At 32.8% G+C, this 107,439-nt stretch overlaps 20 protein-coding genes and 2 long non-coding RNA genes across 34 annotated transcripts; 11 read left to right on the top strand and 11 right to left on the bottom strand.

The window, feature by feature from the left end:
• Positions 1-717: 717 nt before the first annotated feature.
• Positions 718-8,318, bottom strand: LOC117153658 (uncharacterized). Its single transcript, XM_033327919.2, has 2 exons — positions 7,272-8,318; positions 718-5,421 (listed from the first exon to the last, which is right to left on the bottom strand). Exons 1-2 carry the CDS (start codon positions 7,374-7,376, stop codon positions 3,691-3,693), a joined length of 1,836 nt encoding a protein of 611 aa, XP_033183810.2. The 5' UTR covers positions 7,377-8,318; the 3' UTR covers positions 718-3,690.
• Positions 8,319-17,788: 9,470 nt separating this feature from the next.
• Positions 17,789-22,121, top strand: Dh31 (diuretic hormone class 2). The gene is made up of 4 exons (XM_033337752.2): positions 17,789-17,909; positions 20,193-20,297; positions 20,939-21,031; positions 21,145-22,121. The coding sequence occupies exons 2-4, from the start codon at positions 20,212-20,214 to the stop codon at positions 21,275-21,277; spliced, it is 312 nt and encodes a 103-aa protein (XP_033193643.1). The 5' UTR covers positions 17,789-17,909; positions 20,193-20,211; the 3' UTR covers positions 21,278-22,121.
• Positions 22,122-24,026: 1,905 nt separating this feature from the next.
• Positions 24,027-32,405, top strand: Past1 (putative achaete scute target 1). Its single transcript, XM_033331331.2, has 12 exons — positions 24,027-24,307; positions 24,404-24,499; positions 24,677-24,916; positions 25,000-25,306; positions 25,405-25,616; positions 25,737-25,880; positions 28,303-28,800; positions 28,877-29,190; positions 29,379-29,487; positions 29,600-29,918; positions 30,228-30,398; positions 30,596-32,405. The coding sequence occupies exons 1-12, from the start codon at positions 24,212-24,214 to the stop codon at positions 30,799-30,801; spliced, it is 2,712 nt and encodes a 903-aa protein (XP_033187222.2). The 5' UTR covers positions 24,027-24,211; the 3' UTR covers positions 30,802-32,405.
• Positions 32,406-32,796: 391 nt separating this feature from the next.
• On the bottom strand, positions 32,797-37,526 carry LOC117158625 (uncharacterized). 3 transcript variants are annotated; one of them, XM_076624006.1, is made up of 12 exons: positions 37,278-37,526; positions 37,144-37,218; positions 36,997-37,056; positions 36,856-36,921; positions 36,630-36,712; positions 36,379-36,517; positions 36,011-36,305; positions 35,848-35,950; positions 35,519-35,782; positions 33,584-33,905; positions 33,167-33,510; positions 32,797-33,075 (listed from the first exon to the last, which is right to left on the bottom strand). In XM_076624006.1, exons 2-12 carry the CDS (start codon positions 37,157-37,159, stop codon positions 32,836-32,838), a joined length of 1,932 nt encoding a protein of 643 aa, XP_076480121.1. In that variant the 5' UTR covers positions 37,160-37,218; positions 37,278-37,526; the 3' UTR covers positions 32,797-32,835. The 3 variants fall into 3 exon arrangements, with proteins under 3 accessions (XP_076480121.1, XP_033193619.1, XP_033193629.1); XM_033337728.2 differs by having other exon boundaries at positions 37,144-37,526; XM_033337738.2 differs by lacking the exons at positions 36,630-36,712; positions 37,144-37,218; positions 37,278-37,526.
• A 439-nt stretch (positions 37,527-37,965) lies between these two features.
• Srp14 (signal recognition particle 14) lies at positions 37,966-39,228 on the bottom strand. The gene is made up of 5 exons (XM_033330085.2): positions 39,089-39,228; positions 38,722-38,833; positions 38,580-38,652; positions 38,392-38,504; positions 37,966-38,298 (listed from the first exon to the last, which is right to left on the bottom strand). Exons 2-5 carry the CDS (start codon positions 38,743-38,745, stop codon positions 38,182-38,184), a joined length of 327 nt encoding a protein of 108 aa, XP_033185976.1. The 5' UTR covers positions 38,746-38,833; positions 39,089-39,228; the 3' UTR covers positions 37,966-38,181.
• A 3-nt stretch (positions 39,229-39,231) lies between these two features.
• LOC117154789 (uncharacterized protein C14orf119) lies at positions 39,232-40,721 on the top strand. Its single transcript, XM_033330063.2, has 3 exons — positions 39,232-39,372; positions 39,451-39,543; positions 39,840-40,721. Exon 3 carries the CDS (start codon positions 39,847-39,849, stop codon positions 40,210-40,212), a length of 366 nt encoding a protein of 121 aa, XP_033185954.1. The 5' UTR covers positions 39,232-39,372; positions 39,451-39,543; positions 39,840-39,846; the 3' UTR covers positions 40,213-40,721.
• Positions 40,722-40,929: 208 nt separating this feature from the next.
• On the bottom strand, positions 40,930-51,465 carry Sptz (zinc finger FYVE-type containing 26 spastizin). 2 transcript variants are annotated; one of them, XM_076624002.1, is made up of 14 exons: positions 51,323-51,465; positions 51,041-51,225; positions 50,714-50,879; positions 50,020-50,622; positions 48,607-49,947; positions 47,138-47,284; positions 46,231-47,058; positions 45,625-46,155; positions 44,350-45,546; positions 43,762-44,271; positions 43,306-43,670; positions 41,633-43,224; positions 41,304-41,557; positions 40,930-41,228 (listed from the first exon to the last, which is right to left on the bottom strand). In XM_076624002.1, exons 2-14 carry the CDS (start codon positions 51,205-51,207, stop codon positions 41,061-41,063), a joined length of 7,869 nt encoding a protein of 2,622 aa, XP_076480117.1. In that variant the 5' UTR covers positions 51,208-51,225; positions 51,323-51,465; the 3' UTR covers positions 40,930-41,060. The 2 variants fall into 2 exon arrangements, with proteins under 2 accessions (XP_076480117.1, XP_033191521.1); XM_033335630.2 differs by having other exon boundaries at positions 51,041-51,461.
• On the top strand, positions 47,291-48,593 carry LOC117157658 (uncharacterized). Its single transcript, XM_076624012.1, is given in 2 exon segments — positions 47,291-48,303; positions 48,375-48,593. Coding segments are annotated over 2 exon segments (1,056 nt in total). The 5' UTR covers positions 47,291-47,456; the 3' UTR covers positions 48,584-48,593.
• Positions 51,466-51,493: 28 nt separating the features above from the next.
• On the top strand, positions 51,494-54,265 carry LOC117157591 (uncharacterized). Of its 3 annotated transcripts, none has more exons than XM_076624008.1 (6): positions 51,494-51,607; positions 52,050-52,176; positions 52,245-52,998; positions 53,070-53,710; positions 53,793-53,895; positions 53,968-54,265. In XM_076624008.1, exons 2-6 carry the CDS (start codon positions 52,086-52,088, stop codon positions 54,176-54,178), a joined length of 1,800 nt encoding a protein of 599 aa, XP_076480123.1. In that variant the 5' UTR covers positions 51,494-51,607; positions 52,050-52,085; the 3' UTR covers positions 54,179-54,265. The 3 variants fall into 3 exon arrangements, with proteins under 3 accessions (XP_076480123.1, XP_033191638.1, XP_076480122.1); XM_033335747.2 differs by lacking the exon at positions 51,494-51,607 and adding an exon at positions 51,631-51,946; XM_076624007.1 differs by lacking the exon at positions 51,494-51,607 and having other exon boundaries at positions 51,631-52,176.
• On the bottom strand, positions 54,254-55,166 carry LOC143303558 (uncharacterized). Its single transcript, XR_013059986.1, has 2 exons — positions 54,624-55,166; positions 54,254-54,538 (listed from the first exon to the last, which is right to left on the bottom strand). It is a non-coding gene; the product is annotated as an uncharacterized LOC143303558 (long non-coding RNA).
• A 45-nt stretch (positions 55,167-55,211) lies between these two features.
• LOC117157592 (3'-5' ssDNA/RNA exonuclease TatD) lies at positions 55,212-57,281 on the bottom strand. Its single transcript, XM_033335763.2, has 2 exons — positions 56,886-57,281; positions 55,212-56,614 (listed from the first exon to the last, which is right to left on the bottom strand). Exon 2 carries the CDS (start codon positions 56,589-56,591, stop codon positions 55,656-55,658), a length of 936 nt encoding a protein of 311 aa, XP_033191654.1. The 5' UTR covers positions 56,592-56,614; positions 56,886-57,281; the 3' UTR covers positions 55,212-55,655.
• A 118-nt stretch (positions 57,282-57,399) lies between these two features.
• Naa40 (N-alpha-acetyltransferase 40) lies at positions 57,400-59,332 on the top strand. Its single transcript, XM_033335811.2, has 4 exons — positions 57,400-57,549; positions 57,742-58,124; positions 58,210-58,368; positions 58,983-59,332. The coding sequence occupies exons 1-4, from the start codon at positions 57,544-57,546 to the stop codon at positions 59,089-59,091; spliced, it is 657 nt and encodes a 218-aa protein (XP_033191702.1). The 5' UTR covers positions 57,400-57,543; the 3' UTR covers positions 59,092-59,332.
• Positions 59,121-63,520, bottom strand: alpha-Man-IIa (alpha-mannosidase 2). Its single transcript, XM_033335659.2, has 7 exons — positions 62,856-63,520; positions 61,423-62,777; positions 61,020-61,358; positions 60,616-60,924; positions 60,010-60,541; positions 59,788-59,940; positions 59,121-59,708 (listed from the first exon to the last, which is right to left on the bottom strand). Exons 1-7 carry the CDS (start codon positions 62,982-62,984, stop codon positions 59,121-59,123), a joined length of 3,405 nt encoding a protein of 1,134 aa, XP_033191550.1. The 5' UTR covers positions 62,985-63,520.
• Positions 63,521-63,765: 245 nt separating this feature from the next.
• Positions 63,766-70,547, top strand: LOC117157546 (proteasome activator complex subunit 4). Its single transcript, XM_033335640.2, has 13 exons — positions 63,766-64,159; positions 64,279-64,419; positions 64,511-64,682; positions 64,744-65,136; positions 65,209-65,357; positions 65,438-65,760; positions 65,845-66,817; positions 66,901-67,171; positions 67,250-67,630; positions 67,705-68,265; positions 68,337-69,890; positions 69,966-70,193; positions 70,265-70,547. The coding sequence occupies exons 1-13, from the start codon at positions 63,948-63,950 to the stop codon at positions 70,403-70,405; spliced, it is 5,499 nt and encodes a 1,832-aa protein (XP_033191531.1). The 5' UTR covers positions 63,766-63,947; the 3' UTR covers positions 70,406-70,547.
• On the bottom strand, positions 69,965-74,410 carry Naa80 (N-alpha-acetyltransferase 80). 2 transcript variants are annotated; one of them, XM_033335855.2, is made up of 4 exons: positions 74,169-74,410; positions 73,373-73,492; positions 73,172-73,305; positions 69,965-73,088 (listed from the first exon to the last, which is right to left on the bottom strand). In XM_033335855.2, the coding sequence occupies exons 1-4, from the start codon at positions 74,219-74,221 to the stop codon at positions 72,739-72,741; spliced, it is 657 nt and encodes a 218-aa protein (XP_033191746.1). In that variant the 5' UTR covers positions 74,222-74,410; the 3' UTR covers positions 69,965-72,738. The 2 variants fall into 2 exon arrangements, with proteins under 2 accessions (XP_033191746.1, XP_033191738.1); XM_033335847.2 differs by having other exon boundaries at positions 74,117-74,380.
• LOC117157637 (flavin reductase (NADPH)) lies at positions 71,163-72,753 on the top strand. Its single transcript, XM_033335834.2, has 5 exons — positions 71,163-71,301; positions 71,621-71,785; positions 71,866-71,955; positions 72,036-72,167; positions 72,259-72,753. Exons 1-5 carry the CDS (start codon positions 71,229-71,231, stop codon positions 72,402-72,404), a joined length of 606 nt encoding a protein of 201 aa, XP_033191725.1. The 5' UTR covers positions 71,163-71,228; the 3' UTR covers positions 72,405-72,753.
• On the top strand, positions 73,698-76,399 carry MED6 (mediator complex subunit 6). 2 transcript variants are annotated; one of them, XM_076624010.1, is made up of 7 exons: positions 73,698-73,801; positions 73,878-74,066; positions 75,032-75,212; positions 75,312-75,471; positions 75,537-75,711; positions 75,781-76,027; positions 76,098-76,399. In XM_076624010.1, the coding sequence occupies exons 3-7, from the start codon at positions 75,185-75,187 to the stop codon at positions 76,175-76,177; spliced, it is 690 nt and encodes a 229-aa protein (XP_076480125.1). In that variant the 5' UTR covers positions 73,698-73,801; positions 73,878-74,066; positions 75,032-75,184; the 3' UTR covers positions 76,178-76,399. The 2 variants fall into 2 exon arrangements, with proteins under 2 accessions (XP_076480125.1, XP_076480124.1); XM_076624009.1 differs by having other exon boundaries at positions 74,998-75,212.
• A 1,188-nt stretch (positions 76,400-77,587) lies between these two features.
• On the bottom strand, positions 77,588-83,892 carry side-III (sidestep III). The gene is made up of 14 exons (XM_033335711.2): positions 82,024-83,892; positions 81,284-81,416; positions 80,976-81,184; positions 80,774-80,884; positions 80,483-80,686; positions 80,267-80,412; positions 80,039-80,189; positions 79,847-79,977; positions 79,571-79,730; positions 79,171-79,467; positions 78,772-79,092; positions 78,349-78,636; positions 78,150-78,259; positions 77,588-78,040 (listed from the first exon to the last, which is right to left on the bottom strand). Exons 1-14 carry the CDS (start codon positions 82,193-82,195, stop codon positions 77,927-77,929), a joined length of 2,547 nt encoding a protein of 848 aa, XP_033191602.1. The 5' UTR covers positions 82,196-83,892; the 3' UTR covers positions 77,588-77,926.
• Positions 83,893-84,012: 120 nt separating this feature from the next.
• FBXO11 (F-box protein 11) lies at positions 84,013-96,887 on the bottom strand. 6 transcript variants are annotated; one of them, XR_013059985.1, is made up of 10 exons: positions 96,754-96,887; positions 95,203-95,544; positions 94,335-95,123; positions 93,390-94,242; positions 93,098-93,318; positions 92,803-93,021; positions 92,517-92,724; positions 92,235-92,404; positions 87,745-87,815; positions 84,013-87,674 (listed from the first exon to the last, which is right to left on the bottom strand). XR_013059985.1 is itself a non-coding variant. In XM_033335673.2 (9 exons), exons 1-8 carry the CDS (start codon positions 96,848-96,850, stop codon positions 92,275-92,277), a joined length of 2,859 nt encoding a protein of 952 aa, XP_033191564.1. In that variant the 5' UTR covers positions 96,851-96,887; the 3' UTR covers positions 84,013-91,810; positions 92,235-92,274. The 6 variants fall into 6 exon arrangements, 3 of the variants coding, with proteins under 3 accessions (XP_033191564.1, XP_033191573.1, XP_076480119.1); XR_013059984.1 differs by having other exon boundaries at positions 84,013-85,650; positions 85,756-92,404; XR_013059983.1 differs by having other exon boundaries at positions 87,745-92,404.
• Positions 96,888-97,087: 200 nt separating this feature from the next.
• Positions 97,088-99,359, top strand: Sras (Ras converting CAAX endopeptidase Sras). Its single transcript, XM_033335775.2, has 6 exons — positions 97,088-97,242; positions 97,749-97,854; positions 97,920-98,058; positions 98,158-98,394; positions 98,468-98,530; positions 98,609-99,359. Exons 1-6 carry the CDS (start codon positions 97,088-97,090, stop codon positions 98,821-98,823), a joined length of 915 nt encoding a protein of 304 aa, XP_033191666.2. The 3' UTR covers positions 98,824-99,359.
• A 134-nt stretch (positions 99,360-99,493) lies between these two features.
• On the bottom strand, positions 99,494-104,611 carry LOC117157578 (BTB/POZ domain-containing protein KCTD3). Its single transcript, XM_033335733.2, has 10 exons — positions 104,387-104,611; positions 103,919-104,232; positions 103,679-103,834; positions 103,418-103,606; positions 102,872-103,348; positions 102,681-102,797; positions 101,037-101,176; positions 100,779-100,965; positions 100,427-100,705; positions 99,494-100,353 (listed from the first exon to the last, which is right to left on the bottom strand). The coding sequence occupies exons 1-10, from the start codon at positions 104,446-104,448 to the stop codon at positions 100,154-100,156; spliced, it is 2,121 nt and encodes a 706-aa protein (XP_033191624.1). The 5' UTR covers positions 104,449-104,611; the 3' UTR covers positions 99,494-100,153.
• LOC143303559 (uncharacterized) lies at positions 101,748-103,416 on the top strand. Its single transcript, XR_013059987.1, has 3 exons — positions 101,748-101,804; positions 102,705-102,755; positions 102,901-103,416. It is a non-coding gene; the product is annotated as an uncharacterized LOC143303559 (long non-coding RNA).
• Positions 104,612-107,439: the final 2,828 nt, after the last annotated feature.

Here is a 107,439-nt window from a genome sequence, read left to right as displayed (position 1 = left end):
AGAAAAAGAGAGAGACGGATAGTCGCGCATTTCGTTTTGGTTCTATACGATACCGTGTCGCTGTACATTAAATAGCGTCGTAGCATACGCGTTACCTCGAGAAATATAAAACACAAATAAATATGTATGTCACAGCATACTTACGAACGACCATCTATCTGGTAATCTAGTTTTCGATCCAAGTTGGAGGGGATTTGCAACGAGCGAAAAAAAAATCAATCGCGAACTGGAATACGAGATTCTTCAAAGACCTGGACGAATCATTATCAAGCCGACTAGCACGATATCAACGAAATAGAAAGGCGTTCGGTGCTAATGCAACCGTGCAATGTTAATGGTTGCTACATTACGACGTTCTTCATCCACCGACAAACAACTATTAATAATTTTACTGCGCGTTATTATCTACGGATTTGTATGCACGGCATAATGCAGCGAGCATGATTTCGTCGAAACGAAAACTCGATTATACGCACGTAGATCTACGTAGAGAGAAGTCGTCGTCGACTGGATCGTACACGCGACTCGGAACGCGTGTCAATTCGGCATGCATATGTATGTGCATCGTAGCCGCTCGATTCGTCGCAGTGTATCGTACGAAAGAACGCATCTAGAACATACGAGGAATTGGAGAAGGAGAACGATCAAGCGACGACGCGACGACGATGATCGGAGGAAACAGGTCTTCGCGTTCGGCGAAATCGAAAACACCACGTCTTATTTTGTTTTTAAATATTTTTTTAATAAGTTCGATAAAAAAATTATATAAATCGGATACTTAATAACAAGGTGAAAGGTATTATAAACAAAGCGCTAAATACAAATGTACAGTTGTTATACATGTATAAAGTTAGTCATTAACTCAACTAAGTTCACTATCGTGTATGATGAAAACTTAAATCTACGACATACAGTTGATAGTTTGTTCTTAGACGCGTTGAGCGCCCGACGTTACTCTCCTCGGTATCCGTGCAAAATACATGGTATATCGTTTGTCCTTCGTTTACTGAAATCGACGAAAATGCACGAGCGGTTGAGATTATTTTCTTACGAGCTACATACGTAATAGATAGTAAAAAATATTCGATATACTAAAGAAACTGCGAAAACGATAGAAAAGAAAAATAGAAACAATGAAATTAATTATCGAACTGTTAAAAGGAAAAGAGAATGAAAAAGATAATAGCAACTAATGCTTGATACTCGTGAATTAATATAATAAAATGATTGTTATCGTTATCATTGACCCCGCGTCTCTCATCATTACTCGTCGATTTCAAACGAATTTCCGATTAAATGCGATCGCTATAAACCTTCGTATAACATTTAATCTCGTGTAAAAATATCGGCCATGCTTTCTCGCTGTCATTTTCTCAAGTTTCTTTCGCATTACGTATATATACGTGTGTATACATACGAGGATACAACATCACTTCCCAACAACAATAACAATAATAACAGCAAGAACGACGACGACGACGACGACGACGACGACGACGACGACGACGACGACGACGACGACGACGACGACGATGACGATGACGACAACGACGACGACGACGACGACGACGACGACGACGACAGCAAAAAATAAATTTACTCTCGACCACGATCGTTATGGCCTTTGCGTCGTTCGTGCCGTTGTTTGCTGCGCGCGTATTTCGTTAACAATTTATTCTTTTGTTTTTGTCGTTTGCACATTTACAGAGCCACATACGCGTAATATTGCACTTTGGTGTGTTTTCGTTTATTTCTATATATCTACGGGAATAAATTACAAACGCTCGTCGACGACTCGTACACGGTTGTGATTTTTTCGCCGTTCGTAACAAGCAGGGATGATCTTTTTCTTTCTATCGTTGCGATACGGTTCACTGTCAACGATTTTTTCGGTGTACGCGGTCAAGTCACAGAACGCAATGTCGCCGGTCGCGAAACGCTGGTCATTCAGCAACGCGAATATTCGAGAAAATTTGTTGGCAGATGCGCGTGCTCGCGCTATTTCATTACGGGTGTAAGAACAGAAAAGAACACCAATTCGATCGAATGTCGGGAACGTGTGAAACGGCACGTAGACGTAACGAACCGAGATATACACGTAGGCTGAGTTCGATCAGTCAGCCATTTTAGGCGTATTTACGCACGCTTTACGAACAAGATCTTACCTTCGCACAACATATGACACGAGGCACGATCCACCCGTTGCGACTCAGCAAACCTTTTCTCTTTTCCTGCGATTCTCGTGATTCGCGTTTGCCTCGCTGCCCTCAACTTTTGAAAACTGATCACTTACAGGACATATCTTTATATCGAAAAATATTCTCACAGCCTATTGAATTACAGATTGGACAAGGCACGACGGACAAGGAAACAGGATAGGATAGGACAAACGAGTAGAAAATGGGCAAAAGTGGTCGTTATACGTTATACTTTGGTCCTTCGTATTATACGCGCATTTATCCTATTAGTCGTCGGGCTCAATGTGTAAAAAGTAACTCGCTCGCTCTTTCTTAATCCCCCCCTCCCCCACTTCCCTTTCCCTGACCCATCCAATATTTTCGACTTCGAAAATATGCACGGTACTATCAACATCCCTTCTTGATATTCGTGTCATCCGTTGCATCAACATTTCAAACGTTGTAGCGAACCTGGGTATTGCCCAATGGCGAAGACAATGTTATCGCGGCAATGATTGGCAGTGTGAAGAAAATACGCATCGATATCACAACTTATTATTAGTAATATAATCGATCGAAGAATCGAAGATATAAAGACAAAGACACAAGATATCGCGTGTAAATTTATTCGTTTGGTAATTATTTGATGCGCGTTGCTGAGCAAACCGATGCAGACTCGGTGTGAGAAAGATATTTTAATCGGCAGTGTAGTCATCAACAAGTCTTGGTACATTGGCGATTCGGCATGCGTTGGCCCGTTGAAAAGATTTGACGTAGATACAAGAGATCTAACGATTGCGTTTATATCGACAATCAAATTACTCGTTGAAAGCGTATACCGCCGCGTTGCGTATCTCTAGAGGTAAATAGAAAATATGAGATCAAACGTTTTACGCGTATCGAGGATTCACGTTCGTTCTAACGGGTAGCGCTATGATGTATACCGTGCGTGGTACCATTGATGAAACAGGGAACCGAAAATACGAAGAAGACGGCACAGGTAACAAACGCGAATACAAGAAACGAAAATATAAAGCGATGGGAAAGAAAAATAAGACGAGAAGATGACGAATATTTAAATATTTAGTTGGAAAAATTGCACGCGTCTCACTTTGCATTTGTCGTTAACTGTACACTCGCGAACACTCTCCACATACTTCTTTTTTCTGTTCCCTCTCTTCTGTTTTCGCTTCATACGCAGGGATGTGGGAAAAGACCCTGTTCTACCATTCGTTTATAGTAATGCCGTTCAGATGAAAATATAGTTCTTAAATCTAATATACTACACAAGAGATATACAAAGAAGACGAGTGCTGCATCTATGTCGTGTCGCGGCACATTCTCGAAATCGTCGGATTAGCCGCAGCCAGCCACCTCGTCTAAAACGTTCGTAGTATAGACGAGAAAGTGGAAACGATATAAGGACTGTGCAGAGTATGCGGACAGTGCGCGTGAGACGAAGAGATTTCGGGACTTTGCACCGCTGAGCGATAGCTTGCCCATTCTCGTTCTCTCAAAACGTGACCCAATCGCTGCCTACACCGATAGTAGACAACATATCTGTGACATCCGGTGTACAAGAAAACTCGAAGTGTGATCCACTACTGGAACTGGCCGTTTCGAAAGTATCCAAATCGGTGGTTATTGTTTCCATGTCAAGATCTATCTTGAAATCCGACGGTTGTATCTGTAATAGATCCGTTAGCGAGTAAAGATCCGCCAAGCTCGGATTGTTGGCAGGTTCCTCGAGTTTGACGACCGTCGCGGCAATAGTCGCATCCCCCGAGTTGACCACAATGTTGTTACTGTTAGCATCTAGCGAGTCATCGTTCGACATCGCGTCGCTGACCATTGGGTTCGTCGACACTAGATCCGAAGTTTGAATCGCGGAAGGTGCGACGGTAGGAATGGTAGCGGTTCTGGTAACTATGGTCGAAGAACATTTCGACGACGTACGTTGAGTGCGCTCGTTCAGCATCGCTGTCGTTTTGCCGATGTTACTCGTGCTACCGCTGGCAATACCGCCACCGATACTAGCGACAGACGTCGGCGAATTTGTTTCCATTTCCATTTTGATTTCTATATCTATGTCCATTTCCATTCCTATATCCATATCCTCGATCGATTCGTTCTTGACGAGGGTGGTCGCGGTTGTCGGCGTCGGAGCCACTGTCGTCGTGTCTAATTCCTCTTTCACCAAAGAGTTGGATCGACGTTCGAGGTGCGAGTGATGACGAAGGTCGTGCTTGTGCTGCTGCTGCTGCTGATGATGATGTTGGTGGCGATGATGATTGTCGTGGCAAGGTGTTCGAGTACGAAAACTTTTTTCCGAAAGTAGACTCATGTCATCGACGGATGTGGAAAAGGTAACGTTAGCTGGATTCGAGGCGGCAGGTCCGACCGACGACAGCAATCGGTCTTTTGGCTCGAACGTCGTTTCATAATCCATCTCGAAACTAGGTTCCCGTTTGATTTTCCCAACGACAGCTGTAGTACCGTGTCTGATCGTAGTACGGCGCTCGGTATTTTCCACCGAGGCCGGACCAGAGGATATGGCGGCAAGTCGGGAGGCGGTCGAACCGCACTCGAGAAAATTGTCTTCGTAAAAACTGGCCGATTCCGGAGAATCTGGCGTACCGCATGATGGACTGCTGGGTATTTTGGCGGTAACGATCGGAGGGGTAGGAGTATAGTCGAGAGAAGGTCTTTTGTCAAGCGCCAGTCTGACCTTCAAACGCGATACAGGTTTGGTACTGCTGGAGTGAGCTTGCAACCTCTTCACCATTGTACCAACCACTCCTGCGTTCGCGCTACCGCTCGTCGTATGCGTATTGTTGTTGTTATCGTTACGCGTGTGATTCTTGCCCAGTATCGTTGCTCCCATCGATGACGACGAGGAAATACCACCCCCCGCCGACTTTCGCGGCTTTTTGCTGCCTTCTTTTACTTTCGTACTTATAGAACCACCACCGCCGCCTCCCGTTGGTTTTGATGCTTTTTTCCTCGGTCTGTACTTGTAATCCGGATATTCCACCATGTGTAACTGTCGAAGTCTTTCCGCCTCCTCGATAAAAGGCCTTCTCTCCGCTTCGTCCAACGTCTTCCAGCGTCTTCCTAGCCGTTTACTAATCTCCGCGTTGTGCATGTCGGGCTGAATCTCGCATATTTTCCTCCGCTCGATCTGTGACCAGACCATGAACGCGTTCATCGGTCTCTTAATATGATTAGGATTGTTCTTCTTCGTCTGAAACAGAAGAAGGAGAAAAGAAAATGATCAAAAGATCCTGGGAAAATTTCCCTAGGTATGTATTCTCGCTTTACGCCAGGCGTTCACTGTATCGCGTACCAAGCCGTGTATTTCGAGTGGACGATGCTCGACGTAAATTCGTATATAAACGTATAAACGAAGACGTAGTCGCGTTCGCGTATGCGCATCGTAGAGAAAGAGAGAGAGAGAGAGAGAAAGAGAGAGAGAGAGCAACGATCGCGTCCGTGTAGCGTGTAGCAAGTCCATGTGCGTTCTATACACTGGCGCAGCGATACCAATTTACATACCTCATTAAATGGTAAGCTAAGCGTCGAGAAGTAGATAACACGTAGCGTGCGCAAGCAATCTCTTGCCCATTATACTTTTAGATATTGCGTCGATTACTCGACACGCACTAGAGTGGAAATCGAAAGGGCAGAATGTAGGTTACGAAGGTGATGTGCGCGAGTACAACGACTCTACTCGCGGTATAAGCATCACGTGATACACATCATAGGAACCCAACCGTTCCTCGATGTCTCTTCATCTTTTTCCTTTTCCTTAAAGTTAAACTAACACCGTAATCGGATATATTTCTATTTCGAGAGATGTTCGTTAACGCGTCGATACTTGTACACACGTTTGCGATCGTTTGAACCGAGCTTTCGACTAATAGTCCAACTCCTCGCTTATTTATAGCACGGATGCATGTATGTGCGCATCAATCGCGTTTATCGACGCTTTTAAGTCGCGAATCACAAATGATCGATCGTGTCTCGATTCACGGCCGCGAAATCAAGAAATAGACCCTGGCCTATTCAAAAGCGAATTCCACATAGATATATTTCTTTGCTTCTATCGTTTCTGTAAACGCATCTGTATTCGCTTAACCTTTATCGTTCTCACCTTTAGCAAACACTTCAAGCGACGTCCCAAAATATATACATATACGCTTTCTTAGATTCCGCGAAACGAAGAGCGGAAAATATTTTCGAAAATATCTTCGATGCAAATAGCTTGGCGAATTTATCGAAAGGCGATCGTGACGAATGAAAAGGAAGAAAAAGATGTTATCGAGCAAAAGAGCACAGATAAATAAGGATGATGAAAGAAGCTGGAAAAATTGAACGAGTACCGCCAACAAAAATTGAAACGAAATCCAAAGTCATCAGGAATAATAAACGAGAGGGAGAAAAATATATAATCTATTCTTCCGTTCGACGACGGTGTTTTGTTAGTATTTTAAACGCTACAGAAATAAATAAGCATACCTACTTTTTTGTGTAAAAACGTTTACAGGGAATAACCGTGCAACGATCAAACTAGACACGCGCATGCAAACATTTTGCCTCTGCTCTCTTCGAGGAGAAGAAGAAAAGAATCAAAGAAAAGTGGAAAAAAACACGTCGCCTCTTTGCAATTTGTAGAAGACGCGACCTGTAATCCACCTTTTACTCCTCGTTTCTTAAATCTATAACGAACGTTTTTCCTCCCATCTGTCGACGACACGTAGCAACATGTAAAGTCGTCGGATCTCAATTCCACGAATTGGAAATTAACGAAACAAGATACACGTTACTTTTTCCTTTTCCTTCTTCCCTTTCTCTCACTCTGGCGCGTTGTTTCTACCGTGCTTATTGGTATAAAATCAGCCATTACAAATACTATATCGTATATGTATATATTCGTTGGTATATCAGCAGAAAACAGTGTTTCGACTATCGTTTTGTTATTGATAATATCCATCTATGGAAGACGTTAACGCGTACGGGACGACCAGACAAATAAAAACGTCGTGTTCGTACGCGTTCTTCGAGATATCGAAGTTTAATACGACGATTACATACCTGTGTGGCATCCGAGTACGGTGTCGTTGAATTTTTATCCACAAGCAACGAACCAAACATAGGAATCCCGGAACTAGAGGGACTATCTTGCTGTTGCGGCACCATTTTTGTGCCGAGATTTACAGAAAATTTCGTATATCACTTCACTTTCGGTCTCCGATGCTCAGAACGATACACTACACTTGGAAAAATTGCGATATCGATTCGTAGAAAATCGAGCCTCCCGCGCCAAGAGTATTTTGCGTCTCGCGTCTCCTCGACCTTGAATCTTTCCCCGTGTTTACGACTGTATCCTTCTTCTGTACCTCGTTCGACCAGCTCTTTCTTTTCTTCTCACCTCTCCTCTCCTCCTCCTTCGGCTTTTCCCCTCTTTTTCCTCTCCTTTTTCTTTTACCACTACCGTGTGTATGTGTGCTTTTCTTACCGCTGTCGCGATCACTGGCAGCAACGGCACTGTGCGCGACACTACGCTTGCTTCGGCGTAAATACGCGAGAGATAGTTTTAGATTTTAGGAGAGAGGCAGTCGACAGATGATCGCGCGAGATTGGCGGCAAACCGCGAATTTGCGACGCACGATAGCGACCACTCTTTCAGGCAGAATCGCAAACGTAAGCGTAGCAGTTACGGTTTTCCGTAACATTCGCGCGCACGGGCCGCGGACACGCGTTTCCTTTCTTCTTGATCGTCGGAGCCCGTGTGTCTGCGCGTCGGCCGTATTCCAGAAATACGATAGGATTTCGATGCGATGCGCGTCTACGCGATACACGATGCGGCGCGACAACAACAAGAAAACAGTTATGTACTGCTATTCAACGCACTGCACACTCTACAAAACACGTATCAAAACACTACGCGTAGCAAGCAGTATGCTCTCGATCATGCGTTTTCTGTGTATACATAGAATGATCACGTTCATGCGCACATATACGATGATCCTCAAGATCCGATGGCTGCTCGTCGATCACGAGATGACATTATCGACCGACGTCGCAACGACGCTCGCCCGACGAGCGCTCATTCGCAACTAACTCGCCCTCGCGTCAGCGTTCTACCTCTATACTACGCTCAGCTGAGACGTACCACCTCCCTCCACTAACTCGCGTAAACACGCTGCCTTTCCACTTCCAGCCAGTCGCGATGCAGCCGCTCTTTTCTCCCTCTTTAACCCTGAAACCCTGTACGTTGCTCCCTTTTCTCTTTCTTCTTTCTTCCTTTCCCGTCTCTATCCTTCCTCCTCCAACCATTTAAGCATATACTACACTAACCATACTACACACTCCTAAGCGTTTATACGTACGTACATGTAACGCGCGCGCTTGTTTACGTACTCGTACGACGTAGCTGCACCAGACATAGATCTTTATTTCTTCCTTATCCATTTATTAACCTCCTACTATTTTTTGACTCCTTCGATCATCATAACATCCATCGGGTTGATCGTATTAGAGTTATTTCTGTTTCGTTCTGTTAATCGTCTTTCCCGTTCTCTACCTTGCGTTATCAGTCCCCAATCTTGGTACAAAATACAAGATCCGCGATCGTTTAATACGCGCTCGATCGTTGACCGCTATCGTATCGCCTGGATATTCGATTTTCTTCTAAACGCGTCTCCGTCGCCGCTATCTGCCGTTCTTCGGTATCCCGTGTATCGCGAAATGTCGCGATATCGTCTCAATCGTTTTGACCCGTCCGACTTTCGACGCGTCTTATCGCGATTACGATCGTCTGCACGACGATCGATTAATTTTCATCTTCGATCTTGTCGCTCGTTATCGAAGAAACGCGTTGTTTACGTTGATTGAGGAGGAATAAAACCGATCGAACGTACGACATACGGCAGGGTTCTGTAGGATGAAAAATACTCGGATCAAAAGTAAAGGTAAGTACATACACACTTAAGAGTAAAACTATCGCTACTTGTTCTCGACTTTTATTTCTCGCAAATGGACGCTACTTTGAGAGCGACTATCCGAGTCACTTCAGATTGGGTAGTCGTTCTCAAAGTAACTCGACGGTATAACTCACGATAGTTTTGCTCTCAAATGGACGCGTACCTCAAGTAAGATACGGCGCGTATATTTGCGATCGCTGCGACCGCCATGTCGCGCCACGCAGCGTCGCATCGGTCCGATCGCTAGGATCGCGAGTCGCGGTGAAACCGTTGACCCATCATCCTCTCTCGTCAAGGACCAGAACGGAGAAGCGGAAAATGGAATCGAGCCAGAGAGCCGAAGAAACAAGCTTGTAGTCGTGCGCGCACGCGATCGATGGGAGCGGCTGTCGCCACTTAACCGGATGCTAGTCGCAGCTCGAGAATACTAATTGTTTCTTCTCGATATATGTACGTACTCTCGATGTATGTATTTAGAAAAAGACAAATAGACGGGACAAGGCGAAACCCATAGGCCGTAATCGCAACGACGGCTATTTCGTTTCCGTTTTTCTGCTTCGCTCTTCTCCGCTTATCGATTACCGGTATCGATGCCGATAAACGATACCGGTATCTCCCATTTGTACACGACTATCCAAGCCAAGCCGAGTCAACCGGACGCTTTCGAACTGGGATTCAAAGAGGAAAGTAGCGGCCGCCTACTCGACCGCGAGTTATGCCTTGCGAAACTGTACGATGTACGACTATCGTACGGAACACCCGCGTTCTGCATTTCACCCGTCTGAGTCAGCGTAGCGCGCGACACGTTGCGCAATTCTCCTGCTTGCAGTGCTGTTTGGGACGATGGAGAATTATCGCTAGTAGGGGTGCGAAACAGCGTTTCTACGCGTATATCTCTATACGTATGTATATAGCAAGATCGCAGGAAATCTGCTCTCCTTATCGACCGTTCCGATACGTCGCGTCGCCCGCACCCGTCTTTCGTGAGAACCTTAGGAAAAACGATCCGTCTTCGAAGGGTTCCAATGACCCATATACATAAGCGTATATATGTGTGCGTATATACGTACGCGCATCCGAATGGTTTCAAAATACATGGTAAAGGTTAGGCGAGTAGACGTCGAGATGTGTAAGCATACACGCGTGCATCGAGGCGCAGGTCAACACTTCGCGTCTCGTCTTAAACATTCGACGACGCTTTGCTCGGAGGAAACGGCGGATCCGGTCGAACGAAACAACCGAACCAGCTGGTTTTCTTTCGTTCCGTGTTATTCCTTTTTGCGCTTATGTACATTCTATACCCTATAGGACAAACGTGCGATAAAGGTGTGAGTTTTCCCTTTGGTCGCGAATACTTCGACCGATCGTTTTGCTTCGGGACTGTTTGCGACTGAACCGACTCTACCTGGAAACGAATATCGGTCCAGCTGTCCAGCTGTCCAGCAGCTGTGCACTTCACCTGCCCCGTTTGTAGCTGTCTGAACTGTGCGCGTGCACTGTGCGTGCTGCGGACTATTCGGCCGTGCACCAGTTTAACACGTCCAACTCGAATCACTTATCGAGGATTCGACTTTGTAAATTTACGCGTTTCCCTTAACTGGATACGTATTTCGAGATCGACGGAAAGAGGCGCTGTTGCTTACGCCAGTACTCCACATAACCTATTTTACTTCTCTTTTCTTCCTCCTTCTCGCTGTTGAGAGAACATCGGAAGGTGATTTCCAGACAAATTACACCGGTCACGGAGAAACGCGTTTTAAGGCACGGTTCACGGTACATGAGACGGGTCGAGAGACAACGATTTTACATGGTTACGTTTCCGGTTGTTTCAACCATCGTAATACACCCTTCGTGCTAACTTTGCCTCTGGGAATCCATCTTTTTTGGTCGAAACTTATATTTACCGAACGTACTTATCGAGCAGAGGTCAACGATACCAAGTTAATTAAATATAGGAATCTTCCTGTTGAAAAGTTATTACTCGAAAGAGATTGCAAAATCCCGTATGGCCTTCTTCCTGCCTTATGCGTGCTAGATAGATCGCCCGTTTTTCTTCATACTACGAACATAACTGGATATTGTTTCGTGGGAATGGAGAAGTAGGAGGGGTATTAGTTAGGTTGTATGTACAAATATTTTTCTGGCAGCCGGAGGGCGGTCGGTAATCCTTATCGAAAATGTTATTTGACAAATCGATTCATATATTGATAATAAAGAGATATTCAGCTGCTTTGAACACGATATGTGTTAGATAAATAATCAAATTTATCGTTTAAATATCGTCTGTATTATCACGTTAAGGTAAGTCATACAGTGGACGAAGAATTGCAAAATATTAAAAACGCATGACTGCTGTTTCCCAAATGGATTCCTAAACTCAAAACCGTCATACTTCAGCTCTATTCATCGAGTGATATCAGAAAATAAAAAGAAATTAAAAACAGAATGATTTTCAAAGGAAGAGTTCTTCCTTTCCTTCTCTCTCCCTCTCTCTATCAACTAGCTTCGTTTAACTTCTCCATGGATATTCGAACGAGGTCGTACCATTAATCGAAACGCGACAGCCTTTTCTCTGCCAATGTATTTTCCATTTCTCGTCAAGGTTGCAAAATAACTTCGATAGGCAAGTACGAACACAAAGAAGAGGATCGTTGAATCGGTCGGTGACTAGATAGACAGACACACGGGCAAGCGAGTAGGTAAGTAAATAGGTAGGTAGGTAGATAGATAAGTAGGTAGGTAAGTACGTAGGTTCGTAGGTAGGTAAGTTGTCATGTAGGTAAACAAACACAAGCAGAAAGAAAGAAAATGATGGAATACTAGGCGCTACTGTGGATACACGACACGACAAACGATATCGAAGCTAAAGAGAAGTGGAGAGTCGCGCCTCGATTCTCGAACCATGCACCTGCCTTGCGTTACCGCGTGGTATTTATCTTTATCGTCCTTACCTTTTCCTTTCTCGAAACTAATCGGCCAAAGGATAAAAGTACATGGATGACTCGCAGCAACGAGACGAATTTCCCCGCGACTAACGAATGTGCGATACGAGCCTTACCTGATGGGAAAGTTTGCGTTATCGGTTCGTTCGAAAGATCGAAAGAACAGGTGTGAAACAACGATGCTACACCTGCGCGAATAACCGTACATCGGTTCTACTGTTATGCCTCGTGTCGAGGATTCTCCTGTTTTCGACGCAAATACATATGTTTTATTAATCTAACGCATTATTTATTCATGCAATTCGAGACGAAGAGAAAAAAAGTGGAGGAAATAGTAAAGTTCGCATCTTTGCACATTTACTCCACGTTTGTCGTCGAGGACGACGACTACCACAACGACCGCGACATGTCGATGCATTTGATACGTGACGCACCTCTTTTGTCTCACGCGAGCGTTTTTCTATGACAAAATCGTAAACACCGGTTGTGCGATAGCACTTTTCGATGATGCGTTGCGATACGATATCGATACGCTTATTCACGGCGATTGTAGAAGTGGCCATGGATGTGGCTGCGGGTACCCGGATGAATAAAATCCTATATCCTTTCTCTCAAGCGTGTATACTTTTTTAACTATACATAGGTATGTACATATATAAGATACGTATATACATATTACGTTTTAGAGAGTATACACGTATCCGAAACTATCTCCGCGATTTTTGAGCCAATTTCCTTCTTAACCAGCAGTATCTAGTAACGATAAGTCGAAACATCTATGATTTTAATTACGTACGTTTTCCTACGATCGATAAAGTAGAATATTTCGGAACAGTCGCAGTCGGCTAAACAGAACATCGTCGTTATCTTCCCTTCGCGTCCTTCATCCAGCGCGGCTCATTTGAAAGTAGACCGACAGAAATAGAAGCTGTAAAAATCATACGACTCTTTTTTCAAACCCTTTTTTCGTTTGCGTCGTGCATTGTCTTCGGATTTGCAAATCGACCGATCCAAAATCGTTTACGAATCAGTCGATACCATAGTACGGAATATACAACGCATAGATACTATATATATCAGTAAGTCACTTCCTTGCTACTTAAGCGTAAAATTCTATTAAACGGGGAAGGTGTTTTAACTGTTTTAAATTTCACTGAATCTTCCTCTAACGAAACATTAATTTTCCCCTTCAGAGCAGATAACGGATAACGAATAACGTATAATCGATTTTCTTTGGAGCGGAATAGACCAAGTTGAAATTCTGTTAGAACGTTAACGCTCTTCGAGGCGAGAGTATCGTAATTTTTAAAAGCTGTACAGGTCGTTGGGTGCGAGCGTCGTTGCATGTGCACACGTGGAACACCACGTAATACGTAGTTCACGATACATACGAATCTTCCTTTTCTCTTACCTTAAGATCGACTAGTTTGCTTCTCGAATCGATACGATTTAACTATTTTACCGTGTATTTTAAGTCGAACAATCAGTGTCACCTGTAATTACTGATCACTGTCGTTTGTTTCTGCAACTCATACCTCTGCTTCTCTTCTTCCCTTTTCTTTTCCTTCCCTTCCCTACCCGCTTTTCTTTTCGACCGCGTGCGCCATCACGTACGCTTGGTCGAGTACAAAAACAATAAATTTTAATTATAACGAGACAGCAGTACGACAGAAATACAGCACGAATACACCAGCATGAACACGCGAGAAATATCAGGTCTCCCGAGAAAGAAGCTAACCCAACTTATAATATGCGATAGGTATAACGTAGATTGGGGATGAAGTTTAGAACCAAGTATGTACGATCAACTAATCGACGACCGTTTGCTTGTGAGTAACTCTCCTAACTTCGCCATCGACTGGTTTCCTCTCGATAGGATTTGATCCTTGGAAAATCGTTAGATCGACTCTTCGTTCCCTGGAGAGAGAGAGAGAGAGAGAGGGAGAGGGAGAGAGAGAATGACGAAGAGTGAGAGACTGAGGGACGGAAGTTATCATTTCGGAATGGGAAGTTGCTTCGTGGAGTACCTGATTTTGCGACTACTTGATTTTACAGGAAATCGAGGAATCCACGAATCGCTTGCCCCAAAGAAAACGTGAAAACGTGAGTGAATAATAACGTATGGGATACGCCTGTAATACGACTACCATTCTTACTGCAGTTGCTACAGCCTACAGGCTTTCTGTCATCTTGCTAAACAGATGTACACATACTTACACGTATACTTCTCCTGGCGCCAAATCGTCTCTATCCCGATGAAACGTTCGAAACCACATAAAGAACGTGATACATCGGGCAAACCGGGAAACAATCAGCCGAGGCAATTCTATCGAGGTAACTGTACTGAATTGAAGAGAACCATGGAAGAAATCTCTCTTCTTTTCACAAAGAGAGAGAGAGACAGAGAGAGAGAGAGAGATGGGGGCGGGGGGAGAGAAAGAAATTTTAACCTACAAAATTTTTACATCGCATGTTCGAACGAAATAATTCTTGCGATATATTTCAATTTAACTTCAACTTCTCCGAAAGCACGATCTCGAACGTTCAAATGAATCGAGCGGGCACACTGGCCGTATCGGATTGATTTCTAGTTTATGTCTCGACAAATATTCCATAAAACCGGGAGGGTTATTTCGTTTTAACGTCTAACGATATCGTTTCCTGCGATATTTCGATTCGCACGAGGAGCGCAAATTCTCGAACCAAACGCGTCCAATAAAAATAGAATGAGACAGAGAGAGGAAAAGAGAGGGAAGAAGAACAGTGTTTGGAATTATAGGAAAAAGCCACGAGTAAACGAAAAACATTGATTTTTTTCCAATTTCTTATCTCCTCGTTGTTTCCTTTCTTCTCTCTCTCTCTGTTTACTTGCTGTTTCTCTTTGGTTTACCTCCGTTGGTATTACTCGATCTTTCGTTTCATCTGAATTCTTCTCGTCGTGCTTCCAACTAACAAATTGATAACCAATAAATCAATCTCCAAAAGGAAACAGACATAGTCGCGCGCGCCACTGAAATTGATTTACGTAATCGGAAGTGATTAAAAGGTTACTTTAGCGGATGAATAAGATTTCTCCTTTCCTCTCCTTCTCTTTCTCACTCGTATATTCTATTTCCGTTATTTCCACAGCTCGTCTACTCTTACCTCTCATTAGTTTGCAGTTTCGCCAAGATAAAGAATTCTCGATGTTGCAATATTCTGGACGATCCATCGCGTCCTCGCTATGGTAGAGGGTGAGTCCTCTCGTTATACAGAAGCGGAGCACTGGGTGATTCCCGATGAAAAGATACGAAGAAAATATGGAATACAATTCTTCCATGGACACTTCGCTTTGACAAATTTTCAAATTGGATTTTTCACAGAAAACGAAGCGTCATATGACAAAATTATATTCTAGACTTTCTTCCTATTTTTTGACAAGGAATCACCTCACGCTCGATTATAAGTAACTGTCGGACGTATCCTTTATAGGAATGCAAACCGTACACGCAATTGATGATATACATGTAGTTAATTTATTCGCTCTTTTATAACGCACGAGGTTCGTAACGATCATTTATTTAAAGTAAGCACCACCATTTCAGAGATATTACTAAAATGGACTACATATTGGGTGATTTGCATGCCGACCGACAATGGTAGACGGCGCCCTACGAAAGGGACGAATTATGTATAGACGCCGCAATAAACGGTAATAAGGTGATTCTTGAATTCCTGTAAATATGTATGTTGGATGGAAAAAGTGAAGGAGGGAAAAAGAAAGAAAAAGGAACAAGAAACAAACGCGAAAAGACGAATCGATACGAAAGCATTTCCGTTTTTTATCTTTGGATCCTCGCGATGCGAAAGGAATTGATCAAAACAGAGCGAATCGCAGTAGCCGCTTCATCCGTTTGGAGATTCGAGGGTCGAATCGCGCGGTCGTTCTTTCTTTCACAAAGATTTCGCTTTCGAAATGCAGTCTAACATGTGACAATATATACAGTTTACTCATATTTGTCTATCCTTTAAAGCAGAATAACTTTTTTTTTTTAGATTCGACCAAACGATTTGCATCAATTTATTAGATATGCGTAAAAAACTGATTATTCGAGCCAGTAATAAAAATTTACAAAATACGTTTTGTAGATTTATCTGAGTTACCTATATACGTTAAATATACTGTATATGTATACTGTATATCTGTATATCTGTATATCTGTATATCTGCTGAAAATCGGTCGACGTTGCTATGAGTTGCAAACTGTTAAAAATGGTAAAAATGGTCAGTTTCTCACGAACTTCGGCTTATAGATCTAAAGATTCTTACATCTTCCGATGCTTGTCGCTTTTTACTGTATCATCGATGTTTCGCAATGATTTCGATGAGATTTTCAGCATGTATACAGATAACTGATATAGTTATATAAATCTGCGAAACATATTTCTTAAATATTCATGACAGGCTCAGACAAGAAAGCTGTAAAAATCGACATTTATTATTTTGCCCGCCATCCCAATTGCAATTATCTCCAAATGTTTCTTCGCCTAGTAAAGTAATAGTTTAGTTTCTCGAAAAAGCTCGTCATTCGGTCCAATTTTGAAAAAGTTATTCCGTTTCAAAGGATGGACAAAAAGGATAAGTGTAAGTAACGGTATATTTATGGACATATATTACCGCGATCAAAAGGGAAAGGCTCTCGTAGGTTGACCTAGTCGAGAAAAACGATCAGAGAATAATAGTTGCGCTTTGATGCTTGTTCCTTTCCTCCTCTTTCGACTGTCATTTCAAACTTAATCTTAAGATTAATCGAATCGATCAAGCGCAGAAGGAAAAAGGAGCGCGTTTACCATAGATTGCGAATATGACTGTACGAATGAGATTCTCGGTAAGCATATTTTTCGATAAATCGGCACCGATTTAGCAACTGTCACTACTGCTTCACATTCAGATTTCCTCTTTTCCACGAAAGACTAATCACAGAATCGGATAATTAATATCTTCGTACGCACGCGACTTGAAACCAAGAACCGATCCGAACGATTGTTATCATAGCGAGACTTTCATAGGGTAGTAAACAGTAGTGGCAATAAAATGGTAAGCTTAATGGACGAAACTCGCTCCAGTTGTGTATTCCTCTACGTCCAAGGAGTTGTTATCGATGAATCAAACGTGACTAACGACCAACCAGATGGTATTTTCTTCCCTGATTTTCCTGTTTTCTTTCAAAAACACTCTAATCGATTCATCGAACCTTTTACATTTATTTAACTTTTTATATAGCGTAACACGGTTACATGTACAAAACGCTTATCGCAATATTCTCCGAAGGCTATGAAACTCTTGCGAGTTTGGTACACGAGGCGATTCAACTTGCGACTTTTGCTTGTTCTGCTTGCTCTGAAAACAAAGGGGAGAAAAAAAAACCAAAGGAAAGAAGGGAAAAAGATGAAACAGGAAGAAAGAAAGAGAACGAAGAAGAATGGTTGATTCGGCGATAGTAGTGCGCGCGGTTGAGTTCGCGTTACGCTCGTTGGTGGTTACCGGAACGATATACGAGAATCGAGGGTAGGAAGCTCGGACGGGGTAGTACACGGATCCGTTTGATTGGTCGAGGAAAGTCTTTAGGGGTACCATGGGGTGGGGATGGGGATGAAAATGGGGGATGAAACAAGCGCCGTAAAGCCGCGGACTTATATAAACCGTGAAGAGCAGAGTCGTATTCGCAGAGCGGGATTCTCCGTCGTCGAAGAAACAATCTAGCTGAACAATCTATCTAAGAACAACTCTACCGGTGTTCGTTCGTTTATCGTATCCCGATAAGGTAAGTGCAACTACCTAGTGCAACATTAGCTTCTTCCTTTGTTCCTTCTTTTCTTCCCTTTTTTCTTCGATTGTTCGTTTTCGTTAACACGAGATTAAATACGCGTGTCCGTTTTGTCAACTGACTCTGCATACTTCCCTTTGGCCTTTCTTACACTTGTACGCGGCGTAAACGAATCTCAAAGTATACGGAAATTTTTAAAGTTTTCAACGAAAGAGAAGAACGAACGAGTGTCCGAGTTACGAGAGAAAATAAACGTACGAATAACGAATTTTAACAGGAACCACAGTTCCGATGATCATTCACTCTATGAATATTTTCTATCCATATAAATCTTGTAATCATTTCATTGTGGAAACGACGCGTTTCTAAATCGAAGAAACTGCCAACTCCGTTGCGTTTAAATAGAATACGGTTTCCTGCTTTTAACAAATCTTTCGCATTTATAATTCCTACTCTCCTTTTTCTGTTTCACCTATTTTCCTTCTTGTATCTCCACTGTCTCCGACCACTATCCAACCACTGTTTCTCTTCTTTTCTGACATTTCTCGGGTTTTCCAACTGTTCGATTTTTATGCACGCTTCGAACCGAACTCGAAATTAGAATAAGTACGTGAGCGAATTCGCTAAGACGAAACCTCCACGTTGCAATGATTATCGAAATAAACTCACGGAGAAATATTCAGTTTCACATAATAAATTCTTTCAATGTTCGAATGAAAGTAATTCGCGACACGTCCGATCTATTCGTTTCACGATGCAAAAATTAAACGGTACGCCGACAGGTAATTTGACTTGTTGCTGCGTTCTTTTCGTCACATCGAGCCATTGCATTCGCGATAAACGTCTCTCCTTCTTCATAAAGAAATTAATAGACTGAAAAAAAAAAAAAAACAATCGAGTTTATGGCAAATACGGGTATCGCGATATTTTCTCCAGTTCACAGCTGTTCGATTTGTCATTTACTTTCAAATAGCAATCTATACGATATTTCCACTTCTCGAATCTTAATTGGATAAGGAAGACGATACGCGCAGCTGTTCTTCGTGGTTGAATTTTCATGGCTGATCGAACGCGATTCACCCTGTTGCGAGTATACCGCGCTGCTTAGTCGTCGGAGAACGGAAAACAGAAAGGGGAAAGCGGAAAGCGGAAAATGAAAAGCGGAAATCGGAATACGGGGTATAACAGACAGAATTGCGAAATACGGGGCATGAAAGGTGGCAAAAAATAGAAAAAACGAAAGAGACGAAAGTAATTGCTACGATTCTTTTAATTTCTTGTTATCTGCACACCCCTTTATCTCGCTTCTTTTTTGATTTTCATTTTTCTCGAAATCCAATATTTTCTTTCGATTCTTCCCGGTTTAAACAAGTTCCAATACGGTGGATGGAATAGTTCTTTTAGAATCCCACAGAGAATTGTGATATTTAAACATTTGAAAATGTTTGTGTATTCGAGTATCGAGTTGTTCTTAACGAATGTAAGTACACGCGTGAAAACGTATCGTCAACATCAATTATCGGAAGCGCTGAATCCAATTATCCTGTGTTACGGCCATTCGGCACGCTGAAAGCAACTCGTGATTGCCTTCCAATAAAATACTAATTGAACGAACATCGATACTAAGAGAAATTGGAAAGCGTCGCTGTAATCTGAAGCGTGCCATAAACTTTCGGGTATTCGTTTCAATGAAAACACAATTTCCTTGGACCTTACAAGCTTCGAATAATCCCAATCACTGCTTACAAAAACATTTTAAGGACAAAAGACACACATATGTGTACATGTATGTGCATATATGTGTATGTAACGTTTCGCAAATGAACCTTTTTACTGTTACGATAGTATGCTGCTGTATGGAACTGTCTGTTGAGAATCGTAAGAATACGATGCAGAGACCTGCTCGAAAAGTTTGCCACGATCGCTCTTTCCTTCCTAGAATTTCTTCTTAGATTGTGGCTTGAATAGTTTGTTAGTCGCTATAGTCGCGGAGTGCGCCTACCTTTCTCTCTCCGGTAGTTTGAAAAAAGAAAAATAGTAAAGACTAAGGACTTTGATTTCTCTCCTCTTTCTCTTTCTTCTTTCTTTTCCTTATTTCTCCTTTAGTTTATATTCACCGACACGTATAGACGTTCCAACTGGAGCTCTAACTGGAGTTCCAACTCGGGAAACGTATATTTTGATCAATTTCATCCTGATCGTTTCTTAACATGCACATGTATGCAACGGTGCGTTGAATGAATCGATTAATATTATACAATGAAACCACTTCACTTTCAGATTTGAAAAAATTTCGAGGATGCATCAAAGGATGGTATCGTTCTACATACTGTTGGTGGTTGCGGCTCTTTTCGTATCTTCGAACCTCTCGACGAATGCCGCGCCGTAAGTCTCTCATCTTTGGCAATCAATTTATTCACTTTTTCCTACAAATTTGCTTGGTCGATCGATCTTTCGTAGTATCGCTAGTCGAAATATATTGAGACGAAAACGGATGTATGATACGGCACGGAACTACGCTAGACAAGACGAGACGAGATGAAACAAGAGATACTGCAAAATGCGCGATTCATAGCAGGACAATATAGATAGAAACATGAATAAGCACAGTCGTATTATGTGTCTAAGAAACAGAGAAAAAGAGATACGCATATACAAGGTGAACGAAAGACGCATCTGGCAGTGTCAGAAAGTTTAACCCAGTTTCATTTGACGAGGTGTCGTTTAATGAGAGGAAACGGTTCTTCCGTCTATCTAAAAGTAAAGAGACTGCCATTGTTATGTCTTTTTGTTCCACTGTTACAGAGTATCGCGTATGCGTGTATAACCCAGAATGGAAAAGTTATAAATTCGATAGTTAAACGTCGTTAAATGAAATGAGAGTGCCGCGAACAATTTCAGCGAAAAAAGCTTGGCCGTGTACTCAATGAAAATCATTGTTAGCATTATGCAAAGTAAAGCTCTCAATGTTTCACAACTAGGCGCAAATGCTTTTGTTAAAAGACATTGACACTTTTACATTATAGACAACAAGGTTACTGGGAGGAAGATCCGGAAGCTCTAATGGAAATAATTAGTCGGCTTGGTCACACCATGATACGTAATCCAGAGCTTGAAAAGTGAGTGAAAAGTAACCATCTTTACAAAGTTAATACCAGTGCAATACATACATATTTGGCATTCATTGTCAAAGTTTCGCACTCTAATCACCATCCGTGGCTTCTTTTTACAGTAACAAACGGGGACTGGACTTAGGTTTGAGTCGCGGATTCAGCGGGTCTCAAGCTGCAAAACATTTGATGGGATTAGCAGCGGCGAATTACGCCGGAGGACCTGGCCGACGACGTCGTTCCGAACAACCCTAGATTCAGAAACGTACTGGTTCGCTTGATCAATCTCATTTCGACTTTAAGCTCTAACGTCATAAATGTTTACTTGCACGGGCTCGTTCGTTCGTTCGTTCTTTCGTTCCTTTTCTTGCCTTTGCCCCTGTTGTAAGGTGATTCTGCAACCCGACAAATTTTGGCTGCTTTAGCCCTTATCAATTAGTAAATCAATCTTGAGTCAAATCGATTTCTCTTTTAAATTATCGTTCGTGCGTGCAATCAATCATTTCTATCTCAGATCTCTCGCATATACGCGGTATACTGAAAATTTTTGTTCATGAAACATATTGTTCCTTCTTTTTCCTCGGTTTCTTTCTTCTTTAAAATTTAGAACATCAAGACAGTTAAATGTCGGTTACATTCTAGTCATTGTTCTAGTCATAAAGTTATTCCATTCATATTTACGTACCAGAGTGCGTATTCCTGCGTTTACAAGCATATATACGAACATGTGGAAAGAATAGTAAAATAATACGACAAACCTACCCATCGGCGATACGATATATATAACACAATCAAGCGTTAAAATAGAAACCATTAATAATTATTGGAAACGCACAAGTTTAAATGGTCAACTGTGAATTCTGTAATTTATCTTTCAGTCGCATGCGTTAAATTGTAGCCGATCGTGCATCTATTTTGCATTCATAAACTGATATCGATACCTGTCGTACATGCAGCTTAAATACTTGTACATTATGTCTATTTCGTTTCCAACTAATTACATACATCATATTGTATTTTCGAACGAATGCTATTCGACTATTAGCGTATCAATACGCTGTTTTATGTAAAATTAACGAAAATAAATCCAATACATATACCTTTCGTTTCTACATTACCTTTGCTATTATCTTTTCCTTATCCTTCCTCTTCTCTCTTCTCCCTTCTTTCTTTTATCATAAACAAAAGAATGCAAGGATTCCGTTAAATCAACCGGAAAAACTAGTGCAGAATGTAGACAAATAAAGTATTTACTAGGATCTTGAAACATTGCCATAGTAGTTACCTTTCACCCATTTTATTCAAAATATCCCCCTCCCTGATAGCGCATTTCCCACCATTTCGGTACACTTGTCGAGAACATAAGTATATTACACCATGACTGAGAATATCAAAATATCTTTTTTAATGAATACAAGCTTTAGACTTTTATGGGTCTATAAGCCACATTAACACTATATCAATAATATAACAACAATATCAAGTAAAAATACTGAGCTTAGAACTAAAAATCCGAGTGATTGCACAATTTGTAATACTAGACCTTAACCTAGTGCTCAGTCTTAGTTTTAAATCTAGCTTCATGTTACATCAAGAGTGTTGAATATTAACAATATAACAGCAATATCAAGGTATAAATATAGTTAACTTAGAACTAAAAATTCGAATAATTGCACAATCTGTAATATTTAATCTTAATCTAGTACTTAATCCTAATCTTTAATCTAGCATTCTCTTTTTAGTCTTTTTAATGTACATCTAGCTTCAGACTTATGTATTAGAAAATATCTGTACAATGGTAAGGTTTCAGTTTAAAGCTTAGTACTCTTTGTTGTCTCTGAATTTTAACATAATTATTCTCGTTACATGGTGATATATGAAGCTTCTACAAATTTATCTATATCTTTGATGCTCTGTATCTTGGGTTCTTTAAGAAATATGTGGATTCTGTAGAGCAGAGTCCATCCGTTCTTTCTGTGATTTTGTATAAATTTTTATCTTTCATACCTGTGTAAGAAGCAGGCCCACAAGATACAAATTATTTCTTCGATGTGAGTGCTATAGTCACATCTTGAGTCTTGTAATATGCTAATCTTTGTCAAGGAGGCTGCCAGATTGTAGTGATACACTCTAGCTCTATTTACCCAAGCCAGTATTTTCTATTTACCCTAACCTGTGCCTTTTGATTTGTAGATTGATGTTTTGATATAGTTGTTGCAGAATGTAATTTTATCAACGTACCAATTAGATGACAGTATGGGCTCAAATCATTCCTCCAGAGCATGTCTTGCAAATATGCAAAAACATGTACATATCATAAAATCACACAGAATTTCCTCCATCAGTACCGACTGAACAAAATATAGATTAGAAATGGAGTCACACTATCACCTATTAATGGGCAAAGAATATGATGAGTTGTCACTTATAGATAAATATGAATATCTTATGACTACCATTATCTCATGACTACAACTATTGCAGGAAATAATTCCAGAAAAAAATTCCACAAAGACCAGGAATTCTATCAAATAGTGGGACTCTAATTGCAGCAGAGAGGTCAGGAAGAGAAAAGCATCCTTTAAAAAATAGACACACACTCTTCGTAATAAATTGGATCAACTACAAAAAACAAGCTGTAGTAACTAGAAAATTTCTCTTTATTTCTAAAAAGAAATAAAGAAAGACAAGGCTTCAGGGACTTTACAATAAATCACGATACCGGATTATATAATCGTGGTCTAAAATGTCGAAAACGACTCATATGATGTATCAACGATACGAGCGCGCTCTAGTGTTTATATGTCATGCGATCTTTATGATGGAATACATAGAAATCAGAACGAAGTACTGATACTGCTGATATGTTTACTTGTACCCCTACGCGCATTTAAAGAAACTGTACGTTGTTACAAGAAATTCTCTACTTATGTACGTAATTATGTATTTACTAATTGGAAGACATCGCGTGCGTTTCCGCCGAGCAATTGATTCCTATATTTCATCTTTGTATATCACTCATGTCTTTCAATAACGTTGTTTTCCTTTCTTCGTTCTTCTATACGTGCGCAGTGCACGCACACGTATCTTTTACGTATCATACGATATACGTATCATTTTTTCTTACATATCATAGATATATACAGAGCTAATGATAACAACAAACAGGACAAATGTCAACGAAATAAGATGAGTGTTCGCGTATCGATTTTTATTTTGATACTCACTCTCACTATCAGTTTTATACTGTTAGCTCCACAAAATTCCGTACGACAGGTGATATTTGTAAGTATATGTATTGTTTTCTAATACACACTTTTTATAATACAGTAACCGACATACCTTCCTCTTATGATTATTAATCTGTTAATGATTTGGCAGGTTTTTCGACATGGAGATCGTACTCCTACCGAAAGTTATCCAAACGATCCGTATCGGGATTATAAATGGCAAGGGGGCTGGGGAGCATTAACCAAGGTTTAACAAATTCCAAATCTGTTTTTTATAAATCGATGACCGTTTATTATTATTTATTATCATAAGTGGAATGTTATTGAAAATGCATGCTACCCGATGCATTGATATCACATAAATAAGTTTTCAATGTATACAAACATTATACATAATCATACAATTATTCGATCTCATGCACAGGAAGGTATGGTACGAATGTACAATATTGGTCAGTGGATTCGTAATGAATACGGCTCAATAATTGGCAACAAGTATGAGAGTGATTTGTCTTTGACTCAAAGTACTTACGCGGATCGGTGCATAATGTCTGCTCAAGTTTTACTAGCTGCTTTATATCCACCAAACACAGAGGAAATATTTGTGCCAGGATTAATGTGGCATCCTGTTCCTGTTCATTCCACTCCTAGACATTTGGATAAGGTATACGTATTGTACGCCAGCAAAATACTTTCGATATTAAAACAGATAGAGGAAGAAAGATAAACAACAATTACAATTTTCAGACGATTGTAGTTAAGGCTCCCTGTCCACGATTAGAGAAAGCTTTGAAAGAAGCGTACGCAAATGAATCTAAACATCCAGAATCTCCATCAGCCGAATATTTTCAAGAACTTTCCAATTATACCGCAAAAAATATCTCAACAATCACCGATGTTGAATTTTTGTACAATATTTTGGAAATCGAGGAACGTAATGGCTTAAAATTACCCGAATGGACAAACAAATACTACAATCAGCATATGCGTGAAATTGCAGCCCGTAGCTTAGCCATATTTACAAGCAATACATTACAACAACGACTTCGAGGAGGTACACATATATGAATATCTATATCTTAGAACAATTATGATCAAGAAACCATTCTTATCTTATTGTAGTTATTCGCCTATATAAACAATATTTTTTAGGCCCGTTACTGCAAGAAATTTTGGAGCGTTTACATGCTTTTAATGATGGTCAAGATACAAGACGAACGTATCTTTATTCTGCTCATGACATAACTCTCGTTAATTTATTAAGAACCATGGGATTCACGAATGAATACTTTAAACCTGATTACGGCTCGACGCTTATTTTCGAACTGCACGTTGCATCCAATTCTGCGGACACAGAACTGAAGGTATTATATATTTCCTACTGAAAAGAATCATTTCTAATCCAGTTAATATTTGTTTCGTCTAATCTATTTTCATATTTTCTTCCTTCCTCTTTTTTATATTTTCTTTTTATTCTTTTATAGTTAATGTATCTAAATGATACAGAAAAAATGACATTGTATCATATGAATATACCAAAGTGTGGCACCCCTTGTCGACTAAAAACCTTAACTAAATTATGGAAGGACGTGCTTCCTGAGAACTGGGACGATGAATGTCTACTCTTATGAGTCTCCCTCATTAATACACAAAATATATATCTATCTATCTACAATTGATTATACTCGATAATTTATCTTGCAAGAAAGAAACCAAAATTCTCGCTTCTCATATACGTCCGTGATAGTGATAACGCATATAGCCGTAAAACAAAGTATACTGTATCATGCGAATCAATTCTAATTCGAGCGAAGCTGGTTAAGATTACTAAATTGGCATAAAATCGTTTAACCAGGATGTGTCCGCGTTGCTTATGCAACGAGTGACACTGAATGTTTTGCATGTCTCGTTACGCAATACGAGAACGATTATTTCAAGCACTCTTTCCGTTGAATTCAAATACTCAAATGGAAGATATGCGTGAATGCATCAATTAAATGGCATCGAGATCGTACCGTATCGACCGATATACCTAGTAATCTTAGTATGTAAGTAATTACTTTTTTATTTCATGCACATATGCATATGTATCATTGAACAGTCGAATTTTCCCTACCTACTGGTCACTAATCACAGTTACTTTGCATATGTACGTCTACATGCTATTTTACAAATAAATAAATGGACACGCAATATTTTTATATTAATATTCAATTTGTAAATATGTACATATAATCCCATTGTTCTATTTATATATATGTATGTGACACGATATTATTTTTTATCAAATATCGCTGTTGGTACTATATTAAATCGAAAAATAATTCACAACAATGAAATGTTAACAATTATTTGAACAAAGTGGTTCGGAAAATAAATTATTAATTATTTGACTAGCAATGAAATTACGTTATTTTACATTAGCTTTTTTCTTTTTTATCTACAATTGTTTTCTTTTTTTATTGACAGATAAATAAGTGGATAAGAATCGAATAGATATAAACGCGCGCGCGTATGTGTGTGTATGTATGTATATATGTATGTATGTATGTATGTATGTATGTATGTATGTATGTATGTATGTATGTATGTATGTATGTATATATGTATGTATGTATGTATGTAATGTATCATAGATGGAATATGACCGACCTCGACTAACAGTGACGCGTAACAGTGCGCTCATTTCGAGATAAAGCTAAACACATGCGTGACTCTTAATGTAGACAGAATGCGTATCTTTTACTTAGTACGCAACTTTACAGAAATACATACGTAAATCACTCATTGCCAAGAAAAGGATTCCTTACTTCTATAAAAGAGAAAGGCTCCAAATATCATACACTTTTAAATTCATTGATTGATACCTACTTGAAGTATTTTAATAAATGCCTATATATATTTATACCTATATTTTAATAAATATCTATTTTAAATATAAATTATTCTTTCAATTATACTTGAAATTTTCGATTGATAGTCTCCATATTATTTGCTCATCTTCATTTATATAATATATTCTCAATTTAATTAATTTCGAACGATTCAGGATAATTTGATCTGTTGAAATTGACTACTCTCAACTATATACATATATATATACATACATATATATATATATTCAGTAAATTTAATTATATACAATAATCATTGTAAATATTTGTATAACCTTTTTCCCATTTATCAAATCTATGTATTTATTGACAATAACTCTGTCGAAAAAGAAACATTTACCAAAAGAAAAGAACAAAGGTGCCACATATAAGAAATAGGAAAAGTAGAAAGAGGGAAAGATAGAAATATGTAAGAAAGAAAAAAGGATGAAAGAATAGAAAGGAACGCAGAGAAAAGAGAGGGATAATAAACTAGAGTACTAGAGAATGGAAGGAGGTATATAGTGATTGTGAGATGCGCAGTCGCGGTATCGATATAGAATTGTTCGCGACGTGGTCTGTTGAGTAGTCGCGCGTAATCGCCGGTTGTTTTCTTACAATTAACGTGTTCGAGCGATACACATTTCCTGTTTCGATCGATCATTTCGTGCTTCAGAAATAGAATTAAATTGTCAAGATTTTCGAGATTAAATTTTTTGTAGAACACTTAATACGTTGACAAGCAGTATTCTAGTTATTTCCAACACATACGTATAAATTACATATGGGTTGGTAAACGTCGTGCTGTCGTGCCGTATGATAGTGTCAGTGTTGAGCACGCCTGTCATTACTTGTGTGTTTTATTGAAATCAAAACAGGAGGTTAGATTTATTTCATGTTATTTTCTCAAATTTTCATCATTCTTTCACCTTTCCTTACTTATTTTCACTATAAGTATATATACGATACATATAATATAAATAGGAGAAAAGAAGAAGGATATTCGTAATTGTTATGTTAAAGTTGTGAATCAACATCAAATCTGTATTTAGATTATGATTTTGTTTGGCAAAGAAAAAACGATCGAAGTCATATGAACAATACATTCTTTAGTTATACGTGACTTTTTACAATAAAGATTATAATATATTGTTATATTTGCAGAACCATCTTTTGACTAATATACGAAATGTTTAGCTGGTTAAGCCGAGTAGAAAGCGGAAAACAGGATCTCTTTGAAAATGTTGCTGATGGCCTTAAAAAAATATACAAGTCTAAATTATTGCCACTTGAGCAGCATTACCAATTTCAAGATTTTCATTCGCCTCAACTTGATGATCCGGATTTTGATGCAAAACCCATGATCCTTTTGGTGGGTCAATACTCTACTGGAAAAACTACTTTCATCAAGTATTTGCTAGAACGAGACTTTCCTGGAATAAGAATCGGACCTGAACCAACAACAGATCGCTTCATTGCAGTTATGTACAATGAGAATGAGCGTGTGATCCCTGGAAATGCTTTAGTTGTTGATCCAAACAAGCAGTTTCGTCCTCTTTCCAAATTTGGGAATGCTTTTCTTAATAGATTTCAATGTTCTACTGTTGCGTCTCCTGTTCTGAAAGGCATATCTATAGTCGATACACCTGGTATCCTATCAGGCGAGAAACAAAGGGTATGGATTTCTGCGAACTTCTATTTGCAAATCAAGCTTGTATATTTAATTAAAAAACCAGTTTTTCTCATGTTAGGTTGACAGAGGTTATGATTTTACTGGTGTTATGGAATGGTTTGCTGAACGAGTAGACAGGATCATTCTACTGTTTGACGCACATAAGCTTGACATCTCTGATGAATTCAGAAGATTAATCGAAGCATTACGCGGTCATGATGATAAAATTAGAATTGTACTGAATAAAGCTGATATGATCGATCATCAACAACTCATGAGAGTATATGGAGCATTGATGTGGTCCTTGGGAAAAGTTTTACAAACTCCTGAAGTAGCTAGGGTATATATTGGTTCATTTTGGGATCAGCCTTTAAGATATGATGTAAATAAACGGTGAGTTATCTTTATTTTCCCATGTTTTTACTTTATACGAATACTACATTATCTGCTATGTTATTGCAACATAAGCACTTTTTACTTATTATACAAAGCCATTATATGGTTTACACTTTGTGTTATAAAAACTTGTATAGCTCTGTATCTTTTATCATTTCACATTTTTTTCTTTCCTTTCTTTTTAGGCTATTTGAAGATGAGGAACAAGATTTATTCAAAGATATGCAATCGTTACCTAGAAACGCTGCACTTAGAAAGCTCAACGACTTGATTAAACGTGCACGGTTAGCAAAGGTAAGGAAACAAAAATTACAGCCTATTGATTACCGCACCCTATTACTAATCGATCGATATCGGCTGTAGTGTTTGAACGAACGATAAAATCTAACGATATGTTGACTTATAGGTGCATGCTTATATAATCAGTGCTTTAAGAAAAGATATGCCTAGTGTGTTCGGTAAAGATACCAAAAAGAAAGAACTTATCAAAAATTTGGGCCAAATTTATGATCAAATACAAAGGGAACAACAAATTTCACCTGGTGACTTTCCAGATTTGAAAAAGATGCAAGAGTCCTTAGCTCACCATGATTTTAGTAAATTTAACACTTTGAAGCCTAAACTCTTAGAAGTGGTTGATAATATGCTGGTTAAAGATATTGCCCAACTCATGAGTATGATCCCTCATGAAGAAATTGGTACAACATCAGATTCACTTGTTAAAGGTATCTTTCCATATTTATGTACTTTGTCTTTGTTACAGATATATGACTCACAAAAATATATACTGGACTAGAAGACAAATACATAAACGTTTATAATCTATTTATTAATTTTTTAAGTTAGTATGATCTAATTATTTTTCAGTAAATAAATGGTTTTCTGAAACCATTCCATTCAGTATGACTAAACGTTAACGTTGACTTTTTATATTTATTCATCATATTTTTTCATTTTCCACATACTATTTTAGAAGAAAATAAGATTCTATGAAAATCAAATTTTACGAAGTTGCATGATATTTTGTATGATAGGCGGTGCATTCGAAGGCGTGGAAGATCAAGTGAGTCCATTCGGATATAAACGAGGTGAGGGTATCGATGCTGGCGCAGGTGAACCAGAATGGATTGTCAACAAGGAAAGATATAAATACAATTTAATGTTTGAAAAACTCGGTCCATGTGATGGAAAAATCACAGGAGCAGGTAAATTCTTATTACATGTAATGTATTAACTCTTATGCTTAAACTCAACTAGACTTCCTTCCGATTATATGACGCTTTTGTTTTAAGCAAAATAGTTGAAGCTTGAAGCAATATAAATTATTTTCGTATTATATGATATTCTTACCTTTTTCTTATTTTCTATTATTAATAATATCCATTTGGAATCACATTTTCAGCGGCAAAATCGGAGATGGTAAAATCAAAATTACCAAACAATGTACTTGGCAGAATTTGGAAGTTATCTGATATCGACAAAGATGGATTTTTGGACTCCGAAGAATTTGCTTTAGCAATGCATTTGATTCATGTAAAACTCGAAGGTTACGACCTACCTGCAGAATTACCAGATCATTTGGTACCACCATCGAAGCGAGATACATAATTTAGCTTCAGTATTGTATTCATCTTTTGTGTCAGTTTACTAATATGTTTGATGTACATATGTTTGGTACATATCTGATGCGCACATTATACGACTATATTTATTAATTCGCTAACACAGCATCGCCAAACACATCAATCAATGTTGCTATAATATATTTCTTAAATATTCGAAAGAGTACGCAATATTCACGTATTTTATTTCAATAAATATCTTTATATCACATTCGGGTATGCATGATTTTTGTCTAATTAAAATGTGAAAATGTCAGAGACAAAATAAAAAAATACTGACAGTTTTTATTATAAAAAGGAAAAAGCAACATAACAAATCAGTTTTCTTTAATTTATAATACAAGTTATCTTTCACAAATTGTCTATTCGGTATTCTCAAAGTATACTACGTACCCTTTCGAGCTAAGCTTTCTATGTTTAAAACATTTGGATTTTTAATAATCTTTCAAATCTAAATTATATTTATATTCTTCTTTTACTTCTTTTAATGTCACGTCAAAAATTAACGTTAGGTTACTATGCAATAAAACGTTACAATAATTTGGATATATTCAACAAATTACATATAAACACTCAACGAGTGAACGAACGAACGAATGAATGAATGAATGTGTATTTGTACACGCGTGTGTAATATATTTGTCTCCTGTTCGAATACAGTTGTTGATAACAATATTATTGTTATTGTTATTATTACTATTGTTATTATCATTATCTTTAAAGAAAATGTGCTTAAGTTCATTGCCGCTCTATATATATATATATATATATATTACATATAATAACATATATTATATATAATATATAAATAATCAACTTTAATTTTCTAAATATATATAGAACAGGAAAAATGTATAAGAATACAGATTATGTATTTCCTAATCATATAGCTACGCGTAAAAAAAGTACGCGATAAAGCAAATGCAATATTTATTTAACAAACATGTTAATCTGTAATCAAACACAAACTCGAGTACTATTCTATAGTGTAAACACAAAGTTCCATGAAAAGGAAGCGTGAGATATGTAACAATGAAACATATATACTTAGAAAAATGTATAATATTGAATCATTTTATACACGTTTCGACGTTTCACTTATTCTTCACTTGTGCAATATGTGCTTTCGGTAAAAATTACAGATTTTAATATAAATGTAATATCATTATGTGCAATCGAACAATAATATAAGTATATTATATTTTTAAAAGGAGAAAGTATTTAAATAAATTTTTTAATAGATCATATTTAAGTAATTTGACGGTGTAACATGAGAAACAGTAATATTTCGAGAAATTAAATAATGTTCTTTGTTAGCACTGCCACCGCGTTTAATACATCTTTTTCTGTAGTATTTAAAAGAAATATTTTCATCCGATATCTTTCTTGTACTTTACAACAAAATGATATTAATGGAAAGAAAATTATTTTTTATAATATTCTGCATGACAAAATAAATATGTATAATCGACTAAAAATATCCGAAGCGTTCTTTTCTGAATAATATATGTATATGAGAAAGTAAACATTATGGTGACTAACAACGAGAAATGCATTAAATAAAATAATATTATTTTTCACGAAATATAATTAACACGATGACTACCCATTGCTTATATGTACTTATATATTCCTGGCCAGTTCAATAATTCACCTTATAGTCCGAAAAATTTGAATTAAAAATTTTTTTAATTAACTATATTTTGTAAATAATGTATATTATACAAAAAATAATTGCTTTAAAATAAAATGCATCAGTAGATTTAACTACATATTAATATGTGACAACGATTATTAATAGATATATATTATTAAAGAATCAAAAAGATTAAACCTAAACAAAATGTTTGAATTTTTTATCCACATAAAAAAGTAAATGTATAAAAAAGATATTAATTATCTTTTTCATAATTTCAAAGGAAAAAACGCAACTTAACTAAATTTTGTTAATATTAGGAGAAAAAAATGAACACTTCATATGTAAATAGAAACTTAGTTAATAATTATTTCTTCTTCATAACTATAAATTTGCTTCCTTTGAAAGTTTCAAAATATGTACAATTACGTCATCTATTGTCTTTCTTGTTAAAAGAGATTTTACCATATTATCTTCTATAACAACCATAAATAAACACTTTATGTTTTCCCTTAATCTTTCATCAAAAGGTAATCTACATTCTGATGTTAATGGTTCATGCCCACATCGTCTAATTACAGCTTGTACAATATCTTCAATAGGGGCATCAGGCCAACCAAAGAGCTGTAAAATACAATATATATAAACATGTATTAAATAATATTTGATGTAATACAATTGTTATAGTTACAAATACTATTATTGCGATTTATACCTGAAGAGTATCATCATCAATTAATATTTTCAAAAGATCAGCTATGGCTTTTAACAATTCTTCAGTGGAAAATTGAGTAGACTCTCCTTTCTTTGTTTTCTCTGCAGCAACTGTTGCAATGTTATATAATTGTATTTGTAAATTCTTTTTTTCGACTTCATCCATTACTTCTTCTAATAGATCACGGTGTTTTGCTTTAATGTGCCTCATTAAACAATCTTGACGTATGAAAACTCTATTACATTCAACACAAGATTGTGGTGGTTCTCGTCTATGAGTATTTAAATGAGCTTGTAAGGAAGATTTTGTAGAAAAAGCTTTTGTACATTTATCACATTTATATGCTGTAACAAAGAGAATATTGTTTAATTAAAGTTCACAAAAATTATAATGTCAAAATTATAACGATTCCGTTACCTTTAACTCCTGTATGAAGTATTACATGTTTAACCAGATCTTCTTTTCTTATAAATTTCTTTTCACACATTTGACATGCAAATGGGGTGGCTCCTTCATGAACAAATTTTTTGTGAACATTTAACCGAGCTTTTCTACTAAATGCTTTCCCACATACCTCACAGTAAAAACCATTTTCACCAGTGTGATGAAATATATGTGCTCTCAATTGAGCAGCCTGAATAAATGATTTAGAGCAATATTGACAAACATGAGGTTTCTCACCAGTATGAGTTCTTTGGTGACGATTTAAAGTTTCCCGAGCAGCAAACTTTTTTTGACACTAAAATAATTCGAAAATCAATTAATATATCGTATATATTTTTAGGCTGTTAAAATTAATTAATACAGTATCTACAATATAAATTAGAGTTTTAATTATACAAAGTACAACATTGTAAATTGTACATAATCTGTAATAAAAACTTACACTAATTTTCCTGTATATAGTGCTTGCTTGTAATAGAAAAATTATATGAAGAGATTAACATTACAAATCTACTGAAATTTATACAAAGTAGGGCATTTAAAACAGGTCACCTGAATAACTTGCTTGTTTTTGAAGATAGAAAAAAATGCATTAGGCCAGGCTTACTTGGTATGGAGGGACTTATAATCTGATATTACTAATTTTTCTATAGATGGAGACATCAAGGAGATACAAAGATCAACTCCGATTTTTTAAATGGAATAGTATGGTTTCTTATTTACGCGAGAGTGGCATCAGTCGACAAATACTTCTTGTATTCTTCTTATATCTTTGTATATTTTGCGAATACTTCACATTAACAAATTTCACCTGTTCCAGATTTCACTTGATCAACAATTAAGTGAAAATGATTTTCAAAAACGTTTACAATTTAGTGAATGGGGCTTACGAAAACTGCAAGGCGATGAAATGTTCTTGAGCAAAACTTTGTTTACAGATGAGACCACATTTACAAACTACGAAGCAGTTAACTATTACAACATGCACTACTGGTCAGTGGATAATCCACGATGGCTGAAAAAAGTGGACAAACAGAGATCTTGATCTATAAACGTCTGGTGCGACCTTTTTCATAGTAAAATAATTGATTCGTATTTTATTGATGGCACGCTAAATAGTCGTAAATACGAGAGAATTTCAGAAGACGTTTTGCCAGAATTGTTAAAAGACATTTCACTGTATACATGACAATTCATGTGGTTCCAATAAGGCGAATGTTCTGCTTACTCAGCATGAAATGTTATAGAATTTCCAACAGAAAATTTGGAGATTGTTGGATTGGTCAATCAGGAAATAACAAATGGCTGGCAAGACCTGACACCTCTAGATCTTTATTACTGGAGAAAATTAAAGGAAGAAGTATGCCACAAAAAACCAACAATCAAACTTGGAATGCAAGAACATATAAAGAGAACTTGCTCTATAATAGATACAAATGATATTTGTCAGGCAGTGCCATCAGTATTACAATGTTTTAGACTATGTATCCATGTTCAAGGTTGTTATTTTAAACACTTGTACTAGCATTAAGTATGTATATAACATGTTACATGTAAATCATTGAAGTATTCGAAGAGTGCTCTGAAGCAATCTATTTTCTATTGCAGTTGACCTTAGGTAACCTTGAATGACCTTCATAATACTCTACCAAATTATAAATAAGAAACCATTATAAATAAGAAACCAATTATAAATAAGATACCATTGCATTTAAAAAAACAGAGTTGATCTTCATATCACCTTGATGCCTCTTGATACCAAGTTCGACCTAATGCATTTTCTTCTATCTTCGCAAACAAGCAAGTTATTCAGGTGACCTGTTTTAAATGCCCTACTCTATATAATAAGATAATATCAATCACAAAAAAAACGTAACTTGTTAAAATTGAATTTCATTCAAAACTTACATATTGGCATTCAAATGGTTTCTCTCCTGTGTGTACACGTCTATGTTTCTTTAATGCGAGAGAAGATAGAAAAGACTTTGGGCATAAATCGCATTGAACTGGTCGTTCTCCTGTGTGTACACGTTCGTGAATTAACAATTGTTGGTTAGTAAAAAATTCCTTAGGACAATATCTACAAGGTTTCTTCTGTCTTTGAGGAGTTCCGGCGTGAGTTCGTAAATGTTCACGTAAATTATCCTTCCGCGTGAAAATTTTCTGGCAAACCTATTAACATATACAATTAGTCTCGAACTTTGTTTTGCTAATTAAATATTATATATAAAACTTACTTGACAACTATATGTATTAAGAATATTTCCATGACATCCAGATTGCATTATATGGCGATTTAAATGATACATTCGTGAAAAATAAGTATCGCAAGGCTCACATCTAAAACATTTTAAATACTATTTAATGAAATATTCGTCCTAATAATAAATGTACAATTACCTGAAAATTTTTTTATCAGCATGAGTAGTATAACGATGTTTGTTTAGTGACTTCTTATCACGAAATGATTCTCCACAATCTTTGCAGGTACATGAATCACACTGCCAATGAATTACCACAATGTGTCTTTCTAAGGATGATTTCTTTTTAAATGATAGGTTACAGTGTTGACATTTAAATTCACCACCACTGTGCGCAGTGCTTAAATCTTCAGCACAGCAATGACATTGTGTATCAGGTACAGGTATAATTATTGGCTTATCATTATAATTTTTTTGATTATTAGAACTGTCATCTGAAATGATCATTTTCCTTATCTAAAATTTTTTCTTCGAAATATGTTTGACAAAATTTTATATAATATATACCTTCCATATTGGAATTATTAATATAGTCTGGATTATTATCTTTCTCTTCATCATCTGACTCATAATTCTCAAGACTCCTTAACTGCAAAATGTTGGAATCATCTTCTTCTCTACATATGTCTAAATGTTCCTTTAGCATCTATCGAAATAAGTAATTTTGTCAAAACATATTGCAAATTACATTTTACAATTAAGCAATTTTTAATATTTCTACTATTAATAATAATGTCAAAATAAAGTTAAAATCTTACATCTTGTGATTGAAAGATACGATGACATGTAACACATTCATAATCTGTTATAATTTGTATAATTTGACCGTCATGAGCAATAACTGAAAGGCATAGTAAAAAAAAGGCTATAATAAATAAAAAAAAAGAATGTAACGCAAAAACAACAAATCCATTACGAAATGAACAAAAGCCATGTATAAATATATAAAATCAGAAAGTAAAAAATTATCTCTACTTTGTATACCTGTTGTGTCAGTGGATTCTCCTTGTTCAGCAGACATTATAATAGTTTCTTGTACGTTTTCTGGATCTATAAAAATCACACATCAATGTTATAGTAATTATTAAAAATTTCTGTACATCATAGACTATATATTACAATTACCAAATAAATTTTCTAGCGCTGTATCTTCTAAGAACACTGCATCCTCAACTTTCACGATTTCTATAACAGAAATGACGCGTATCATATGCTACGTACTAACTAACATACGAGATACATTATTTTCATTGGAGAACTACGGATACCTACCCATTATTTCTTCCATCACTTTTATTCTTGATAATTGGACCACAAGGCAACTGTTTGCGTAAATTAAATATTTTTCTGCAATTGTAGTTCACGATTAAGAACTGAATATATAAATTACAGTATTTCTCTAGTACCTGTATTCACATTAATTTAACAGTAGTAATATTGATTAAAAATTATTGAGAAGGAGCAGAAAAATATAATCGAAATTGTTGACAATCTTTCAATTAGTTTTACACTACAAGCTTCTTAGTCACTTCTATCTGCCCCTGAAGAAATAATCCCTTTAAGCCCAAACGCACATCAAAATGGCCTATGTCAAGGGGCACACAGTATATATTTTTAATTAACATACTTCCTATAGTTATTCGTAAATCCAAGTTAACAGTAGTTTTAACATATAATTATGTTTCTCTGAAAGTGAAATTAATTTATTATTTATTTAACGAAAATGAAAAGAGAATAATTACTGCATAATATTTAAAGATAGATAATTATCAAATACCCGATGCGGTTAACGTTATTGAAAGTAGAATAATTATTAAATTAAATGTCGATTAAATAAAATGTACGTACAAATTTTATATATATATAAAATATCTATAATATATATATATATATATATATATATATGTATATATATGTATATATATCTAGTGACTTATCTACTTATCATCTACTTGACATAATTTCTTAAATTTAGTATCGTGATGCCAGAGGTGATACTTATTCGTTGTCGATCGATGATTGGTGAATTTAAATATTTTTTTTTTCTATGGTAACAAATCGCGTACGACGAGAAATCATAGAATTGAGTCTTACTCGCGTTGACAATAATTATATTTTATATATATTTACATACAAAAATTCAACAATGTATTTGTATTGACATGTATTTTTATGTTGTAAATTATTACATTGTGATTTATTTCTTAGGCAGTATTGCATTATACATTAGGGAAAATATGTTTTGTGTTATACAAAAAATTTTAATAACACATATAATAAGTAAATATCAAACACTGAATTGTCACAATATTAATGAACTTTAGGTTTTGCAGATTTAACCTTTTTTAGTTTCTTAAGGCCATTGATACTTGACTTTAACGAATTCCAATATGCTTGATGGAACTTATTTATGTCCTTAATATGTACCTGAAATGTAAAATATATTTCATTAATGATGATAGGTTTCAGTAATGACAATTAAAATAATAAATAATACATTATAAAGTACACAATACATACAACAGTAGAAATCTTTTTGGATCTGCATGTAGCTCTTATTAAACAAAGAAATTCAGCTGGTGTTGGTAACGCAGGCTTGCCTTTTCTTGGCACTGGTTTGTTGTGTCCATTAACTGAGAGGACAGCATTTTACAAATAAAAATTTTATTTTCCAATTATCTTTATAAAATAACAATACAAATACTTACATCTTTTAATAGTAAATACTATAGAACCAGAAAATCGACATTTATCGAAAAGTCGTATTAATTCCACTAAAAACTAAAATTAATTGTTAATATAAAACCCTTTCGAACTAATATATATAATGTTTTATAGATAAAAAATTACCGTATCATTTTCTAGTAGAACCATTTTGGTAATTTCAAAATATGTTTTTAAGGTTTATCAAATGTAGTAATGTAACACGTTTATGCTGTCAGTATTCGATCATTCGGTCTGCCTAAACGACAACGACAATGATATAACAAACTTAATATAATGGAGAATTTACATGTTAACGACGAAATGCCCCTAACTTTGCACAATTAAATGTATGGTCTGTTATTAAAAATTTGTAACGCTTTATATATTTTTATGAATGCTTTCAGAATAGGAAAATCAATTCTATATATTGTAATTAATTTATTATATCGGTATTAAATACTCCCTTTAAAAAATTTATATAGTAAAAGAAATGTAATGAAATGTAACACACCTTTAATCTGTAGAAATTGAACTTTTCTTGAGTCAAGTTTTTGGTATTTATGAAAATTTGTTTTTACGTGAATGAAAATTATTAGAAATATTTCGGCAAAATGAATAATACCAGTATACATGTACAAATTTATAAAAGCGTCAAATGTATTTATGAAAAGAATAATAGTGTAGATGCAAGTAATCTGAATCACTTAATTTCTTGTTTGAATGCCACACAAATTGAAATCAATGATTTTTTAACTAGCCTCGTTAAGGAACAAGACAGTTCTGTTGATACAGGAAGTAAATGGAAAAACTCAATAAGAATAAAAAATTTTTTAGTTGAAAGCCTGTAGAAACTAATAGTCCTATTCTTGTCAGTTTTAGATCGGCTAGCGTCGGAAAGCGATTCGGATTTCGAAAACGAAGTTGAAGTTAACCCTAAAAAATCTAAACTAACGGACTAATAATTTTGTAAGATTTCTTTGATATTGTAAAATTTATATAGCATTTAAATGTTATATTTTTTGCATTAATCGTTATCCTATAATGTATTGTCACAACATTATGTGTGCTCACAAATAAAAACTTGTAATGGTTAGAAACAATAATCCGAAAATAACTAAAGAAAACGTTAATAAAGATAAAATGAATAAAATAAATAAAGAGTGATAAAAAAATATATTTTTTTATTATGTAAACTTATCACAATATATGATAGTTATAAAGTAGTTATAATTTTTTCATCTTTAATTGGAATTTCATTACAGGTACAACATGGCTACCTTACTCACAAATGAAGCAAAACTACGCTATATAATGGAATGGTTTCAAGAATGGTCTGAAATGGAAAAAAATGACTTTCTGGATATACTTATCGAAGAATGTGGACCTCCGAATCTTGTTCATAGATTGTTATCTAAGATGAAACATTTAGCAAATGTTATAGAGGACAAACCAACTCTGTTTGAATGTCGTATAAAACTCTTTCGACAATGGAGTCAAAATTGGTCTCAGCAGGAAAAAGACCATTTGCTTTCATCAATCAAAGAGGCTGATGCTGCATTTGCACAAAAATATGATGAAAAGCTATTATCATTATCACATACTGAACATAAACAATCTGACAAGAAGGAAATATAAACAAACACCTTGGAGCATATAATCTTCTTTATTATTGTAGAAGAGGTTTATGAGAGAATGTCTAAGAATAGGAAAAAATGAAAAAATATTTATGATTAAAATACAGTACAATACAGTTTGATATTTATATTTGATGCACATTTTGGTATAATGCATAATGAATGTATTATATATAAATTGAAATATTTTTTATATTTTGTAATAGGTTTATAATAGTTTATACTATAGAATTTAAGATTCATACATACATTCCATAATTATTTTGAAATATCTATTTTCTAAACATACTTTTCTTTATTTACGAGCATATAATTTTTTTTATAATGATATACAAATGTAATATTTACAAATAATAAAAGAAATTTATAAAAATATATGAAAAAAATGATAAAAAGTATTATTTTTGAAGTGTATAATATTTTACTCCTATAATAAGAGATGCCAATTTGTCAAATATTATTTATTATTAGTAATGTATTTAATAATAAATTCTTTTAACTTTATTATTATATTCTCTTTTACGATTATATTATACATTTACTTAATATAATCATGATTAAGTTATTGAAAATTAAATACATATATATCTTATGTCTTAATTGCAAAATAAAAAATGAAAAAATCATTCAAAATATATATGTTTTTGTATATTATTTTAGAAACATTTATGTAGTGCTCAGAATCTCAATTTTTGTATTTAATACTTAGAAATAATCATTTAAAAGGATTTATAAAAGATTTATTTTTTAAATATTTAATAAGAAAGATACATAAAATATCTTATTTTAATAAAAAAGCGAAATAGAGAAATATTGCACGTTTACTCGCTCTTATAAATTACCCTAAAATTATAATTTTGGTTCTTGCTGAAGCCATTTTATACATATTGCTTTAATAGCATTTCGACCAAGCCTATCTGATTCCTTCAAAATTTTTCTTATATCTTGTGCTCTTGAATGTTTCACAGCTAATAGGTATGCTGCTTTTAATTGTTTGCATTCGATATATGCATTTATCTGAAAACAGAAGGATGAATAAACTTTGTTGCAAAAGATCGGAAATCCATTTGTGCATGCAATTTTTGGTCTTACTTTAAGTTCTATGTCAGTTATTAATTTAATAAGATTATAAATATCATTTTTTAAAAGTGAGTTAGTTTCATCATGTTGATGAGTTAATAACAACTTCACACAGTGAGTCAGTACATAATCTGATATAATATATGAATTTGCAATCCCAGACGTATGACAACATTTAATTAATTGTTCTATTGCGGAAATATTGTTCTTCATTCCCAAAATGTGTCCAGTTAGAGAATACACTTTTTGCTGTGGTAAATTGTAATCTAAAATAATAACATCACTTAGATAAAAAGGTAAAGTTGCAAAGTATTTAGGCTATATATAAATCAAAAAGAGACCTTGGATTATTCTAAATGCTATGCCAAATCCTTCTTCAATATTTCGTCCACAAAGAATGGCTAAAACAGCCAAGTCAATCTTTTGTTGTTGATCACCAAATAATGTTGGTATTTCCAGATTAGAAGAATTATTAGAGTCCTTTTTTGGGAACATGCTTAAAAAGTGAATAGGAGCTCTTCCCTCTTTTTCACAATTTGCTAGAAACTTTGTAATTTCCATTTGTCTGGAAATTGAATTTATATGTTTATCTATCTCTGATGGTTCCATTTCCATTGTCAGAATTCCTTGATTGCTATACATGGAGCTCGTACTTCGTTTTCTTTTACGACTTAAAATTTCAATTTGCAACTCAGATTCCAAATGTTTTTGGGCGTCGAATAAGAAATTAATTTTAGCATTTAAATCTGAATAGTCGCTTACATCGTTAAGATAAAAGCGGATACAAGTCATTGCAGCACGTATAAAATCTTTCATAAAAAGTTGCAAATGATATAAAATATTCAAGTATTGTCTTTTTTCTAAACTATGACAAATATATATTAAATATTTCTTCCAAATTAATAAATTTGAATCCTTGTTCATCATTGCTTCATGAAGTTTGTCAATACTTCCATTTCTTAAACAATATAAGTAAATTGCATTGAAAAATAAATCGGGTTCCAAATTGTTTTCTAAAGTAAAAATAAGACATTTATCATATTTCTCGTGTTTTAAAAAGAACTCTAAAATTGAGTTATAACTTCCATAAGTTAATAAATAATAAATGCTTTCATGATAACAAATATTTTGTACCGTTACAGATGTGTTTTTAATATCAAGCTGTCTTTGATTAGCGATTTTAAAGCTTCCAAAATTATTTAACATTTCTTGCGAGGTATTGAACTTGTATTGATGAGGATGCTGTACATATTGCTTGTATATGCTTAAATTATCCAATATTTGTAGGATTTCTATAAGTAATGGCGGATCTTTTAATGGACGATTTTTTGAAAATTCTATCTTCTTTGTGCTTAATTCATCCACTTTAATTTCTTTGTTTTTATTAGTTTCATTTATTAGCTTCTGAGTTCCATTTTTGCTCAAAATTTCTGATTCTTCTGGATATGACAGAATTACCCAATCATCAAAATTCTCAGGCTGTACTTTATCAAGACAGTGGAAAAATTTGTCTCGTGCTTGATTAAAATATCCCATTTTTAAACATGCTTTACCCCAAGTTGCCCAAACTCCTTGTGTATCTAAACATTCTAAACCTGCTTTAGTGCTTACATCTAAAGCAAGAGTCCATTGTTCTTTTTTAATTAAAAGATCTCTCAACTTTCTTAGGGTGTGATCATGTAAACTATCAGATGGTATTAAATGTAAACAATCAAATTGAATAAGACTTGCAATAAGATCCACTTGCGATAGAAAACGATCACAATGAGCTAGTCCCGTATTAAGACCAAGCTTGGCACATTTAACTTTTGCAGCTACTAACAAGGAACGTATCATTTTAATAATAACTGTGTGATCAACTTCAGGATTTACTCTACCACCATTAACAGGTCGTAGAAGACGTTTCATTTCGTCACAACAATCTAATAGAAAACTATAAATATCCATTTTGTTACATATCCTTACATGAAAGCCTTATGAAATAAATGAAATAATATTTAAAAGTTACTATTACCTAGCATATGTTTGATGTTCGGAATGCAAATTCAGAATAGCTAAACATAAAGAAATGTTTGGGGCATATTCAAATGAAAATTCTTCCCTGATAGTATCATTGTGTTTCTGGTCTCTTGTTAATCGCCAATAATCAAATATTTCACTACTTGGAGTGGACTCTGTTCCTTGAAAAGTGTGCATTTGTAATGCGGTCTGTCGTTTACAGTCGGTGCATACGCGAACAAGTACAGAGGGTGGATAACCAGATACTTGCATGCGATGTTGGGAACATGTTGCACAAATAACCCGGCCACATCTACGACAATGATGTCGTCTATTAAACATTGAAAATATAACACTTTTGCAGCAACTACATTTCCCAGCCTATTAAACAAAAAACATTTAGAACAATCTCAAATGTTACAAACTAATAAGATAGTAATGTTAAAAAAGAAATGCATGTGATTTTAAATACCTTATCATTAGGTATCCATTCTTCTTTGGTAGGAACAACTATAGGCATAACAAACTCAATGTTTTCTATTTCTGAAGCAGAATGTTGTACATTTTTTGGTTTGTTTTCAATAGAATCACATTGTAGAGATACACGGCAATCTAATGACTTTTGAGCATAGAATCTTATAATTTTGTCAAAGCTACTTCTTGGGATATCCGTTTGATTTAATTTGTTTTGAATTCTACTTAATATCCTTTGAATACTTTCAAATTTACAATTCATCAGCAATTGTTCTAACATTAATAACGGTTCCTTGATAAGATGAATATATAATGGTCTCTCTTGAACATTTAACATACTTAAAATGTCAATTCCTAGTAGAGTTCGTCTATATTTTATAGTTTCTGTTGCTTTACAATACTGTAATAAATAATTGCAAATAAATCTTAATGAGTCAATAGACTCTAATTTTTTTAAGACAATCTTGCAAAGTTTAATTGACTGATCCAAAGGTAATGCCTGAAAAAACTAGAAAGAACAATATACTTTATTAAAAGCTGAAAATTATTATTTATAATATTAATTTTAGAGTATCTGTTAATATACCTTTAAAGTTTGTTTAAAATTTTGAGATTCATTTTTTAAAAAACCAATTAAAAAATCTTGCGTTATAGAAGGATGTATTTCTAAAGAAAATGCTTGACATTCCATCCATTCCAAACACAATTCAAATTTATCTGCATTGATTAGTGATTTGATAATTTGTAATGGGTCAACTTTTTCTGTACAATAAACAATATTATACGAAATTTCGTTGGATTTAATTATACAATATGGAAGCATTTTATGAAAAATTAGCACTCTGTGCAAGATTTCATTCAATTGTAACTTACAATGTATAGGTAATTTGTAGTTATCTACATGATATACTGTATGAAGTAATGCATTCTCACAAATATTTATATGCCATTTGTTAACATTATACAATACTGTCTGGCTTAATATATATATATCTTTAATTTGATATAAATATTGCAATATCACCGTGTTGAATGTATCTTTTTTTTTCGAAATTATGTGACTGAGAATTTTATCTCGGAAACATTGCAATTCGCTGCTTAAAGCAATATGAGTTGGCAAAGCATTTATAAGTCTCAAACAAGCATCCAATTCATCTTCCTTTAACATAAGTTCAAAATGAGACCACAATTTTTGTATTGATATCGTCTCGGATATGGCTGCAAGAGTTTGATTATTTTCAAATAATAGTTTCAATTCCTTCGTCCAATATGACGTTAAAAGATTTTCAAGACATGCGGTGCGTTTCAAGTTATCACAACTGTTTCTTAAAATAGTAGGATTTTCATTATTTATCCTTTGTAAAAGATACGAAACGATCCAATATTGGCCTTCTAAGTATTGTAATAAACTTGGTCTTATATTATGATTTTTCCAGGTAGTATTATACTGATTAATTTGTTTATGATTATATGAATTGGAATAATTTGAATATTTCAATATTACATTGTATGAATAGGAAAGTGGCATATACTGTATAACTATATCTTCATTAAAAGATTTAAAATAATCATTTATTGAAAATAATTTGTTACTGTTATTACTTATCTGTAAATCATTTTTAAAATTCTGAGAAATGAAGGTTTGATATTGTTCTACAATTTTTGGAAGTAACATTATCTTTTGTTTTTCTATACTTTGAGTAGACTTCTCACATGAGTAATAATTTAGATATTCATGAAAAGCGTTAGTTAAATCTTCATCCAATGAGTCTGAGTTATAGACCTAAAAATATAAATATCAATAAAAAACTGTATAAACATATAAGTATTTTTAATAAGTCATACAGAAAAAATAGCTTACTTGTATACGAGGTGACCCTAAAAATTCATTAGCCATTACAAAAATTACTCTTGGATCATGGGTAATGTCCAAATCTTGCCAAGCTGGTTCATTAAGTTCTTCAACTTGTATAAAAAATGTATTTTCTAACATTATGTTATTTAATAATTTTGATCTAAGTGCAGCAATTGTTACTAAACCCAAATCACCAATTAAATAACCAACTGACATTGATGAAATTGCATGCTGTAAGTTGTTAAAAGGAGGACGATTTCCCCAAATAGTTAAAACAGTATGTAGAAACATCAGATTCCATGTATTCAAAAGAAATGCTAATGTTTCATTACCCACAGATAATTCACTCAAATCTAAACTTGCAAGACGAGATGTTTTCTTTAATACAGTTTGAATTTCAGAATAGTTTAAAATAGTTTTACAAACATCAGGATCCAAACGGAATTGATTCACGTTTAAATTATGCAAAATTTGCAACATTTCTGTTAATATCTCTGAAACGCATTGATTTGGTCTTTGAAGCTTGTAATTTAAATCCTATAAATTAAGATATTATTATTATTTGGTTATTTAATTTTGTTATACAATTCTCTAAAAATTTTTTATACACACCGACTTAGATGAAGCTTTGTTCAAAACAATACATCCATTTTCCTTACTAATAATAGTATAACTTGTATCTTCTCGATAAGAAAGTTTAGGGCAAGTATTTGTAAGGATACTATACGACAAATTAACTTGTAAATCATGAGCAATTGCTTCAAGTTTTTGTGGCTCAATTTTAAGTTCAAATATTTGGTAACCAAAATAATAATGTAAAGGAATTTTTAATAAATCAGAAACTGTAGATACTGTATGTTCAGTTGGAATAATTGAATGTAAAAGTTGTAAGTGAGAGCACATATTTTGCATATATTTCCGAGATCCGCAAGCAACTGTTACTATTTTGCTAAGTATTTTTAAACCAGGCAAATAATTACTATCTTTTAATATTTGATTAATTGTATCTTTATCAGTCTGTGATTCTTTAAATTCATGATGATTAATCATAATATCAGTCCAAAAGTTTTCCTTTTCTTTACATTCCTTTATGCATAATGCAATTCTTGCATCACAGAGTATATCTTCTACAGAAACCACATCTTTCTTTTCATATAACAATTGACAAAATTTATGAAAGAAGTATACATATTCAGTATTATCAAATGTTTTACACAATTTTAAGTATTTCACTGCAATTTCACAAAGATTCTGTGAAATTGGGTAAGTTTGACTCATTGTTAAAGCCAAATCTAACGCACATATTGCTAATATTTCATTATTGGTGAGAATTTCCATAGATAATAATCGCAAATTCATTTCTTGAGATATCAAAAACGTTTCAAATTGACTAGTTTGTCTAGAGGATTTTATACCCTCTTGTGTAACTAGCCTTATATTCTACAAAAATATTATTGTAAGATTAATTACTATTAATTATTATTCTTATAGATTATATTAATTAATTGTTACTGTGTACCTCTAGTGTAGAAAATTGTGAGTTCTCTGGAGATTGACCATTATTTTTCAATGTATTTGCTTGTTTACATACATTTTCCCTAAGTGTACGTAATGCTTTGGAAAACTGCACTTCCCCAGTTAGCTGGGTATTCTTCATATTGCATGTCTTAAAAATCAGAACACATTAATATAGATATTAATTAAATATGTTATTTCAAAACGTATTTTCTACATGGTTGTTACTGAATGTTTCTGTTTTATCATTACCATTGCATAAAGTTGAGTATTAATATTTTATTAATTGCTATTATTACAATCTTTTTTACTAATCTTTCTCTATGCAGATCAATTTACGAGATAAAAAAGTATTCGAGATTGCCTCTGATAATAAAGATTATGATGAACAAAGTGAAAATGAAATGATACAGCCTAAAGAATTAAGAAATTTAAACTTTTATATAGAAGATGAAAATAGATACAGACCACTACATTCATATGTAGACAGTTACAATAAACATGAAACCATAAATAAAATACAGCATACAAATATGTATTTCCATTTAAAATCAAAAATATGGGAGAACTCTAATATAGGGGAAGATGATGCACCATTTATTGCTGGTTTTAAGGAAAATCTTGATAAAGTGATTACTACCAGTTTATCATTAGATAATGATAAGAATGTAGCTTTATTAATATTTACTTTCAGATTATAAAAGACAGGAATTCAAAATTTGCAAAATAATTCTTCTTTTTCAAAGATAACTAATGTTGCTGCTAATATCAATAAGAATAAAAGATCAATTTCTGCAAACATATTTGAAGATCCTAGATATGCTGATAGTACAGAACCAGGAGAAGAAGCCTATGACTATGATCAGTTCAAAAAAGAATATGAAGGACAAATTGAGAAATATATAAATTCTAACAAAACTTTGAACTTTACTGATGAGGGAAAACTAGAAGAACATCCTAAAGAAATATTGCAAAAATTAGTTGATTTTAAAAATTGTACAAACCTAACTGGAATATTTCATATTAAACCACTAAATTGTTTAATGTACAATTATGAACAACAAAAAGATAAATGTGTTGTTAAAAGAACATTACGCAAAATAGGTCTAACTATTAAAGTTTGGTTTTTGATTTATGTATGTGTTGCAGTTCCTTGTTGGTGCCATAGAGGTAAATTACATTATTAAAGATTTCATAAAATAAGAATAGCTTTAAATACATGCCAGTGCATTGTTCTATAGGATGGTGCTGCTGGTGTTTCCATTTTAAATTTTGTTTTCCAAAAAAAAGAATATTATTTGCAAAGCAATATTATGCAAGTAATCCTCCTGGTATATTCAGACAAATTGAAAGAAAAGAAGAAGAAGAAAAAGGACCAACTAAATACAAGCCTACTGAGTTTGAAGAAGACACGTATAAAAAATTAGAAACTGCAATAAAAAACATATAAATAAATTATATTAATAAAGTTACCTCTATAATATCTTGTGCTTTTGCATAATCATTTTTCCATAAACATCTAATAATTAAGCTTTCTTTTGTTGCTAGCATAAAGTTCACAAATAATGGTTTATGGATGATGTCTTTAGTTGTTATATCATCTGTTGTTAATACTAAACTATTAGAACGTTTTCGCCATTTAGTATTATGTACTAGTTCTGATTCAGAACTATTACTAGATCTTGTCTCTGTTTCATCTGAAATATTACCTTCTTGATAAAAAAATATCTTTTCTTTGGAACAATCGGAAGGTAACTTTCCACCTAATAGAGATTTAGGTTTAAATTTAGATAAGTAACTTCTATTTTCATATTTCATATTAATATTTTTAGTAAATTCCGAAGTTGTATAAAGTTCAAATCTCCATTTAGCATTTGTTATTGCTGCATTGATAGAAGCAATATTGTTTTGAATTTGTTCTTTTTCTTCTATAGATTCTTCTGTGCATGCAGTTTCTGTTATCGAGATAATATTCTCTAAGTGGAATAATATATCTCTCACAGCATATTTGTTACAAATAAAACCTCCTAGATGTTGTTTCATCCACTTACTTTCGAATTTTAATTGCTCATGGGATTTATTTATATAGCTTTTGTCATAATTTTTTTGTGTATGACCAAAGTCTTCATATCGCAAAAAAAGTAAACAAAATATATTTTCTATTACTTGTATTCGTAGATTAAGCGGAAATAAGATTTTTATATAATGATCCATATCAAAAAAGTACTTTGATATAATAGATTGCTTTGCTTCATAACTATTACACAATAAGACACCTTTCAAAGCACTTAAAATACTACAATATGCTATGAAAACATTTTCAGATTCGCAAACATCTTTTAATAAATTTTTTACTTTTTCATAGTTTTGTTCATATATATCTGTTGTCATTTTTAATACTAAAAGACTATCAAAATGTTGTAAAAGATTGAATATCTGCTGTATAGAAAGCTTTTGCTGAAAGTCAGTTGTCTCTGTTATCTCATCATGATATATGTTATTTGTTTTAACATCTTCTCTTCTGCAGTTTAGGATATATTTCAAAATTTTTACATTTTTCCACAGTACATTTTGTAATTCATTCAATGTGGGATCACATAATACATCAAAATTACATTTAGGTATTAAAAATTCAATTGAATTACATATGAAATCATAATCTTTCTTAGCATTATTTAAAAATATTTCTTCTTGCGAATACTCATGCAAAACTTTAAATAACAAAACTGGCCAAAATGCTTTTAATAATGTACAGGATAGTATTAATGAAACATCATTATATCGTCCATTTATCATTAAAATATAACACATGTCCTAAAAAAATATTAATATTACATACAAATATTTTATAATCTTTTATATAGTAATTTATATCCTGTTACTTACCAAAATGTCTATGATCCAATGTAATTTATTATTACTTATTCTTTCTATAAGATTATTCTTATTTAGAATAGGGACAGAAGCAGAAGGAAAATGAAATAATATTTTCTGAATTTTCAATACATGATTCAAATTGTTATTAGGTTTGGAATGTATATAAAATTCACTAAGAAAAGTACACCATTTTTTTAAAAAGTGATGATCTGTTCTTGAATACAATGCAAATTCAATATCTTGAATATTTTTAGTTTTCAACATCATAGGAAAAAGCCATTTTGACAATGTAGGATCATTAAATTCAACAATATTCATTTTTGAAATAATACATAATATACATCCAAAATAATTGTCATTGTCTGATTTCTGTTTAGATAATTCAAATTCCATCAATTCTTTTATCAGCAAAAAATAAAAATTTTGTAGATTATAAATAATATTAACTGATGACTTAGGATAAATTAACAATAATTCGTTAAGAATCCAACATGTAATAAATGGATTATCACAAACATTTTTTTTCAAAAGTATAAAATATCCATTCTGTATTTTCTCAAAATCTTCTGAACTTCTTTGTTCTAAACTATTTTTATAGAATGCTAGTAATTCCTGTAAAATGTATAATATAAAATAAATTATGAATATAATTGAAATAAAATATATAAATGAATTTGTATAAATTAATTCAATTTTAAAATACCTGTTGTAAATATATTGTCAAATTTTTGTACAATTGCAAAGCATATATCATTTGAACATAACTTTGTGGTTTTTCTACATATTTAGTATCTAAAGCTATATTGTTGAGAAATTTATGCAATAATATATAACTTATCCATTGATATTGATTTTCATTCTGAGAATGACTGTAAAAGTATATAATACAAAAGTTATTATTTATTTTAAATGGTTTAAAAAAATATTTTAGTAGTAGTAGTAGTAAAATATTTAGTTTTACGTATATACATATATTGTATATGATAAATAAAACATTTTTAATATATAAAATTTCATTATATATACTTACATTAAATTTGTAATCAGAGTTTTTGACTCGACAAAATCTTCAATATCATTGTTACATTGTGAAAAAAAGGATTTGTTATTATTTCTCCGGTAAATAATAAGAGACGTATACCATAATTTTGATAAAATGTATTTATTTATCTCCATTGTCCTTGTTTCTCTTGACATGTTTTTAAAATTTACTTACTATAAAAAATAACCACAGTGCACAAAGTATTTCAGTTATACGTCACATATTGACAATACCATTAAACTTTACTTTAGAGGTTCAAAAATTACTGACTTTTCTTTCGCAAGCTTATAATTTTTGATGTACAGAATCCCAAAAAACAAGTTTTACAGCGGGGACTCCAATAATCCAAAGGTTATGATTAAGTTGTCAAACTGAGCATTTTTAAGGCATTTTACATGTTACTTTGACGCCATATTGCTCCTATTCATCATCTGATTGGTCCGCACCAATCATATAAATAAACATTATATGACATTATATTATATAATTTATATTAAATAAACATTATATGACTGTGATCCGCACAGATGAGCATTGGACTGAATTTCACCGAAAGTTAGTTTGTACGAGGCTGAATCATGATCATATAAACAAGCATCAACACTTGCTAGCGAAAACCGTTCAAAAATTGAATCGTGAAAAATCAACATATAAGACAAGGAGGTTCTCATTTTACGCATGCATGACATGCTAGAATGCTTAGACAAATAACATACAATTACAGATACTGTCCGTCTCGCAAGAATGCGAACCTTTGAAGAATGTTGACCTTTCATGTTGATTTTTCATAACTAGACACAACTTGATTTTTAAACGATTTTCCTTAATGAATGTTGAGATTTTTTCATATGATCGTGGACTAGACACAACTCAATCTCCGAGAAAATTTTCCTGGCAAGTGTCGCGACATGTTTATATGATCGTGCTTCAGATTATATGATTTATGCTACACTTGTATGTTTCTACGGTACTTTAAATTAATGGTTAATATTTTTAGGTGATTTTCTTGTAATAAATAAAAAGAGTATATACAATGAATAAGATTAGTAGAACATTAGTGAAAGATTCAATGATAATCCATAAATGGACTACTTTATCAAATTTTAGTACAATATCAAGCTACGGTAATGAAGTTTCTAGCCCTCTTTTTACAATCTTTATATATCATGTATACATATTATATTTTTTATAGATGTTTCAATTGTTAAAAATTTAATAACAAATAATGAGATTTTGGACAATGAAAACACTATGAAATATATTGAAGAAAATATTAAAAACATGGATGCAAAAACTGCTGTTAAAACTATAAATATTTTATATCAAAAGTTCAATAGAAATATAAAATTAGATCAGACGGACTTCACAAATTCCAAAGGATTTGGAAATATTTGTAAAGTGATACTCAAAGATGTTAGATCTTTAAGCAGATATGATACTATAAACATTTTACAATGTTTACTATTTTTTAATGTTCCGGCTAACAGTGTATTAATTCAAACATTGCTTCAAATGATACGTGTTTACTTGAATGATTTCACAGTTGGACAGATAATGATTCTATATAGTATGTTATACGATATGGAAAAATCATTTCTGTCTGAATCTTTACTTCGTGCATTACCTTATGCTTTTAAACAGCAAGCTCAAATTGAACTTAATTCAGATAGTACTAATTTGTTTCAAGCCCTTAACTTCTGTTCTATGATAAATAATTTAACTGTAAAAAGGCATATTCTCCGAGTTTTACAGAAAAATAAAAACAGAATAAATTTAGACAATGTAATGCCAGTTTTTAATGCAATATATAGTTTACCAAAGTTGTGTCTACCTTCTACACGACTTCTGCCTTATGTACAACGTATGATATTGATTAATTGTAATAGATTAAATTTCAATGAAATCGAGCATTTACTTCATTGCATTTCTAAAAAAGTTCTAAATTCGTAAGTGTTATATAATTAAAATTACTTATATCATACAAATATTTATATTATTTGTAATTTTTTTTTTCTAGAGAAAAGAAGTTCTATAACGAAGCATTAATAGATAAATTATGTTCTACTGTGTTAATTAGCAATACTACTTTCCAACAAAAATTAATCATCTTACAGCATTTAAATGACATACGCTTTTGTAATATTCCTTTGTTAAATTGTTTAGTGGAAAAATGTCTTAAAAATCCAAATATTTTAGAAAGATATTCTATCGATATACATACATTTATCAAAGGCTATATTATTGCTGATTATATACCACATAATTGGGAAACTATAGGCAGAAAATTGCAGAATCTTATTATCACTATAGATTGTTCAGTATCTAACACAGTGTCTACTGCTTTCCATTTACTTTCACTAAATTTTTATTGTCCGGAATTAATAGAAAAGTCTTTCATATTATATAATTCTTTCTGTGAAAAAAATTCATTTCTTTCTGTAAAAGATATTACATTATCTGTGTTAAAATTATATTGGTGTGTAAAACAGCTTTATCCTGAATATAATGGGTTTGTGCCAGATGAAAGCAAATTAAATGAAATTAAAATTGAACATGACAGTAGTGAAATACCTTATTTAATAGATAGTCTAAAAGAAGCTGTTGGAGGTACTGAATACATAAAAAGTGGTTTAAGAACAAAATTCGGCGAATTTGTTGGTAAACATATTTGTGAATAATCATAACCAAACATTAACAGCAACGATTTGCAGCTTCAAATCTTTGATTTTTATTATTTTAGATTACGTCGTTGTCATACAACCGGATGGCTCTTTTATAAATACTAATAATTATGATAATATTACATTTGTTGAAGAACTAGCATCGCTAACAGAATGTAGCAAGTAAGAAATAATTTTGAAGTAGTTTAATAATTATTCCATTAATCCAAAAATAATGTTTATTTTGATTTACAGAATTCTCTTTTTCGCTTTCCCAATAGAGGCATATTCTATTAATAAAGGAAATTTATTATCTACAGTGAAGATACAATTAAAAATAATAGAAACATTACCAGGTTTCCACTCCTTTGTTATAAATCCATACCTCTGGGAGAAGTTCTCTGATAAAGAAAAAGTGTTACATCTTCAGAAAGCCATACAATTGAAACAGTACAATTCAAAATGATAGTAGTTCATAAATTGTTTATAAAAATAAATATAATTTAATAAATATAAAAAATTGTAAAAATAAGAAACAAAATCATTTTTCATACTCCATGTATTATGGTATTTTTGTTATAAGATTAAGATAAATATATTTGTTTTAATAATATATTTAACATATTTTAATACACAGGGTGAGGCACTTAAAACAGGCTGCTTGAATATCTCGGCCGTTATTGATGATAGAAAAAAGTATGTCTGACCAAACTTGCATGGTAGATCTTTGATAAGTAGTTTTTTTGAATGGAATAATGTCTTTTTTACGTGCCATCCAGTAGAGTGTTTTAAGATGCATACAATGACCAGACAAAATCACAGTCATCTAAAATCAATTGCATGAGACAATAATTTACTTTATGAGAACGGTTGAATAATTTACTTTATATAATGGTAATTTATTAATATACCTGTACACTGTTACTTTAGATACTTAAAGTGGTGACCTTGACTATTGATGCGTCTAAAGCGTTGCGAGAAATCAATCACGGCCGGATTAATCGTGAATTTTTATTTATGGGGAAACTTAAAGCAGCAAATGTACAGCAGTAAAAGCAGCAAATATCAATAACCAGAAAAAAAATGTATTAACATGAGCATCGATGGTCAAGATCACTATTTTTAACATTTAAACTAGCAGTGTACTGGTACAGTAAAAAATCACCATTACATGAAATAAATTATTTTCTCTTGTAATTGATCTTTAATGACCTCAAATTATAGTGCGCGTCTTAAAACACTCTGTTAGATGGCACATAAAAAAGCATATAGTTCCACTAAAAAAAACGAATTTGACCTTCATATGACCTTTATGGGTCTACCTATCAAAGAACTATTTACATCAAATTATGTGTCTCTCAACACCATACAAGTTTGATGTGACATATTTTTTTCTATCATCAATAAAAGTGGAAATATTCAAATGACCTATTCAAAGATGTTAATATTATTAAAACTAGGACTTTCCAAAAGTTTAAAGAAATATTTACAATGAACTCTTCATTTATGTAACAATTTATTTATATGAAAATATTTATAACATCAACAATTAAAATGTATAATTTCAGAATCATATATTTCATAATATATTTCTACAAAATTTGCATTATAAATCAAATAATTTATATACTACTAATTTTAATGTATTGATGAACTTTTGTATAGATGAATATTTTTGCATAGGAATAATGTAAATATAAGTAACATATATATCGAAGATAATAGTTATTAATGTATAAATAATGTATTTCATGACATGTTTCTCTCCTATAATTGTTAATAAGTTATATAAATGTAAGTTGGTATTGTTATTATGAAAGACATATTTTGATAAACACACAAGTAATGCTTTTAAACATAGACAATATATTGATAACAGAATAATTAAAATGTAAAATAGCACCCAGTAGCACCATTTTCTGAATAAAAAACAATTATTAATATCACTGATTTAGACCAAATAATTTCAAAGCATTGAAAGCAGTAGCTAAGGCAACCTCTTCTGGAGCAATTTGCATAAATGCTGCTACCATTTCTACTATTGCTGGTAAGGCACATGGTTCATTACGTTGAAAAGTACAGTAACGATGAAGAAATGTCATGGATCGTTCAGTTAGAGCATCTTTAACATGTATAGGTAATTTGCTGGCTCTAGTATTAGGATACATGAATGGAGCATCCGTTTCTACTAATATTCTGTCTAGAGGTGCAAGTCTTTTTTCCAACAGTTGTCTTATTCCACTATCAGATTTGTCTTTGCATAAATATCCTGTAATTCCTAGATAAAAACCATGGTCTAAATAAATTTGTGCTTCCTTTGCAGTTCCGATAAATGAATGGATTAAAACTGGTGGTAAACAATTTTTATAGTGATTCAGAACTTCTAGAACATCTGTCTGAGCACCTCTTTCATGTATTACAAGTGGCTTAGTTAATTGACATGCAAGTTCTACTTGTTTATGAAATACAGCACGTTGTGTTTCAGGATCAGAAAAATCACGACTATAATCTAAGCCACATTCTCCTACTGCTACACATTCGGGATTATTAGCTATGCTTTCAAGTTCTTGCAAAGTATCAGGATTTTCCCATGATTTTGCATCATGAGGGTGCACACCAGCAGTAGAATAAAGAGTACCAGGATATATCCTAGTTAATCTTAGTGCCTCTTTACTAGAACGAATACTTGCACCTGTTACCATAATCTTTTGTACCCCTGCATCCTTTGCTCTTTGAATTACGCTATCTAAATCTCTGCTATATTTTTTATTAGTAAGATTGGCACCAACATCAACTATGATATAATTCTCATAACATTGTGTCATAGCTGAGGAAATAGCTTTTTCCTCTGCATTTGATGCAGTAGTATTTTCAGCCATTCCTCAATATTCAACTGCAATATCTGAAATAAAAAATAATAATAATAATTATTGGAAATATATATTGTTCATTGTGAAAAATATATCAGTATAAACATAAAGAATTAAAAAAAGTGACAATATTTATCAAATTTTATTACATTTAGTTATTATTGAAATAATGATACAAAGAAAACAATGTATATATGATAGATGATTAAATTACTTAACCATAGTAATTTGAGAAATAAATGAAATATATAATCATGAATTTATACTAAATATTATAATATAGATATTTTTTTAGATACTAACAACAAGATACAATATGCATTTGTTGCCAACCAGATAAAACTGCTTTCAATTAATCTGAGATGTCAAAATCCGTATTTTTATAAATGATGTATATGATCATTTGAGATATATAACTATATATATGTATACATATAAAGATATTTTATCAATAAATTCGTAGTGCTTTCTTCTTGCTAAATATTTTTTGGAACTAATACAAAAGCATTACACATGCACGGCACTTGATCATATAATGATACACAATGTTGTCTTGCACGCTATACCACACAACCAATTCTTTCAATAAGTTGATTTAATCAAACACATAGGCTTTTGGTGCTGTCGAATCGTACAAGCTGTTACTGTAACAAAGCACTATATGTGTCGATCTTCCCAAGAGACTGTTCTATAATTCATTTTATTATATATATAATACTTATTAAATACAATATATTTAACTTTTTATAAAAAAGTAAAAACATCAATTCCCGTTAAATTCCCGTAAGATTTACTATTTATATAAATGACATATTATTTATATAGTACATTGAAATTATAGAATAATTTCAATACTTTCACCTTATATAAACTGAATTGGTTAATTTCATATCATAATTGTTACAAGAAAGAATATAGCCTAAAATCATATTACTCAATATACGCGGGAAATATAATTATCATGAAGGTAACTATCTTATGAAACATTTTTATTATTGTTTAACGATGTAAAGTAGTAAAATAATTTATTATTGGAGTATTAATCTATCATAATAATACTCAATATAATATCTATTTTACTTTCAATTTTGTTTTTATCTTAAAAACATTATATACGACATTTATACACAATTATTTATTAGGTTATTTTTTTTTACAGAAAAGGAAAACAAGACGTCAACTTCTGGCTGAAAAAGAAGCTATTGCTAAAAGCTTAGTTGATAAAGCAAACTCTGTGAAAAATCCCTTAGAGCCCTTAAATTTCTTTCATAAATATATGACAAAGGATAATCAAACTATTGAACTCTCTTGCATGAAAGCCATAGATGCACAACCTAAATGTATTCTTTGGATTTTTGATATTATGGAACGTAATATGAAATCTCTGTATGAACAAAGTGATTGGGGTTGGGATTCAGTCGCCAAACAAAAACAATTAACAGAGCCAACAGCTTGGTATTTAGTAGCAACTTCCAATGAGAAATTTGTTGGGTTTTCTCATTTTCGTTTTGATATAGATTATCGGGAAGAAGTACTGTATTGGTATGTAGATCTTATACATACATTTATAATTTATAGAAGATGACAAGTTTTATTTTATAATTTTTTTTTTATAATTGTTTTTCAGTTATGAAATGCAGTTGGAATCCACAGTACGACGAAAAGGACTTGGCCATTTTATGATGTCTGCTCTTGAAGCTATGGCATCAAAAAACAAGATGCGTAAAGTAGTTCTGACTGTACTTAAACTTAACCCATCAGCGATGCAATTTTTCTATTCCCTTGGGTAAGTAAGATATAATTTATAAATATATAGATATAATTTTATTGGGATATAAAAACTAATAACTATACAACAGAAAATTAATATAAGGAAAATAGATTTTTACACCTTTAACTTTATTACAGAATTTTTAATACTTAGAATGTACATACATACATACAGATGTATAAAATTACATTTTCTAAAGTAATAGTACGACTAGCATGGAGATGTAATATCTTATAAAAACCCACATTTTATTTTTCAGTATAACTGCAAGAATATGTTTCTGTATTTTTGTATTCATATTTATAACAATATGAATAATAATAATAATAATAATAATGATAATCAATAATAATATCAATTAAATATCTATGGTAATGAACAAAATTACAAAAAATATTTTATATCTTTTTCTGTTGAATATCATAATTAATATCTTTCTTGATAAAAAGTAGATCACAGTAAGAAAAAGTATCTTATGTAAAAGAGGATTTATATATGTGCCTTATACAAGTTATAGTTCTTGTATGCATGAAAAATTTCATAACAATATGGAATTAAAAGCATATAAAAATAACGGTATCCACTAAATTGTAATTGTAAATCATTTTTTCCAACTGATATTGTTACAGCTACAAGATGGATAAAACCAGTCCACCAGCATCTGATCAATTGGATTATATCATTTTGAGTAAGGCCGTTGATAGTGGAACAATGAGCAGAAATCTTAATTCTTTTTAATGAGTCTAAGTGATCATTAAATTCTACGTTTAAGATTGTGTCTTGTGAAATAAGATTGGTAATATTTGGTGTGGACATAAATTAACAATAGGCGATTTCAACGATGGTCCTACATTATGGAATGTAAGCGGAGCTTTACTAATAACCCAATCATCTATATAATTAAGAAATTTTGTTAAATCAACTTCTACGGATTCGGAAACATTAAAATAACGCAAATAAGAATTATCATTCCAACACATGTCTAAAGCTGCTTGATGTAAAACCATTCCAATACCTTTACCAGCTCCTTCTGGGATAGGAAATACTCGAAAGTTAACAACGCTTAGATCCGCAGGAAAATCGTAACGAAGTGGCGAGAAATACGCATTTAAATTAAAAGGTAAAGAATTATGTGGATGCATGGCAATTATAGGGTGTAATAGTTCTTCTGATGCTAAATGGCCATATAATGAGAGTACACCTGATGGGTGATTTGTTGGTGGTGTCGAAGATATACAAAAAGACTTCTTTTTTTCGAGAACAAACGTGAATATATGATTTGTTAACAAGTTATCAGTTATACCTTGTCCAAGTCCTCTATTATCATCTTGAAGTAATCGTCTATCCTGCATAATCTGTATAAAAATATTATATATGTACAGTGTGTATATATTATATATTCTTACACGAGTGAACGATATATTAGATACATACTTCAATTTGCCCAGGTGCCATAGAACTTACACCTAATGGTTGTGCTGTTACAACTGTTAGTCGAAGCTTCTTATCTTCTATGTATGTACTTGACGCCATTGGGTAATAGTTTCCTTGTGTAGGAAGCTTTGGAAATCTTTGACGCTTAATCATCTAAATAATAATCATTCTCTTAAACATATTTACTAGTGATGATGGAATATTTTAGATATTTTTACTTACATTAAGGCCATTTAGATCTGTATAGAATTGGTCTCCTGAAGCTATATCTGTACTTAGTCTCATAGCAAGTTCATAATTTTGCGTTTCTGATATGTTAATTTCATTATGAACACGTAAACCAAGTCCATCAGTACCAGGAGAGTTGTATAATATACAAGTATGACGTACATGTGCAAATTCTACAAATACTTTAGATACAATGGGTCCAGTTATTAAGTGTATAATACATTTATTGTCCATATATACTAAATCTGGTTCTGCTTTATCAGGTAAGAATAAATAAGCTCCACTTTTATCTTTACCAGAACCTCTGGTACCATATTTAACAAATTCTAAATGAACAGGTACTGTTATGTTAGTGACTCTTAAAGCTTTCAGAAGACCTGACTTTCCAAAAGATGCAGATAATTCTGGTCGTTGTGTAATTGAAAATTCTTGTGCATTTGGTATTACTTGAATTTGATTAAAACCTGGTATTTTTGGGAGGTTTATATCTGTATTAAAAACAGTTATGTTCGCAACATGCACTTCCCTGCATATAATAAATAGTAAAAAGTTGAATTGTAAAAATAAATATTTAATAATTTAAAAAATGAAATTACGTACGGTGGAAACGATGATTTCGACAAAGCGTGAATTACGTATGTTGTAATACCAAATCCAGGTACAGTAACCAAGAATGATAACTCATATCTAGCAACAGTTAATGCAGCTGGTCCAATCCAAATTGGAGAAATTTGACATTGTACTGGTTGACCCATACGATCAGTAACTTTAACAAACGGAGTGGATACGACCAATGTCTGTACTTTCGTTCTTTGTCTTGGAATAGAATTATAAAGAATAACTTTTTTTAAAGGATTTTCCTCCCTTAATATTAGGACATGTTTGTCTCCTACACTGGTATGGCGCAATCTAAAGCATTAAAACATGAGTTTTTTACAATTATTATTTTATTTATTTTTAAAAATTATTATTTTTCATAAAATATTCATAAATTTTTCTCAAACCTAGATTCATCAAGTGAAATATATACAGCATCTACATTAACAGAAGATTCCTGTGGAGTTTTTAATAAATGAACCACTGATTGTTGTAATACATGCGCAGAATTATTCAAGGCCATTATCATCTTCTTAGCATAATCTATAACAACTTCATCTCTGGCAGTTCCAGTAATACCATCATGATGTTGAAACAAAGAATGCCACATTCTTGCCTTACTTAAACGTTGTGCAAGAGTACCTTCCACTAAATTGTCATTACCTTTAGTCCAAGCTGTAGTAGTTAATATTTCCGATGCCCTTAGTAAACTCAATAATACACGATCTAATCGTTTGTGAAAAGGCCTAAAATGTATTTAATAAACATGTTGTTGATAGTTTACTATGATTAATTTTAATTTGAGTGTACCTTGATGTATAATATCCGCTCCAATAATGATCATCTCTGTCGGAATATGTGAAGAAATCGCCAGATAAAGTAGGAAATTCGTTTAAAGTGTGTTTTTCCCTGATCGCATCAAAGTAGTCGCTTAACGTTCCAAATTTAATTTGAACGTTCATTTGTGAGTTTTGATTCATATAATCAAAAAGTTTTTGATAATTATTAAACTGAGCATCCCACTCAGTAAAATGAGTATACCTAAAATCATCTCCTAATGGTACTAATACCACATCAGTTTTGAAAAGCTGAGATTTTTTACGGTACTGATCCAGTAAGAGAGCAGCTCTTTCTGCAATATTTGATTTAGTTATGGCTCTTGGAGCTATTTTCCATGGACAACTTAGTCCAAAATTTTGCAGTCTATAAAAGTCAAATTGACAACATATTTTTGGATCTGGGCCACAAGTGTGTGGCACATCATAACTATAAAATGGCATTATATGTGTAAAGATTTCTGTCGATCCATCATTATCCCATAATTGTCTCCAACGAAATTCTAATTGTTTTCGTTTAGCTAATCTTTTTTTAACTGAATAATGAACTCTTTGTATCAATACATTTTCCAATCCTGCCTTTTTCAACAGATATGGCATAGTTGGAGAAAGACCAAATGGATCAATAGCCCAACCTGAATTTGGTATATAATCTAAATTATATTTTAACCATTGATGACCCTCTGTAAGTTGTGTAAGCTGAGACGTCCAATGAGAAACAGATTCATCTGGCATAACCCAACCTCCTGATACAATTTCTAATTGACCATCATGAATCAAACGTTTAACTAAATTATGAGTTATCTTAGACTGACTTTCCCACCAAAGTTGAAAGAATGATATCTCTGCCCAAATAAATTTACGTCTTCTGTCTTCTGCCAATTTTGTTACCATATTATTTAATATATTTTGTGTTTGAAATGCATAGTATTTCTCAAAGGTACTAAGCCAACCAGGATCATTATGAGAATGTGGAACAACAAATACTTTCAGCTTTCTATTTGGATGCCATTGTTTCTCATCATATGTGATATCCCATCCTTGTTTCCAAACTCCACCATCCACATTATCAAACTCTAATTGCCTATATATCTCTAACATTTGAATATCAACTTCAGGAATTTTTTGTATGTTAAAATTGCATTTAAGTACTTTTCCTAAATGGGAAGAACTAGATGACATAGGTTGATCAGGACGATTTATAGAATGGTCTATAGGTACAAAATGTTTTGCTTCAGCCACTTCCCTTAAAGCATTCATAACTTCATGATGCTTATTGAAATCTTTTTCTAACTTTGCTAATCTATTCTCAAAGTGTAGCCATTGATTCTAAGAATATAAAACAATAAGTTATTTTTGTTTATTATATATAAATTATAATCTATAGATATTTATTGAATAACTTACATCATTAACAGAAAGTTTAGACCCTTGTCCAGGTGGAAAAAGTGTTAAATCCATTATTAAATATATCATAACACAGCAGGCAAGAATTAAGCCTGCACTGATGATTGCTAATGTTTTCCTAGTCCTCATTTTGACACATTTATTTATTTAAATATACCGTTGTTCTTAGATGAACTAAGCTATCAATAACATTTAAAGATTAAATCTTTCTGGTTTCGAAAAGAAATGTAACTTTCTTTAGTATAAAAACTGGATCTTAACCTTATATGTATGTTTATTTCAAAAATTACATATTTATTTTATTTCATTAAGAAACTAGATATCTTTACTTAAAAAGAAAAAATTGAAGAAATATAAAATTCTGTTCATTCACATAAAATAACACATCGACATTACATTAATTATTAATATTACATTTCTTCAAGATTACACTGCATGGTCTGTATGTGACCTCTTGCAACTACCGCCGTCGCCATATGTTTGTATGTAGTCAAGTATACACATATGAAAAAAGGTTAGACCATATACGGTTTAAGGCCTAAGATAAAGTATAAAGAGTACATGTAGTACATATAGGATAATATATGTTTACATTATACGTATGCTAATAAGCTATAAGCAGTAGATGTGTATTTAAATTTCTTTTGGTTTCAGTTTTTCATATTCAAAGCATACTTAAATGTACTTTTACCACTTATCGTTTATCAATCATTTCTGATTTAACTTTCTTATATTCTTTTGTAGGAAAAGCATAAAAAAAGGTAATTATTTAATTATAAATGAGATATTACGAAAAGTATTCAAAATGAAAAATCGAATTTGTTATCGATAATATTAATAAGCATATTGAATATCGATATATTGAATACGAAGATCGATGTTTCTCTAGATTTATAGTAATTCATGTTTCTTTTTATTCATCAAATATGGCATCCTAAAATGCAAAACATGACTCAATAAAATCGAAGCAGAATAAGCAAGTTGTTACTGACTTAATAATATACATGATTTTGCATTGTACAGTGCGCTCTTTTGTAGGTTGCATCTATTTGTGCTTCTTGTGTTCGTAATAGTAAGACAGTTTCAGTGACAATGAACAAGAATCTCGCAGATATTTGTATTTACAAAAGTATAGAAGATGTTCAATCTAAGAAATTTATATACAATAAGTTGTTGCCTTATGCAGACGAAATAGAGACAGAAACACAGGCTTTATTAGCCGAAATTAAAGCAAATTTAGGGCGTGCTGTTATGTTTAATGAAATATGGCCAGGCTGCTATGTATGGGTTACTAAATTAGGCCAGTGAGTATATTCATTTATATTATTATATTATTTGAAAGAAAGGCAATAATTACATTTTAATTATACTGCTTATTTTAGAAAATATATTTGTAATCTGGATTCATGAATATTTTTTCTAGTTACATAAACATGTATGGATTTAACTTCAGCAAAGAAGATCACATCTTGCTTATAAAGTTATTATATGAACTGGTTACAGTTTCAGAAATACCTACAGCTTCTACATTTCAGTGTCTTATTACATTACTAATGTTGTTAAAGTAAGATGATTTAACTTTTATTCATAATATTATATAGGATTATCATTTGTTATAGGAAATCAATTTCACATGTTTTAATATATATTTACAGAAAGAGGAAATTTATATCTCCTGATGAATTGAAACTGCCATGGCGACCTCTTTATAATATGATTCTTCGTATAATGAAAGCAAAAGAAAATCGTCCTGAAATGTACCATATTTGTCATCTTTTTGAGAATACAACAGAATCACTTATTGTATACGCAAAAGTTTATTTTCCTGTAAGTGAATATTTTTCTTAAGTAAATTAACAAAAGAATGAAAATTAATCCTTTATAATAGTTAAGTGCAACACAGGAGATATTAGATGAATTAAGACCAACTTTATGCCTCACCGATGTCATAACAATGTCTCAAAGTATACAACTGTTACGGTGGTTTTTACCAGTACAATTGCCTCCAAAATACCATTCAATTGGATATCAACTATGGTTTGAAGAATTTATGAAATTATGGGAAATATGTCACAATGCACCAACATGGGAAAATGAAATGATGGAGTTAATGGCAGCAGTAGCTAATTATAACATTGGATACATTAATTGGGAACCTTATATACCATTGATGTTCACTAGATTTATACGGTGCTTAAAATTACCAGTATCATATAATAAAATACAAAAACATCATGAAATAGATGCAAATTCTATAACAATATGGATAGTAGCAGTTCTGGTAAAATTTTATTGAAAATTAAAGAGTATATTTAAATAAAATATTGTTTCATATATTGTATAATGTTTTTAGGGAAATGGTTCAAGTGCTCAAACATATCTTGATAAGTTTTTGAAAACGATAGAAACATATTTTCATCCTGCTAATAATGGTTACTGGTTGAATATATTAAAAGAGATTCTTATGAAGCTTTCATTTTATTTTATTACGCGTTTGCACAAGTGAGAATCAATAACAAGTTTTATAATTAATTTTTACAAGTATTTATAAATTTATAATGTATGTCTTATTTATATTATAGAGAAAGGTATGCTGAGCCAACTTGGGAAACTCCCATTCCTGAAGAGTATAAATTAACTGATAGTCATGTTGATGCATTTGTCAAAAGTATGTTACCAGTAACTATGGCATCAATATTTAATAAATTAAGTGTTAATCATGCATCACAAGCTTTACAATATCTTGCTACTATGAGACCCAATTTGGTTATTCCATATGTTTTGAATAGAGTGTCTTCTACATTGGATTCTCTCACAATAGAATCATATAAACTGATTGCTACATTGAATTGTATGGAAGCTATAGCTAGGCCAATGGCAGAAGGGTCTAAAAATGTAAATACAGGTGTGGATTATACTTTTCTGGCTACTTTTTGACATGATTTACTATTTATTTTACATTTTTATGAATTATAAATTTCTTTTGCAGACTATACATACCCAGAAGGACCAAGACATGTTTTACCACTACTTTCTCTGCTTCTATCTAGCATTGATCCAAATAATCCAGAAAAGTGCTTTTTAGCTTTCCGTCTTATCTCAGTTTATGCCTGTTTCATACCTATTGTGGATACTTCTAAACCAATCACAGCAATAGGTGAAGAAGATAAATTAGATTATGAAACAGCGTCTGGATTTGAAGATTTTGTTTTACAATTTTTGGACAAGATATTTTCTTTCATAGATCACAGTTCTCTAGAATTGGTTAGATTAGAAAATTCTGCTGGTGGCGAGAAAAGTAAATTAGAAAAGGTCACAGAAACCGTTCTGTATAATGTGTGCATGATCCTGTTAATGTATATTAATGATGCAATATTTAAAAAGGCTTTAGATAAATTATGCACATTTATAACTCAACGTACACTCGAAATTAAAGTTGCTGGGCAGTTGGCAGCTGCTTTGTGTCGAGTATTTGCCCAAGTTAATGGCAAAGAAACTTTGAAAACATTATTGCCTGTACTTTCACAAACTATCTTAGATATCACGGGCGAAAGTAATGATATTATTAAGGAAGAACATGTGGATGATCGTCTTTTATATGCAATGTTGCTTTTATCTGCAACTGTTACTACAACAGGGAACAATTTACTACCTTATATAGATACACTCACAACAGTTCTTGACCGTGTAGTGATTTTAAACTCTAGAGAAGGAAACAATTTAGCTTGTATATTATTAAAATCAGTCCTTCATTCATTATCTACTATGGTACCATGTCACTTTACATCTACTGATGAAATAAAGTACTGGGGTCAAGTTCTGGATATTAGTAGCTTAGATGTCAAATGGTACATTCCTGATAAGAAAGAAATGGCTGCAATAAATCGAATATTTTTAAGATATCTTATTCCTGAAACAAATAAATTAAAGACATATTGTAAACGCTTGATCACATTAAGGAGGTTAACTATTGATCACTTCTATATAATATTTAATGATAATATTCATTAAGAATAGGTGAAATAAAATTATTATATGATTTTAGAGAAGAGTTACTGACTAGCTTAAATATTGTAAGCACCATTATTGAAGGTTGTGAATCTGTTTTACCTATATATGAAGGGAAACCATTAGATTTAGTGAAATCGTCTTTAAAATGGCAACCTTTCAGGCCAACACTTGGTATGAAACATGAAATATTAATGCCTAATGGTAGTAACGTTAAACGTTACATTGGAACACTTATGAATAAATTGCAAGGTATAATTCTTGAAAATACAGAGGGCGATACAAAAAGTTTATTTGTTTTGATAAAGGTATCTGTTTAAATATACTATTTAGAGTAATAAGTTAATAAAGAATATTAAACACATTATAAAATTCTTTTATTCTAGATTTGGGGCTATCTCTTATTAGGACCTGCATCTGTTACAACTAATATTGTAAATTATAGAAATATAAAAAGAGCACACAAAATGATGAAGGACATGTTAGTAAGAAAAAAGGGAATAATGGGATCCTTTGTATTGCTATGTGCAGAAATTCAACACAAAACTCGTTCATATTTACAGTTTTTTAATTTAACTGAAGCTCATAAACAAATAATGTTAAAATTATTTAGATTGGCTACTAGCAGGTACTCTGACGTGCGATGTCAAGCTCAACGCGTCCTCTTGCGGGCTTTCCATCATTTGACGTTGTCATCTAGAATCATTATTCCAAAATTACTTGATATATTGAGGGCGGATCCGGAAGCAGATCATGATGCGTATAAGGTAAGAACGACAACAATCATGACAAGCAACGTTTTGATACAATTTTTTTTAATACTTCATTTTATCTTACATAGGGAGCTCTGAATATTTTAGTTGATTCTCAAGAAACAATTATCGAACATGATTGGAATAAATTGAGAGATTTATGGACAACTTTGGTACTTTCTAAACCATGTGAGAAATTATCTATAATTCGCTTGAAAGAAGATGTTGTGAAATATATAAGTAAACAATTTACAACGATCGCTATTACGTTTGAAATACCGAATACATGTTTGGAAATTGCAACAGCTTTATGGAAGACTAATCCTCAACCTACTTTACCTCAGCCCACAGAGGATGAAATTGTGGAAGGTTTAAAAATTGCACAAGCATTTAATGAAAGTAATTTGGCATCTTATAATGGTTTAATAAATGATCTCTTAAATGCCCTTTTGGAAAAGAATTTACATTGGAGACATCGTTTAATGGCAATAGACTTTATTCGACATTTAGTTCACCCAGAACAAATTTATCCACCAAAAGTAGTTCGTTACTTTGTAGGAGCATTAATACACGATTCATTAAGTGAAAGAAATATTGCTCTTCGTGTAGTTATATGTATGTTGCAACAACAAAAAAGAGAACACCCAAAGGTAAAGTACTGAAAAAATTTATTTTGCAAATATTTTTGGTATAACTTAAACACAAATTTTTTAATTTCAAGATAACTATTGATCCACCAACATCACTAGAACAAAATGAATCATCAGAAAACCAATCTGTGAATTTCGAACGAGGGCAAAGACCAGACAATGCTTGGCTCCAATATAATTTCGAAACTCGGCCCTTGACTGCAGAGCAATGGGATGAACCTAGATTTATTCATAAGCCATATCTAGGATATTACACATGGCCAAAAAAAATTGAAATGTATGCGCCGACACCTCAACAACCATGTCTAGATCCAAATGTACGAAAATTAACAGATCATGAAAAAGAAATCGATCTCTTTTTTAACGATTTGCAGAATATCAAAAAACTCATAAAATTTTATAGTCTTGAAACAAAAAAGGACAATGACAAATTCAATTATTATAAATATCGTCTTTTTAAAGCCCTTTTTCGTAATCATGGGATAGTATTCCTAAAAAATTTTCTGCCACATTTACATGAGTTAGTGAAGGATAAACAAGAAAGTAGTCAAAGGTGTGCAGCCGAAATTATTGCGGGAATCATTAAGGGTTCAAAACATTGGCCATTTAATATGGTTTGTGAAATGTGGGATTCTTTATTACCGGTCATAAAACTTACCTTAATTAATATGACACCAGAAACTCTTGAGGACTGGGTCCATTGTTTTTCCACAGCTCAACAATGTAGAGATCCAAATAAACAACATTGGTTACTGGAGCATTTGATGGAAGAAATTTTTGTTAGCGAATCAGAATCGTCTTTTATTGAATCGGGACGATTGTTTATTTTACAAACGACTCTTACTGAACAACTATGGCGGGTTTTGGAATTATTACAACGTTTGTTGAAACGGATAGAAGATAGATTATTAGAAAATCCATTTGAAAACGTGAGAGAACGGTTAAGTTCTGTTTTAGTAACGGTGTTCACAAGTTTAAGAACTTTAAACAATCAGTCGGTACCGCAAATACAAGATTTCTTAAATAAAATAGTGCCAAAATTACAACCTCTTGTAGATGAAAATGCAACGAAATTCGACAATGATGTAAAAAATCTGCCTGCACATGTATCTATTGTTAAATCGAACGATCTAAAAGAAATAGGAATAAATGAAGAAGAGAAAGAAAGAGCAATTCGATTACTTAAGACAATTTGTAAATGGATTGTAGATATGAATCGTTCATGGTATGGTTTACCGCCAGAATTGTATCAAATATTTCCAATCATCTATCAGATGGAAAATTGCGAAACAGATGAAGAATTGAAACAATCGTGTACATCTGCTTTAACAATATATGCACAAGCATTCACATTGCCGTGTAATATGCCAGTAGCTTTAGAAGCAGTAGAAAAAATGTCAAAGCATGTATCTTGGTGGACAAGATCTGCTTGTTTGGAATTCCTTCAAGCTTGGGTATTTTACAACATGTGTACATTTTTAAGTAATCCATCATGGGTTAATTCTGTTAAAGATATAGTTTTACGTTTATTAGAAGATGAACGAGTTGAAGTAAGAAAAACTGCTGGTGAATTACTTAGCGGATTAGTGCATTGTATGTTTATACCCGAATTAGAATCTTTATTGGTAAATATATTTGAAATATTTTTATGATAATTATTACCAGCAGTTATATTTATAGATTTTTTTCTAATTTTTCAGGATGAATTCAAGAGAAAAGCAAATATTAAATTATGTAAAAAAGAAGCTTTGAATAGTAATAAGGAAGAAACAAAAAAGAATCTAAAAGCTGATGCATTACGTATTCGTCATGCAGCTATAATAGGAATGTGTGCATTTGTACAAGCTCATCCATATGATATACCAAAATACGTTCCTCCAATTTTTGAACATCTTCGTGCTCATATGAATGATCCACAACCTATACCAGTTAGTATCCAAAATAAATTTGAAACATGATACAATAATTCATTAAATAATAAAATTCCTCTGAGTTACAGATGACAATTAAAGAGACTTTGGATGATTTTAAAAGAACTCATAATGGATGGAGGGGTGTGGAGGAGTATATGCAACATTTCACAGAAGAGCAATTATCTATATTGCAAGATTTAATAATGCCACCATCCTATTATGCCTAACAGAAAGTTAACATTTTTATTATATAGTAAAGAATTTTTTAGTAATAATAATATAAAAGTTGTGTACATGATATTTAACAAAAAATGTATTGGTATTTCGCTGTGAAAATATACAAGATATAATATAAAATATACAAAAGAAGCCATATTTGTTTATTTAAGACTGTCTAAATGTCAATACAGCTTTAATATGAATTATTATACATAAGGTATATATGTTTCTGCTAAAACAACAAATTTGAATATTTTAATTAAGCTAGATATTAAATAAATGATAATTTACGAAGTTTCATGCAATAAATGGTAAATGCCACTATAATTTAAAAAGTTTAACTTACTGAAATTATTACTGACTACCTCTCAAATTAAATGTTTGTGAACTATTTTATGTTTATACCTTAATTAATATTTTTATTTATATATATATATAAAACAAAAAAATAAATGTTATATCATGTAATAATGACTATATGTTCCTTAAGTCTAAAAAATATTTACGCTAAATATAAAATTTTTCTAGAGAATAGGTTAGGCTACTAAAATAGGCTTGAGGCTTTATGGAAAATTCGAGTATGTATATATGATACGATAAAACTCATTTTCCATTTAGAAATCTAGTAACTTATTCTTTTAATTCCATTCATTTATATGTAATAGATAAATCAGGAAAAATATACGTCATATTCTTGTTTGTAACTTTCTTGAAATTGCAATTTTAAGTGTTTTCTAGACATGACATAGCATTTCTGATTAGACAATCGCTTCTAAGTACTTGAAGTGGATAACGAATTTTCAGTAGCTATCTGATAGCAGTTGTATCGCCATGAATCGAATAGTGATATTTGGAGCTACAGGAAATACCGGACTATGTGCTTTAAATAGCGCTGTAAATAAGGGTATAGTCTTATCTACTATTTATCATTTTACTTTGTAATCTATTCTTTTATATATATTAAAAAGAGATTTTAATTATCGAAAATGTAATAAAGATATAAAATATTTTATAGACAGGTAATATCGTTATGATCAATCCCTGTATTTGGTTTTGTTTATACTCTCGTTCCGTTATATTCGCGAACGATGATTTTAATAAAAAATATAAAATAGCCAGAAAGGTTTTTGTAAAGATCTTAGACAAAGTACAAGCGTATAATATTTGAAAAATGCAAGTTATGCGCAAAACTAATTTTATTTTAATTATCTTAAAAAATTTAGGATTAAATATAAGAGCATTTGTAAGAGATGAAAGCAAAGTACCAACAAATTTAAAAGATAAAATTGAAATAGTTGTTGGAGATGTTACTAATGCAGAACAAGTTTCAAATGCAATATCTAATAGGGATGCAGTGGTTGTTGTGCTTGGCACACGGAATGATTTAGGTAAATATTCAATTTTATATGAAATATTAATTTTTCAGCCTACAATATGAGCTTAATATCCATTGCAAATTTTCATTTAGGTCCAACTACAGTATTGTCCAATGGTATGAAAAATATAATAGATGCTATGAAAGTGCACAATGTAGAAGTGGTATCTGTTTGTTTATCTGGTAAATTTTGCTAATCTAATTATTTACAACACATATTGATAATTTTCATGTATTGTTAATTAATATTTTGTTTCTTGCAGCATTTTTGTTTTACAAACCTGAAGCAGTGCCTAATATATTTAAAGATGTAAATGCAGATCACCAGCGAATGTTCGACCTTCTTAAAGAAAGTAAATTAAAATGGATTGCAATATTACCACCCCATTTTACAAGTATGTCATTATTTGTAATTTTAAAGAAATTATTTACATATATTTCACAATTACAGACAATCGTTTGTATATATATTTTATCTATTTGCAGATGTACAAAGATCAAAATATGTAGTAAAGCATGATGAGTCTCCTGGTCGGACTATTTCCATATATGATTTAGGAGATTTTCTTATTGAAAGTCTTCAACAACCAGAACATTATCAAAAAGTTTGTGGTATTGCTAACATTGCATAATATAACAAAAACTACATTTTGTAATGTGGTCAGAATTAAAAAATATTTTGGAGAATATTTTCAGCTTTTAGTCATATAAAAAAATAAATAGGTAATATGAAAAGGCACCTTCTAATTTGTACAAAATGTATATCATTGAAAGTATGCAGCTATTGAAAAATATTTGTGATTTTAAATATCTATTGGAATGGTTATAATTTCTTGTAAAATATGAGGATGTGTGCATGAGAAGTGTTTCTGTATTTAAAAGCAATTAAAAAAATAATTTTTTAGATAAATAAATAAATAATATACATTTGTGGAATATAAAAGAATCTTGAAAAAAATAAAACTGTTACTGTGATGATAATCTTTTTACCATATGTGTTCTGTGTGTTAAGATACCTAGATCATAGAACTTTGGCATCTGAAAGTTTGGCATTGGAGGTGGTGGTGGACCACAATATTGTGTACTTTTTTCTTTAAGCTTTGCTTTAGTAAATGCTGCACTAGAATATACAACATCATTGATGCCTGATGCTTTAAATGGATCACAGGTTTTATATCCATTTTTTAGGTAAAAAAGTTCTTGGCCTTTAGTTATTAAATATACATTTTTAATTCCTTTCTTTGCTACATGTTCCTCAGCTCCACGTAGTAGTCTAGATCCTAAACCCTGAGATCTACGCTGGTAGTCAATTATCACTAAGACATGAAATAGAAAATTAAATTTGGTTCTTGTTTGTACACTTTCATATTTTTCTCTCTGTTAAACTAATTATACATACCTGATTGTATAAAACAACTATGACGTAATCGAGGTATTAAAGATATTTTACAATGACCAAGGACTCTGTCCTCTTTGTCTATTAGTATAAGACATGTGGGAAACTCATCGCATGATACATTCAGAAATTTTAACCTATTTTACATTGAAGTTCATTTAATTGTTAAATAGGACTTTGTTTAAATTAAGTATTATGATATACCGTGCAGTTTCACTTCTTGGCCATTCAGAATTCAGTAATGTACAACAGTCTGGAATTAGGTCTGGTCTTTTATGAAGTGGTACTATTCTATATTCCTTTTCAATAGCAGTCATATCTTTTCTGTAATAATGAATCATGATAATATAATTTTTGTGCAATTTAATTTAACTTTCTTAAGTTCGAAATATTTCAAAAAGTAGAATAGTAAAAGTTTTGCATTATTTTTGTGATAACAGTTATTAATAGAAATATTAAAAGAAATTGAAAAAATTAAAAGATTGTGACAAGATAATGGTAATGAAAAGCATACAGAAATAGATTTCGCGATAATATTACGTAAAGTATCTATTTTTATAGCTATAGTCAGGACAATAATTTTCATATTTTCGGGGAAAGGAATTAAAAATAACTTGTCATGAAATATCAAAGGTAAAATTTCTTCATATTATAGAAGAAGTAACAATAAGAATTATTGTTTTATTTTTATATAAATTATGACGTGAAGATATCGAAGAAGAATCCATTAAGCAACTAGGAAGGTTAAATAATACATATTTCATATTAATATATGAGACAAAATTTGTTCGAGTAAAACGGACGGATGGTCGGAGATTGGGATCTATTTGACTGATTGACTCCTTTAGAGGGAAAAGCGTGCAACAACCTGTGATTGACAGGTATCGAAAAATAGAAGGTAACATATGCGAACAAGTGTAATAAATAGCTTGGTGCAGATGTCCTTACCGTATTTTTCTAACTGGATGATGAGAACTTGACACACAAGTTTAAAGGTCACTGTGCTTCACCTATATGTATCCCGTGTGGAAATAGCTTTGAGATTAATATCATCTTGAGCCAAGAATGATGCTTCTGTTGAACATATCCCCACTGTTACATAAAATTTTCGTAGCACCCAGTGGTATTATAGAGTACATCACCTCATTTCAAGTCATTCTTCCACTAATACGTCTTTTGTCTAATAATTATACTTTTACTTGTTAATCTTAATAGAAAGGAATTTTATACTATATATAAAATATCTGGGAAATACTTGTACTATTTTTAATTTCCAATTACATATTTTATTTTTTTACAAAAAGTTTTGTAGTCTATTTTTTATTTTGTAAATTGCAATGTGATACATTATTGGAATGTTAGATAAAGAAAGAAAAATTTCATATTTTTATTTGCTTTTTTATTTTATTTATTTTGCTTATTTATTTTATTTCTCTGTATAAAGTATCTCACTGGGACATGTCCATGACCCATTCTCTTTCGAACGCGAGTCTCGTTTTTTGCATTTGACCCATTTTTTTAAATAGCCTCTGTTCTACATATATATGTGAACAATGTCCTGCATTCTTTATTTCGACAGTGATGGTCAATAATTGTTTCTGAATGATACGATTTTAAGGAATTACAGAAAAAGTAATTCTTTTGCATTTATCACTTACGAAAAAAAATAAAATAAGTGTTTATGGAAATCACTATGTATGCATTTCTCATTTCTTACTTGTCATTATTTTGAATTTTAAATCTAAGGATTAATGAGATTTGAGAACCATTGTTGATCCCGCTAATTGTTTACTTGTATCATTCCTGTGTTTCTAATATCTTATTTTCAGTATTTAAGTCAAATAAGTAATGGTATTCATACAGATTATTTAGAAATATCTAGAATTACAAGTAACAATATTGCACATAAACTCCATTAACGGAAACGAGACGTATAAGCAATAGTACATTATATCAGTTGTGTGTATGAAACAAATATTTTAAATATTTAACAAATATATAATTCATAACATAAAAATGTTGTCTGCAAGAGCTCCTGTAACAGGTAATAACATACGGAAATAAAGTTTATTAATACAGTTAATATAATAAACTTGTTTATGTTCTTCCTAACCTCCTACTTTTTATTTCATACAATTAATAGAAAATCCTTTGGGACTTTCTTGGCATGATAGTGCATGGATTCCTGTATTAAATCCAAACAATATAATGGACTATTTTTCTGAAAGAAGTAATCCTTTTTATGACAGAACATGTAATAATGAAATTGTCAAAATGCAGCGTTTAAGTCCTGATCAGTTACAGTAAGTAATATGAGTAAAAGCATTGTTTAAATGTAAAATATCAATAATTAAATATTTATTTTTAGAAATATGACTGGCCTTGAATATATTCTTTTACATGTTCAAGCACCTATTTTGTACGTGATCAGGAAGCAACACCGTCATACTCCTACTTTAGCAGCGCCACTTGCAGACTATTATATCATTGCAGGTGTTGTGTATCAAGCTCCTGATTTGGCATCGGTTGTGAGCTCCAGATTGGTACTTAAAATTTATTAAAAATGAGTATTATCAGGACGTATTGTTAATTTATGGAACTTCGTTTTATAGTTATCTACAGTACATCACTTACAATCTGCTTTTGAAGAAGCTAGTTCATGTTCAAGATATCATCCTAGCAAGGGCTACTATTGGGATTTCAAAAATGGGAAAGCTATGGCAGCAAAGAAAGAAACACCTGTTCGTGAAGAACCAAGTTCTCTATTTCAAAGACAAAGGGTGGACATGTTACTTGCTGAACTTACACGGAAATTCCCATTGCCTGTTCCAAAGCCAGTGCACCAAGCTATAGAACCTTGTACATACTTATTTTGGTAGTTTTTTTTGAAGTATTTTAAGCATCAAAGTAAAATTTGTTAATCTTTTAGCAATGGAAATTAAACAAGAAGTAAAAACAGAAAAGAAGGACATGAAACCACCACCAGAAAAGAAACCAAAAGTTAATTAATAAGGGTTTATAATGGTTTAATAAGAATATAAGACCAATAATGTTCTATGTATATATTGTATTTTATTTCAATTTTTATTTTATGAAATAGGTATTTAGCATTATCAATTATATCTTTTTCGTTAAGTAAAAAGTGTGATGAACTGGTGTGCATGTGAATATATTTTGGCAAACTACTGAATTTGTACGAAATTAAAAATAAAAAATAGAAAATATTTGTCACTTGGTAGTATTTTATTTTTTCCTGCACCATGGACAATCTGGATTATCCACTTCTTCTTCTACATTTATTTTTATCCGTGGAGTCTCTTTCTTCTTAATCTTCCCTTTTTTATTAAATTTACGACAAAAGGTAGAATCTGGACATTTAATTTTTTCTTTCTCGGATGATGGATGACGGAAAAATCCTTGATGTTTATATGCTTGCATTAACCAAAAATATCTTGATGTAGCAATTGATCTGATCTATAAAATTACATTGTGTTGTTATAACTATTGAATGAAATTGAGAAGTATTTTGTTACAAACTTTCATATTAATTTGTATAATCGATTTAATATGATGCATTACGTTAAATTTTCAATTAAGGAAATGGTTATGAAAATATTTTAGGACCTCAAAGTGATATTAATAAAATATACCAGTGTTTCAACTATTTTTTTAGAGTTTCATTTGTAATTTTCTATTACGAAGAAGAATGGCACGTAAGGTAAAAAATGATATGTGACGGAAATACGTGTCCTGAGAAATACGTAGATGAAAAATTTTTCGGACAGGGTACCTGTGATTCTGACAAAGATGAATTTATACAAAATTTGAAACACGAAAAGTGCAAAATAATTCAGTTAGTTCGTCGACAAATGCGTAAATTTTATGATACTCAAGTAACATTAAATATCAATGAAAATATTTAATTTGGGATTTACGCTCGTGTATCTTAGAGGAATAGTATGATCTTTTTTTTTCCCAGTACAAAGCATCTTCAATATCAAATGGTTGGCAAACAAGATACATGCAAGAATCGCCAAATATGTCACATATAATAAAGCGCGAAGTGAATATAACAGAAGATACGAATAAAGAAGCAACTGATGTACCGAGAAGGAGTACAATGTCAGATGGTCAAGTATTGTGTCTGCGTACCCTGGGAAAAATTCGAAAAAAAATTTGTATGACAGTTTTAATTGCTGGAATCATCATACTGATGGCAGTGATTTACGGCATTTATTTCCGCGCTTATCTTTGCAATAATGGGAAATCTTGCATCACATCCCTTCAGTACACTCACGTTAAACATGCATTATTTTAAGTATGCACGACAAACACGAGAGATTAAGATAAATCGTTGGAGAAGATAATGGATATTGTTGCGATTGTGGGTAAATTTCTCAACAAAATAAGCAAACCATCTAAGACTTGACACAAAATATATTAAACTTGGAATAATACACCATGTGTAGCGTTTAGTTAGTATGCAACTAGTCTTGACGATTTCTAGATTTTTTTTCAGTTCCATAGATTTTTCAATGATGAGACATTTGACTTGTAAGCAGTGTTAACACGTCTTCATGTTCGTACTATGCCATTCCTTCGTGCAATGTACACCAACTCGACGAGGAGACTAGTTGCAGTTCGTTTGACGTTCATCCTCAGTACCCAACATAACAATTATACGGTACGATTGTTTTTTAGGCTTCGAAATATCGGTCCTCTTGATATGTTTCGCTCATTCGTTCTCTCAGATACTTTTTACACACAACTTTCTGGACCGGGTATAGAGTTGGCGATAATGATCTCTTTCATTAAATTACGATCAGCTTTAAAACTAATAGGTTCCCAAGACTTTGTAGAGAATGGATTCAACTATAAAAAAAAAAAAAAGAAAAAAGAAATGAAAAAAGAAGAGAAAAAGATTTACAAATTACATTAAAAATATTAATTATTACTAATATTATTATATAGTACTACTCACGCTGCATCTGTTACTTTGAAGTCCTTGCTTATGAATATCGTACGGTGCAAACAGCGTATCTGGTCGTACAGGTAAAAATAATTGTGGTTCGCGTTTTATCTTTTCCTGGTCTAAAATCAAACTCACTACATTATCCTATCCATACATTATGCATATTATGCATACATTATAACAGAAATAAAAGCGGATAAACTTTTACCTTGTGGCGACTGTATGATATCTGGCTGATTGTTGAGTGCGTAGTCAGTGACCTGTTTCAACGTGTACTCGACAAAATAAGTATGATCCCCGTGTGTAACATCAAGCATCGAATTATTCCTCGAATCTGGAGGAGTAATTATCGGTTGTTTCATGTAAGGCTCAATATGAACCGGAGAAGTGGTACCTCTGCGTCGGTACATCACCGACATTACTAAAAGTGCAGTAATGCCAAGCGCCATGAAGCCGGTAAGAAATAGAATAATTGGAACCATGCTTACTCCCCTATCTAAAACAACGAATTACCAATAACACTTGATACATTCAATATATGATATTTCTTTATCCTTTTGAATTGCTAGGAAACGCTGAAATTATCTGAATTATCAGATTAAAAGATTACTTTCCAAGTACAATTTCTTACCCGTGTGCTTATCGGAGTCCTTTAGCATTATATCCTCTAACAGACTCACTTCGCTTCTTCCTTTCGCGTTTACGGCATAAGTAACGAGATAAAAATGTGTCGCCGGTAGAAGATCCGCTACAGCAATCCTAAATACTGGTACGTCTGCGGACACACTGGATGCATTCACTCTTAAATTACCAGTAAGAACTTCGTACGCTTCTAATCGAAACTCTTGCCTTAATCCACCATCGTATCCCGGCACACATTCCACTTCCAGGATCTCGGAACTTTGATTCAAGGATGCTTTTATCGTACAATTGTTCAGAGGATTTGGTTTCACTGGGAATGTAAATCAAATTGGTTTCTTGTCTGTACGATACAGACATCTGTTATGAGTTATTTATACATAGAAGTTACCTGCTGGAATGATTTGATAGATACAAGGCGCTTCCTGCTTTCCTATTATGTTTCTACCCCAACACGTTAGAGCTCCGTAATCTCTTTCAGACACTGGCGTGTAAACAAGTTCGCTCATTGTTCCGTTATTACCATCGAATTTCGCTGGTGCAACTTCGAAATTCTCGCCACTATTGTTGAACTCCCAGACGAATTCTACCTCGTTAGGATCAGCGTCCACCTCGCATCGAACTTTTACCGATTCTTCTAACGATGCTCCGATGATGGATACCTCTTTCGCTTTGCACACTGGTGCGACTAAACATTAGAGTCGAAAAGATTGAACAATTGTAGTGAAATCATTTATTAATTATCTTTTATAATATTTATAGTTTGAACATATATTTTTTTTTAAACTTACATTGTACTCGCAAAGTTACTACTGGACTGGTAGTTTCACCTCGGTCATTACTAGCAAGACACGTGTAATTCCCGGCGTTGTCTCGACCTATCTTTTGCAGTACGAGACTCTGAGTACTCATGATTATTCCAGCTGAATAATTTTGCGTTAACACCGCATCCTATGATTATTTAATAATATTATTAATTATTCTTACAATAACTGCTTAGAATAAATTCTTATTAATAACTGGTATTACAAGAAGTAAGTAGGTAATATAACAAGTAAGATACTTACGTTGTGCCTCCATGTAATTTTATGGTGTTCTGGGTTAGCCCGAACTTTGCACTCGAAATATACATCGTCACCCTCCTTTATTTTTTCTGCATTTAGGGTACTACCCAAGTGTAATTGTACTTTAGGTGGAACTGTGAAATAAACATGAAATGTTTATCTGAACATAATTACTACAAATTTCGGAGTACTCACAAACTACGTTTAATTGAAAGAAATCTTCTAGATACGCGTCTGGCAGTGATGGGTTTTCTCCTCGGCACTTGAGGATTTTCCCGTGATCGTCGGGAATCGGTGAAAACATGAGCGTACTTAAGACCACGGAAGTATTACCACCATCGATTACCTGAATGATTAAAATTTTCATAAATAAAAATATCATGACATTAATTACAAATTTGTAGCAAAATCATCGACATATACTTTGCCATTGTGATAAATGGTGTTTCCTTCCATCCATGTAATTCGTGCTCGAGGATGCGATCCTGTTGTCTCACACGTGATGGAGTAGTCTTTCTCCGTTTCTAGCATCGTCGGTTTTAATAAAATTTTCACCGACAGTGGTTTTACTGAAACAATAAAATATCATTATACTATGTAAAATTAATACTTTTTATGATACGAATTTTGAATACCTACGATAAACATCTAGGAGAATAGTCTTTTCTAATGGAGGTATGAGGTTTGTGCTCCAGGCTCGACATTTGTAAGTTGTGTTACGATGTTCCCTTCTCAATTGAGGTACTGTTAATTTACTGACGACTAAGTTCTTTCCAATTTCCTCCAACTTACTGTCCACTTCTTTCTCATTGACCAACCAACTAACCACCGGTGTCGGTTTGCCTATGTTTAGAAAACGAATTAGAGTTGATCTTCAACAAATTTAATATCATATTTTTAGTACTAAATAATCAACAAAATAAGAATTACCTCCTCTTACTTCGCAAGATAGACCAAACTCGACGCCTACTTGAAGTGGACCTGCGGTATTACCCACAACCACACCAGAGCTGTCGTAAATTAAAAGCTGATAAGGTGGAACTGAAAACAATTTCGAAATAATTCCAAGAACTTTGAAGATATCCTCACGAACGTTAAACGCTTTTTCTATGTTATACACACGAATTCTTACCTATTACAGTGAGGTTCACTTGAAAATTCTTCGTGGGCGAATTTTTGAAATCTACTCTACACCGGTAGATCCCTTCATCGTCCAGTTGAACCGCTTCTAGAGAAAGAGTAGCCGGTTTCGTCACGGTAACGAAGTAAGCTCTCGGGCCAACCACGGTGCTGTCCGACCAATTCAGAGCTTTGTTAAATGCTCTTCCTCGCACGTCGAAACTGAAACAGTCAACCGTTTCAATATACCTTTCTAATTAAATGAAGTTTATTATTTCAAATGAATTTTCTAACTAAATCATCTTTCAACAGAAATAATACCTGTAAATCGGTTTCACGGCGTCATCGCGAAACCAAAGCACCATGTATACGCGATCTTCACGCGTGGACGGTTCAATGTCACAAGGCAATCTAGCGGTGCGTCCAAGAACGGCACTAACTTCAAAAGTTGCGACTGAAAAGAAGATAGATAAAGAATTATATTTTTATTTGGTTTCTCGAGAATATATAGCAAATATATAGGTTGAATTTATCGGTAGTACCTCGTTAATTGTTTGTTGAATGATCGTTGAATAATTTACTGAAATTTAATGTGAACGGTTGCGATCACTTATGAAGTAACGATTCCAGAATATCTATGTACATTATTATTATGTAGCAAGTAGTACAAGTAAATATGTCAGACATGTGGCTGATCAATGTACACGAAATCTACTGAAGGCACGGCAATCTTAAGTATTTGGGACAAATACCTAGCGTCTCTACGTTCTAAGCTATTTCATATTGCTGGAGATCGACTTAAGTAGATGCGACCTATAGTTAGTTGGTCAGACATATATTTCCGACCAATCCTGCATACATCAACAACTTACATAAAATGTTTTCTTTGCGAAACTCTTTTTTCTACTCTAAAAATAATAAAAAAGAAATAATACCATAGGATCATTCATCTGTTTCTTCAAACTTAACTGTCTTAGAATTTTCTATTCTTCTTTGTGAATATTACCCATTCTACTATTCCATTGCACAGCATAACTTTAACTATAACATTAACAACGTACCTAAATCATCGTCCTTATCCCAGTTCCCGGTGGCGTTCACGTACACGACTACAGCAAGCATGTAGCCGACGATGATTAGCTTGATCGTGATATCAATGAGCACCCCTAACGCCATCCCAAGAGGGAACGGTTTAAGGGGTGAGTTCGGTACATTCAGATCCGCTTTTTGCATAATGTCGCCCCGTACCGGCCTGTCCTGTGGTTCTCCTTTATTATCATTCCACGTCGAGAGGTAGACGGCCTCCTCCCACCTCCTCCGTTTCGTGTGCGATGCCCTCGACGAACGTACGATGTCTCGACTCTCTTCTTCTCTCCCTCCTCCTTTTTCACGCTATCTCTCTCTTTCTGGAGTAGTGACAAAGGGACAGGGCGCAGGACACGCTCACCGATTAATTCTGCCGCCGTAGGAACTTTTCGGCCGATTTTCCTCTACCCGTTCTCTGCTTAAAGCGTACATCGAGAACGGATTGTTCGTAATTCCAATGAATTCCGTGTATTGACCAGCGATATGGAGATACTTTTGCGTTATTCTCGTCGTCTTGATCGCATTCTTTTTTTGTTGTCGAATCAAGTCAATCTGAATATAAGATACAGCCTTCGTTTTGAGTTAGCTCGATTCATTTGCTTACATCGATTCTCAGGAGGTTGGAGAGCGTGAGAAGGCTGCAATTCAAAACCTCGATGGGTCTCGATGGGTGGCAGTTTAGTAGGTCGTAATACAAATGTGTTTAAAATTATTGTCGATTCACGAGCGTAGAGGCGCCGGCTCTTATTAAACCACCGATGAGCTTCGACAATGGCGATAACGATTAGGAGGACACTTTTATGCTTCTCTTACACCCTCGTATGCTCCCACAGAAATCACCGCTTTCGAGGGTGAACAGTGGGTATAATATATCTTGCAGACTCGTCAAGATTTCACGATGGAAGCCTTTGACCGCACTTCGAGAAGGAATTCGTACTCGTTCTATAGTCTTCCTCCGTATATAGCACCTTGCTGGAGCTTCGATCATCAGTTTCCCGATTTTCGTCAAGGAAAAAATGAACGCACAGGGAGGATATTCGACGAATCACCTTTCGCGAACTTTTACGCGAGCACCATTCTCTTGCACTGTTTCGCGAACTGATTGGAAGAAACGTTTGTCCGTTTCGGATAACGCGAAAGCTTTCTCGACATTTGGAGGGTTGTTCTCTGATAAGGAAAAAGACAGTAAGATAGGGAGCGAGACGAGAGAAAGAGAGAGAGAGAGAGAAAGAGAGAGCCGGCCAGCGGTGCTTCCTCGTAACCGCGTCGTTGCAATGGACACGCTTTGCAGGCGTCGCTAACCCGACGACGATGAGCGCCGATCGATTTTCGTAAAGTCAGTCTGATCTCGCTTCGTGTTTCGACGCTCTCGATTCCCGCACGATATATAACCCCTGTGTGTAGCCTGTTCCGCGCAACGCACACACGCGACAGCCTGCGAATAGCAACGAACCTTCACGACGAGTCGCAACCCCTTCTTTCTACGTAGAAAACGATACGAGAGCTACGTTCAGGGATGTTCATCGAGTTCGGATAACAGTTGGACCATCACGTGATCGGAAAGACTCTTTGATCCTCACGACGATCTTCAGAAAACCAAGGGTCTTTTTTGATTGTTGATTTAGCGTTTTTGTGTGTGAACCGAAACAATATGGTTGTTAAGGATATGTTGAATGATCGATATATTTTTGATACTTTTCGATGAGATACGTGAGAGTTTATAGACATTTTGATAATTTTCGTTTAGAAACATTTCGATGTATTGGATAGATTTAAGTAGATATAGTTCTGTTTAGTCAGACGATGAAGTAGATCGATAAATTTAAAAATAAAGTACCTTTTACCTTCTTTGGATATCCACTTATCTTCGTACTCTTTACCCGAAATCTACTATGTTCTGAAATATAAAAGATTTCGCCCCGTGTTCGAGGAACTCCACGGGTGGTGGGAAGTGAGAAACTCTCTCCTGTTAATAATGACATTATATTTGAAATAGTAATGTTTACAACATACAATTGCGACGTTACTACAGTATTTTTTTGTCATTTTCTTTTTCTTCCTTTAAGATAATTGATAATGTTCTCGCAAAAAGAAAAAAAAAAGAACGGTCACACGCATTTCGTCTCACGATTCATTCACGGTCGTAACGTGTTTTACAATTGCGTCTATTCTTTCCCTTTCGCTCCCTCTCTCGCACTCGTTCGCCCTTTCTCTCTCTCTCTCTCTCTCTCTCTCGCATCCTTCAACTCTTTCGTCGGGGAATGCACGGATTTTGCGAGCCGGGATCCACGTCTAATCGCATGTACTAACGTGTCGAAAAATAAACGGCGAAATTGTACAGTAAATGGATGTTCGGTGTTTCCTTTTTTCTTTCATTTTTTTTTTTCGTTTTTCCAAGTTTCCTTCGAAGGGGTAGGAGGTGGAGGCAATGGACAATAGTAACCGAGCAACAGGACCGGAAATTAATTTCATTAGTATATTGTCATATTGGTGTCTGCTTTATGTTCTAAAACGTTCTCCAGAAGATGGGCGAAACCGGCCCATCGGAAATCTTGGGTCACACGGACTACATAACTCTCCTTCTTTTTTTCTCTCTCGCGTATTTTTAGCTGATTGCTAGCTGCCACTTCACGCTCGTTCACCTTAACAATAAGCAATAAGAACAGGACTTAGCCAGTCGTCAAACGCCACGTGTTCGATCTGCCTTTCCCTTTCCCTCTTTCTTTTATATTCACTCTATATGCGTGTATTTTTTTCGATTTTTCCCTTTTTTATTACGCTTTTTCTTTCCTCTTGCCCCTAGCAACGACTACGAGTAGTCTCTCTCTCTCGCTATATTAAACGTACTGTGACCTATGGACTATGGCACTTGGTGCAACTAGTTCGGATTTCTTGGATACTGCTTATACGTGTAAGGTACTTAATTATTATCATTATTGTTAGTTATTTATATATATTTGTATTTATATATATATAATTTTTATATTTATATATATATATATTTATATGACACAGGAGAATTCGTGCGTTTCATTATGATACAGGCGTGCGCAAGGCGATACAGTCAATTTACTTTGCGATTTTCTTTTTTTAATCAGACACTTTTACTACAAAGTTTTTTTAATCTTTATAAATCTTATCTTTAACACTTATTATTTCAAACTATCGTTTAAGTTTCCATTTCTTCCGTTTCTTTCAATGAGAAATTGAAAACGATGATTGGAAGAAAGAATAGATCAAGAATAGATCCTGTTCGAGGATGATTTAGCGTTACAACGCACAGACTTTTTTGATTTGGTAAAAATACCTTGGCTGCATCGCCTTGGACAAGAGAGTCGATCGAATTCAATTATCGAATTAATATCTTTTATATCTGCTTACGGGCTAAGGGATCTATTATACAGTTGAATAATACAGTTGTTGTCGCCGCGCGAACATTATAGAACGCAGGAAAAGATCGAGTGCGGGTGCGAGTTTTTATATTTGAAAAGGAAATGATCGTGCGTACGCTGTCTTCCTCTCTCCTCACTTCTAGAATTCGAGTCGACATTTCGATCACTAAATTTATTACGTTTACATGCTATACAGTCCGTCGGTTTCGCCTAGAAGAAAAAGAAAGAACGATTCTCTTCTATATCTATAGGCCATTGCTTGCTTTTCTGTGTTCTTTTTGTTCAAATTAATAATTAAATAATATCATTGTATACCTTCTTTATGTATCCAAAAACAAAATTCATTCTTTCAATTCCTGTGCAGACGTTTCTCTTATGAATTTCCGCATTCCTGTGCATGTATAGTACCTTGAACGTACAAATACATCGTTTAGCACCGGTCCTTACTTTCTTTCTTTAATCTTTTACCGTGTGAAGCGGAAAATAGTCGAGACAAATCCACACACGTTTAATACTTTTACAATACGCATAACGTCGTATTGCTTCCTCCGCTCCAATGCATTGGCACTACGCGCGGAATCGTGTCGCTTTAATTTAATTTCGATTAATATCTTCAGCATAGAGTCGTTTCTAGATACATCGACTTAGATTACCTCTTCTTTCCTCCTTTTGCTATATCCTTTGATCATTTTGTGTGTCGCGGCAACGTATTACATTTGACGATCTTACAACTAGTAAACGCGAATTATGTGAAAAAAATTAGTTTGGTTTATTTGTTCATACAAAAAAGTCTCATTGAATACTCATTTAACATCTTATCCCTTCTACCAGTATTGTTGCCGCATTTACTTTTTCTTCGCGGTATTTCTCTTATGCAACGTTAAAGCGTGGAAATCGAGCTTACTTAGCTAAGAAACAACGAATCGTTTGAACGCGCGTCTCCTCCTCTCTCTTGTCTATTTAGAAAAGTATCTTTAAGGAGCAAAGTTCCTCGTCTTATGGCTCGTATATCGATATAATAATAATAATATTGACAATAATAATAATGATAATAATAATAATAATAATAATGATAATGATAATAATAATAATAATAATAATAATTGTTATTCGCCGCTTTTTTCGAACGATATTATATATACTTAAGTAAGATAATTACGCGTGACGTATTTACAAATTGAACTTATTGTACATTTTCACGATCGACGTCTCGTGAAAAATAGATGTCCTCTTCTTCTTCGCTTATAAAATCCTTTCTTCTCCCTATCCTGATATCTCGTCTTTCTTCCCTAACTTGCACGCGTGCAACTCTGGGCGTTTGTCATTTCTCTTCTTTCTCGCGCATTACTTTCTGTTGCCTAGATTTAGCCTCATCATCGTTTCAATACGAATCGTGCAAGTCGTAAGACGCTCTCGTCTATAAGACACTATTATTATAATACCAGCCCTACCATGTATCGATATACAGCGAACGTGATCATCGAATCAAGGAATATACAGTTCGTTCGGTTCGGAAGCACTGAACGCTCTATGCATCGAGAACGCGGCGATCCATTTCGACCGCGATCGATAACAAGTAGACCCGAGAATACAAAAACGATTAACTTATCAATTATCATTTCCACGTATCGGCGTGTTGTACTATATGAAAATACAATATAAGGCTGCGCTTATGCGTTTCACCCGCGAAATCGCAACTTAATCTCCTGCTTGCCGCTTCTTAAACCTTCATCGATTTCAATGTACCGAATAACAGCGATAATGATATTAACAATATCGTTTAAATTATCGTACACTTCTATTGTATTTCTTATTTTGTTCTTTTTACAGAGATCAAATTTCAAAAATATTCTTATTCCATTATATATTCTTTTCTTTTTTTTTACAGAGGATCGCAGCGTTTGATCGAAATAAGATATAACTGACATAGGAAACGAAAAAAGAAGAGATACATTGGATCCGATGGAGGTTTAATGCAATAAACGATACACATCTGTTAATAAAACTGCGTGTTTTCACCGAAACTTCTCTGAATGATATTTGAGCTGCATGAAAAATTCACCCCGGCACAACTTTCCGTTGTAAGATATCGGTATCGATTATACGTAATATTTGCTAAGGGCATATATCTGTTAGATACCGCTGTATGTATACTATAAGAGCTTTTTTAGGTGTACGTTTCTTTAAGGCCATGGCATCTGTAAATCTTCCTTTGTATTACGTAAAAGTGGGAACTATTTTCAAAAAAGTTCGGGATTATTTTAGTCTCGCAAAATTGTCTGTCTCTGTCACTTATGTACTTACAATTCTAATGTATAGTCTTAATCATAACCGTTTCCATCCGTGAACAAGCATAGCATTACGCAATCGTATACCTACGAACAATACACAGTTTAACAATTTCCTTCCCTCTTTTCATAGTCCGTGAACGAAATTGCACAAAAAGTTAACGAATATAATTTATATTATACGTGACAATGTAATTCTTATATGATTCATTCGAAATTTTAAGGAAAAAAAAAAATAAAATACGAAAACGTGTTCTTTTTTCCGGTTAGGATATCATTGGACCTGTTCGATCTCGTAAGTTTGAGGCTATTGAAAATTTGCATTCTCCTCGAAAGGTTTCATTTGCGCTTTTACATGATATTGCTGCAAGTGCAACAAAACAAAAAAAGCCAACAATAATTATCAGCATCGATCATAATAAGGATACGAAAAAAAATAAAATAAAAATTACAATTGGTAATAATATATTTTTTTATAATAGTATAATCAATGGTGTTTATATATTTATATATATATATATATATAATTATATTTATATATATAATGGGCAAATTAATATTTACAGAATACGTTGTGGCATTAGCTTTTGCGGGTTCATGTTCCACTCTGGTTCTCTTTTCTTTTTATTCTTTCATCCCTTCTGCTTTGCACAGTTTCATTTATTTATATCTATATATCTCTACATATAGCTTTTCTCCCTGCCGCAAAAACGAAACCGAGAGAACTATGGCAACTAACGTAATTAATGGCAAGTTTTTTGCTGTTCGAAAGATCAGAGTAAAACGTTTCGGTGGATAGTGTACACATGGAATGAAACGACGAGAAAAGAAATAGAGATATTACGACATAATGCAAAATGAACAAAAAAGGCAAAATAAAAAAAACAAGGAAAACAAGAATTGATAAATAAAATGCGCATTAACGTAAGACGACTTAATAATAAAGAAAAAAAAACGAGTTAAAAACACTTTACATTCACAATAATTCGACAAACAAACATATCGCATAATATACAATAATAAATGAAACTAAAAAGTAATACAATATAGAACTATCGCAGATTCTCTTTTTATGAATATTCACAGGAAGAATTTTGTATACGCGCCAATTTCTTTTTAAGCTCTAAATGCTTTATCGAATGCATATATGTGTACACATTCAACGTTAAATTTCGTTACTCTTTTCTCCTTTCCCCTCTTTTATCCCTTTTTTAATACCAAAGTTTTACAGTACTTCAATGATGTTCTCAGACAACAGAATAAATAAATTCTTCTTTGGAATTTTTCTCTCTTTCTTTTTATATCCAGTGAAGATCGCCTGTTCTTATATCAATGAAGTTACAAAAAATTCAAACATAACAGAGATTTCTATTGCTGATCTCAAATCTTAAATTCTAAACATCCAACAACAAGAAACAGAAGAAACATTTGAATCGTGCTGCAGCCGAGTAGTGAATCATTCGATGATTCTTTTTCGCTCTTTTTGTATTTTCCCCCTTTGTTTTGGAAGTTTCACGTTTGTGCAAAGACATTGTGTAATATTCGTTTCTTTCTTTCTTTTTTTTTTTTCATTTTTCTTTATAGATTTAATCTCTCGTGTAACTCTGGACGTGCCTGTGAGATTTCAAAAATAGCCGGTATGGAAGCCACAGAATCGTTCCATGAGATTAGCATTTAGGAAAGTAAAATAGTTCGTTGCACGTTCAAAAACGCGTTCCAAACGGCTGCTGCGCAAATCAATGTTCAGAATAAGAATATTATAATTCAACATACTTTGAAACTGTGAGAGGATAGAAAAATCACAGAAAAACGCTCGTTCCCCCTTGAATAATCGAACAATAATAATATCCATGAGAGTCGGTGTTATGAAACGCACAAAAAGGGCACATACATAAAGAGGTCGCCAGTTCTACTTTTATAATCCAATATTCATTTCTCGTAAATACATAAACACATATTTAACATTTTGTAAATAATACTCGAGATAGTACTAAGAAACAATCGACAGATAAATTTTGATAAATATATTACAACATAGAGAGCGTACAAGAAAATTTCGGTTTCCGTTTAATGATGTTCAAGTGTTATAGATTTTTTACTTTTTTTCTTTTCTATTCTTTGTCTTTGTTTTGTAAGGAAATTTTCTTTTTTCTGTAGTTCCTCTCCAAGTTTCAAATATCATTACAAAAAGAATTCATATCTTCCAGATAAATGTTTTTTTTAAACAAAACAACTGAGCATAAAGACTATCACTCAAAAAGAAAAAAAGAAAAAAGACCGTAAAAAGTTTGCGTTTTAATGTGCACATATGAAAAATGCCTTTGACATACGTCCTTAATATTTTCAGTGAACATATCATGTTAGACATTATATATAGTTATACTATGTATAGTATGACACTGAGGTGTATAATACTACAGACCTTAGGTCAGTAAGTTCAAAGGCAATTCTCATGTACCATTATCCATTTTCTACCAAATGATATACAAAAGTACTACATAGGACTGACTTGTAAAATTTTGTTTCCGCAACAAAATTTTACCACAATGGTTTTGAATATTTTGCCTACTTATTTTAATATAGTATCATTTGAATAAATGGATGTGGTGGCGTCTAAAATTATCGCTAATAGGCGCTTTTTGTTCATTTTCTTCGTACAAGAGCCAGTAGCCCTTGAAATACAATTATAATAATATGATTAGATTTTACCGCTAACATAATATTAAAAAAATCGGATTACTTTAAAAATTCGAGATTACTTTTTTTTTAAAACTGTTCCTTGGACAGTATATCGCTCTTTTTTTTACTTTTTTCATAAACTTTTCCTTTCCTTTCTTTTCACTGGTATACATCAATGCACATTACGTAAATTTCTTTTAAATTTACTTTTTAAATATAGTATCGTCATATTATGCACTTTCCCCATCGGGCAACTTAGAGCCATCACTATTCACAATATGGATAGTAGAATTGAAGAACTGTATATGTGTATTATGAGGTACACTTACATTGCAAAAAAGATTCTTAGAATTGTACAGGTCTTTCAGTTCCATTTTGATTATTCCAGTTGTGAATTTTACATATCACATTTTTTAGACATCCGTTTCAGTATGTCATCATTGATCTTCATTTTGCTTGCGCTCGCCTGCCATGCTTCAAAATTTGTACCACAGATTTATCAAAGCCGCACTTGTCCTATCATTTAATTATTGTAACTGCTTCTAATTGTTCTTCCAATTTTTGTCTTCAAGCTAGCTGACTTCATTCAGCATGACCAACAATTCCATTGTTATGAATACACAATATGCACTTCTTCATGTGTTTCTCTATTTTAATGCACTAGTGTGTTAAGTTTCATTCGATCGTGAGTGAGAAATCTTGTAGTGGGCCTTCCTCACAACTTATATGAGGTTAAAGTGTTTTTGTTCAAGTAGCAAGTCATTTATTTAATGCTACTGTCTATTCGCGTTTATTAACGATACGATTATACACAATTTACATCCGCGACACTGTGTTTTATCGTAAGCTTAGAGAATTATTCCCTTTTATCAATGCTGTTGCATTGCACAAACTTTTTCATTGTTTAAACAGTTTTCTTTAAATATCGTCACGATTGTCACGTGTCTTTTTCCTAACGGCGTATACACATACGTTTTTTCTTAATTCCATCTTTTTACACAAATCCACTGCACTTTCTTTGCTTTATATACTCAGTTAAGAATTAAAGAAACTTAATGGAAAGAGTCACATCAAAAGTTTATAGCATGTCTTCGGTTCATTAATGTTTAACCACAGTACTTTTTTTTGTTACACGTTTAAATAAATTTGATGTTATCTAATTAATAGATTTGCTTACATAAGAAATTCATTGTCACTTATTTTTCTTGATCATCGACGTCTTTTTTCTTTTTCGTTGCGGAGTTCTTTATTACGTAATCACAAGAAATATTATTTTTATCTTGTGAAATTGCTTTCAGCAAAGAGCAATGAAAAAAAACAAAAGGGAAGAAATCAGTTTCCTAACAATTTTCCTTCTTCCAAATAAAACTTGTGTTGCATCAGATGAAGTTGTTCCTCTATATCTGACCAAACATAAATATCAATTAACGTATATCTGTTTATATTAAGATATACATCAGAATGGAGAGTACTAATTTTTTCATAAAAAATATACTATCTCTCCATAATAATGACGATGACGATAATGATAACAGTATGGTTCAACGAACTTTCACTTATATACTCACGAATATAATATTACAAAATAATGAAAATGAATGTGGTAATTTCAATCACCGCGATGATGGTGAAAATGAAGCGAATAACGATAATGACGATGACAATAATAATAATAATGATGATAATGAAATTATCATTAATTGGAATACGTTAACAATAACGATAGCTTTACAAAATAACAATCACAATGAGGGATGCGAAGGAACAAGTGTCATAATAAAGAACTCTGCAACAAACTACTCCTTGTTTGCAATGCATGGGACTTACAGACTCAGTGTTGATTGTTTTATTTAGTTTATGTTAGTTCCTAGTTGACCATAAGTGTATGTGATTCCATTGGTGCCGCACTATCGTATAACGTGTCTGTATCTTGTGTAGGTTCACCCTGAAGTTGACATTGATTACTCAATGTTCCAGCACCACAGTCACAGAAGAATCTGAAAACAAGTCAATTACCAATCTGTTACATGCAAAAACTTTATGGTACTGCAACATATTTAACATTATAAATTTCTTTTGGTGGATATTAATATTATCAATAATATTTACCGGTCATGTCTAATGAATTCTACATCGTGTCCAGCATGACAGGTTTTTATGCAGTTTACACAAATTGCATTACGATCTGTTGTATTGCATGTTTGGCAACGATAGAAATCATGCATAGGGAAAGAGGTATATGACGAAATTTTGTATAAACATTGGCCGTTCCCGACCGCCTTTTCAACTGCATCTTGATTATTAAATATTTTATTACCTGCAAAAATAAAAATCAATGACCATCTGTTCTTTCCATATGATTTAATACTATACATGTAAAGAGAAATATGTTAACCTCTAGTTGTTGGTTGTACTCCACTTGCTAAACATAGACCGCCGAATCTGTTATTGAAAATTTGATTAAATTCCAACGTAGCAGTTGCATTGTTCGTTATTTCGACACCGGCTGCCAATCCATCAAAAATTCGGTTTCTCCTTAAGACAGGATGGGATTGTGTGGAAATAAGCACTCCTGCTTGAGCATTACGAAATATATCATTTTCTTCTAGGACACCTACGTCGCAAAATGAAATACATGATTATTTTAATTAGAGAAATTTACTAAAATTAAAAATAAATATAAAATTTACCTTTGCCACCATTAAATATACAAATTCCACCATCTCGCCCATCGAATATTTTGTTTCTTTTTAACGTAGGATTACTATCTGTTTTAATCCAAACTCCAGCCATTGCATTATCAAAAATTTCATTTTGTTCGAGTAAGCCTAATCCGCTATTGTACACAAGAACGCCACCATTTTGACCACCCCATATTTTATTCCCGCGTATTACTGGATTACTTCCAGTCCTAACATTACAAGACAATTAATATAGAGAAATAAGAAAACATAATATTTGTTTTGTGATACAATATCTTACCTTATTTGTACTCCTGAATACAAATGATTGAAAATATCATTGTCTTCTAGTTTACCATGTCCGTTATCATAAAAATAAACTCCAACTTGTTTTCCGCTATGAATACGATTTCTTCTTAATACCGGCGTCGATCCTGTAGTTATCCAAACACCTGCTAATGTATTTGCATATACTTCATTCTCTTCGATTAAACCTTGTCCCTTTTCATGCACGTATATACCACCATGTTGACCATGATGTATTTTATTATGTCTAACAATAGGATCCGAATTTGTTCTGATTTGTATACCAGCTAGTGCATTACCATAAATATTATTATGTTCGATCAAGCCTCTTCCTTCTCCAAATATATATACTCCCCCTTGATGACCATTATAAATTTCATTTCTACGAATAGTGGGATTTGAATTGGAGGTAATCCAAACACCAGCGAAATTATTCGAATGAATTTTGTTATCGATAAATTGCCCTAATCCATTCTCATGAACATAAATTCCACCTGTCTGACCATGGTGTATTTCACAATGTACAACCGTTGGGTTAGCACCAGCTTTTACTTCAAAACCTGCTATTCGATTATTATGGATATCGTTAGCCTCGAAATACCCGAGACCATTATCAAACGTAAAGATTCCGACATCCCTTCCGTGATGAATATGATTTCTTCGCATGATTGGATTTGCATAATTCTTCACCCAGATTCCTGCTAATGCATTTCTAGAAATTTCATTGTCCTCGTAAGTTCCTTGTGCATAATCAGTGACATAGAGTCCAACATTTTCACAATCCGATATGTCACAATTCTTCACTACAGGATTTGCTCCTACCCCTGACACGCAAACAGCCGCTCCAACTAAAAAGTCGGAGAACCAATAGTAAATTTAAAAATAAATAAATCTAGAATTCAATAAACAAATTATTTTACAATCTAGACGTGTTGCTTACCAACACTCGAACTCCTAATAATACAATGATCAACCGTGGGACTGCAATTTTCACCAACTTCTAAACAATAATGTTTATGATGCGGCACTGTGCTAGTAACATCTGGGGTAAACTTTAATGTGAGGTGGCCGGCATAAGCTCGTTTTGCTCCTTCTACAAACATAACTGTAGATTCACTTTCTCGTTCTAATATAACAGATTCTGCCACATTTCCAGGTGCTGCTCCGATTAATGCAACGTCGCTGTCGATTACAAGAAATTCGCCTCTATATATTCCAGCATGTAAGAAAACTAGATGTTGAGGTGCTTCTTCTGTTACCTGGGAATTGTTTCCACAACAATTCCCTTGACCACTTGTAGTTGTGCTATTATTTGACGAGGGGCCACTATTGCTTCTATATTCATCTACATAATCTAATGCTCCCTGAACTGTATTAAAGTATGGCAAATTCCGACCTTTAAACTTCAAATCCTGAAATCCTGGCCTAACATGTACTCCTCTATATAGTTGTCTAAAGCTTTCTTTCCATGGGTTTGGATAGTCTGATTCATCCGGGGAAACAAATTCAAATTTACAAGGTGCAGGATTAAATAGTGGTAAATCATATTCATAGACTTGCTGGTAGAGGGACTTCCATAGTTCAGTGTCATTTGCAATTGTTTGAAAACGTTTGCAAACCTGGGAAACTCTACATAGATCTTGTTCCATTAGATAATTAAATATAGTAAGCAGCACTTCATCCGGTAACTCATACTGAAGATAATGCGCTGCAGTATTTGTATTTGTACCTGTAAAATAATGAAAGATTTACAAGATTCTTTCATTAAAGTAACATCTAAGATGACATTTAATTACTAGAAAACATACCATCTGTGGATAATGAACAAGTCCGCCTAGGTCGTTTTCTTGCTGGTAGAGAGGAAGAACCAAGAGTGGCTCCTATACTACTGCCACCTGAAGGAGGTAGGGCAGAACTGGTACCAGGAGCAGGATCCGGATGAGGTGGACTTTTACGTCTTAGATCATATGGGGATGAGTGAGAGTGTGATGGAGAAGGTGATGGTGCTGCAACACCAGAGACGCTGGGTGATGATCCTCTTCCACCACTTCCACCCCCACCTCCACCTCCTCCTCCTCCCCCTCCACCACCAACTCCACCCCCAGGAGGTATCTGATTTGATGCTGAACATGGCAAGTCGCATGGCTCGGCTGGAAACCAACAATGTTACAACTACTAATATTGTTATATTTAATATTTTAATACATATATTACATACCAAGTATTTATCAAATTTATAATTAATTTAAAATAAATGAAAGAATAATTACATATTTTATATTACATGGATAATAATCACAGTCATATTAATTTGTTCCGCTTTATGGATGCATATTTATTTTGAGTCTTTTAATCATAATTGATTTAAACATGTTTTGACATCCATACACATTGGCAAATTTATATTAAAATCATAATCAATTATTAGGAACATAGAGTGACACTAATATATGAATTACTATTTAATTGACAAGATTGATTACAAAGGATAAATTTAAAGAATGATATGTAGGAGATGAAGTCAGAAATAAAAAACACGGACAATTTATGAAAGATATTGTAAATCTTGGAACATATATCATTTTCTATGTTCAATGTATACATGTAACTAATTTTATTTATTATTTACTATATATAGTCCTTGCCTATTGGCACTATATATAACTAATTAATCAACCATATTTTAGGACAGAAGTATTATTATTATTATATTCAGAAAACAATAGCAACATCGGCAATTATGTATTAGGAGTACACAATGTGGTTTGGGAAAGTAGAACATTATACTAATTTAACAGAAAATCTATGGTTAGTATAATATCAGATTGAAAGATGCCTGACCTTATGCCTTGATATTACAGAGAGATTATCGAAATCGAAAGAAGTATCGGTTGTAAGTTTTGTACAGCTGAACGATTAATAAATGAGAATTATAAAAAAAAAGGGGAGTGGGGTGAGAGGAATAGACTTTGAGCCGACATTCCAGAGTAAAAATTGACGATCGTGAAGTACGCGATATCATGATCGATGTTAGTAAAAAGAAGGGTGGTGATAAAACTGGCGAGCGTATGTTGATTTTGGGTAAACGTCAATGAGGCATCGGTTCTACGTTTTTCGGCCATCCCGAGTCCGAGAAAATCGTGTGAGAAGACGTGTGGGCAGTGGGTTTGACGGAGTTGTCGTTCGTCCTAATCTCTAAAGTGGGAATAGAATTGATGAGAAGGATTGAAGTTTGAATTCGTAGCATGCAGAATCGTTTGGATGATTAACCAGGGAATATCGAAGTAGGTGAAGGCAAAGAAGTCTTTCGTCGAGACAGGTGAGCAGTGAACCGAGCTCCGGATGCAGAGTTCTCTTACCCGAGGTGGTTCTCGAAGGCAGAGGAATTCTGTTTGCACCTTTTCTTCGGGATCTTCGCACGTAATTGCGCGACGATGTAAACGACGCACTTGGCATTTTTATCGTGCTTCCCGGAAAATTATGCGAGAAACGGTAAAACAACTAAACACTAAACAATGGCGACACTTCCACCGAGCCCAGCGGCCATCTTCTCATTGACGGTAGGACTGCCGACTGGTGCCAGACCGCCAATCGGATGAATTTCTGTTCTCCCCTCTTTCCTCGCCGACCTCCCTCCTACCAAAGCGATCCTTCTCTCTTGCCTTCTACCCCTTACCGATTCCCTCTTCTGCAATGGATCGCGACACAAGCAACCAACATCAGTATGGAGTTATGGAGACCATGGGCCGAAATACCGATTTATCCTGCATAACCGCAATTCTATCATGTTTCGTTTTATCGGTGATGTATGTCGCGAGTCTCTATGTATGGAATTCTCCGTACAGTAGGTATGTATGCCGATTAACAACTGGATAAACGTTAATCTTTAAATGTCCATTTTGTTGAACCGTGTATGCTCTCTCTATCGGTCCTTTAACAGTGAACCACAGGAAACCACGAACAAAGTGTAACTGTATTCACGTCGGCCGAGAACATGAATATGTCTACTCCTTGGTTCTCCCATTCACGCAGTCGCTTTTCTGGACAAGAATCGAATCTACAGCGCCTCTATTGGCGAACTTTTTCTTTCGATTTCTTCTATAATTGGCGCGTCATTTCAAATCGACTGTGTCAAATCACTATATCGATAACTATTTACTGCCAATAATATTGATTTCAAATGTTTAACTGTATATTTTTTAAACATTGGAAATTTTATTATAGTTCCGCTTGACATTAAAATCCTACTTCTTTTCGGAGAATTTACTGTTAATCGAAAGTTTTAATTAAAAAGTAATACTTTAAGAAAAAGCGCAAAATCAATAAAACACTAGTGAAACTTTTTTTATTGCAGGGAACATCCTACTGTAATAAAAAAAAGATTTTTTAGCGTTTTTATTATGTCCCTTATATCTCCTGCTTTGTTGTATTTTGGAATAAATGAAAAAGTATTTCAAAAGGTAATTATATATAATGATATAATTAATTATATAGTAAAGTCCATATTGTAATTTACAACTTTTAGGCAACAATTTGGGAGTTATTGGGTCTGCGATGGCCTGGTTTAATTCAAGCAATTGTGATACCATTATTATTAACAATGATACTATTTCTAGGGCCAATATGTGTACAAGGTTTCAATGGACTTTGGAGACTATATACTGGTTAGTATTTTGGAATGATTATAGAAGGGCCCAAATATTTAAATCAAATAACTTGATAATTATGAGACTACTTTATAAATATATATTTAATGATTTTAGAGCCTATGTATTGGCTTGGGAGTGTACGAACAATAATATGGTGGAGAAATCTAGTAGTTGCTCCTTTAGCTGAAGAATGGACATTTAGAGCATGTATGTTACCATTGCTTTTGCAATGTTTTACACCAACTACTGCCATATTTGTATGTCCTTTATTTTTTGGTGTTGCTCATTTTCATCATGTAGTAGACAGGGTGAAAGCAGGCATGAATCTGAAACATGCCCTTTTTATATCTTGTAAGTACTTTCGTTTAATTTCAATTTAACTCAAGTATACTATTAAATTTGTCATAATATATTTTTGATGTAGGTTTCCAATTTGCGTTTACGACACTGTTTGGTGCATATGCTGCCTTTCTTTTTGCTAAAACAGGTGTAGTATTTTTACCAACTATTTTTTATTTGATTTTATATGTCTTTTTATTTAAAGATAATTTATAACTTTTTATAGGACATTTAGCAGCACCGTTTACGGCACATTCTTTTTGTAATCATATGGGATGTCCTGATCTTTCTGAAGTTGTTGCAGTTAAAGATCCTTTAAAAAGAGCTGGATTGTTTTCTTTGTTTGTAATTGGATTAGTAGCCTGGTGTTTTTTATTGACACCAATGACAAATCCAAGATTATTTTATAATAATTTATTTTGGCATAAAAATTTTATATGAGTGTGATTTATTTGCAACAATGTCACTAATGTTATGTAAATTTTTTATAAAAAAACTAGTCTAACTTGAACTGATATCGTTTTAAGAATTTATATTGCATGATATTTTTTAAGAAGTATTTGTTACTTAACAAAATGTATCTCATACAAGTTGACGAGACTGTTTTGCAAATTATATAATAGATATAATTACATATAAGTGCAATTTTATCAAACACAGACGTACTTTTATAAGTTAGAAGCTAATCAAATTCGTGTAATACAAGATTTTTTAGTTCTAATTTTTGTGAACATGTTTTGTATAATGTAATTATTATGCAAAAAGGTTACCATAGGCAACTTAATCATGCAATATAGAACTAATATAAAATCACCGTAGTGCCTCAAATTTAATTCAATTTACATAGTTATAATCATGAATGCCAATAGAACTTTAGGCAAAGTTCTTAAAATAAAGATGTTAATAAAATATTGTAAAGTTAAAAAGATATGACATTGTTACAATAAACAGTGTGTTATTTTGAACTGATAAAAAAATTGTTATTTCCATAAAAATATATCTTTTTGGAAATGTTTTCTGATATAATGTACAAGTATGAAAAAGTTTTTATTTTAAATTTACTTAACTGTTTTCTACTTACATATACAGAAACATATTTACATTAATATAAGAACTAGCAATACATACATTTACTGTTTATTTAAATCACAGAAATAACAGATAACAGTATTACAATATTTGCCATAAATGTGTATAAGTATTTATATAGTAAAGAAATACACGGAAATATATAAAAGTTTATATACTGAGATAACATTCTTTTATTCGGAAAAACCATTTTAGAACTCATGTGTATGTCATAAATGTGATCAAAAACAGATATGTATTTGATCTTGTACATTTTGATGCATACACTTTAGTCATAATTTATTGTTGATAAAATTTGATATTTGATATACTTTAAATATATTTAAAGAACTGAATTTATAACATGAATGAATTCATTCTTTTTATAACATAGTAACATAGAATATACAATCGTAAAACCCTTAAATTACTTTAGAACGAAATTATAAATTGTATCTTGTATAATATTATATCATTTATTGAAGAACAATATGTAATGTAAAATTTCAAGTGATGCAAAGAAAATGCATATTATTGTTCCTTATTTTAAATAATATATTTATTTATAACTATTAAAATTGTTATATTAGGAACTGTAACTGTAAATATTCTTTTGCTAATGATTCGAAATAAAGAAGATCATTTCTAAATATAAAAAATCAGTTCTTAAAACTTCTATAAAATACATTTTTCTGTATTACCTTCATACTTGACTAGGTCCGGGTGTTGCTTCAGTACTTTGTGATTGATTAAGAAATAGTACATTGCTAGTTTTTATACTTGGGCCTGTAGATATAAGTGATGGACATGGACTAATACATGGCGTTGAGGAATGGCTGTTACTTAAATCACATTGATCTAATAATTTCCAAAGTTCTTCTGGCGTGGGACCACCAGAGACATCTACAATCAACATGTTTGGTATTATAATTGATATTATTATATTCATTAAAAAAGAAAAAAATAAGGATATTACTTTGAGTAGAAGAGAAAGATGGTTCTAAAGCTGTTGTAAGGTCCCACATTTGAATGGTACCATTGGAATGACCAGTGAATATAAAACGCCTGGGTCTTGAACCCATACGGCTGGATCCTTCACATTCGTGCACATAAAAGGAGCTTATAATACTACCATCCACTGATTTGATTACACAGACTCTCTTTCCATTTGACGCTAAGCGTACAAACAATTGATCTGTCTCAGGTACAACTTTTTGAACAAAGACTTGTTCATCATCTTGTTCACCAAATGGTCCTAAGTTTTGAGGTGAAGTAATTAACTTTTGCTTATTAATAACATCATAATAATTTTTCATATAATAACATACCAAAGTCATTTCCAGCATTATAACTAATGCAAGATTCAATTGCTTCTAAAGATACAATTTTAAAACTAGCTTCTGGTGTTGAACCAGGTTGAGTAGAAATCATTCCTCGGAACCTCGTTACTGCCCAACTTCTAACATGGTTATATTCTGAACAAACGGATACTAAATATTTTTCTGACAATGTTACCTACAATATAATTTATTACATACGTAGACAATTTATAAATTCACTTTAATAGAAGTAAATATGATACATACTTTTGTTACACTACTTTGATGTACAGTAAATGTTTGAAACAGTTGTGGGCCATGTCCTACAGTTTCAGGATGTTGGACAATAACTCGAACACTGCCAGATTTTGTACCATATGCAATTTCAATCCAATTACCACAGACAGCTGCATAAAAAAATTATAAAATTACAGTATTCTACACTATGCTACACTATTTCTCTTTAAAATATTAAAATCTTTTAATGTAACTACATGTCTTAATATAAAATGTAAATGACACGATACCGACATTACATATATTGAAAACTGTAGTAATGAAAGAAGATACATTTATAATATATTCGTTATATTCGTTAATTAATATGTTCATTTTCGTTAATAATTGACCTATGTACATATTACATGCGTTACAACATGACGATTAAGAAAGAATAAATGTACATAAACAGTCATTTCGAATGTTTTTTAACTAGGAGGAAATGTATATTATTTATGTTTTAATAAAATTGTATGTATATATACTAGAAAAAACGGTAAGTATACAAATATTTACAATGCATATAACGAAATTATAATTATGATGTATGTAATAAATAAAATAATATTGATATGCATTTGGAATCGTTTAAAACAAAGGATAACTATGCAAGCAGAGGTATATGTTGTTTATTCCTTTTCCTTCCCCTCTCAGATGCTGCTATAAATATATTATTATGTCACTTGACATACGTAATAAAGTAAAGAAAAAGATAAAAGTGTTAATAAGTACAACTGGATGCATAAGGATAGCGGGGTGTGTAGTCTAAGACAAAAATAATTATTAGTGCTTTAAATGTATTTTTGACAGTAGCTGATTGAATATATATTACTATTTTTTTTGTATGTTCTAATTTAAAGTTATATAAATAAAAGCTACTTCTTTGGTGTCTGTAAATATATGCATAAAGGATTTTAATTAAAGGTGCTATTAAAAGCAATATATGAATATGAACTTGTGCATTGATTTGGTACAAAATGATATACTATATCTGGAGAGGAAGGGTATGAATACTAGTACTCAAAGTAATGTGTTATGTTCAATGCAATATAAAATGTAGAGAAATATGTATATGTCAATTTGAACTATGACTTGGATGTGATAATATTGTAGAACATTGTCATATCGACCCATACTTGCCTTGTGCTATTTATCCAGTTGTACGAAATCATGAAGCAAAGAATGTAATAATAAACTCTTATTAATATTCAAATACAGCATTGAACTTTATAATAAAAAGTAAGATACTTGTACTTGAATAAATATGACACTTATTGATGTAACTAAAAAAAAATTAGACTTTCTATTGCAAAGAATAAATACTTAATGAAATTTGTGATTAGAATTAATGACATATAAATAATAAAAAAAGTCGTACAATCATTAAAGAATGCAAAAAAAATATACTATGAAAGTGACGTTTGTTATTACATTCCTCAATACACAAGCAGATTTAATAATTAAATTTTAGTCCATTTATTTGTACGTCACTGGAAAAGATATTTCTGGAATAGAGATACTGTAATATTCAATGTTACGAACCATAAATTAATTATCATTTGCCTACAACTTTTATATTTAACTATTTACCAGTATAATATTGCAATATGAAAAATGAATATTAAGACTTACATGTTTTTGGTGTTAAATATACAGATATGGCGGTAATGGGATCATAGTTTGGGTCGCGGTATAATTCAGTTACAAGTAAGTCATTGTCCTTCATTCTTAAAGGAAACTTTTCCATATCTGAAAATTAATTGTCTATTCAGTCATAATTATAAAATCTATTTTATTTTAAAAGTATTATAATTTTTTATTACCAATATAATAAATAGATCCATTGTTGCAGCCTAATAGAAGAAACGAACCAGCTGTGTCAAATGACAGAATAGGTACTACATCTTGTATTTGCCAATGATGTGTCATAGCATGCCATACACCGATTTTGTCAGTAGGAGATAGAGCAACTAACTGGCTCCCAATAAAAAATAAATATTCCACACGAACATTTAGATTAAATGTACCAATATTCTTCATTCCATTTGCTGAAATACTCCATAATCTGACCTGATTTCCATAAGAAATTGCAACCATTTTAACATCACCACTGGTACTTAATTTTGATGTTATTGCCACTCTTTCAATTACTGATTCAATGTGAGGACTAGTAAATGCATGTTGCCAACCAGATGAGTCTTTAAGTCGATAACATGTTATAAAATGAGCATAAGCAATTACAATCCAATTATGATGTGCTTTTATGATCTGAACTCTTAAGGGATCAACCCATGATGAAACTATATAAAAAATATGTTTTAATACTATTTGTTTTACTAGAATTGCAAATAAAATAATTATATGTTTACCTTGTTGAGGTCCAAATACTAAATTTATATCATTTTTATACAATTTATTTAAATCTGCTGAATTATTCCTAACATGTCTTAAATCTAGAGATGATGTACGTGAATGTGGTAAGCCTTTTTGTTGGATTCTATAATCTAATGAAGAATTTCGCATATGACTATTAAGTACTCCTTTATGGTTTTGTTGTCCTAAAGTAAATGTGTATTAAATGTTTGCAGTAATTAATAAATAAATAAAATTAATGAATATATGTTTTGTACCATTATTATTGTGGCTATTAGAAGTTCCAGGAGTTGTAGTTTGGGAGGTAGATGGTACATCCGCTCTGGAATTCGTATTATTAGCAGGACTTCTGCCATGAACAGACACATCTCCTACATTTGATGCAACAGTGGTAGGTTCTTGCAATGGTATACCTTTCCAATTATAATATATAAAATCTAAGTACAATTGCATTTTATATATATTTTTCTTAATTAAAGAGGGATGATTAATCTTACTTGGTGGTGGTAAATAACCATAAAACAAAACATCTCCACAAGAAGACTGAGTTAAATCTTCACATAGCATTAATCTCTTAACCAATGGAGTAATACCATAATATTCAGCTTCATGTCTCAATGTTCGAAGATCTACATTTTTTAAATCAATATCCTTTGTACGAAGATAATTTAATATAATAGAAAATAATTTTGGATCTCTATCTATAAATAATGCACCAATTTCATCTCTGTGACTGGCAATTCTGTTACTTAATAAAGCTGTAAAAAATGAATCTGGAACCCATGTTAGCGTCTGCTTTGATGTTGAAAACCTAGATAATGAATAATTTCAGATAATTACAAAAATAGCTTGAAAAGTATCACTTTCTAAATTTTATAATAGCATTTAGTTGTCGATTAACAATTAAAAAAGATTATATATTTATCATACTATGCCTGAAAGAAAGTAAATGCTTTTGTTTGTACCTTGTTCCACCAACGTTCAAATGTACAATATCACTAAGTCCAAAAGAAGGTGGTACAGCCATTATTATAAGTGATTCAAACTTTTATTTTGATGTTGCATGTCTTATTTTAATATTTCTAAAACAAAAAGAATTACATTCTACTTTCGATAGGTTATGAACAATAGAATAACTTCAACTTATGGTTAGCTCCACAGTTGCACAGTGAGTGTCGCTTTAATGAAACCCATATAAGCACAGAGAGGTACCTATCTACACATACAGATGTGTGTGTGTGGTATTGGTTTAAATTAAAATCACTGTAACACAAAATAACCTTAGCATGTGTTACAAAATAAAAATTTTATAATTTATACATCAATTAATAGCAAAGTAAACAGTAATAATAAATTGTTCTCAATTAGAAACATTTAATTGATTTATAATTATTATAATTTATAATTATATTTTAAATAATTTTAAAAGTGAACTTTATTTTTAATTAAGACATTCATAAAACAAGATAGAACAAATCTTTCATTTTGTACTTTTTTTGTTAAAATATTTGAATTATTGAAATATAGTTATTAATGATATTATGAATAATGAAATAATGTATCGTAATGGTATTTTTACTAATACGATATTTTATTTAATAATAGTAGCTTTAGTCGTATAACACATAACAACTTTTCACTAAGAACATAATTTTATTTATAATTATTAACGAATATTATCTTAAATATGTTTTCTATTTACCAATTCAATTAGACTATTTGAATAGATAACATTTGTGCGCGCTTCTATATAGAAAAATTGGGCGCTCCTATTGGTGCAAAATATTGGGAATTCAAATCGAGCGTTCCTATTGACGCAGAATATTGCAAACTCAAATTGAGCATTTCTATTGGCGTAAAATGTTGCGTCACTCGCAATTCATTGGAGACGTGTGGTGCGGGGTGACATTCGATTGCTGAAATTTGTGGACAAAGATTGCGGCAGTATCCGTCATTATTAGTACTTTCATTTCGACTTTATCATCATTTTTACACTCCCATCTGCTTCATTTAAATAGTACGTTCTTATTTAATTACTTATTAATTATCATTTGAATAAAATTAAGTAGTTTTACGAAACTTTGCCTGTACTTTTATAGTTGACTGCATATCTGACGATTAGAGTCGTCGATAGTTCATATTAGCGGTCTTTGAAATAGAATTTGGGTTCTATTATTGCTTTATTTTATTATAATTTGTTCTATTATTATAAATTTTTGGTTTCATCATACATTTATTTGAAATTGTTGGTTTTCTTTACTGGTTACAGATGGTTATAGATTACTAGTAAATGATAAAGAATAGGGGTTTACGGAAGAGATAATGGACGCCATAGATATTAATTAATTAATAATTCGTCGATTTCTCATGCAAACTTGGTAATGATTGAGCTATTACAATAAGCCAAACGTATGTACACGTTTATTTTTCCCTTTTATTGGATCAAAGGTAATCGATATTTGCTACATAATTGCTATATAACTTACAATTGATATATAATGACATTATTTTATAAATAGTTGTATAATTTGTTGAAAATATTAAAACAAAAGAAAAAGAGATTATAGAAATGATTTCTTAAAAATATTTCGGGTATGTAGATCGTCATTAATAATCGCATATATCATTAAGTAATTAATGTTTTTATATCAATGTATGGCAAATTATATGAATCATGTAATTATTATTAGAAGATAGTCTATCGTGATGTCATTATGTTTTTATATATTTGTACGAGAAAATCAGTTTATTATTTTCTCGGAAGAGACCGAATAAAATTTGCTCAGACACGTTTCGTTCAATATTATATATATATATTATAACTTCAGTCATGTTTAGTTACGAAAGTTTAATTTATCACAAGCATTGTCTCCATAAAGTACAATGTAATATATTAGTAGAAACCATATTTCAAACTCTGATAGCGAACATTCACAATTGAATTTTTCTTGTAGAATTAGTTTCATATTTTAGAATAGTAATAAATATTTGGAAATATGTTAGAAAATATTTTGCAATGCATAAACAGTATTTGAAATATTGCACGTATATTTCATTTTCTTGTATATGTAATATGTATATGGAATACCTGTTTATTGATAACAAAAATAAATAATCGATATATAGTATATAAGTTTCGAGAAGCAACAGTATTTCGTAAACAAATGTTCAGCCTCCTTCTCTGCCTCCTCGCTAATATAACCTTTTCTCAGAGAATGTTTGTGACCGCGCGCAATGCGGTTGGTAGAGTCAGTGTTAGCTGCATAATATCATTTGTATTTTCTAGAGCACAATAGCTCAATAATTATAAATTCAATTACAATAGTTGTACGCGAGATTAGAGTCAGTGTGTTCGCCGATTGTTACTTAACTACGGACGTGTTAATAGTCCTTTTTTTCTTGTTTTATACATCTTTTTAAACATTCGCTTTCGGTAGTAGAGTCGCAGGTTTCGCAAGAGGATACAGCCTCTCCTGGAACTCAACAATGTAAGTATTCCTGTATACTGTGTTCTAATTAATTTTATTACTCATATTTTGATTGAACTATTATTAATTTCTATTGATATAAAATTTTAAAGTTTCAATATTGAAATACACAATAAAAATGTTTATCATGCTTCAAAAATCATTAGATTCTTATCAGTCCTAGGTTAGAAATTGTTATTTTAGCGTTCCAATTTATGTAATAATTAGATTTTAACAGAATTTCGATTTTTATTATTATTAAAATTTCAAGTTTGAATAGAGTTTTATCTTTCATTACCTTCGAACTCTTTACGGTCACTCGCAATGAACAGTATATTTTTAAGAACAAATTGTAACATTTCATTTGTTTTGTTTCAGGTTTTTCACAATTCCCATTTCTTCCTGTGTTTTGGGAAGGATGCGGTGATGCTTCATAAGTAAGCATGTAACAATCTTTGCGTGTCATATTCCAATTAATTTCATTCTTTGTATTTTGCTTCAATTATTATTAATTAAAAAATAAGATCTGACCTTAAATTTTAATATCAGAA

This window comes from Bombus vancouverensis, chromosome 14, assembly GCF_051014615.1.
Source record: "Bombus vancouverensis nearcticus chromosome 14, iyBomVanc1_principal, whole genome shotgun sequence".
In the NCBI taxonomy this organism is placed as follows: domain Eukaryota; kingdom Metazoa; phylum Arthropoda; class Insecta; order Hymenoptera; family Apidae; genus Bombus; species Bombus vancouverensis.
Note: the sequence above shows the minus strand (reverse complement) of the source record. Positions and strands in the feature narration are given on the sequence as shown.

Bases quoted from the DNA above. Each gene is read 5' to 3' on its own strand.
- LOC117158625 (XM_033337728.2), bottom strand. The intron at 36,713-36,855 runs GTATACAAAGTA...TATGCCTTTCAG, and splicing joins AGAATCCACTGACACAACAG to TTATTGCTCATGACGGTCAA. The intron at 33,076-33,166 runs GTATAAATCGCA...TGTATTTTACAG, and splicing joins TTGATGATGATACTCTTCAG to CTCTTTGGTTGGCCTGATGC.
- alpha-Man-IIa (XM_033335659.2), bottom strand. From the start codon at position 62,984: ATGAGGACTAGGAAAACATTAGCAATCATCAGTGCAGGCTTAATTCTT. The intron at 60,925-61,019 runs GTTTGAGAAAAA...TTAATGCTTTAG, and splicing joins ATTTCACTTGATGAATCTAG to ATTGCGCCATACCAGTGTAG. The intron at 59,941-60,009 runs GTAAGTAAAAAT...ATTATTATTTAG, and splicing joins CAGATCTAAATGGCCTTAAT to ATGATTAAGCGTCAAAGATT.
- Sptz (XM_076624002.1), bottom strand. From the start codon at position 51,207: ATGTCAAGAGAAACAAGGACAATGGAGATAAATAAATACATTTTATCA. The intron at 44,272-44,349 runs GTATATTAACAG...TGTTCTTTCTAG, and splicing joins ATTTTAAACAAACTTTAAAG to TTTTTTCAGGCATTACCTTT. The intron at 43,225-43,305 runs GTAATAGTAACT...GGATATTTATAG, and splicing joins GAACATCAAACATATGCTAG to TTTTCTATTAGATTGTTGTG.
- MED6 (XM_076624010.1), top strand. From the start codon at position 75,185: ATGTTGTCTGCAAGAGCTCCTGTAACAG. The intron at 75,472-75,536 runs GTAAGTAATATG...ATTTATTTTTAG, and splicing joins TTAAGTCCTGATCAGTTACA to AAATATGACTGGCCTTGAAT. The intron at 76,028-76,097 runs GTACATACTTAT...TTAATCTTTTAG, and splicing joins GCACCAAGCTATAGAACCTT to CAATGGAAATTAAACAAGAA.
- LOC117157578 (XM_033335733.2), bottom strand. From the start codon at position 104,448: ATGGCTGTACCACCTTCTTTTGGACTTAGTGATATTGTACATTTGAAC. The intron at 103,835-103,918 runs GTAAGATTAATC...ATAATTGGAAAG, and splicing joins TGGTTATTTACCACCACCAA to GTATACCATTGCAAGAACCT. The intron at 100,354-100,426 runs GTAATATCCTTA...TGTTGATTGTAG, and splicing joins ATCTTTCTCTTCTACTCAAA to ATGTCTCTGGTGGTCCCACG.
- LOC117153658 (XM_033327919.2), bottom strand. From the start codon at position 7,376: ATGGTGCCGCAACAGCAAGATAGTCCCTCTAGTTCCGGGATTCCTATG. The intron at 5,422-7,271 runs GTATGTAATCGT...CTTCTGTTTCAG, and splicing joins CGTACTCGGATGCCACACAG to ACGAAGAAGAACAATCCTAA.
- Naa40 (XM_033335811.2), top strand. The intron at 58,125-58,209 runs GTATGTAGATCT...ATTGTTTTTCAG, and splicing joins CGGGAAGAAGTACTGTATTG to TTATGAAATGCAGTTGGAAT. The intron at 58,369-58,982 runs GTAAGTAAGATA...ATATTGTTACAG, and splicing joins CAATTTTTCTATTCCCTTGG to CTACAAGATGGATAAAACCA.
- LOC117157637 (XM_033335834.2), top strand. From the start codon at position 71,229: ATGAATCGAATAGTGATATTTGGAGCTACAGGAAATACCGGACTATGT. The intron at 71,302-71,620 runs GTATAGTCTTAT...TAAAAAATTTAG, and splicing joins AAATAGCGCTGTAAATAAGG to GATTAAATATAAGAGCATTT. The intron at 71,956-72,035 runs GTAAATTTTGCT...TGTTTCTTGCAG, and splicing joins GGTATCTGTTTGTTTATCTG to CATTTTTGTTTTACAAACCT.
- side-III (XM_033335711.2), bottom strand. From the start codon at position 82,195: ATGCAAAAAGCGGATCTGAATGTACCGAACTCACCCCTTAAACCGTTC. The intron at 80,190-80,266 runs GTATATGTCGAT...TTAATCATTCAG, and splicing joins CCATTTATCACAATGGCAAA to GTAATCGATGGTGGTAATAC. The intron at 79,093-79,170 runs GTAACTTCTATG...TTACATTCCCAG, and splicing joins CTATCAAATCATTCCAGCAG to TGAAACCAAATCCTCTGAAC.
- Dh31 (XM_033337752.2), top strand. From the start codon at position 20,212: ATGCATCAAAGGATGGTATCGTTCTACATACTGTTGGTGGTTGCGGCT. The intron at 20,298-20,938 runs GTAAGTCTCTCA...TTTACATTATAG, and splicing joins CTCTCGACGAATGCCGCGCC to ACAACAAGGTTACTGGGAGG. The intron at 21,032-21,144 runs GTGAGTGAAAAG...TTCTTTTTACAG, and splicing joins CGTAATCCAGAGCTTGAAAA to TAACAAACGGGGACTGGACT.
- Naa80 (XM_033335855.2), bottom strand. From the start codon at position 74,221: ATGATATTAATCTCAAAGCTATTTCCACACGGGATACATATAGGTGAA. The intron at 73,493-74,168 runs GTGACCTTTAAA...TCATTATTACAG, and splicing joins ATACATATAGGTGAAGCACA to AAAAGATATGACTGCTATTG. The intron at 73,089-73,171 runs GTATGTATAATT...TTCATGTCTTAG, and splicing joins TAGTTGTTTTATACAATCAG to TGATAATTGACTACCAGCGT.
- LOC117154789 (XM_033330063.2), top strand. From the start codon at position 39,847: ATGGCTACCTTACTCACAAATGAAGCAAAACTACGCTATATAATGGAA.
- Srp14 (XM_033330085.2), bottom strand. From the start codon at position 38,745: ATGGTTCTACTAGAAAATGATACG. The intron at 38,505-38,579 runs GTAAGTATTTGT...CTGTCCTCTCAG, and splicing joins AGTATTTACTATTAAAAGAT to TTAATGGACACAACAAACCA. The intron at 38,299-38,391 runs GTATGTATTGTG...TTTACATTTCAG, and splicing joins CCAAAAAGATTTCTACTGTT to GTACATATTAAGGACATAAA.
- LOC117157591 (XM_076624008.1), top strand. From the start codon at position 52,086: ATGAATAAGATTAGTAGAACATTAGTGAAAGATTCAATGATAATCCAT. The intron at 52,177-52,244 runs GTAATGAAGTTT...TATTTTTTATAG, and splicing joins TAGTACAATATCAAGCTACG to ATGTTTCAATTGTTAAAAAT. The intron at 53,711-53,792 runs GTAAACATATTT...TTATTATTTTAG, and splicing joins AAAATTCGGCGAATTTGTTG to ATTACGTCGTTGTCATACAA.
- FBXO11 (XM_076624004.1), bottom strand. From the start codon at position 96,850: ATGCCAAGTGCGTCGTTTACATCGTCGCGCAATTACGTGCGAAGATCC. The intron at 95,124-95,202 runs GTATGTTTTCTA...ATTATTTTACAG, and splicing joins TTGTTCATTATCCACAGATG to GTACAAATACAAATACTGCA. The intron at 94,243-94,334 runs GTAAGCAACACG...CCGACTTTTTAG, and splicing joins TATTAGGAGTTCGAGTGTTG to TTGGAGCGGCTGTTTGCGTG.
- LOC117157592 (XM_033335763.2), bottom strand. From the start codon at position 56,591: ATGGCTGAAAATACTACTGCATCAAATGCAGAGGAAAAAGCTATTTCC.
- LOC117157546 (XM_033335640.2), top strand. From the start codon at position 63,948: ATGAACAAGAATCTCGCAGATATTTGTATTTACAAAAGTATAGAAGAT. The intron at 66,818-66,900 runs GTTAACTATTGA...ATATGATTTTAG, and splicing joins CGCTTGATCACATTAAGGAG to AGAAGAGTTACTGACTAGCT. The intron at 69,891-69,965 runs GTAAATATATTT...CTAATTTTTCAG, and splicing joins CCGAATTAGAATCTTTATTG to GATGAATTCAAGAGAAAAGC.
- Past1 (XM_033331331.2), top strand. From the start codon at position 24,212: ATGAGTGTTCGCGTATCGATTTTTATTTTGATACTCACTCTCACTATC. The intron at 25,307-25,404 runs GTACACATATAT...AATATTTTTTAG, and splicing joins ACAACAACGACTTCGAGGAG to GCCCGTTACTGCAAGAAATT. The intron at 29,919-30,227 runs GTATCTTTCCAT...TTTGTATGATAG, and splicing joins ATCAGATTCACTTGTTAAAG to GCGGTGCATTCGAAGGCGTG.
- Sras (XM_033335775.2), top strand. From the start codon at position 97,088: ATGGATCGCGACACAAGCAACCAACATCAGTATGGAGTTATGGAGACC. The intron at 97,855-97,919 runs GTAATTATATAT...TACAACTTTTAG, and splicing joins ATGAAAAAGTATTTCAAAAG to GCAACAATTTGGGAGTTATT. The intron at 98,059-98,157 runs GTTAGTATTTTG...TAATGATTTTAG, and splicing joins ACTTTGGAGACTATATACTG to AGCCTATGTATTGGCTTGGG.